Consider the following 121,896-nt stretch of genomic DNA (forward strand, 5'->3'; position numbering starts at 1 on the left):
AATGGGAGGTACCATGTAGCACCATCATCAGAAGTAGGATCAGAAAAAAGAATAAAACTCAGGTAACCATCATTTGAAAAACAATGCTACTTATACGTATTAGAATGTTTTCTTTTGTTTTTAATTGGACAACTGACACTGGTATTCAAATGACACTTTATTTTACTCCCTAATGTTCAGGTTCTTACACTGTGAATGGTATTTATTTTGTGACTGAGGTCATAGTTAGTGACTGTAAGTAGCAGAGCCAATATTTATTGTAATGAAATGTTTTTAATTTAAATGTTGCTGCCTTTCACAGCCATAAAACATGATCCCATATTACAACCCATTCATAGTGACAGTGCCTTCTAGAGGCTGTAGTGACTGTGACAGGGGCAAAGGGGTTGATAGATCCATAACATGTACGGGTGGAGGAGGTTAGGGGTTGAGTGAAAGGTCTACAAAACCATGGACAAAAAACAACAACAATGGTGACCACTGTTTTGTTCCAGCTAGAAACCAATCATCAGTGTTTATTTTAACCCGGACTATTCCATAACCACGAGTTTATTATTGCAACCATGACAATAAACATCCTTTGTTTTTACCCAAACGTCGATATTTTAACCTATAACTGAGATGTCTGCGTGCCTAAACCGAACCAAACAGAGGTGACAAATATCTGAGCTGTGTTTACTCTCCTATAGATAGCAATGACCTGCAAGTAATATTAGCACACTGGTCCATCACCACCACCACAGCACTCACCATAAACTCACAGCTAATGGAGTTGTGTTAAAGTTTCCTCGTGCAGGTGTCAGGTGATTTCCTGAGGCTCAGATCACAGCTCTCAGCCGTGCAGCTAATGGGAAAAGGCATTAGAGGACATAAACAAGAGCACATCAGCCCCGTCAGCTCCTCCGCCATGCTGATGCTTCCCTCTCGGCCCGCCATCCCCTCCCTCCGCTCGGCCCTGTGAGCACAGTTTGCAGGAAACGTCAGCCGGCGTGATTGATTTGAGATGGCCGATTCTCTGACTTCATGCTTGTATAAAGCAAGACAGCTGTTGGGAGAAATCAAATTCCTGCAGGAGTTGGAGAGACATATTCTTTCCATCTGTTTAACAGAGTCGTTGCCTTTTTGCGAGATGAGTAAATAAAAAAGCATGGCCAAGATGTGGCAGGAGGTCAGTGAAACCCTCATTATATAGCAATTACAGCACAAAACCCCCTTCCCTTTTAAAATCCAGCTTGAAAGTCAATCCCACTTTCGAGGGCTTTTCAAAAGTAAGACATGACAAGGCAGCGATTTAACTCTGGTAACAGTTTCAATACTCCTACTCATGGCGCACAGCAACGGATTTATCCGGTTGCTCATTTATTGCCTTAGAATCTTGTGTTTAGTTTACTCTTCAAAACATGACCAAATATTCTACCTCTTTGTCTGAAATACTGCCCTCATGAGAAGACAGTTAAATTTGTAATGGTTTGAAATGTTAAATACTTTTGCCCTGACATATTTCTGGAGCCTTTTTTCCTAACTAAGTACAAACAATGACCTGGCAGTTTGTCATGCCCTCTTCATTGCTTTCCAAAAGCTGTTTGGACAGATTCCTCACCACAAGCATCTTATCGCATCACAACTCTGTGGAAACAGCTTGATTTCTCATTAAAGCTCTCTATAATTCATTACGGATGTGCTATGTTCGTATTTTGCTTTTCATTTAGATATGGCTGATAGTCTCAATCATTTCTACTCTGGCTAAATGGTCCAAATCAGCACATGAGCTGCTGAGCGAAACGACTCTGTGTTTTAAGTGATACAGATTATGAAAACAGATGAAATCCAAGAAGCGGAAACTTAGTCTGAACACCAAAGACACACTGAAAGAAAACATTAGAGCCTTTAGTGCTACTGCACTTTTGACTCCTGATTCTTATCGTGCAGTATAACTCTTTTGGAGAAACATAAAGATAAGCAGAACATGTTTAGTTCAGGAGTTATTAGCTGAAGTTTCATTACGATCTTAAGTAGTAGTAGTAGTCATTGTGGTTGGTTTGCTCAGAACAAACAGGTGGAACTGCAGAGAAGAAACTGCTGTAAAGCACCAATTCATCCTCTGTAGGGTTGTTATTAAGTTAAGGAATCAATCAACAATCATATACGTGACTGATTGTTTGCATATTAATGCCATTTGCATTAACGCTGCTTTTTTCGAGTTTTTAATTGTCATTTGCCTCTTAATGTGATTCGGTTTGAAACCCGTAAAATCCACTTAAGGAGGAGGTTGGGGTGGATGGATCGGTTGACCAAACACTGCACAACAAAACTAACATGGCAACCTACTTTAATGTATTCATCCATTTATTTTTAATCCATTATATGCAATTTGACTAACAAAAATAGTAGGACAAAAGAAAAAGAGAAAAAGCTGACTACAAATCTGTATTAGCAGCTTGACTTCCATGGCTATAGTGAAGGATGGCACACTGTTAAATATGATGTTGGGTCTTTAACTTTACTGTTTTTGTTTCAATATTTTTGTAAGATAAATGAAATGTAATGAATTGAAAATAAACAAAATTTAGAAAAAAAATGTTTCAATAAAGTAAAATTAAAGACTCAACATCATATTTAAAAGTGTGATTTTCTCCACTACGATGAGGGAAGTCAAGCTGGTAATATAAGCTTTGTGACAGGCTTTTTTGTACTTTTTCTACTATTTATGTAAACCAAATGTAATGGATTAAAAATAAACAGATAAACGGATTAAAGTAGGCTTCCATGTGAGTTTTGTTGTTCAGTGTTTGATCAACCAATCCATCCACCCCTACCTCCTCTCACCGTCTCACATTAAGAGGTTTTATAAACTGAAAAAGCCATTAGCTGAAGCGTTAATTGACATTATATATACAGTCAGAGTCAGATAGATGACTGTTGATGGATTCTTTCATTAAAAATCAACCCTGCAGATGATGAAGTGGTGCCTAAAAAAGGTGCTCTGCATTTTGACCTGTTTTTGTACCAACCTCCCTGCTATTTAAGATAGTGCTCAAAAATGTATGAAATAAACAGTCATATCAATATTCAAAACAAATACATTGCACAATTTAATTTAATGCTGTAAAAAATATATGTTTGTGTTGATGTTCAGAGTAACAGAAGAGAGCAAAATGATACTGTCACCCTTAATTTTGAATGAAAAAAGAATGCAAAAGAAACTCAGATGAGCGTTCAAACATCGCATATGTACATGTACTTTTGGAGAAGCATTATTTTGGCTTATGGCAAGACAGTCAGTAACCTGAGAGGCAAAACCCCTAAAAAAAAATCACTTTATCTGTATTGCTAACTGCTGTTCTTTAAGCTTATTGCTTTTAGATTATCAGCTAAAGGCGGCATCGATGAGTTATTTAACGCTTTTATCAACTCAGATTGTTTCCTAATTGGACAACAGTGGCTACATAGTCAGAAAATAATATTCAGAGACTTTAATCAACCTGAAACATGTTTTCCCTCCCTGACAAGGAAAGACAGTGATGATTAACACACAGCTGGAATAATGTGTGTGAATGGACAAGTTATTCCCCTTACACCTATTATAAACAATTCAAGAAATGTTTTCACCATTTATAACATTGTGACAGCTTGACTGCAGCTGCATCGTATTAGCGCAATTATGAGTAATCCCGAATCGATTAAACTAATATCAAAGACATAACATAAGGAAGAAAACAGATCTGGAGTTTCCACAATCAAGATTTGTCATCGTTTTGGGCTGCAGCATAACAACATGTCACAACAACTGGTTTCTAAACTTTAAATAGATTCCACAGCTCTACAAGACATGCACAAAACAATCATAGTCCTCAATATCCGGCGATTGTTTTTAATTTTGCAGCCTTCTGTTGTATGTCCAATCCTCTCTCATTTGGTTTGATTGCAGGATGTTGGAATATTCAGCGTGGATTAAAATAGCAGAGGGCCTTGGGTGCTTGTCGACTGGAAGACACAACCATAGTAATCTCCCAGATGTGCCTCACATGGCTCTGGAATCACTGGCGAAGTTTCCTCGCAGGCTTTATGTGGATTTCAGTAAAAACAATCAGAAACTCCTGGCACGGGAACTGTAAGTAATTCTATGATGGCCTTGGAGACAGTAACAAGAGGTGACAGTTATAATCACCGTTGTATAGCCATGACTAGTGGCAAGATATGTGGAAGAGATTCCTTAACATGGATGTAAAAGATGAGTATGGAAAACATGTTAGACAGGACTTGGACTAAACTGAAGGACCGAACCTCCTATCCAGGATTCAGGCTTTGTGATCCACTCATCGGGAGACTGTCCTCACAAAGAAATCAGTCATTTTGGCAAATTCTCTAAAATGACATGTTTATGTTAGTGACAATAAATATGATTCTGGTTTGTCAGAACTAATATACTTTCTTGGTGAAAACAGTTTGACCTCACTGGACTACAAAGGAAGAGGTCCAGGTGGATGAACAATCACAGCAATCATTCACCGTTAGTTGGAGCCATGACTGTAACCATCAGCTTTTGCTTTGCCTAACCATCTTGTTTTTGCACCTAATTCTATTTAAACCCAAACTATAGCAGTGTTTTCCAATGCCAAGATCATTCTCTTGACAAAGGTGTCGGATCAGACATTGCTCCTCTGATGGGCATAGACAAAACAACAACAACTACATACAGTGTCGCAAATACCTGCCGCATTTCTTTCTGATCATTGTTAAAACAAAGAAAACCTTCATTGAAAAGAGCAGGTGCAACAATTTGTGTGTCTCTGCAGAGTCTATGCTGAGTTGCTTTACCAGAAAATGGTAACTGATTTTGGAAAGCTGCAAAAGTATACCCAAAATTGTAATAAATGGGAATTATTATCCTTTAATGCATTTAGTATTTCTCCCATTGTCAATAAAGTAAGGTCATATAGTTTGGTATTTTTTATGTATTTTGCTGTTTACTTTGCATTGTTCTCAGTGTCAACAGTCAGGTACCTTTAATAGTACCATACATGTTGATGAACGGCTACATTAGAAGAGCTCAGTCTGAGTTGTAGAAAAGCTCTAATGGTGCCACTTAACACACATGAAAACACTAAATGCTTTTTAATTTAATAGTTCAAGAGCGACTCCCAGAGAAGCTTAATGTTTCTGCGGCAGAAATGAATGACTGGAGCTAAAACGTCTTCTGCCAAACCACATTTCAAGAGCTCTAAACTCCCCCTGACACTGGAAATGAAAGAATGAAGTGCTTTTTGTTCCAGCCAAAAATGGCACATTTTCAGATTATTACTTTGTTTCAGTCAAATCCAAGATGAACCCTCAATCAATAATATCTGTGATCCATCTCCTTCTACCCAGTCTCCTTCAGTGAGACTGACCAAACACTGCAGCTGCCAAGAAAATCTCACCGAGCCTTACACGGACACAAGAAAAAAACGCCTGTCCAACGGTATGGTGCTTAAATTGGCAAGAGATTCATGACCTGTTAACACGGTGGGGGGCAGCGGCAGATGTGCCAGTGTATCCCATTAAAACCCAGGACAGTGTGCATTAAGGAGCTGGCTCTCTTAAACATACCAATCAAAATATTAATGGTACGTTATAAACACTGTGCCTTTATCTGACAGTGATTTACTTTACAAAGACCTTAATCCAAGAGCAGCCGAGCGGCTCTGCTCATTAGCATTGGCCTTTAACTCACACTCCGGCGTGACACACACAGGTGGACGCCGAGCCCGGAGTGACTATTGTGTTTATGTTATCTTTTCATAAGCTCTGTTTGAAATTTGTCAAACTGCATCACTGTTTAACTATGTGCCAGTCAAAATGCACGCTGCCAGATGGGTGCCTTTCTGCTAACCTTGCCCAAGGCTGCTCGGCCACACGGCAACTCTCCTTCTATATCTTCTGCTCGGTTTTCTGCTTCCACCACATAAACTCCCAAAGCTGACTCAAATTTCCCTTTAAATCAAAGCGTATGCTGCCAATGAATTAAAGTTCAGGTCCCCTGTGATAAGCTGACAACAGCGTAAAGGCTCGGCGGTCGTCGAGTATAGTCGCCCTATTATAAACCCGGTTAGGTAGCTGTTAATGTTTATGGAAACAGTGAGGCAGAATTTTTGACATAAGACAACCCAGTAATTTAGATTCAGCTTTGGGACCCACCACACACACACACACACACACACACACACACACACACACACTCATATGTACAGCTCAGCCAGTGCATGTGCTCCTCATTTGATCGTGCAAGGGAAGAACTTTACTTCACTGAAAATAAAAATGTCTTGTTGTTATAAAAATGTCATTTAAAGAAAAAAAACTTTATAGAATCATGTTTAAATGTAACTACAAATCCTATGTCATAGTTATTCATTTCAGCATGTATACATGCATTTTCTTTTTGCAATCTGATGCAGCTGTTGTTGTCTGTACAGAATAAAAATCGATAATTTTACTATTTTTCTTGAACCTAGGAATCCACTGATTTAAAATATCTTCAAAAAGTAATATGGTCTTGATTTTCATGATATTGCATTGCACAAAAAAAATAAAAGTCTCATCTATGTATTTTTCTTTGTGTCATCAGGTAACAGAAAAAAAAAGATCATTGCATGATCTTTGTCTATGAAGGTTAATATAGCTTTATTCAGGGCCATCCATTGACCTCCATTAAAAACAATGCACAAATGCACTGACTGACATTTTTTACCAAAAAATCCCAAAAAACACAACTGTAAATTCCAGAATTGTGTGGTATTGAAAAAAGAAAAAAATATGTATCTAGAGGTACTCTCTTGTAAATATTACTTACCACATCCAAGAAAAGATTTAATAGTTACACTATTCTGATTGTATAATTACAAGAAAAGGTCTAATTATTTAATTTTACAGGTAAAGATTTCATAGTTGCAATATTGTAACTACAAGAAAAGTTTCAAGTATGAATTTAGTGACCATTTTTAAAAGAATTATGTCTTCATTAAGAACCAAATGTGAAATGAAGACAGGTTTGGGAAGTCTTAAAGTATTGAGAGATGATGTTACTGATTTATTTTTTAAATGTGATTTATCAACAACATGAAGTAGATAATATTACCAGCTTTAAGCTTTAAGTCTATTTAAGTCTGATACTCTATTTTCTTACCGCATAAATTAAAGAAAACCTCAGAGAACAAGAACTTATAGAAAATGTAATCCAGCAGTCAGCAAAAATGTGAAGTCACGGTTTGTAATTAGGGAACTAAGGCATTCAAAACCCCCCAAAAGCCCAATAAAAACATGGTTTCTAAAACCCAAAGGCGGCATTGTTTGGTTAAACTCTGGACCTTTCATCACTGAAATGATTTCTAATAGTGGGATATTTTTAATGCACATTGGAGCCAAATTAATGGTGGTGAGCTTTGGCTTAAAATCTTCATGATCTATTCATAAGCCGTAGCATTTATATAAAGCTCTGTAATTAGATTCGTCATTAGGGTCACTCATCAGACTATTTTGGAGATCCCATAATGAAATGAGGACGTGAACAGGTCAAATATTTTTAGGATTTAAGGAATACTTTCCTGAAACCTTACTGAGATTTCACTAACTTGATATTTTTAGTCTATTCATACTAATGTACAATCCAATAACTTCTGTTTTCACTCTGTAAAATCTGCTTGTTGCTTCCACAAACGAAGCCAAGCAAACTGAAATTCCTGCAGCCGCACAGTTTTAGACAACTGTGAAAAGAGCTTGTCGAACAGATGTGAGGCAGAGTGAGTCAAGAATCTGTTTTGAACAATCATCCAGAGATTAAGGACGTTAAAAGCAATTGCGGGCCTTTGTTTTGACAAGCTGAAATATTCCTCAAGCCTAATATTTACAGCAGACAAGCATCTTCGCACTAGACACAAGACTCGGTGGATGAGTTCCGTAAGTGCTTTGCATCAATTTAGCCTGCTAATGTCCAAGTTGGATTGCGAGCTGTACTCTTGTCATCAAATGCCATAAATAAGGCGAAATCTAATGTGTTTCTGTGTTGCCTTGCTCGTCTGTTATTGTAAGCGCTGTTGGATCTAATGATAGAGAGGCCCAGCTGGCCGTATCAGCCTCGGCTCCCAATCTAAACACCCTGACAAAGTGCAGGTGTCCACCGCCTCCTCTGGCACCTCAGTGGAAAACATTAGATTGGCGCAGTGCTTCCTTTATAGCTTTTAAATGGAGGCGCGGGTCAAGGGCGACCATCCGAGGCCCTGATCAATACCGTGACCCCCAGCAGTCAGCCCGACAAAGAGGGAGAGGTGTAAACCAGACGCTGACCGATGACCTGCTGCCAGACTACTTGCACCTACAAAGGAAGCCTTTGATGGATGGCAGCTCGAGATTGCTCTTGTTGCATGTTTGTATATAATAACAGTTCATTTCCCTGCACTTCTTGTCTGCTCAGTATACAGCCACGTCCCTCCTGGTTTTAAGGCCATTTTTCAAAAAGTAAAAAAAAAAGAAGTTACACCCACATTTTCATTCTTTTAATTTTAATCTGTTCTCACACAATCTCTGCAGCTTCGTCAGAAAACAGTTCAACTGACTAGAAGATGTCCATTACATCGTCTTCCAGTCTGTTCATACCTTTGCAACTTTTCATACCTTTTCTGCATCCACATATACATGGAAATAACTCATTTGGCATCTATTTATGTTAGTCCCATCGGTCACTTAAGGTAATGCAAAACAAACAAACACACCAACAAAAAAGAAAAGGCAGTCAGTTTTTGAATTTCTAATCAATTAAAGTTTCAAATTCATTTTAAAGTTGAAGGCTACAAAACGTTCTGCTGTTTCAAATGACATATAAGAGTCTCTTTATAATCAGACCTGGAGTTTTAAATCAACTATGACTAAATATATCAAACTTATAATCTTATACTTGTAGTTGGAAGAGTTTAATTTGAACACAGACACCAGAAACCTTATGAGAAACAAAAAGGTGGAGACACACTGTCCTATTTAAAAGAACTATTTTCCATAGCCATACTGAGCTTTATTAATATTATTGTCTATTTAATATTTTTAGATCTAACTTAATAAGTTAGTGAAAAAAAGTGTTTCAATTATATTTTAAATCCTTCTTTGAGTCTGGTATCCAATGTATTCTTAATTATTCTGAGCAATTTTCCACCACTTTGGTCTGTAACAAAGGTGAGATCTGTAGCAGTGACACAGGATACTTGGTTAACTTAAAAATGTGCATTATCATACTAAAGAACTTCATCTTTTTCCATATAGAGCATGATTAATGTGTGCTTTATTAACATTTACATTTACTTACCTCTATATTACACTCTGCATTGAGCAATTGCATTGTGAAGTTACTTCTATTACATGATTATGCTTAGATTTTTTTTAAATTCCAACAAATATTAAAATATATTTTAAAAATATTTACAATTTAATAACAATTCTGTTTTTAATTTTACTTCTTCACAAATGCTTTATAAAAATAACTTATGCAATGTATCAATTGTTATACAGTCTTTATAACTAAATTTATGATTTTTTTGTGAATAAAATAATACATATAGCATTCTTCTTCACCTGCTAATACTCAGCTTAGCATTGACCATGATGTAAATGTTATTCTTTAAGGTTGTGTTCACATTATAAATAAGTTCATATGGTTTAATGTTAAAAATAGTATTTCATAACTTGTACTTTGATGAATTAAATTAGTTAAAAGAGTAAAAGGGTTTAACGTTCCATGTAGGAAGGAACTAAAGTTGCACGGTTTTGTTCCGTCACGGACTGAGAAAGGGACGGCACAATCACAGGACAGGTTCCCGAGCTGATCTGGATACATTTAAGTGATTCTACAGACCGCAAAGATTTTAAGGACACTCTTATGACTGGCAGTGCAATGAGGTGTTGGTTGTATTTGTTTGTGAATGTCTGGACGGTGATTGTTATTAAGAATCAGGCATAAACTAACCGTGACGTCACCCGTTGGTTTCAACGCTGAGAAAATGAAGCCCGGATTTTGCTACTTCCTGGTCGCCGTTTTGGATTTTTTGGAGCCAGTGACGTAAAAAGCGTCATCAAACAGGCTGGACCAGAGAGCAACTAGGGGCAGGATTGGCTGAAGACTCTCTTTTCCCGCCCACATTTTACCGCAGAGGCTTCTGTTGCTGTCTATCGAGTATAGCCACGCCCCCTTGCTCCACCAACTTCAATGATTTATTTAAAATTCAGTATTGATTTATTTTAAGATCGGCCACCTGATCTCTCATTTTGACCATGAAAACTAACGGGAAAAAAATCCTGAGCTGTAGAAAATCAGTCTATCAAATTTTATTTTTTCCAAAAATGAATTGGGGTCTATGGAGCAAAAGCTTTTTGGAGCCAGCCCTAGCGGACGGCGTGATATTGCAAGTTTTTGACACTTCCAGGTGGGCTTCAACTTTGGAGCCAGATGCTACATCCACTATATATACAGTCTATGTTGAGAATTCTGTTCTGAAAGTGCTTCTACTGTGCATAATTGCAGTTCTCGTGGCGTTAGCTGGACATTAGCCTGATGTGAGCTTGGCATGAATCTGGCGTGTGAAGATGAAATCACTCCAAAGGCGGTCATGAATAAACGCCTGTTCTAAAGAACTACCTGTGTCTGTCATGAAGAGAGTTACACATCACTTCCACTCAATGTTAGCTTAGAAGGATTGCTTTCTTTACAATGTCAAATTAATTAAGTTAAGAACAGTAAAATACTCATCATCTCAGAAATGCTGCATGTCAAAGTTTGACTTTTATTTAATTAGAACATCCAAAAGCAGCACAAAAGTCTGAAATGTTCTATTATTTGAACTGGCCACAACTAGCGAAGCCATAATTTACAAGTTGGTGTGATGTATCAAAATGCTTTTTGTGATTGTGTTTCATTACTGTGTTCAGTTTGTTGCTGCTTCAAACTGTTTAAGACAAAATTATCAGGGCTCAGCAGCTATTTTGGGGCTTTCGCTGTCATTTAGCATTTAGCCACACTGATAAAAAACAGTCCACTGCTAAACAGAAGTGATTCAGTGATAAAGTTCAGACTGACGATTCAGTGTTTGTAAATGTACTGAACACCACTTTAGTATGTATTTAGCATAGTTATCTATTGTTGCGTTAGCTATGAAAACAAAGGCTTGCTGGCCTTGTTGTCGGCAAGCTACAAAAGTGAATTTTGAATTTAAATACCTGATTACAAGTCAAGTATTTAATTTTCACCAACATTTTAACTGTAGTTTGAATAAAATGTGACAGCTGACTATCAAAGCTAATGTCTGATGCTTTGAAAACATTCCCATCCTCTTGTTAATAACCGCTGATTTGTATGTAATGCTCCGTTGCTTCGGACGGAGAAGTTCTGGTTTGTGTTGACAAGTAACAGCCTGCTGATGTAGAAGAGGTTCCCGTGTGACAGATCGCATCCTATCCAGGACAATCACAGAAAGGGGTTTTGGAAGGGAAGCTGAGAGACATTAGTGAGAAAACGACAGAATTTTTTTTTTCTAAAGAAAAGCTTTTCATTATCCCTCTAACGTTTCCACCGCAGAGACAAAAACGACATTGTTGCTACATTGTTGAAAGCCGTTAATGTCCATTCAAGATGCCCGAGCGCCGTTTCCATAGGATGAATAAATCCATTCAGGTTTGGGCTCCGTGTCATCAAGTTTCACTGAATGGATCGTGGCGTAATTCATCAGAAATTCATACCTTTCAATAAGACATTTGTCACCATCTGTCAAAGTCGTGAGACGTTTTCCACGTCTTGAGCCTGAACATTACAGCTTGCAAATAAAGCAGGATATTCAAACAAATGGGGCTAATTACAGCACAAAACCTGCTCTTAAACTCATTACTGACAATAAATGTAACTTCATACTCCTATATTTCATTACATTAATATAAAAACTAGCCTTGCTATTTTGAGAATAGGACCTCACATAAAAACATGATCATTGTTACTAATTTAACCATTAATCTAAATATGAAGCATTCATATACTTATTCAGGCATGCAATACTAGATTTTTTTAATGTGTTTTAACTTTGGAGGTATCGCTACCATCACTTTAATCAGGGATCTGGATACTTCTTCCACCACAAGCTGATTTTAATTGTGAAAATGTGTGTTTAAGCTGAAAACGATTGTGCTGTGAAAGAAAACATATTGCCTGGGTTTAAATTTGATCAAGGTGCTGCTCATGCTTGAGCATTTTCTGCTGAATGTCACTGTTGTTAATCGCAAAAGCATTCAGTAATGGAATAAATATCGAAATAGCACGAGACCACACACAGATACGATGCATACCGGCTGCCTGGGACAATATGTTTTGTCTTACATACTAATCACTGCAGTGACACAGTTGTAATTGTAATTCTGTGCTCTGCAGTCATCGGGAACGAAATGTAATATTTCACAGCCATGTTATGATAGCCTAATTCCCCTGGTCTGCCCCTCAGCATGTGAAACGCGGCATAAACTGACACACAAGTGCAAACAGCAGAGAGAACCGCAGGTGTTAAAACACTCCATTGAGCGTCGGGTAATTTTGACATGTTTTCCTTTCATTAACACTGTATTAATCCATCTGAGCGTCCAGTACACCTGTGCTGTGAACACGGATACGTTCCTCAATACTGCGGGATTCCTCAGTGACAGCTCGGCCTCTCCTTCCCCACCTGTGGTAGTCACAACAACTTATCCCCCCCACCACAACTTCTCCGTCCTCGCGCCCACCTCCGGCTGACTCAAGCATGTTGTTTTGACAGACGGTGTGGAAAAAACAGCTGCTGGAAGTGTACGGCAAAGCTTCAACCGTCATGTAAAAGCTCGTCCGAGTGTTGGCTGACACAATCAAAATGCAATCCATTAAGAGCTTGGGGATGATGGCAGCAGCAGTTTGTAACTCATCAGCTTTGTTAATGGCCCGTCTTAATGCTCGCTGTTAGCTGATGTCATGGCACGCCAGTTGAGCCTGAATACATAAGTTGGAATGTGCTCTGCCGTGACACGCAGCGATCACAGCGAACAGGATCATTTCATTATCATGTCTCGGTGACTCACTTGAATGGGTCTCGTAAGGTTTGAGGTGCGAAGTGACAGCTAGGATGAAGAAAGTGTTTCTGGATTGAGTCCGTGAAACTTAATTTGCTTTGAAGAAGAAGAGAAACGCAATTGCAAAAACAGTGTTGTGTCAGGTCGCGAGGTTAAGCAGAAAGAACATAAAACCGCAAGAGACGTTACAAGCCCGAAACTCCTAAAAAATATTGTTCTCAAATGTGTCTCATTATTCATCCTTTGACATAACAAAACAGAAAATGCTTACGAGTCTTAAAAGTTTCCACATCATTGTTGCTTTTGCTTGCAGTTCTCTAAGAATAGCAAACAAGATTAAAATCCTGCAGTATACAGTAGAAGTGAGTACAAGGCTGTACAACATCACTTAAATGTCAAACTGTTCAGCATTTTATCACATGAGAATAACTTCATGACTTCTAAGACGATCACTAGGTCAAATTAAAGACATAAAGTTGTAGATTTACTCTAATGAAAACACAGACTCCTCAGTATGAAAACAATGCAACAAAAGACAGCCCTCCTTTCACTACATTTTTTTTTTTTAAAAAAAGCTTTGTATGTGTCCTTTTACTTTAGATGACAGGCTCATTCCTCCTCAACCTCAGGGATATGAGTGTTTCATATGTTCTGCCATTCTTCAGACTAGTTTTTCAGCTGCCCTTTGCAGGTAGTGTTGCTTCACATTTCCCTTTAAAATACCCCCAAAGGTGTGTTACTGGATTCAACGCAGGTGACTCACTTCGGGTCAGGTCATAGATTTCATGTTGTGTGTTTTTTAGAAACTGTCACATACACTCATACAGCCCCACATCATCACACTCCCACCTCTGTTCTTCACTGTCAGGACTTAGCATTCACTCTGGTTGTCCTGGCTGGACTCACACCAAACATGTTAGAGTCCACCTGAGCCCAACAAATTTATCTTAAACTCATTTGACCAAAGAAAATGCTGCTTGTATTCATGAGGCTTGCCTTCCTCTTATTTAGCAAAGTTTTATCATGCAGTTTTGTACTTACCAAAAGAAAGGCTTATTTTTTTCTACTGCTGCAACATAGTTGGCAATCCATCTCTCTGTATCCTTTTAAATCTTTTGTGAAGTCTCACAATCTGATCGTTTTAGTTCCTCCAGCATTTATTTACCACATGGAGCCATGATTATCAACACAGCCTCTATGCAATTTTTACAACCATGTTTATAAATTTCGGTAAATTGTAAATCACAGGTTTATTCAATGTAGTTTCAGTGATCACAGGTGTATTCACTTTTGTTGCATTCCGTTTCTACATTGGTGCTTGCATCTTCATGTTTCGAAAGTTTTGGATTTTTGTGAATTTGACAAAATACAGGAGGAATACTAACATACTTAAACGATGCTTTGATGTTTGCTGATTTTGTATGTAAAGTGTCTTTGACTGCTTTGAAAAGCACTATACAAATAAAATGTATTATCATCATTATTATTATTAACATCTGTTGTATAGTGTAGGTGGCTACAATTCAGCTCATGTACAATCCCCTGATGTGTTTAAAAAGTGAATGAAATTTCTGTTTGGCAAGTTAATGGTAGCTGACACTTCTCTCCCTTTATAGAATAAAAAGAAATACAACATGCTTCTATAACTCAAAGCAGTGATTAAATTGTGTAGTTAAAAAATATTCTGTATTTAAACACAAAACATCCTGATATTGTGGGATCTTTGTAGAAATAAATGTTAGATTCTGAAAAAAAAAAAAAAGAAAGAAAATCTGTGGAAGTTCCTGTTGACTCAGTCTGGCATTGCCAAATGAAAACTGAAAACTCAAAAGATTATTTTGCCAATCTACAGTAATCAGTTCAACCAAAAATCTAATAGACAATTAGTGAAATCAGTGATGGCCAATGGTGGAGGTACCTCTACTCAAGCAATTCTTCATTTAACTATTTCCATTTTATCCAACAATACTCCCATTTCTGAGGTAAATGTGCTTTTTCCCTGCTTCTTCTTTTTGGCAACTATGGTAAACAGTTATTGGTTTAAAATACATTATTAAATTGTTAAAGAAAGTGTTGCACTAGCTTTAGTAGCTGCTCTTCCATTTAACTTTTTTTTAATGAGGCTTGTTCCTAAAGTTTACTTTCCCTTTTCAGAAAATCATCATCCCCCACAACTTGGCATCAGAACTTAGACTGTTCATGATTTTCATTGCATTTAACAACAGCTTTTATTACCACAAAACAAGCTACAACTCCCACAGAACTACAAAAGCAGCAGCGTAACACTCAGTCAGTCAGGCGACAATGTTTAAATGTTTGGAGCTTTCAGAAATAGCTGCTGGTTAAAGCCAGCTGAAGGGATAAATATTAAATAAATTGTATGGTGCTTGAAAAAACACAACATATTGTGTTGTGAAAGACGCCGTCCCGATGCTGTGTTTTCAGTTGTTGTTGTTACAAATTTCAGCGGGATTATGAAGGAGGTTTTCATACTTTTAGAAGATCCGGTTTCACAGTGGACGTTGTATAAATTAGCTCCACCAGCTCCAAAAGCTACTACATAAACACGTATTTAAGTTATTTTATAATATAAGGCAACTTTATAATACTTCTAAAGTTTTTGAAAAAGGTATCATTGCTACCTTTAATTACATCTTGATGACATGTTTCTTTAAAATACAAAAGTGAATGCGGCTCAATTTGTCGCTTCCACTGCAGAAGAGAAAGATGCACATTTGTTGGAGGAACCCTGGTCCCGTGTCCACCCTGCCTCCCCTCCTATGTGTTATTGTGTCAGTATCGTAGCAATGAGGCTGTATTTGGCTTGGGGAGGTTGGATTGTGGCGGCTGAGTGACGTGAACCCTCGCTGGCCCCTCTTAGAGAGGACATGCTGATTAGGTAATCACCTGTGTACACAAAGCCTACGCGCTCCTCTACCTCAATATCCTCTTTGACAGACATGAGGGGACGACACAGTTCTGCTTTCACACCCCTTTTCATCACAGCACGGATAACAGCCTGCGAGATGGTAAAACATATTTACTGTTTGAACAGAGAGTCACCAGGTGAGGTCTGGACGGCTCTATTGTCCAATCAAGGGGGGGAGGGAAGAAAAGGAAACGATGAAAAGTTAATCTTTTAATGCAAGCCAGGAACAGGCTTATTACCGGCTTAACTCTGCCACTGCAAGACAGGATTATAAAAAAATGTTAGTATAGTTTATGAGGCACCAAACATATTCTTTTACCTTTTACACTCACCAGTTTACTCATTCCAAATCAACAGGTTGTTGCGCACAAATGTTATCTCAGGGCACACGCTGTCTGTGTTGCCATTCATTAAACTTGGAGCTAATTAGCTTAGCGTCGCTAACAGATGAGTCTGTGTCGGTAAGAGGAGAAGGGCCCTGCGTGGACCGGCTGGCCTCTGAGGCCTGATGTAGCTCAGACCTGTCACTGCTTGGCAAATTGATTCAGTGGCACGCTCCGCTCTGAATAAAAAGAGCAGTGGGTGGGGGGCAGTGAGAGGCTCGCAGTCCATTCATTAATCACTGAGGTAAACAGGCCATCCAGTGACACCTGGTCGGGTTAATGCCCGGGACCCCAGAGTAATTACCACTCCCCTCCCCAGCCGGCCCCGGCCAGCCACTCACATGAAAGCTTGTGATTATAAAGGAAATGGGAATTAGCAGAAACATTTCAGAAAGGCGGTCTCCAGTTCGCTGGTAGCAGAAGAGGGGCTTGCAAAGGGAAGAAAGAAAAAAAAAAAAAAGAAGCCGGTGGAGATGTGGGCTGATTGGAGTATTCCCCACGGGGCATGAGGGAGTGGGGAGCTGGGAGGGGGGAGTGGGGGTGGCAGGGGTCAGGCCCACACCAAATTAGTAGTGTCTGTTATTTGAAACCAAAATAAAGCAGCAGCAGCAGTAAATGATTTCCCCAATGCTGGAGTGCCTTTCTGGGCTCTCTGTTGAAATTACCGAGAGGCCACGTCGCAATTAGTGGTTTGTTTCTTTTAGACTGAAATATGGCCATAATTCATAGCTTTCAACCCATTTCATTGGGAAGATGTATTGGCTGGCCAAAAGTGAGGAGGTAATTGTAACACATGATATGGCAATTTGTTACCCAAGCAGCAAGTACACAAGGTATTTGCATGGACATGTATAATGCTGCGTTGGTATTTCGAGGAATAAAAGCCATTTGTTTCCAATCGGATGTAACTGAAAACTGCCTGCCGGAGTTATTATGCATCTATTCATTAGTGAGGTATGAGGCGTAACACTCCAGTGTGTTGCTCAGTTTATAATGGTTCCAGTTAGTGTCTTTAATGTCAGAATGAGCTCGGACGGAACATAGCTTACGTTACCTCTTAAGTGAATGTTCTCCAGAGCTTTGGCTCAGTGAAAGTCGAGTCCTTCGCTTCCTCAACGCTTTGTTTTCCAGGTATCAGTTACTGCGTGTTTACAATAGCAAGCAAAGAAACATTATTTGATAATTCCGGGTGTTTTTCTGCACGCTCAGTGTCCTCCAGGCCTCTTGTTTCCTGGAGATTAACAAGCTAATCTTCTCGCAATGACTCATTACGTTCTGTATGTAATAATTACTGTGTGAAGTAATGATCTAAATACAAGTGTTTCCACTCATAATGACTCTTTCATTTTCCAGAACGTTGACCTGGCTCGGCAGCCCTCGAGTTTTTTTTTTTTTTTAAAGTGGATGCAGAACATTAAACTCCTTTTTCCTTCTTTTTTCCCGCCTGCACCGTCACAACATTTACAGTAAAACTTCATACTTCCCCAGAGGTCAGACTCTCTCAGTGGAAGTGGCTTTACTGCAGCTTCGTATGGGGATGTTATGCTGTAATAAGCAGCAGATTAAAGTTTAGGATAGTTTGATATTTGCAGCGCAGTGCAGCCTGCAGAGAGCTCTGAGCTGGATTTCTCTCTGGCCCCTCCGCCTGCACCACAGGGGCTATTACACAAGTCCCTTAATGACACTTAATGATTTAATTGTGCAGAAATCATGGAAACAAAGTGATACATGACTTACTCATGTTGACATTTAGCAGACCTAAATCCATATGTTCTCTTGGTGAAATGAGGCACTACATGCTTCCCTCACCTCAGCCTGTCTCTCTCATCTATCTGCTAGCATTTCCTTACAGCTAACTACACATAAATTAACCCCAAAAAAAACCCTCTACTGTTAATTGTTGCCTACCTATAATACACAATTTTGAACAAATCAGTGGAATACAAAGCTGTCCAACTGGGGTACTTCAGCAATAATCTGATATTTATCACATTTATGTTGTCACTGAGCCTCTCCTGCATGCTTCGTTTGTTTCCGGAGGTCTACGTAAGATGAACAAGATCCGCTTATGTCCTTCTAATGGTTGAAACAATGACCAGATTAGCAATTAATCGCACAGTTGGCATTCTTAAGGATGAGAACTCGCCTTCTCTGTGGCAAACTTAATGCCTTCAGAGGAAGTCTGGTCTGGCGGGGTTTGTTCTTGCGCACATCTGCCTGGCTGTTCCCCAGCTGTTGATAAATGGAAAACTACACTTAACATTCTCAACAGACGAACACTTTTTTCTTCTTCTTCTTCTTCTGTTGGAAATGGGAAAGTTTACAAGTGCTCCACAATGAGGGCCTACCAATGAGGCCTCAAGTGCACTTAAAGTGACAGCAAGTGTGGATTTAAATGTCTACTTTGTAGACTGAGTAGCTGCTGAAGAACTACATGCAGCGACTGCAGCTCAGAGCCTAAAGAGTGAGCATCAGTGGTGGAGCTAAATCCAGACTCAACAGCCCAGTATCAAAAAGTGACTTTCTCATTTCTCTGAAAGTGTGACAGAAATGTTATTACTTTTCAGCAAATGAGGTACATCAAAACACCCACAACACCCTGCTAGGTAGGTATCATTGTAGGCCGACAGAAACTGACCAGAAATTACACTGCTATACAATTAAACTGCACTCTCATTTTAAACATAATCTCACCAAAAAGTAACATTGTGACGCAGCCGGAAAGGCTTAGAGTTTGAAAGAATTACAAGCAGGTGGAAGGGAGGACAGAGAAATCGGTGAACAAACAGACTCTCACATCAAGTTTAATTTTCACTCACTGTTTGGTAAAGTTTAGACACCAAAATGACCAGTTTCAGAGAAGATTAACATCACACTTCAGGTTCAAATATGGCCTTTTTAACTACATGTTTGAAGCTTTGCCTTTTCTGGGTTGCCATGGTAATGCATTCTACTCCTGTTAATATATGATTATTTGGCTGAAAAGGACCAACGATAAAACAAAACAAAAAGCAAAGATATGTTGATTAGAAGAATAATTACAAAACATCACAAACACATCTATCTATCTATCTATCTGTCTATCTATCTATCGTTCTTTCGTTCGTTTTGGTGAAAGTTAATGATCTTGTCATATGACATGAACATGGCATGTAGTTGTAGACCAGCTAAAGGTCTTGCTACAGAACCTATTAGCTAGAATCTACTATCGACTGTGTAAAAAAGATGGACGTAACAACAATGACATTGCAAAGTGATTTGTAAACCACCTCTTTGGAGACCTGAGTTTGTCTCTTTTGGCTTTTTTGTAACCAGATGTAACTACTAGAGGGCGGATCTGACCGGATGACCCAATCACAAGGTAGCCCCACTGTAAAACGAGGGGCGCAACGAATAAAAAAACCTCACGTTTCGGATCGCATCATGGTTTTGAGTCAAGGATCGGATCAATTTTCAGATCAGCTGTTTAAGTGCCGCGGTGATAAGCGGTTGTTGAGCAGCCTTCGTCTTGGCTCCTGTCACTGACACATCCGGGTGATGTCGCTTCATATGGATAGCCATGCTCGATGTATTTTCATTCTCATACGGCTTTCTCGTGCCACAGTACCTACACACCGTTATAGTTTTGTCCACCACCTTTCTTCCATCATCACTGCATTTTATTAGCCTAGCTTAGCTAGACTTTGTATTCCCGTTATAAGGGATATACGGGAATACGGTCTCGCCCTCCTCCATTGACACATTTTGACAGGTTGTCAAGCTCCAAGCAGATCAGACCGAACCAATCAGAGCACCAGAGGCGGGAGTTAACGATGCGTCATCTTCATGGCTGAGATTACCCATCTAACACCTGTGCACCTCCCTCATACAAACGAAATGGCGACCGCAACAGAGCGAGGTTTCTCTCGTGCGCTTTCCTCTGTTTTGCACGGGCTGAATTTGTCCTTAAAACTGGTCGCCATAACTGTTTGGACTACTTCTTCTTCTTCTTCTTTTAATTCCGGCAGGCTGTACGATAGAATGCGTAATGCTGCCCTCCACTGTTGAAAGGGAGAGCTTAGATTTTCCTCAGGACCCCTGTACGGCAAAGGAAGCTGTTAAAACTACAAAATATCATGGCGGAAAGGCAGTTGTTAGGTCGCTTAGTGATTGCGTCACACATGTGTTACGCTGATTGGCTCTCTCCAATTCAAGCTGTGATCGGTAGTCCCGCCTCTGGGCTAGATTTGGTTCAATGGAGCAGTTCCAGACTGACTTTATGTGTATTTGTAATACACAATATAAAGGCTGTCTGGTCTCCAGGCAAGCATTTTATAGGGAGGCCAAAATGCCCCTATACAGGCGACTTTAATGACACAGAACATTTTTCAAGTTCCTCTGCATGACTACGGCTGCACTCAACTAGTGTGGATTAAACATGCGCTCTCCATGTGACCACGTACAACTTTTTTTTCATCAACCAATCTGCAGACCACGTGCGTTCCGAACTGTGGAGGCCGATCCGTACGGATCACGGATCAACGATGATCTGTTGCACCACTATCTAAAGCAAACCCTGTTTTGCGGACTATTTGACTCTAAATGGGGCCACAAATAACAAAATAAAAATCACACTGTATTCAAAAAGCCTTCAAACTATTAAGACCATAAATTCATCAGGAAAATGTCTACTGAAAGAGCAAACCAAGTGAAAGTTGGTTAATTTCCTCATAGACTTTTATAGTCACATCGCTAGACGAGTCGCCCCCTGCTGGCAGTTAGAAAGAATGCAGGTGTTTGGCACTTGTACTGTATTTTGATTTTCTTTTCAGATCCAGAAAAGCTCATCTAATATAAACAATTTATAGTTTCTCCCAAATTATGCAGAAAACAGCTTTCACTACCTCCAAAGCTGTCTTACTGACATGTTTCCAGAGTTTTTGGCTTTCTATAAGTTAAGTTAGTTCAGGGGTTTAGGGTGGGAGAAGCTCACTGTATGCGTTAAAATGGCTATCGATGATCAGTAAACCAGCATTTATTAGATAGGAGACTGTAATGACATGTAAATGAAAGTCAGAATAGCGTTAGTGTCATTTAAGGACAGCAGTTTGACAGGGCCTAGGGCAAACTAATCCAAACCTTAAGTAAAATGGGAGGATTTAGTGTTCAGTAAATCCAGCCATAGTCATATTCTTATCTAGAATTCTTTGAAATCGCATTTAACACTGAGTCTTGTACAAGGTGAGTCACGACGACTGACTCACGACCTCTGTATCTGTAAAATCCTGGATAAAACCCTGCATCAGAGATGTGCAAAAGCCTTTTCAAATGAGGCTTATTTTTGTTTTTGACCTAACCCATACTTAACCCCCTGATACCCACAAAAAAAAAAAAAAAGCTTCCACCAAGACTTTGCAACACTGTTTCTCCGAGCGCTCCCAGGATTTCTTTGGCAGCGAAGTTGCTTTTGGCTAACACAACCAGCAAAATAAACTTGGAGGAATTCCCCCTGGTAAACTGAGCTGCTACGAGTTGAGACATAGAGGTAGGAGGGCAGAAACCTCTCCGGCTGGTGCAAGTAGCAGCAAATAGTGGTCAAATCGCTGTTTATAGGCTCCAATCTCACACCTCTAATGCACAAAAGCTCCGGTGTAGTTTTGTCATTTGGCATTATTTGGAGAGTTAAAAATGAAGCTGCCCTTGAAGGATGTTAGTCTCACTTTGCATGGGCTTCCTCCAGCTCGTACAATTTTAGAAGAACTGATGATTCTGCTGTTTTTAAGCGTTTTAACATGCAGAGTCACTTTGGCATTAGGAGGTAGTTTTTGTCCGACTTCCATGGCTACGCAGCAAAAACAGGTAACTTTACTCCCCCCATCCTGGCGACTCGCTGCTCCTCTGTGCCTCATCGCAAGTCGAATTTTACCCCAATCATTCATGCTTTAATTGAAGGCGTTTCAATGCGTCTGTGTGATTTCCTGCACAGCGTGACAGCTCTCCATTAAGAGGAAAATGAGATTTAAGCGCGGCCATTTTCAGTTAAGCACGAACGCGCGGTGTCCTCGCAGTTCAAATGTTTTGAAATCATCACACTTGGCTCCTTTTTGAAGATGGATGAAATGGCTTTTAAAGAGTCGGAGTGAAGAAGTGCAGATACCTTGATGAAATATGTCTTGTATACAAAAGAGATTTTATTACTCCGCGGTTCAGACAAAGCCATCAGCACAGTGCACTTTTCCACTGGAGGCCTAATGTAAATTCCTGCACAGTGTTTATAATTTCCACAGCAGGTGATTCACTCAATCAAATGGGCAGCTCCAGTTTCCACAGAGCCTGGACTGAATCTGAAATTACATGCAACATCACAAAGGTACGAGCTCACCGGCACAAAGAAAACCCCATGATCCCCATTTATTTGTATCCCAAAATAAACCTGATTTGATGAGGTTAAAACAGTTGTCCAGCTGCTGAGAGCGAGCGACCTCGTACGCCGAATTAACAAAGGTTTCTGCATCGATAATCGTCAATCTTCCATGGCAGGAGAGGGTCTTCGGTGCAGGTCAGAGGCTGCCACATGTAATCAGGGAAGATCAGAAAATCGCCAGAGGAACTGGAGAGACTCTTACCAAACCCAGATGGGATAATGTGGCACGTGGACGTCAGGCATTACCTCAGTGGCTCACAGGAACCGGCGAAGAAACAAACATCCTGCACTGTTGTCTGCAGCCGGCTGTAATACTGCAGCTCAGAAAACAGTGATCCACTAAATATTAAGGTGTTTCCTGTCTGGTCTCTGGGTCCTCGTACGAAAATAAGCTTGAAGAGATTTTTTTAAACATCCAACTGAGTGTGTTATTTGTTCTTTTACTTGGTACTTTTCTGTTTCTTTTACATCTTTATATCTACACAATGTGTCCACAATAATTGCCATTTAGTGACAATTGTTTTCTTAATTCTATCTCATTTTTACCACTGTACACTGAAACATTGCTTTACACAATTTATATTTCTTGACATTCTTTTTTTATTACATTTTGAGCTATTAATCCTCCCTACAATAAGTGTACATTTTATTGTTCAACCTGTTACTTGTTTTTGCTTTTAATAACCCCAGTTAGTGTCATTTTTTCATTTAGAATAGTATTTTATTACCATCTGCACAGGTATACATTACAGGTATATCAGAATTCTTTGTGTGTTTCTCAAAGTCAGCTCTATACTTACAGATTTATTTAAAAAGGTTAAGAATAGATTATAGTAATTTAGATAAGAGTACTTTGTTTCATTTTGTAGAATTTTTTTCCCGCAATGAAGAGGATCATCTCAAATTTTTTAAAACTCTTGCAGCAATTAAAAATGCATGATTTTGATTAATGTGATTTTGCATGCATGACTACTTTACAGTGGTTTCAGAAAGCAATAATAAAAACAAAAAGTGTGCTGATCAGTAGTTGGAGTGATGCATAAACACACCTTTAAGTTGTGGGGAAGGTATTAAAGCTGTACTGGACTAAAAGTAGCAATGTAAATGTCAGCAAAATGCCATACTACAAGTTTCAGAAAAAAAAAATCAACAATTGTGATTCAGCGGATCAGTTTACATTCTCTGGTTCCAGCGTTTCCATTGTGTGGATTTCTTGCTTTTGTCTGTTTCATTTCACTGTGAAATTAATCTTTTTTTGGATAATGGAGTGCTTGTCCGTCGGGAAACTGTGATGGAATAGATTCGCTGTTAACATATTAGTTTTAAAGACAAACAGACTTACAGATAATGAAAATAAGCCTTAGTTACAGCCCCAGTTTATACATGTGTGTCATATTTTACAAGCTCTATTTGTATTTTAGGTTTATTGATAACAGCTTGTTTCATCCATGAGACATATCAGACTTTATTAGGGACAGAACCATAAGATCCTACAATTATTTATATCTTTGTCCTTGACATAATGCTTTGAGTTTTCTCAGATGGGGCCCAGTTTTACATTTGAACCTATCATGCAAATTTAAATCCATCATACAAATTTGCTGGCACTACACTGACGATTAGATCTGCAAAATGGTGATTTAATTTGTTTTAAAAATCTATTAGTGATCTAGATCCCAAAGACAAAGACTAGAAGGTCCTGCAAATGTTTAAATGCTTGATTTATTTACTGCTCCATGTTGTTTTACATAGTAAGAATGAACAACATTGTGTAAAAAGAGTTCACATGTCAATATGTAGAGATACTATAATACCCTACAAGAAATCTTTACTTACAAAACCGGAAATATTCAAGATACCTGATTATTTAATTATTTCGTTAGCACTTCTGGTATGTTGTTCAGTGTCAGTTTTGTTTGGTTAATTTTTGGTGATAAAATCTCACATATTAATCTTCCCAGTTGCACATGTATCTACACTACTATTCAAAGTTTGGGATCAACCAGACAATTTCATGTTTTCCATGAAAACTCACACTTTTATTCATGTGCTAGCACAACTGCACAAGGGTTTTCTAATCATCAGTTAGCCTTTCAACAGCATTAGCTAACACAATGTAGCATTAGAACACAGGAGTGATGGTTGGAAATGTTCCTCTGTACCCCTATGGAGATATTCTGTTAAAAATCAGCCGTTTCCAGCCAGAATAGTCATTTACCACATTAACAATGTCTAGACTGGATTATGCTTTTCTTTCAAAAATAATGACATTTCCAAGTGACCCCAAATTTTTGAACGATAGTGTAGATCCACACGTTTTGGCTTCTCCTACATTCACCTCAGAATATTCGATACAAATTTAACACATTATTTTATATATTTTAACAAAACTCAAGTCTGTTTAGTCCACACCCCCATGCTGCTAAATTGTTAAATAAATAAAGCAAAATCATTTTCGTAGTTAATTACTTTGTGTCCCTTGCTGCTATCTAGAAATACACTGGATCAAAACCAATCCACTGGAGTTCCCAGCCCCTACGGCACACACATTTCTGACATGTTTTGTAATGTTGCATCTCCAATGGTTTCAGCACGTACAAAACACTGAGCGTTCACTTACACGAATGACTTATCATCGTGCAGCCATTATTTCTTCTCCACTTGCCCTCAGAAATGAAAACAAATGTCCTCATGCCAACTGCACTGAAATATGAGGCTTCCACACAGAGTCCTTGTGATGTGGATGTAAACTCCTCAAACCATGTCCATGCTGTTAAAACTTGAGCTCTTTGATGCAGATGAAGCTTTTACTGACTTCAACAAGCAGTTTTTTAGAAGGATTTCTTGAATTTCATAATGTTAAGTAACGTCTCAAAACAGCTAAAACAGCCCTGGAGATATTGGTGTGATGATATTAATAGTCAACCTGACTTTGGTTTAGTCAGTTTTTGATAACTATGGCAGAAACTAAGTTTTCAGATGCACACAGGAAAGACTAATTAATCTACAGCAATCCCAAGTGCTTTAGTAAAGTGCTGAGTATCTCAACCCACTTGCATTTACATTAAGCACAACAGTAGACTAATACTATTTCAGAAAGTACTGTTGCTCTTCAACAAAACATCAAAAATGCTTTAGGTGTTATGAAATCATGAATTTAGACTGTAAACTAACTGCCTGATGACTGTCTCTTTGAAGAAGGAAGTGACTTAAAACTGCTACTAAAGGACATGATTAAACAAAAATACTTCAATGGTTCATAAGGAGGATTTCTTAGTACTTTTAAAGTGCATCTCTTTTACTATAATTAGTTTTTTTTTTCCAGATAGTAACCACTTGCAAGCTATCTGCATGTCAGATGAAAATCTTGCTTTAATCTGAAATAAAATTGGCAAAAACATAATACTGTATGTTTAACATAGTTTTGGAGAGCATCACTTCACTTACTCCCTGCAGTTTCATGAGACGTTAAGCTAGCGATCTATCTCTACTGCTTCTATTTAATTGTAACATAATAGAACATTTGAGTATTGCATGACAAAAAACTAAAATATTAGTAACAAAACAAGAATTTTTTTCTTGTCTCGAGTTACAAAAAGGTATTTTTTTATGATTATGACATATTTTATCATGAAAGAGATGCAAATATATTCAGTTTTTCCTGGGAATGTTTCCCAATACAGCAGCATACACCATCACTTTATTTTATTCTATCACCGTCTTGTTTTTTTCCACAAAACCATTGTCAACCGCTAATATTAGGCTATACTCTATGCTTGTTAGTCATTTCATAACTGGTCTGGAACAACAGAATTTTTAAAAATAATGTTGAAAGCTCCTTGTACTGGCCATTCCCATGTCGTAAAACTAAATGGTCTGACTGCATCTCATCGTTCTGCTATGGGGAGAAAACGCGTTCCGACTTGTTTCTATTTTTTTAAACCAATCACAGTTGTTGTGGAGATGGGATTCGATGTTGATTCAAAATGGTGACTGTAGAATTGTTGTGATGGAATATTTTCATGCAAGGAGATGAGCGCTGGATTATTTATTGCAGGAAACCAACAGGACTGGCTTAATATATGATCCAAATCATCTGTAAAACTTGAAACTTTCAGTGCGGTAGGTTGCTGCTCGGAGGTTCATGTTGTTGTTGCCTTTGTGAAGAAAACGGTAACGCACGGATAGCGGTGACAGATGAGCACTGGATTGTACTTGCACTCTTAATCCAATGAGTCAGACTAAGACAAACACCAGGTTGACTGTTGGTAGGAAATAAACAGAGGTCAACTGAGTCAATGCCGCACACTTTACTGACACATCCATCAACCCTGACCTCCTCCTTAAGGAGACTTCGCAGTGAATAGCATCATCCTCAGTCAGATTTTGTTCCATCAATCATGAAATTATAAATCGCACAGCTTTTAGATGCCCTTGTCAAATAAACTTAGGTCACTTCTTGTTGGAATAGTGAGGTGGACAGCCAGCAGGGCGGCGTACTGAGCAGGAAGTCCATATATTAAGACTCAATGAACCACCCCCTTTGAAGGCAAGAATGAAGATTTAGTCATTTATATATGAAGATTTCTGAATGTCTGCCCGTCTTCTTTTTATATGGAACACAATTTGATTCCAATAACACAAGAGAAGTTAAATTATTTTGGTTCGTTTGTGCAACCTTACCACATGATAGATTCAGTACATATATGCATACACTACTGTCCAAAAGTTTGGGGTCACTCAAACAATTTCATGTTTTCCATGAAAACTCACATTTTTATTCATGTGCTAACATAATTGCTCAAGGGTTTTCTAATCATCATTTAGCCTTTCAACACCATCAGCTAACACAATGTAGCATTAGAACACAGGAGTGATGGTTGCTGGAAATGTTCCTCTGTACCTCTATGGAGATATTCTATTTAAAATCAGCTGTTTCTAGCTAGAATAGTCATTTACCACATTAACAATGTCTGGACTGGATTTCTGATTCATTTAATTTAGTCTTAATTTAAACAAATGCTTTTCTTTCAAAAATACGGAGATTTCTAAGTGACCCCAAACTTTTGAACAGTAAAGTATTTGTTGATGTACAAACACAAATCCAAAAATCTTTTCAGAAACGTAAATACAGTAAGGGGGCTGTACAGTGGGGTAGTGGTTAGCACTTTCGCCTTGCAGCAAGAAGATCCATGGTTCAAATCCCAGGGTGGGCATGGGATCTTTCTGCATGGAGTTTGCATGTTCTCCCTGTGCATGCGTGGGTTTTCTCCGGGCACTCCGGCTTCCTACCACAGTCCAACAATATGCTGAGGTTAATTGGTTACTCTAAATTGCCTGTAGGTGTAAATGTGAGTGTGAGCGTTTGTATATGTAGCCCTGCGACCTGTCCAGGGTGTCCCCTGCCTTCGCCCGAGTCAGCTGGGATAGACTCCAGCACCACCCGCGACCCTAGTGAGGATAAAGCGGTGTATAGAGAATGGATGGAAATACAGTAAGTGTGACAGACTCCGAAGAGAGTTCAGAGAGTAGAACTTGAAGACGTAATTTGAATGCCAAATCACATTAAGGAATGCCCCTTTTATGATCGAGCTGACCTGTTTGAAAAGTACGCTGGCAGTCAACACGATTTAGTTTCACTTGGCTAATTTTCTTTGCTTGATTTTTCCCGCTGTCATCCCACAATCACAAATTAATTATCTTGTTATCTCGATATGAAAATGTCATGTATTTGCCCAGACCGGGGCTTTAATCCTGACGCTGATGCCTGTTTTGAAAGACAAGCGTAACAAGGCCGACAGAGGAGCCAAAGGCGGAACTGACTCAAGTGGAACTGACAGTCAGAAGAAGAGATTATGAGTGATCAGCATCTAAAGACGTGTCTGACGGGCCACTTACCGAGAGGCAACTAATTAGCTTTTCGTCAGTAACGTTATTAAAGCAACAGTAATAAGCTGGAATGTGTTCACAGCTGCAGTCGGCATCCACACTTCCAAGATCGTGCACTTCTTGGACATCTGCTGCGAACAGGTTTTGATGCGTTAAGACAATAATGTGACCGCACTATGATCACATAGGCACAGCACATATGTATCATTGTCGGTTTTGAAGTCTTCGCAATGATGATGACGAAGCCAAAGAACCCCTAAAGGCTCTGAACTGCACCTCGTGAATCCGAGCAGCGAAGAGCAAAACCTGCAATGGCTACAGAAAGCTTGCAGTCACGCTAAATTAAGCAGCCTGACAATCACAGTCTGGCTCAGAACACGATTCTCCAGTTGACTTTCGGTCAAACGTTTTATAAAGGCAGGAGAGATTGATATTGAAAAGCCAGCACATGTCAGATGAGCAGCAGCTTGTCTGGAGTCGTACCTCCGAATACTGCAATCATTGTAGGCGAAGGGTTTAGTGAGTGAATCTGGGTGGAGTTTAGAGCAGCAGCATTCCAAGTCTCCAAGGCCTGATGAGACTTTTGTTAGACTCAACATAGCTTCAAAGTGATATCACTCTTTTGGTTTTCTATCTGTTTAAATCCCATTTTTGAAAGGTTCATCCTATTAACCCTGTTCTAAATCAATGAATGACGTCAGATTAAATCATCACAAACCTGCTGGAGATACTGAAGTGTTAGGATCTTGCTCTGGCCCCTGTCTTTCTTCCTCTTTTTCCTCCTTCCTTGTTTCCTGATCTGTTTTGGTTTTGTCCTGTCTTTTTGGTTCCCTGTCTGTCACCTCTCCCTCATGTCTCTCTCTCTCTCCCTGCCACTCGCCCTCCTGCTCTACCTGCACTCTTCCTGCTGATTACCTCAATGACTGTCAGCTGCAGTAATTAGTAAACTCAGTTCACCTGTCCACAAGCTCTCCTCTCTATGTAAACTCTGCTCAGTCACTCAGTCTCTGTTGGCCCATAGAAGGTGTTTCCCCATCAAACCTGCCCCCTCTGGACTGCTACATGGATGCTTCTGCTCTCCCCCCTCCTGGACTTTCCCCTCTTGGACTCTGTTGTGCCCCTGTCTGTTTTTGGATTCTCCCCAGCCTGTTTTTCCCTTGGTTGTCAGTTCCCCCATGTTGTGAGTACCTCCCTTCAGTTTAGTTGTGGCTTCATTTTTGTAGACTAGTATTTCTCTAGTGGTTCTCCTGCACCGCCCCCCCCCCCCCCCCCCCCCCCGCAAAAAACAAACAAACAAACAAACAAACAAAAAACATGAAGCTGCACAAGATGCACTTACAGACTCAGAACAGGCCTTTTTTTTGGAAGAAATTTCAACATGCACAGAAATACATATCATAAACAATGCCTTCATTTCATGTAGGTGCTTCACTTTAGTCTACGTACTAAAGGTCTGCTTGGTTCATGGTTGTGTTCTCGTACATTTTGTTTTGTTCTTTTCTGCAAGTATTGTGCTGTCTGTTGCATTTTTATTTACACATAAGAATTGGATAAGTGCACCAATAAGGAAGTTTAAAGGAAACTTTTATTTTTATATGAACACCTCTGTGTCTGTGGCTACAATGTAAAACATCAGACAGGGTGGATCACTTCCCTCACAATATGTGGAAAATAGAAATTTGACATGTCCAATATATTTCTAATTGACTGGACATCAGATTCCCCAAAGAAGCTGACAAAGTGAACTTGTTCATTGTGGTATTCTTTGTTAAATCACCTTTAAAGTGGATGTATTTTACTACTCTAATATTCATTGCATTACTTGCACACATTGCACTTCTGTTTACAGGACTTTAATTTCCACAGAAACTCAATGTGACGTTTCTGGATGATGGTAAAGAATTTAAAAGCCTAAGATGTGCTCAGACAAAAGGCTCTGCGACATCACAGATCAGCTTTAAACCGTTTTGCTTCTTTTACTTGCCGCATAACTTTGATAGGTCTGTCAAAACTGGTTTAATCTGAATCAGATCTGAAATGTGTTTGAATCTTACAGTAATGTTGATCAGGTGTCAGTGAAAGTAGTCTGTGCAGAAACCTCAATTAACCTGCTGAAGTTGTGTTTGCTGCCCACAGCTGACTGGGTATCTGACTTTTTTTTTTTTTTTTTTTTACTAACACAGTGAGGCATCGCACAGCAGCAGTAATTTCATGAACACCAAATCTGTCAAAATCTAATAGTTAATGATGTTCTCATTAGTTTTAATAATATTCTTGTACACATCACACAGGTCAGCGGTTTGACAATGATGCCAGGTTTATATGCTTAAAATATTTGTAAAAAGCTTCTTGGGATGAATCCTGAGCTCCATCAGAGCTGCAGCTAAGACATATTTGCATTGTGGATTAATGTTTTGATTCTTGAATTGTTTTCACTGGTGAAAAAAGCTGATCAGTGTTTCCTAAGGTCCAAGATGACGTCCTCAAATCTCTTGATTTGTCCACAACCCTAAGATTTTTAGTTTATTGGAATATTCACATTTAAGATTTTTTTTTGTAATAAAATACTTGAATTGATTTATCAGAATAGTTGCTGATTTATTCAGACACTGAGAAATACTGCCAGGACAGCAGTATTTAGGATAAAGTGGTGTCATTGCACACAAAATTAATTTATGCAATGCAATGGGACTGGAAAACTGAAGCAGCTCAAATAAATGTGGGCTTTTCCATTTAAAGGGCTGCTCCACCCCTTAATTCTCCATTTCATCCAGCAGTACCTCTCCATTCTGAAAGCTGTATGTTTATTTATCCAGATGAACAAACTGTCGCATTCATCTCTACCCTCTGGCTGTCCAACAAACTTCATTGTTAAATTCATGGATTTTCTGTCCAAAATGTGATGACCGTGAATAACTGTGCACCTTACAGTGGTTAAAGGTCAAAATGTCTGCTCCAAAAAAACCTTTTTCCTTCTTGCAAGATTCTCTGTAGTCAGTTGCTTTAAAGACTTACCTTACTTTTCTATCATTTGGCAGACTGATAGAAACAGAGCTGTAACGTATTAGACATTTGGTCACAACCCTGGTTATAGAGGTAAAAATCAGGTCTAAAATTAAAGATGTGGATGCATTTAGCAGAAAACTGGTAGCACACTGTTTAGCATTAGGACATTTTTTTTCCTTTTTTCAATTTTGTTTTCTTGGGTTTTCAAGCTTGCCACAAAAAAAGCTGTTGTGTTACACAGTGAGTGTAAGATCAGTATCAGTTCATTTTCACCCACTGACCTCAACAACAAACACCGTAAAGCATTTTAGCAACTGAATTGTGATTGAACTGTGATTAGCTGCTCATTCATCACAGATCTGACAGGTTTAACCGAGTGGAGGAGATGTCTTTCTTTTGGAAAAAAAGCCCTATTTACTGGATGTCATCCATAAAGACAGATAGTCCGAGAACGATGGTGCTTGTGTGAAGCAAATGGCTCGTGATGAAGTTCAAACACACGCTGGAATTCAACTAGTTTGTAAATGTGTCATAAATCTCAGAGGCACCGAATGTGGCGAGGCTGTGTTCACATTTCACACTTGAGAGTTTGCCGACACTAAATAGCTGGTTATCATTCACCCTGTTAAGCAATTAACTCGTTATTGGCTGTGTTTACAGAAGCTCTGGTGTGGAGGAATTCCCCTGAACATGGCGGTTACTACACGCTCTGGAAATCATTTGAACACTTCATCCACCAGGGTTAACTCGTCTTATAACGTGATTTTTTTTCCTTTTCTTGCCAAAGTCGCCTATTTGTGATTTTAGCAGCCCCGCAGATAACATTTCATATGTGGTTTCAGGCTGCGTATAGCTTCCCACAGGAAGAGCAGCACAAACACAGCAATTACAAGCGTTCTAGAGAATCAACATTATGATAAAAAGAGCAGACTGTAGTCCCCGTCATGTGAGCAGTGCCAGAGGTTATTGTGTTCCCAGGCTTAATTATCCAAACCACCGCTGAACTACACCGTAAAGCATTTTGTCACTCAGATTAAGAGCGCTACAGTCCTCTTGAAATACAAATTTGATGGTGGAATCTGGTCTAACTCCTGCAAAGCTGAGCGGCGTGATGAGAAAACAATGCAGCTCTGGCTTTCCCCTGATTTTTGGTCTCCAGTTACAAACAGGCCCTCTTTTGTAATTTCCTTAAAGCATCAGATCTTACAAACCACAGCTGGAAATGGAAGCTTCACGCTGAGCTTTCTTTCTTTTTTAACCAGCTCTGTATCTGATCACGTGTAGCTGTGAATAACCTGCAATGATTTTTTTTTAAAAAGAGTACTGCACGGAGCTGGGAGAAAAGCGTTTCTGTCACTGTGGGCCAAGTTTTTTTGCATACAGCGAGCATCTCGCTGCATGTTATTTTCCTGCTGGGTGGTCCCGGTTCTGCTAGATGTGGAAACTGAATTAGCGAGCGGCCAATTTTGCCTGCGATCTGGAAACATTCTTTACCTTCCAGAAATGAGCTTAATATAGAGCTGTAATAAAACACCTCCAGCCTCTGGCGTGTTGTTTTACCAAATAACTTCTAACTGCCCATTACTCCCCATTAAGGCTAATGGTCACACTAATTAGGATAATTCCATAAAAGGCTCTGTGTTTAGACCAAACTGTGGACGAGCATTAACTTAATGACAAGACTGACCACTCTCAAATGCTGCCAGTGTGCCCTTTTTTCTTTTTTTTTCAAGCCTGACTATTAGTCTGCAGCTTTGTCGATGCTGCGGCGTTGAGAAGAGCTCTCCCAGTGGTTTAACTGGTTATGAGGTCATGTTACGCTTCATTTCTCTTCATAATGTAACAGTCAATTAAATTGGTTTCAAGCGGTAATGATGTTTGTGTAAACAGTAGGAATGTTATTAATATGATAGTGATGAGAACTGCTACTCCACTGCCTCCTTAAAGCTGCACTAATCTATATGTTCTACAATAACAACAAGAAGTCTGATTAATATGTGAAAAGTCAGACTTGTAGCGACAAACTCACGGCGAATTATCGCTTAGCTCTGTAGTTCCTCTCAGCTACACAGATTATTTTAGTGTCTTTCAGCTTGTTGTTTCGGTTCGATGGCCTACAGCTTTAATGTTTTGGTCCTGTAGAAAAAGTGCACTTATAATCCCACTGTACACAAACAAGTTAGCAATTAGCAATGATTAGCAGCACAGTGTAACATATTTAGCAGCTAATGATCTTTTTCAAGAATAGATGGTGATCAAAATAGAGCAAAAAGGAGAATGTTTGAGGTCACTTAGAAATGTCCATATTTTTGAAACAAAAGCAGCTTTTTTAATGATGATCAAAACAGAATTAAATTAAATAATCAGAAATACAGTCTAGACATTTTTAATGTGGTAAATGACTATTCTAGCTGGAAACGGTTGATTTTTAATGGAATATCTCCATAGGGGTACAGAGGAACATTTCCATAAACCATCACTCCTGTGTTCTAATGCTACATTGTGTTAGCTAATGGTGTTGAAAGGCTCATTGATGATCAGAAAACCCTTGTTGTGATTGTTTTAAAAACATGTTTTTCCCTATTTATAGCAGAATAATAATAGGGTGCAGTCACACCATTCTATACAGCACATGTAGAATGGTGTGACTGGCTACAAAAATCAAATATCATTATGGTAATTTCAGGGTCTAATATTATGCTTTTGTTTTAGTTAAAGCTTTATGCTCAATAAAAAGAACTTTCACTATTATTTATTACAGATGTTCTTGATGTTATTCTGCTGTCTCTACTCAAAATCTGGCTAAACTACTGAGTTGTTTGCCATCTGATTGTCTGACTGCTGCCAAACTGAACTATTTTCAATTTCTACATTTTTTTTACAGCAAATATTCACAAATTTGCCTCTGGCTTATTGTAGCAATACCACAATGCTGCAGTTATTTGGTGGATATGTTATTAAATTATGCTAAATCTAAGGAAAAAAGTCAGTTAATAAACCAGATTTAGTTTTCTGCAGATTCTCCTCGGCTGCTAAGAACAACAACAAAAAAAGCTTTTTCTGTTTTTCAAAAAAAAAATCTCATAGTCTGATCTGTCCCACTACTCTCTCTTGAAAAATCTATCTGAATCCTCCCCAGCACTGCAAAGTGACACTGAATAAATTTGAGAGGACGTGTTTTGTCCGACTGAAACAGAAGAAAATAATTGCCTGCAGTGGGGCAAAGAATGCTTTTAATGCTGCATGGATTTTTTTTTCTTCTTCCCCTCTTTCATCCAGTTTCCATGCAAACTCTTTGAAATCCTTTTAGCAATCAAGAAGATTTTCTCTGGATGTATCACACAGCTTCTCCCAAATGTTTAGAGCAGTTTAACGCTGTAATTTTTGTTTTCATAAGTAAGGCGGCATGGCCACGCAGAGAGCCAGCATACCGTATTAATTGTATTCTTGTGGGTACTGCTGATTGCCAGTCTGCGTTGCCGCTGATTAACACCGGCTCTGGAATGGCCGTTGTTGTCCCAGGTGCTCTGTGTTTGGAGAGAGAGAGCTTCCAACATTAAATACTTCACAGAGGAAGTCTCTCCCAGGGCCAAGGCTGCACAGCCAGACCACATTGAAACACTTTCTGTGTGCTTTTACTTCCTCCGCTTTGTGTTGTTAAATGTTAGGATTTATGTAACGGAGATCACAGCGAGCAGCAAAGTCGAGAAATGAATTTGCACACTGACTCAGAGCCGGAATCAGCAGGCAAGTCAGAACAATTAGCATTGTTTTCTCTCTCAGAGCATCCAGGGGTAGTCAAGGCAAAGACTGCCGCAGACGTTTGTTTGGATCGCTGCTGCGTGGCTTTCAACAGGCAAAATTAACCTGAATCGTTGTCATCTGAGTGAATGGAAATTGGCGGATTAGTGCCATGTTGTTTAGACTGGAATTGTCATATACAATAGACACAACAGCTGCTGCAGGGTAACAGATCCAGCAGAATAATGTGGCATTTCCGTCTCCTGCTGCAATATCGCATTTTGCTCAGTTTTTCTGGAGCCAGAAATGAGTAGATGATTTGTACAGTCTCACCATTTCCATGCCTGCATTCACTTCAGCGCGTGTAAGACTGTTAAATGCTGCTGGCGCCGCTCCAGCAGGCCTAATAAAATAAGTGTTATTATATCTGACTGGACTTTTGAATGGTGGCCTGAGCACCCAACTCGTGTGTGTGTGTGTGTGAGGTTCAGCCCTTCGCCAGCCGAGGAGCCGCTAAACGGAGTTGATTAGCGCAATTGGAGTATTCAAGAACAGAGCAGCTGCTTTGATTCGGCCTGATTGCTGTTTGAAGGAAATGGCCAAGAGAGGCACTGTTCTGTCAGGATCTGTTTGGCAGAATCCAGATGCCCCTCCCCTGCTAACACACACACACACACACACACACACACACACACACACACACACACACACACACACACACACACACACACACACACACACACACACACACCACCAACAGACCTCCCACTCACATATTTTCACTTCATATTCCTCGGCCCTCTGCTCGTTTCAACTCCTGCCATCCGAATATTAGCCGTGTGTCAAACTAACCACGAAATAATGAGAATAATGCTCCCGACATTAACGATGTGACTCATACTGGCTCCGAGCGCTCCGGCAAGCCAAAATGGCACCCAAAAACACACAGTTTGGAGCCGAGACGTGCTGTAAACCAAACTGTTTCAGATGGGAAAGAGCAGGATACAAACATTCGGACGCTCGCTTGGCAGCGACGGCTTGTGTTAATGACGGGCTTAGGGACCGATGAGCCGTCCACGCCGGCTGGAAGGAGCTCAACAGCGGCCCTCTCAGGACCTGAGCAGATCCGCGGCCGAGGGATATCAGTCGGGGATAATGATAATGATCACCTTCCAGGTTTGGCGGGGTCCCTGCTCGTTTTTCCACTTTCTCACTGCTGCTAATTCTGAAGTGATGAATGCTATGTCCCCCGATAAGCCCGTTTCAAAAGAACAGGAGGGGAAATGAACCGACTGTGAAAAGAATCTGGATTCAGGTGTGGCTGCTTCGACTTCTCCTGCTAACTGTTATCTTAATCTTTTCAAAACACGCCATCAAAGGCGCATGAATTCGTACCCAGTGATGATTTTGTCACACTAAACTCCTGCTCAGATGTTTCAGCAAATAGTCACAGCCCCTCCAGGAGCTTGTGGAGCTCCAGCACTGTATGTACTTTGTTCTGGCACTAGCTCCCTGAGCTGAAACGCATTATTTCTTCTCCCATGCCAAGTCGGCAGTAATGAATGTACATACATGCTGCTGTTTCCTCTGCCTCCCCCACCGCTGTTGAAACATGAATGACTCAAACGCAGTTCAGGACATATTTCACAAAACCGTCTCCCTCCCTCAGAGCCACTCAATCAAATGCCATTTACGTAGAAGGGTAACATATGGTAAGGTAAACGCTTGTGTTATTGTGTAATTTTGTTCACTTTTATTTAGAAATGACCGTACCCGTTCTCCAGTAAAGGAACTGTCAGGGAAGGAAACAGATTTTATACTGCAGAACTGACACTAATTTGCACTTAAAGCAAAATATCCACTATTTCTTTTGCTGTTTTTTACAAGTAAGAAAAGGTTTCTTGTTCACATAAATTCTTTGTGAAAGGAAAAACACACAAGGAGAAGTTTGAAAGGACCATTAATGGAAGTCTACTTATTCACTTCTGCCACGACTCTTCTAAATACGAGGCCATTTGCAGCCCATTGCCAGCGACAGCCGGTGTTGTTGGGTTAAATATGCCTTCCTCTGCACTCATTACATACAGTACATGTCAAGCGCACAGGACCTGCCTCCAATTTAAAACATTAGAAAATTAAAATTATTGCTTCCTTCGGTCGTGATGGGAACACGATCTAGCGGGGAAAATGCAATTATCATGCTCAGAGTGAGTCCTAGTGGAGGGAAAATGTCTTTTCATGAGTTGCTGACAGGAGTTTTTATAGAATTGTAAGTTTTACGAGCTGCTTTTTTGAAAAATGTGCTAGAATACAACTTGTGCGACCGGATCGGAGGTCGGTGGAGGCAGGACTGGAAAAAGGTTGAGGTAGGTTGGTTGTTCAGGGGGTTGGGCACATCTGAGAGCAATCGCACCATGTGACAAAACGCAGACATAACAGTCTGCTCCGACACTTGTTACCAGCACATAAACACTTGCCTCGGCGAGATAGAGGCAGAGGGCTGCACGGCAGTGGAGGGCTTGTGTCGATCTGTCATTTATCAACAGCTAATTAACTGTTAATTTGCCAACCTTTGGGTTCAAGCATGCAGTCAATTCATCATGGCCAACAAACAGCGTGTCCTGCCGCTCCCGAGGGGTGGTCCGGCTGCCGGCTCACACTATCCATCTGACGGCCTCACACAGCCCCACATGAATCATCCGCTCCCTTTGTTCAGCTGCACTGTGATCTCTCCAAAGATGGAGGTTTCCCCTGCACCAGTCAGCTGTATTCTGGATAGTCTTTCTGTTTGTTGATTACTGCTACTTAGCTCATTTAGAGAACAAAAAAAGCACTTAACATGTACCAAAGCATAGAGTTTATACATGAAGTTTGACTGATGTATCGCTCTGCTTATATACAGCCTGGAGCTTCTACAGAGTTAATTAGTCATGCTATGTTTTAGTACTGTCTTGTAATCCCATGTGGGCTTATTTGCACTTGTTGAATAAAAAAAGATTTTCATGTAGCACCTTTAAACAACAAAGCACCTCAAAACGCTCATCATTCAAGTCAAAAATAAATATAAGAAAAGAATTCAGCCATGTTTGAAACTTAATAAACTTCCTTGTGAAGTTTGTTACTCATGTGGTCAACCTGTTAACATGCTAGTAAAGGAATATGTGTGCTAATGTGCTAACATTTAACATGCAGAATTTAGCATTGTAGCACTAAGCGCACTGGTTTAACACGGCCCCAGCTAATTACAATGTGTGCTAATTTGTTTACTACCCATGTTGGATTAGCATGCTACTGTTACATGCTAAATCGCCAAATGAACATTTACATGCAAATGTTTCGACAGTTGCTTTAAACACTTACTGACATTTAATCAAGTTTACACCTTGGTATTAAAAAAATACTTTACAGTTTTTCAGTTATTTAAAAGACAAACAACCTCTACACTTAGCAAGTGGTGCCATGTTAGCATGATGTTTTGCTAGCATGTTATACTAAACACTTAGCAAGTATGACTATAATGTTTGCTAACTTGTGTACTTACATATGTGCAAGTAGAATACTGTTGTTAATGTTACATGCTAAATTGCTAATTTAACCTTTTACCCAAAACATTTACACATTAGACTACTATGCTTAATTTGAAAGTACGCTGTGTCCGAAATCGCATACTAACGTACTACATACTACATTCTCAATGAGTATATACTGTATACTACGTACTATAAGTATGATTAAAATGCCGACCGTTCACACTGCAGTATACTACTACGTTTCCCATAATGCATTTCAAATCTCCAACGACAAAAACCGGAAGTACGGCTATCAAATATCTCGGCTGAATGCTGGCTTCAGGTCGATTTTACGCTAACAAACAGTCGCATAATTAATGTGGCAATTTCAAGCCGGCACTCCTCATGCAGTTATTAGCCAGATTATGCGAATCGTTTCAATTGTAGCTGCAGGCTACTGGAGGTAGCTGCTACTTGTTCTGTATGCAAAGCGAGCTGTTGCAACTAGCTGCTAGCATTCAGTAGCACGTTGTGAGGCGTCTGATAAATTTAAAACGTTGGTCAGAAAACGCCTATTTCTCAAATCTGTGGGGTGATTAGGATGACTACTTAACCACATAAAATAAAATAAAAATCGCCTCGGTCCGGCCACATATCCCGCGGAGGCTTCAATTTCGGTGGATAGCTCGCAAAGCATTATGGGGCGGTTGAGTATGACTAGTGTGGTCACCGCGCATACTTTAAAATTTTCCGGGTATAGTATACATCCGGGTATTTCTCGCGTACTCAGTCTTTTCATACTATCTAATGTGAACGCACTACATACTTATTTTGACGTCACACTTAGTATGAGTAGTACGTTAGTATGCGATTTCGGACACAGCCTTGGTCTGTTTTATATTGTAGTCCTGAAGGATTATTGTTACATTATTTCTGCATTTCTTTTCTTTAGTTGGCTATATTTGTAAGTATTTCAAAGCTGAAGCTATAATTCAGTTCATTCAATATTTTTAAAAGCATTTCTGAACTAAATTTCAAAAACTATTTAGGAGCAAATTCTTAACGATGCTAATCCAACTTCAGATAATGTAATATGAGCTGCACTGCCACCGGAGCTAAATCTTGTCTTTATGCTGCACTTCAGCTGTATTTTGGTGTTTGGCAGTCTTTCCCACCTGATGTAGAGTGATATACTGAAAACAAATCTAGACTACTTACGTTTTCGAGATACTCACAAATAAAGACACTACAAGAAATCAGTGCAAGATGTCAGCAACTGGCAGTTAACTGTATATAATAACATCTGTATTGGTTTTTGAAGTACTCGTATCACTAAAAGCCTAATGCACTGTGCATGGCAGCAAAGACACACACACTTAGCACTTAAAAGTGATACGTGATGAAAAATGTCCCAGACTTCAGAGCCAAGCAGTGAAGCTATTCTGGTGAAAAGCTGTCAGCGGGTGAAATATTTGTAATCCGGTCCATCCTGATCGTTTTCTTGGCAGACAACAAGGGGTGTGTGTGTTGGAGATATCTGATAGTGAGTGTTCTCCTGTGTATGTGTGTGCCTGTGTGTGTGTGTGTGTGTGTGTGTGTGTGTGTGTGTGTGTGTGTGTGTGTGTGTGTGTGTGTGTGTGTGTGTGTGTGTGACCCTTTGCAACAGAGTAAAACAAACACGACTCGGCCTCTGTGTGTGTGCAGATGGAAGTGTCTACCACACTGAGGTGACAGCACATGTCAGAGCGGTGCAGGAAATGCCCCCATAAAGCATCGCTGCTGACAGCTACGAGTTGGGCTGCTCGACATGAAGCTCACGATCAAACCATGCTAGCAGAGGACAGCTCAACAGGTTTCCAGCACAAAAGCCTCCAGCCTGCGTGTGCATCACACTTGACAGCAGCCGAACATCTTCATTCTCTCCACTGACAACAACAAGAGCTAGATAACACTCTAGTTTGTTGTGCAAATGAAAAATTATTCCAACAACAAAACCAATTTTCAAAAGGAACCTGTACATATTCATATGTAAATTCACCAAGTCATATGTGTACATACCATCTGGAAATTAACTGTTACATTTGTACATATGTAAATTCACCATGTCACATGTGCACATATCTATATGCAGGGCCGGAGTGGGACTCATTTTCAGCCCTGGACTTTCATGCCTCAGACCGACCCACTTTAGATCACGACCTATTACTATTAAAATCATGTAATTCTAGCCTTGTCTTGTAATTCAGTGTGTTTTTCTAAAATATTTCCAATTCAGTGCAAGTAAAGGTTGCTTCTCTATGAGGATTTATTCCAACATGAGTGCACATCTCCAACATTATTCTTTACAACAATATCAGAATCTATATTCTGTTCAAATAAATGTTCAAGGATATCCAAACCTTAAAAATGAAATAAAAGAAGAAATAGAAATATTAAATTTAAAAAATCAAAAAATCAAATAAAAGGTGTTGGACTTCCTAATAACACTATCATCTCTTTTTCCTCTGCAAGGAAACAGTTCCATCAAAACTTAAATTTCACAAATATGAGAACATCAGTTAAAGGGCTAATCTCCAACACGATTCTTTAAAACATCACAATGTCCTTTTTTGCAATATCAAATATCAAGCAAATTAGTGTTCACAGATATCTAATCCTCACGAATAAAGAATAATTATTGCACTGTTGTCTGCAAGTTTATTATTCATAGTATAACATAACTTGCTAATGAAATTTTTAAAATGCTTTGATTTTCATTTTATATTTACAATAACAAGAAAATAAAATCAGTAAGAGACAGGAACGAAAAAATGTCCGTTTTTTCATTTTCTGATACCGGAAGTGGTCATCAGCAAGTGTGGAGCCAAACAGAGTAGGGTGCATAGACTGTATATAATTTTTTTCGTTAGTTTTCATGGTCAAAATGAAAGATCAGGTGGTCGATCTCAAAATAAATCAATATTGAATTTTTTATAGATCCTTAAAGTTTTGCGAAGCCAGACTCTGTTCTCCTCGTTTGGATTAACTCTGATATAATAACTGTTGGTTTATTTATCGGTGGAGCAGCAGAACCTCTTCCACAAACAGTTTTTCAGCCTGTTGGCTTGTTTTAACCAGTTTTCTGCCATCGGCTGATCCTACCAGCAGACACTGAAAGGACTCTGATAGTTTGGTAAGTGTTTATCTTCTTATCGGTGCCGCTTTTAATGCACTTTATAATATGCAGCTTTAGTGTCAGATATAATGTTTGCTATGCACTCCAGATGTTGGTGGAGTTTATGTCAGTGTGTGTTGACCAGAGAAGAAAGTTAGCATCCAGTAAATATTAGCTTTAATGTTAGCGATGCTAACTGAGCCAGCTGCTCAGTTGTAGACTGATTACAGCTAAAGTAGCATTAAGCTAACGATGTTTGTGTTGTGTTTCATGTAAACAGCTGAAGTGTGTTGTGTTACTGTACTGTGGTGCATTTAGTTAATAGAACTGTTCATGGAGATGCTGGTTCACATTAATGTAACGTTTAGAAAACCTGAATGTGATTAAAACCGTCAGGTTAAGGTTCTGTGTTTTCAGTAGTCGTGAATATCTGCTGAGTCTACTCTTCAGTCGTTAACATTGTTTAATGACTGATTCACATGTTGTAGTACGTATTCCTGCAGTGTAGATTGGAAAAATATCCTCCCAGAATGTGTTCAAAGTAATGATTAACACAGTTATTACATTTAAATTACAGCACAGATAAGATGGATAATAAAATCCTCTCTTCTAAATCTAAAGTGACAACAGGACTTTCTGTCTTTCAGTGCTTGGAAAATATATATGACAGAGGAAATCTTTCCAGGGATACTTTAAAATGAACCTCTGCTGTTGATGCTGATGGTGTGACGTCTGTCTTCATCTCAGGTGTCTCATGTTCACTGTGAGAATCTTCTGAGTGAAGCCAACAGAAGGAAAACCTCATCTGGTTGTGAAGAAGGAGACTGAATGGACGACATCCTCAGTGAACCACTTCCTGTTTAGCTTTCACTTACAGAAGGACAGACCAACTGTTTCAGCAGTTTATTATTCTCTGTTTAGCAAACAGGTGCTCTGCTTTGGAGTGTGACAATGTTGTTGAATCCACCCCAGCATGATTACTTTGATCCATTCGATTTGCTTCTTTATGTTTGTTTTTTCCTGATTTTGTTCAAAATCACAAGTGATAGTTTGTCTGGCAATAACAGTAAACACCAGTTTTTTTTTCCTTCAATTTCCACAGCAGTTAAAGTTATGTTCGAAACTTTCCACTTTCCACCCCACTTGTTGGTTAGCCCTCCTTTGCAAGCAAGTTACAATGCAGCTAACGCTAACAGGCCAATCTGCAGTCAGCTGGCAGTTTGGCTTAGTAGGTAGCTCGCTACTAGACCTGCAAGCATTTTCCTTTAGCCACACAAAAACAAAGCGTACCACAAGGTGTTTCTTCATGTTAAAAGTAGAGTCATTGGATGTGTAAACCAGGAGAGGTTCAACTGGACAATAAAGTTCTCTACTCGTTAGCCCTCTGTGATCCTTAAATTTCCAGAAATGCAAACATTTTTTTTCATTTTATTTACTTGTATCTTTGTTCCTAAGCTTAATTATGGAAGAGTTACCTAAGGATTCAACAGGTTTGAGGACAATCAGAGAAGATATGTTCACCCTAAAAGGTTTTTGTCTTTGGAAAGATGGACTCAGCATTCCTTAGATGGTGTAGGGCACCTGGGTCAGACTTGATGTTTGAAATACTGACCGACATCTCAGATTTAACTGTCTGCAGTTCCGTTTTGATGGTTGTTATATTTTCACTCAAAGCCTCCATGAGCTGGGTCTTTAAAATAACCGTCGTCTCGTTACTGAGTGAAAGTAGCAGTTCCTCCTTAAGGTCAGAGATTGCAGCATCTGAGGGCCTCTTCAAAAGAAGATGGAGTTCATGAAGGTGTTCTGGAGCAGGACCAGAAAGACCACGACCAAGCAGCCTTCTTTTCTTAGGCAGCGTCTCCCTCAGGTGGGTGTCGATGGTGTTCATGGTCAGGTCTGTGGTAATCCTGTCAAAAAACAAAACAGACAAAAAAACCTAGATTATAAATGAACATGTAACCAAAGCACTGTGTGTATAACGCCATAGTATAGGATGTAGTTCAGAAAATGTCAAAGTATAGTATACGTTTTAAGAATAACATAGTATGGCCTGTAGTTCATAGTATAGCATGTCGGCAAAAAAATAAAACCATAGATTATTATGTTGTTCAAAAAGCTCAAAATGATAGAATGTTGCCTAAAATTGTCGTGTATGATATGTGGTTCACAAAATGTCATAGTGCAGTATATTGTCAAAATAGTATGTTATTCAAGACAACAGAGTATAATATGTTGTGTAAAAAATGCCATAGAATAATAGTTCATTACACAAGTAAAAGTATAGTCATTTTTAAAACTGTTCAAATTCTTATATGTTGCTAAAAAACAACAACAAAAAAACTAAAACAAAAAAAACGTCAGAGTAATATGTCAATTAAAAAAAGTCTATAGTATAGCAGGTCGCTGTAAAAAACGTCGGAGTTTAGCCTTTGGTCCACAAAACGTTGTTCTGTCCCGGCTGTCTGAAGTAGGTGAGGAGCAACACAAAGACAGTCCAAGCGCTGGTTTCCAGAGGGTTAGACGAGTATTTATTTGAAAGAGTAAGTTTACGACAACACAACATGTGAGGGGATTAAAAGCAAATGGGTGTTAGTAAAATAAAAATAAACAGAACTATAAGTGAACTTCACGTTGACATTGATGGGCATTCCAACCAGCAACAAAGTAAAAGATCATCAGTACGAAAAAAAACCCTCTTTCTGTTCACTTCTTAAAACCCAAGAACACACCGCAGTAAAAATACCAATGGGTTAGACCTCAGCCTCATTTGTCGCTTAAAACCACAAGCTTTAGTGAAAAAGTTTCCAATTTCTGCACATTCGGCTGCGTCTGTTTCCAGAGCTTTCCTCTTTTTAATTCTTACCTTCTCCGCACCATCCTTGCTCTTCCTGTTTTCATCTTTCAAACACCTCTGACCGTATGCACGGACGTGTTACGTCACGGTGCGTCTGCAAAAAAAGAAATAAAAAGAAAAAAAGAGCTGCCAGTGGAGGCGGCCCAGGAACAGCAGCAGCATAATGATCAACCCAGTGCCATGACTGAACACCTGCCCTCGTGGCCCAAGCATCAGACCGGCCCACCGGGAACTGTCCCAGTCCTCACGATTAGCCACCCCGGGCCTGAATATATGTAACTTAACCCTGTCACATGTTCATATAGACATCTAAATAAACCATGTCACGTGTACATATCATATGTAAATTAACCATGTCACGTGTACATATCTATATGTAAATTCACCATGTCACATTGGACATAACACATGTAAATTAACCAAATTTACATATCATATATAAATTACCTACTGTATGTCATGAGTACAAATCATATGTAACTTCACCATATTACATGTGTACATGTGAATAGTGTACATTGTCTTCATTATATCTTTATTTTTAGCCTTATTGAGTCATTCTTGTCCTGCTTCTGTCATGCCTCATCTGTATCCAGCTGCTGATGTAAATTTCCCCGTTGAGGGATCAATAAAGTTTATCTTATCTTAATCTGTGGCTGTGCATGCTCCACCTAATTATAATTACTCTGTAACAGAACTCTTGTGGCTGATTTGTATTAAATAAATCACAAATACTATAATAAATCACCAGTAAACGGAGCAGCCCGATGAGCGATGTTCAAAATCCTGGAACGGGGGTTTGATTTCAGTCATTATTAGGGGGAAGGTATGCCCAGAGATAGCAAACCTAAAGCTGGATCTGTCCCCCCACCACCACCACCACTGCTCCAGCAATTACGCCCACTGAAGCGTACGAGTTGAAGCTCGGTGCCAAATGAGGTCGTTTTGCAGCAATTTCACTTCCTTAAGCAAATCTCCGAGGCACTTTGAGAAAGGACAGACTGTTTACTAACAGTCTCTGATTGCATGTGTTAGTCTGAGAGGCAGAGGAGCAGCACACCTGTCGGACACGCCGAGACGCTGCTTCATCAGTACTTAAACATCCAAAGTAGCTGCAGAAAACTTCGAGGAAAGTGGAAAAGCGAGGCGGTGGGTGTTTTCCACGTCTGCGTCACCTTGCTGTTTCATGATCAACGTCTGCGTAAGTAATTAATCCTGGAATATTTGCGAAATAGGTAAATGAGGCCTCTTTTTTTCCAATTTGGCTAACGTATTTAGATGAGGATTAAAGCGTTTAGCAACATACTGCCTCAGTGTGCTCTCTCTGCCTGCAGCTGCAGAGTTGGAGGCCTGCTCAGTCTAATGTGCTCTGATAGTCCCACCAGAGGATTTCCTTACACCAACTCCCGGCCACCGCTCGCTTGATCAGGCCCAGGCCTCAGTGCGCTCATTCATCCCTCGGCCCCCCGAGCATGAGTGTGTGTTGTGTGTGTGGGTCGGCGTGTGAGAGCTCACCTCGGCGGTAATGACAGCCCACTGAAAGGAGACCTGTGGTGAGCCCGAGCCAGCCAGATCTTTTCAAGATGCCTGCAATCAGGCGCTCAGGACCGTGTCATTGCTCTGCCCTTCGCACTCACACACACGATGAGCAAGGTTTCCTCAAGACTCACAGCCGGTGAGTGTGTGGCCCTCGTTGATGGGGATTCAAAGTGAAAATGTCCTTATTCTACTCCTGGATGCTTTTCTGGTCTCCTTGCAGAACTCCCACTTTGCATACTGTTCGTGTCCAGTTTAATCATAACCAAGAGCTGCTCATAGTGCTTTTTTTTTTTTTTTTTTTGAGCGTTCAAAGCTTCAAGCCGTTGTAAACATCGAAGCCATTAAATCTGCTTTGCAAAATCTTACTCAGGGCAACGGTGAGGCGTATCTCTCTGAAGTTTATTTCCTGTAACACATCATTTAGGGCCAAGCGTTCCCAACAGGTCATTAAAATCCCTATAAAAGGACAAAACTGCAAATGTTTGTGCCACAGGCTGGGAAAACAGTGTTCAATCAAAGCACTTTAATTTTAATCATTCGTGTTTCCCTTGCAGTTTGGTGCCCACGCTTTGAAACCGAAGAAACAAAAAATAAACACGCCGCTCCTGGTAAAGAAAACACGGACAAATTTACCCCGCTTTGTCTTTCTGTCTGCGATTGTCCCACGTCCTGCCATCCCTCTCCCAGATGAAAAATCACTCACCTACAAAACCACACATACAGGTCAGGTAGGTTGTTGTTTACATGTTTTTCACACTTTAACACATGTTAAAACAAGATTCGGTGAAATGTAAAAGTCCTTCAACCTAAACAACCATCTAGATGATCCGTCTTTACCCCTATTTGAGCATATGCTACAGGTAAGCTGCTGAAAAGTACCATGAAAACACTTTTATGATGTGACTATTGTTGTTCAGCTTAGGCACAGAAACATTTGGTTAAGACTAGTAAAAGTCCACTATTTGGAATTAAATCAAGTAATGATATTGTTAAGATTAGAGAACCTTTGTCATCATAGTTACAGTAATAAAAGCGGTCACTGTTTAAAGAGAAAACACTGACTGTGGTTTTGAAGAAAGAAATCGGATCCTGTGCTACAATCTACCCATCCATCCACCTCAACCTCCTCCTACTGTCCACTTTTTGTTTTATGAGCGTCACTTCACACATGTAATGAACACTACAGCCACTGGAAGGAGTCTTTTTAAGTTAAGATAAAACGTTATTAATCCCGAAGGAAATTCTTACACCAGATATTGCTCTGAAAAAGAACATAATGACGTAAGGAATGCAGTGCCTAAAAAGTAGGAAAGCAGTAAGACATAAGTACGATGCATTTGTTAAACAGTAAGCTAAAATATGGCTAGTAAAAGTATTACTGACAATTAAACTGAGATGACTGACAATGAAATGTCGCACCTGAAAAATGAGATGAAAATAAAATATTGCACATTACATTGACAATATATTACACTAAACAACATGTTGAGGCATGTGCTGAAATGAGTCTCTCATGACATTATAAGTGTTCGTTAACAGCTAAAAAGTTAAGGGTCTATATCATGGATGTGTACAGCACCACCTTGCTGCCAAATGTTTCCAAGTGGTCAAGCGTGGTATTGCAACAAAAACATCCCAAACTGAGGCCCAAAATGCCATTTTTTCCATGGACCATGAACTGTTTACAAGCAGCCTCCATCATCACAATATGAAGTCAAAGGGCTATGCAAATCATTCTGCAGAGCTGTGTCAGTGCTGGAGAATGGTCTGACTGCACTTAACCTCTTGATGCCAGAATTTATTTACAATTTAAAAAACAGTGTTTTTGCTCACCAGCTGATGCTAAAATAAGTGGAGATTGTTGATTTGTCTCTTACACAGAGAACAGATATATAATAATAACAGATATATAATAACTAGGTTTCACTCCGACCGGTCATATGACAAATCAGTGCTCGAAAAAGGTTCCATGGTACGTACTGAATATGCACAAACCAGCACTGGGGGAATGGATACGCTGTCTTTGCTGTAGTCTGAACAAAAGTGGTATGATGCGAATTTGCGACAATAGTTGTCAAAGGGTTAATAAAAAAATGCCAACACTTTTCTGTCAACTAGTTGTAAATGTAGAGCCCAGGGTGTAGCACTGGTGCCTCTGCAAAATAATCACACAGCCATAATTGTTTTGGCTAAACCTTTGCTCACAGTTAGACGAACGCTGTCAATAAAATGGCTTTATCACCAAAATAACCAACCAGGCGCCATCTTTGAGTCCAGTTCCTATAAAACACCCAGGCTAATAAACTGCTGCACAAATGACCTATAGGGGAGCTTCTTTAATGGAATAGGGATCTAAAAACCTTTTCTATATTTGTAGTTCTAGCAAAGCAGGTTAATAGTATATGCCGCATTTTCCCTCTGTTGTCAGCTCTGCCTTGTGAGGTGTTGCTGCTGGAGCATGGAGCATGTGTGGACACTGTGCAGGCCGGTCTGCAGCCCAGCCACTCTGCAGACCTCTCTGTATTATTACAGCTGTAAGTGTGCCAGCCAGGGGGGAAATTTGTCTGCAATTCACCTGAATTAGAAGCGCTAACCCAGCTCTCCTGCGGCACGGCATAATGGTTTGTTTATTTTTGAGGTTTTGCTTTTAGCAAATCATTCCTTATCTGTCATTTGGCTTATTGTCCCTTTGAGTAGCTCCGAAATGGGGGTGGAAGTGGGGAACGGTGGGGGATGGTGGCGGAGGAGGAGGAGGGTACCGCATGGCCCATGGAAAGTCCCACCTTTACACTCATTCGTTAAACACTCAGTAACTGTGACACATCCATCCAGCATGATGTGTTCTCCGCTCCACTCGCTCTGGCCTTTTGTTTATCTGGCTTGTTTAAGATTTCCAACAAAGACAGACTTTGAATAAATGCCACAGTTACTCCAAATGAAAGATCTAAAATGGCTAAAAATAGCCCTTGATTATAAAGAGTTTCTCCCTGCTCACGCTGACTGCAGCACGCATTGTTTTAGCGGCGCGGCTGGGCTCTGTAATCAGCGAGGCGGGCTCAGCAAATCCTCCTCAGTAAGCCACATGAATGAGGCCATCAAGATGTAAATTATCACATGATTGTCTATAAATCATGTCATATGGTGCACAAATATGGTAATGTGGTGAACTTCTCGAATAACTGGAACGATACATTTTCTTCAGACGTCTCCAATTCGCACGGGGTAGTGTTATCAGTTTTCCATTACGTGTTCTACTTTGTCGTGTCAGTCAAAAATCTGTTTGTTTTCCGTAAACAACTTTAAAGCAAGCAGAAGGTCGGCGGAGGTGAAGACGTCGAAAATCACTCAGTGGGGGGAAAGACAATCAACAAAATCGCCGTTTGGAGGGAGTTTAACAGGAGTGGCACAGCAGCAAAGTGTTCCTTGATGTGCGGCTAAGTGTGTGTAATGGCCCTGCAGATGTCTTTAGCCTTCCTCCTCATTGAGATGTGGTCAGTGTGGGATGTGGAACCGGCTTTTTTTGTTGCTGGGGTTGAGGGTTTACACAGAGCCGGGCAGCCTCGCTGTTCTAAATCAGCCCGTCACACACCACTGCCGCCCTGTCAGAGCCCTATCTGCTACCACTTACTCAGAAATGCTACAAATTTACTTATAATTACTTAAAATTTTGTTGTGCTTGTAAATACTTGTACTCTGACAGTTCATTTATTTTGTCTGATTGCTGCCGGGCTATTTATAGTGGAGGGCTGCCTGCATGCAGATTCCATGTGTCATCTAAGCTCTGCAATGAGACAAAAGTGGCCGTGATGATTATCCGCTGGTTTCGGGGTGTTTATTTACTCACTGAGGTCGAGGAGAATGTGGCTGTAATTGACATGCATTCAAGCTTAAGATGGCATTCCTCCAGCGCTGGATGGGAGTGTCTGCCAGCAGCAGCAGCAAAAGAAAAAAGAAAAAAAGAGCTGATTATCTGAGAAACCTGTCTTCTGCTTCCCATCGTTTTCTGCTCCAGTTTGATGACTAATGAAGCAGGTGTTTTGGGGCTGGTGTGCAAACTCAAACCAGCGGAGCGTTTTAGACACACAGGAGGTGTTAAAGCTGGGATAGGGAGTGTTTTATTGGGCAAAAAAATCCACACCGAGCCTTCAGCATATTTAATTTCAAGAAGTTTCAGGGGAAGCTGGGCTTCTGCACCTCTTCTTGGCCGCATATTCAGGCGTTAGAAAAGAGTTACAGAGAATTATAGTCAGAATAAAGAGGAAGAGTTAGCATAGCATGTGGAGGACCAGATGGCTAAATGGAGGATTTTCAGTCAGGAGGCCTGAATTAAACCAAACATGAACTTTTATCTTAACTATCTCTGCACATTTTATTAGAAAAAATAAAATGTGCAATTCTTCCATTTTCCATTTTGTTTGTTTTCTTTTAGCCTTTTCCAGATTTCTGCCTACTGTAGCTTTAACTGCTTATAAGTGACCGAAAGCATCAAAAGGAGATTAATGGAAAAAGTCTTTTGGAATCTCTGAGCCACTCCACACTAGAAAAATCTCAGGTCTCAACAGTTTACATACGGAAGTATTTGTTTTGTTTCATTAATTCCTTTATTTGTATGTCTCTGACCTGAGAACAGTCATCATTAACACTTCACTAACTACTATATGTAGTGTGGAAGGTGTGTATGTTCGAATTTAAGGAAATCTCAACCATATAACCACCTGATAGTTGTTTTTTTCTCTAATGAGCACATTTAAAATACCATAAAACAATCTTATTTAGCAAGAGTGGTGAATCCACAGAGAATAACCATGTGACTCAACAGGTCTGTTCAGATTCATGGAACTTTTTAGTGTTTGTTTTTTTGCTCAGTTTTAAGTTTAAAAGTTGATTCTTTGCATAAGCAATTGATGAAATGACTGTGTATTGAAATAACTGTGTAATCTAAAAGGTGCTGATATTGATACGTATATGAGTGTTGTAAAAATCTAAAAAATACTTCAGATTCCTACATAAACAATGTAAAAAGTGACACTGTGTTTAAAGGAATCATCAATAGGGATCAATCTGCTGAGAATAATCATGTGACTCTTGAGCTTTAGCCTTTTTAGCCAGTTTTGGTTTTAAGTTTAAGAGTGAATTTAAAGTTGAACTCATTAATATGTTACATTAAAAAAGACTAAATTACAAAATGTAATATAAAAGGATCCCTTGCACTGACACACACAGAAAAATACCACCAAATTCTGCAGATCTCATCATCTGAGCATTTTTATGTAATGTAACGTAAATTTTCCGGGCCTCAACTTCACTGTCATCAACCAGTCATCATAAACCCACTGCACACTTTTTACCCAACATCATATAGCAAACAGACAAGAGGAACCAGCTGGTAAACACGGTGAAAAATTTAGCAGCCAAAGAATTTGGTGGTGGAGACCAAAAACTGAGTGAAGATTGGACACCCTCATAAAAAGCCAATAAATGCATCAAATGTGTTTACTTATTGCACAGGAAGAAAATCTGTCTTCCTGTACTTTCAGTAAAACATCGCAGATCCAGTCGAATGTTGTTGTTGTTCGTCCTTCGCAGGCGAAGATGACCTTGACTTCTTCATGATACATGAGAGGTAACGTGTGCGGAGATGGCCAATTAAGCCAATCCTTGCACGGAAAAGTCTATTACAGTGGGGACAAGGGATAAGTGGGGCTGAACCGTGCTGAGAGCTCAGACTATCTTGTCTATGCTGCCATCTCTGCACTATGCTAATAATGCATCTCTGCTCAGCGTCAAACACACCAGTATTTACAGTGGATCGCCAGACAGAGCGGTCCTCAGCTTTCTCCTCCCAGGTAGCAAGAGGAATGTTGCATTTCTTGAGGGATGCCTTCAGTGTGTCCTTGAAGCGCAGTTTTGGTCGGCCGAGTGAGCGCTTTCCTGTTGACAACTCGTCGCAGAGGAGTTTCTTGGGGAGGCGACTGTCGTCCATGCGGTGCACGTGACCAGCCCAGCGGAGCTGAGAGCGCATCAAGGTGGCGTGGATGCTCTCTGTCCCGGCACGCTGGAGGACCACAGTATCTGGGATTTTGTCCTGCCATTTGACATGCAGCAGGGACCTGAGACATCTCATATGGAAGGCATTAAGTTGTTTGGCATGACGACTGTACACTGTCCATGTCTTACAGGCGTATAGCAGGGATGGTAGAACCACTGCTCTGTACACCTTGAGTTTAGTGACGAGACTCAGTCCTCTGCGGTTCCAGACCCTGTCCTTCAGTCTACCGAAAGCTGCGCTGGCTCTGGCGATTCTGTATGCAATCTCCTCATCAATGGTCACGGAGCGCGACAGAATACTGCCAAGGTAGACAAATTTGTCTGCAACTGCTCGCCTCTGACCATTGACTATGATGTGGGGCTCTACGTAGAGAGCTTCTGGGGCAGGCTGGTACAGGATTACAGTCTTCTTGGTGGAGATCGTGAGACCAAAGTCATTGCAGGCTTGGGAGAAGAGGTCCATACTTTCCTGCATGTCAGACTGTGTGGTGGCGTTTAGCGCACAGTCATCAGCAAAAAGGAAGTCTTGGGCCATGTCGCTATGCACCTTCGACTTTGCTTGCCGTCTCCGCGGGTTTAATAGTTTGCCATTGGTACAATACTGGAAGCCGACACCAATGTCACTGTCTGTCAGCATGGCAGAAAACATCCTGCTGAACAGGGTTGGGGCCAACACACAGCCCTGCTTAACTCCATTAGTTATGGGGAACGAGTGGGAGAACTCTCCATTGTCCTTCACTCTGGCGTACATGCCATTGTGAAACTGCTGGACCACTGCAATGAACTTGCTGGGGCATCCAAACTTGGCCATGATCCTCCACAGCCCCTCACGGCAGACAGTGTCAAAGGCTTTCGTCAGGTCCACGAAGGTGGTGTACAATCTGACGTTCTGCTCCTGACACTTCTCTTGTAGTTGGTGGGCTGCGAAGATCATGTCCACAGTACTGCGTCCCGCATGAAATCCACACTGGCTCTCGGGGAGCAGGTCGCGTTCCAAGTGTGCATGAATGAAGTCATGACTTGCACGTGAATCAGATTTCAGTGAGGGAGTGTTGCGCGGGATCATCAGCCTCACTCTCTCGTCCCTGTCCATCTGGATCCGGTGGCACGACATAGTCGAGACGTCCGGAGAAGGGCCGGGATGTAGTGGATGGCCAGCAGTGATACTACTATCTTCACTGAGCCCTAGTAGCGTTCCACAACACCGTGCTGAGACCACCTTCCTGCCCGTTGAACCGAGCCAATGGTTTCGTCCGCTTAGTCCGTCGGAGTCAGACTTTACATGCAAAAGTAGTGATCACCGGAGGGTTTCAGACCCAGCCAGCTACCCTCCACCTGGTTTAGCCCGCCTGCCAAAGCGGTTGCCCGGGGTGTGGCCGCTGCGCATGCTACAACTACAAGGAGCCACAGGTGAGAGCTGAGTGTCAGATGGGAACCAACGTATTCTGGGCTATCCTGAATAAGGACATGGCAAGCCATCGTACAGAGGTACTGTCCCTCCCTGAACACCCCCATACACCCCCCACCCCCATACACCCCTTGCTCAATGAATGATTCATGTAAAATCAAAATTGGCAAGAAATTGTACTTGTCATGATACTTGGCACTGGATATGTTTAAAACAAGTTGATTTTATGTCTCAGTGACTTGCTGAGATGGTTCTATTTGGAGCATGTACACAAGATAAGAGTCTCTTCTTTCTTTTATCAACTCTCTGACACTTCTGATCAAGTATTTAATCAGCAGTGACGACAACTGCAGCCCCACACATCTCTGGCTCTGCAGTAAACGCACAAATAAAACACAAAGCGGTGACAATGTGGCTGCAGTCCATCTTCAGAGAGCCTCCAGCGACTGTCACACTCCATTTCAGCTCCACAAACACACCGCAATGTTTTCCTGATTAAAGGCCTGATAGCTTTCTGCGGATGAACAGCAGTCAAACAGGGTCACTGATGCTGCCGGAGTCAAGAGGACAAGATGAAGCGCAGATTGCTTCAGTTAGACAACTTCTAATGTGATTGCCACAATCAAAAAATATTACGAGATGCTTCACTGATTGCACTTTATTGGGATTTCAAAGGAAAGTCAGGCATGTCAAAGAGATTCGACACCAGCAAGTTGTAAGTTGTCATGAGTGATTTTGGCATGTTTCCCGGTTTGGATCATTTCTACTCAGGGGCTGCGCATAAATATAGAAGGTCATTTCAGCCAGCAAAGGAAAAACTAAGTAGAAGAGTCAGTCATCCAAATTTCGAGACAAACAAAGTCACACCAGTGAGATAAAATATGGCAGAAATAGTCTAAATTCTAAGAAAAAATATTAGACAAATGATCTGAACTATTCTGAACTATTCTGAGATTCAAAAAAATAGGGAATAAACTAAAAATTAAGATAGAAAAATATGGGACAAATGCCCAAATTACAGACAAAAACTATGAGAGTCAAAGTTATCAGAAAAAAAACCCAAAGACAAAACATCAAAATTTAGATCTTCAAAAGTTGACAGAAATTCTAAATGATGAGATAAAAATCTGACAAATTTAAAATTATTTGATGAAATCTATGAGAAAAAATGTCAGAATTATTAAATAAATGAATATGATTAAAAGTTCTAAGATAAAAGTCACACTTGAGATAAAAATATGAGAATAGTCAACATAATGAGAAAAAAACACAAGAAAATTGTCAGAAAAATGATATAAATAAAATTTTAAAATAAACACAAAAACACAAGACACAGAGTCAGAATTGTGATAAATTAAAAAAGAATAAAAATAAAACAAAAAATATTGAAATAGAAATGAAAATTTAAAAATAGACAAAATTATCAATGATGAGACAAAACATGACACAAATACTTAAAAATCTTTGAAAGAAAATAAGACAAACTGTCAGAAATATTTTGAGATAAAAAAACAGGAGCTAAATTTTAAAATTAAGAAATAAAAATGTCAGAAAAGGGTCAAGAAATGTAAATCAGTGTCATAATTATCAGGTAAGAAAACAAGACAAAAAGTCAGAATAGTGAGAAATAAGTTTTTAAAAAATAGAAAATATGATAAAAAAAAGTTAAACAGTCTGAGATGAAAATTTTAAATAATTCTAAATGACAAAATAAAAACATGGCAAATATAAAATTAATGTATAAATATATGAGCAAAAATGTCAGGATGATCATACATCTAATAGGAGATTTAAAAAAAAAATTCAAGTTATGTACAAAAATGAAACATTTGAAATAAAAGTGTCAAAGATGCTGAATTGTGGGGAAAATTACTTCAAAATGTTGAGATAAAAAGACTGAGGTTTCTCGACAGTATAAATTATGTGCCACTAAAAACAAAAACCTGACAAAATACTCTGATTTGTTGGGAGGAAAAGGCTTTGAGCCACAGTTTAATCACGTCCAGTTTCACGTCAGCGGGTTCAATCAAACTTTCTTTAAAAATCATTTGAACATATACATTTTTTGATGATGATTTGGCTCATGTGCAGAGGTTGTGCGGTAAACTCCTCTTACACCATGGTGGCCTGTAAACTCCCCTCTGTCTTGTATTAAAGCCCAGAGTCTGCGAGATAACTGCGCTGCATTCATCTTCATAATAGAGTCTGGCTGGATTTGTCCCCCCGTTTAGCTGGGTTAAAGGAAAGCATTACAGCCAGCAGGCATGTGACCACATAATTTCAGCCAGAGAGGCCTATGCTTCCTCTGTTTGCTGTCATTATGCCCTCAGTAAGCCACATTAAGGCCCAGCCATCCTGTGGAGATCACTGCTCTCCTCGCCGCTCCGCCTGATTGGCTATTATCTAAATGAACCAATGTTCTATATCAGGACTTTTGACTACATAACTACCCTGTTAATATCGGGAGGAAGTGCTGGAGGTCAGGGAGCTCTCAGTCGCTTGACCTCGGGGTCGTAGGAACCCGAGCTGCAGAGTGGCACATGGCAATGAATGAGGCCTAATGATTTAGATGGTATCTGTTACACAGCCCAGGAGAAAGCCAATCTCTCCGGGCAATCTGGCCGTCAGAGAAAAAGCAGAGGCTCGAAAATAAACCCCACTTGTTCCAGAGAGAAGGTACCAGCGTAGCACGTCATCGGAATCCAGAAAACGGTGAGTAATTACACACAGATGACCGCACGGCAGCTCTTGGATGCACCGCCGGTCCACGCAGTTGTTTAGAGAAAGGAGCGATTCGGGTTGTTTGTTTGTTTGCTCGGTGCTTAAAGCGACTTCGGCACCTTGTTAGAGAGGCCTCCAGCATGGCGGGGCCCGTCACTGGAGCCTCTCCAGAGGATTAGGGGAGCGTTCGCTTCAGTTGGCCTAAAAATGAGGCCTTTGTGCAGCCGGTTAAGACACTTGTTGATGCGTGGCACGGCTCTGAGTTTCCTTAAAATACTTCGGTAAACATTGGGCTTATCCACAGCAACAAAACCATTACCTCAAAGAGACGCTCTCAAAAGAAGCTTCCCTCCCCTACTACTGCGTGTAAACAGAGTAATTGTACTTGGGAGAGTCCCAGTGCCAGCTGAGGGTAATTTATTTTCACATCATCCACAGAGAAATCAGAACCACGACGACCAACATTTCTCACATAATGCAGACAACGATGATATGATACCAACCAGCAGCACAGCTCATGTTTACCAGCCAGCATGTGCAATATTACTCCGGCACACCATGTAATGTGTGCAGTATCTACTCTGGGTATCTTATTGTGAGTGTGTATTTTATTCTTAAATTGTATATTTGTATACAGCTTCAATTCCGCTGCTATTTCTACTTTTATTCTTTGATTTTTTTTTCCTTTTAACATCAACCTGACCTCGAGAAGAGTACAAAAAAATCCAATGTCCATAACGTATTCTATTCTATTCTATTCTATTCTATTCTATTCTATTCTATTCTATTCTATTCTATTCTACACTGAACCATTTAGGTGCATACCAGTATCTGATAATTTGTTAAAATGTAATATGGTTGTTTTCCTGTTATTTTAATATGCTAATTAAAAAATAACATTTTCAAAAGAAAATCTATAAAAAAAAAACCATTAAATTGATCATTAGGTGCCTATATGCTACTTATCTAAACAGATATGTTTTTTCTTTTTTTATATGTAAAAATACATTAAATGCTTCTTTTTACAATAAAATAATTTTAAATAATAATAATAACAATAATGTAGAGTTGATGACTCCAACCCTGGCTATTCTTTGACTTGAATGATATAAATAATCAAATTATTTTGTGTCATTAAAATATGTCAAAAAAAAAATACAACATGAAACATATAAGCAAAAATGTCAGAATTATTGGATACCAAATATAAGATAAAAAAGAAAAGCTATTAGACAGAAGCCAGACTATCTATTAGAAATACATATAAACACACAATAGTTTTTATTTTATTTTTATATAGGAATGCCTTAAATTGGATAATTAGAGTCCTATTTGACATTTATCGAGCACAAAAAGTTACTATTTAGACATAACTTTGTAAGAAACAGACAAAAACGTACAAAATTAAACACAATAGAGTAAATTTGACATTAATGTAGTAAAAAATACAGCAAATAAAGTCTGAAAAAATGAAATAGCGTGTATTATGTAAGCAATCCTGCAGCATGAGCACAAACATGGCACCTGAAATAGCTGGTTAGTACAGTTCATCTTCATACATATTCATATATTTACATATTCAGGGATGAGAATTTTCCGCGGATTCGCGGAATTCCGCGGATTTTATCATTGCCAAGGTCATTCTTGTGAATTGTCTAAATTCGAGGAGAAAATTTTTTGGGGGGTGAGGTATGTTTATGGTCGGCGAGTCGTAATATCGAAAGGCTGCTAATATCCACCGCACTGAATGCTAGCTGCCACTCAGTGAGAGCAGTCATGTACAGTACTGTAATCGAATCACCATGAAGTGTAGAGTCCAGGGATGGGAATTTTCCGCGGATCTGCTGATTTCTGCCGATTTCATTTGAAGTTTGAACAGTTTGTTGTCGCTGATACTCCCGCGAGATGGTACCGACGTTAACGATAGTTTGTTAACGACGATTGTAAACGATCCAGCGATTGGAAGTCGCTGCGCCGCCGCCACCGCACACATACCCCCCCCCCCCCCCCAGCAACTTTCCGCTGGAATCAGAACTTGCTGATCCCATCCCTGCATACTCATCCTTTACTACCTTTTTCTTGCCTTGATCAGTATCAACTTATTGAAGTCCAGTCAAAAATATTGTTAGCTCAAAGACATTTCTGCCATTTCTGCTCTGCAGTTAGTTGGATATAGTCTCATGATGTATCCGTAGTACCATAAAATAGACTGTAACTGATATATTGGATCATTGCTACTACTTTCTAGTACTTTGCCTTGATCGTGCCAATCGATCGTCACCATCATTCTTCGTTCCTTCTTTTCCTTCTTTACTTCAAGTCAGTTACCACTAAGGATAAGAATAAAGTCAACAGATTTACTGCATCTACTGGAGCTGGTTCTTATAAAGCAAAAAAAATAAATAAATAAAATCCTCCAAAAATAACTGCTCAGCTATGTGAACAGATGTTAGCATTTGTGCGTTGCAGAGCTAAATATGTTGCATCTGTTGTTTGGCTTCTCTGTTTACGGAGATCTATCACAAAATGCAGATCATAGATGTTTATGTCAGGAGGACTTAGTGCAGTGACAGCGTAAGACTCACTCATTTTCTCTGTTTCGCTCACACAAACACCGTGTTCAGCTGTGAAGGGATCCCATTTACTGCAGCTCCATGTGTCCCGAGCCAGCAGTCGGAGCTGGATACAAATGATGTGAAATGAAAAAGATGCAGGTCGGTTAATTAGAAAAGGAAATGACGTGAAAGTGCCATTTAGTTAAGAGTCCTGTGGAAAGATGTGAATGTGCTGCAGCTCGGAAAATATGGATTACAGAACACATGGTGAAAAATGGAGAAATGGTCTTTGTGATTTTTCTCTGCTTCAGTCCTGACAGAGTGTTTCTACTTATTACTGCTGTATGTGTCTGTCACTTTATCTGCCATTTGTTAGGAAAAAACATCATCTTTAGTACATTTATATGCACCATTTAAACTCAAACAAAGTCCAAGGACTGCTGCCACTCTGCCATCACTTCTTGGATTCAGCTAATGCCTTATTTAATTGGGATTTAAACTGAATCATGAGTGTGTTAAAAAGGAAACGACCAAACCATACAGGATGGAGCTCTCATTTCTCAGTTTGGTCCCTTAAATGGATGGTAGATGTTGTTTAATGTCGACATTTTATCATTCAGACTGTAGTATCGGCAGAATCGGTATTTGAAACAGTCTTTTCCCAGTTGGCACCAAAAGAAGTGTCATCACTGGCAGTTCCTTCAAAATAAAATGCTAATCATTCAGTTAAACTGCTGCAGCTAACCACAACTGGTAGCATCACAACCTTTTCCAGATTAATGACACGAATAATAGATTTGATTCTACAGTGCAAGTGAAAGAATAGCCGAGTTTGGAATCATCGACTGCATTATTATTGTTATTTGTAATTTTTTATAATAAAATACGAGCATGATTTTGAAACTTTTTTTTTCTATTAGCATGGTTTGTGCATTATTTTCCTTATATTTCTTAAATGTAACATGTGTGAGCTACTGGATACCCTGAATATATATATATATATATATATATATATATATATATATATATATATCTCCACAACCACCAGCTCACTTTCGCTCCTCTTAATGTAACACAATCTTACAAGGTCTGACGTCTCCATATCACTTTCAACACGGCACAAGTTTAAACTTCATGTTGTCAATAAGAGATAGAATTTAGATTTGGAGAAGACTTTTCCCACATGTCAGCACCAATATTGGTCCAAAGACTGTTTCCTTTCTTTGTTTATTTTGCTCCACAATGTCCATAAAAATTAAACTTTAGCCACAGTTTATCAGCTGTAGTTGAGTCATTTGTTGCACAGCAGCTGTCATCAGGTTAAATCCAGAGCTCCATTACAGCTGGATATTTTCATTTTCCTGGCTCATAATATTTCAGATTTAGTCTTGTGTTTAATAATGCATTATTATGTATTGTTCAATCCCGCATGTAGGACAAATATTGCACTGTGGCTCTCTCCTTCACTGTAGGTTTGTCTGTGAGCAGCAATGTTACAAATCCAATGTCTGAAAAGGGCTTATATTAGCTAATTTATTGAATGTGACCATAAAAAATTGTTGGAAAGAACTACTGACTTTGTATTTGTAGACAGACGTTGAGGGTTTTTCAGTGGAAGTCACTTAGAAAGAGTGACTTTTTTTGACAGCTTCTAGTGGCCAGCAGTGGTATTGCTTTTTAAGGTGCTTCCAGATTAGCTTCAGCTTCTAACTGTGATTGTTGCTGCAACTTTTAATGATGCACAATGACACAAAAAAACATTTTCCCATTCTGCTAACATGACACGAAGCAGAATCACCAAACTAAAGCAGCTCTGCAGTTTCAGTTACCATCATTTGTCGTTTTAAATACAATTCAAACGCTTCTGGGATCCACATTTTATACGATCATCAGGATTATGTATTTGAACATGGAAAATATACTTAATGTTTAGCATACAATAGCCCTTGGTGTGTTACTGGTATATAAATGAAGCAAAGAAACTCTAATGAAAGCAAAGCAAACAGCTGCATGTCTGCCAGCCTGCAGCTGATCCTGCAGCAGAGCAGCGACTGAATAAAACAAGCTTCCTGCCGAGGCCCTGATCGCGCTCACATTAATAATACTCTCATTTGGGTGGGCTCACGCTTCACTCGTGACAGTTGTTTCCTTGATGGGCGTCAAAAATTAGCGATGAAGTGTTGTTTTCCAGTTCCAAAAAATTCAGGCCTGCCAAAGGTTAAGGAAACACGCCACCATAAAACAGAGCCTCTGTGTTTGTCTTGAAACTGGGCAGCGTTTGCTTCTTGCACTTCTCAAGCTGTCGGACGTTCAGTTCAGCGCTGAGGCAACAGAGTGTTTAGTTTGACATCGATTTTTTACGTTTTAGCTTCCTCTGACTCCATTACCAAAGGATCTGTGAGAATTCTACGTTTATTATCTGAACCCTGCATACACTTGTTGGAGCAGCTGTGTGTCGACGATTCTTATCTGCTCAATAAAGACAGGCACCATTTACTACGCTGAAGTGCAATGTGGAGACACTTTAGATGCTTGAACTCAAACGCTGTTTTTGAGAGGAAAATATTTTTACTGCACTGACTGTTTTTGACAATTTTAGTTACAATTCAGGTTAAGGTTTGAAAACAGGATCATAAAATATGTTACAATGATTAAATCAGCAGTTTGAAGATGAAGAAACAGTGAGTGTGTGTGAAATCATCCACTGATTTCCCTTATAGTTTCCCTTAATTATAATTTCCCTTTTTATATCCCCCTTATAGAGACTTCTATATAGTGAACTGTTTAGGGAACGGCACTACCGTTCAAAAGTTTGGGGTCACTCAGAAATATCCTTATTTGTGAAAGACAAGCAGTTTTTTTTCAATGAAGATAACATTAAATTAATCTGGAATAGTCTAGACATTGTTAATGTGGTAAATGACTATTCTAGCTGGAAACAGCTGATTTTTACTGGAATATCTCCATAGGGGTACAGAGGAACATTTCCAGCAACCATCACTCCTGTGTTCTAATGCTACATTGTGTTAGCTAATGGTGTTGAAAGGCTAATTGATGATTAGAAAACCCTTGTGCAGTTTTGTTAGCACATGAATAAAAGTGTGAGTTTTCATGGAAAACATGAAATAGCCTGGGCGACCCCAAACTTTTGAGCGGTAGTGCATGTGGAAAGAGTAAAACTTCAACATCAGAGCTGTCCGTCAATTAAAACGTAACAGATAGCGGTGAACCAACTGACATTTTTGAGATAAATTCATATTACGCATATATTCCAAAATCAATAAATAAAAATAGCATTTCTTCTTTGTTTTGTCAAACGTATTAATATGAACTATTAGTTTTAATATTATCATTTTTGCACCACAACTCACTCTGCATTTTTCTACAAGCTACACATTAAAAAAAATACCAAAAAAACATATGCTACTGCTATAAAATATGTCTTGATGCTATAAAATAGTCATCAGAAATCTGTGGAAATGCCACCAGCCCTCAGCGATCTCACTCTGTCCAGACAATGTATGATGTTACATATCGCTTTTGAGTGCACTACATTCATAAAAATGGCAGATACATTAAATGATGTGTAGCGACTGATTTTGGACATAAACAGTGTCTAACACTGATGTTACTGTGAAAGTGCAACTTTACTGTTAACCTTCAAACATGACTTCATTTAAATAACGTTTGAAATTTCACAATTTCATAAAAGATGCAACAAAGATAAATGTTTGCTCCATGCTTGTGGCTGTAACACTGCAAATTTGCCCATTGTGGGATTAATAAAGACTTATCATAACTTATCATCTCTTAACATTGGGTAAATGTGCAAAAATCTGTTCAGTAAATACTGGTTTTAATCACCTCATTTTTATCTTGTGACTCTGTGGAGGAGCCAGTTTTCACTAACTGTACATAAAGCACATATAAAACATGAGAAGCCGCATACAAAATACAAACCTTCATACAGAAACTGTGCCATTTTTGGTACTGTAAGTAGATTTTGCTTCTACTTCTGCTTGAGTCGAGTATTTCAGTATTTCTTCCCCCACTGATGACAATCACCTGTCAGGGAAATATTTTTTAAAAAACCCTTTAAAGAGTAACTTGACGGAGACTGTTTGGGCCGCACACCAAAACACACAGGAAAAGGTGTGTTGCATGAGTGTGTGTCTGCAGAAGCCAAACGTCTCTCTGCACGTCCTGAGCTCCCAGTGAAACTTGCAGCGGAGGAGTTCCTGCAGGCTGACAGAGCACTTAATCCACGCTGCTCCAAACACACAACCACGAGCTGCGACTTCTCCGGCTTTTCATCGCCGCCACAGAAAAACAGGCAACCCGAGACACGGTCGCAGCTTTACCAATCTGTTGGCAGAAGAATCACCGCGTGTTATTGTTAATGACAGCCCTGAACTGGGAAGAATGGGGAGAATAAAAGGCAAGAGGAGCGGCGCTGGCGGTGCTGGTGGTGGGATCTCTGCACGGCCACACAAAGACAGAACTTAACCTGACATTCCTGCGTAATTAAGACATCTCTCACATGGCACGTTTCTCTTGACCACTTGGGACTCCCATACAGGACCAGAGAGGCTTTTTCAAAGCAGCCGAGGGCGGCACACTCACATCTGTGATCACTAAGGCGGCGCAGCGTGGCCATGAATGCAGTTAGACTGTAACACTCTGCAGGCATTGTTTTTAATGCACTGACATTTAAATTGTGATCCCACTTACCCTTTGGAGGGGACCGACTGCACCAACGAAACCAGAAAAAGGAGGAGAGGAAGAGTTCCGGCAGCAGAAATTAAGGATATTTTCTATTTTGTAGCAGCTACATTGAATTTTTAACTACAAGTGCAACAAATGTATATTTTTTTCCTGCTTTTATCAGCTTGTTTGAGGTTTTTTTAATTGCAAGAAGTTAAATTTTCCGTATTGCATTTCTAGAAAATGAATGACTTTGTATTGAGTAGTCCTCCTGCACAGTTTTTTTTTCTACTTTGCTTTAAGAAAATAATATTTCTATGTCCAGATAATAATTGCTGGATGAGATTTGTAAGTTTTTCAGAGAGTGAGGTGTCATTTTATTTCAGGGACCACATTCAGTCCAATTTGACCTCAAGTGGGCCGGACCAGTAAAATCACCACATACTAAATAAATAAATAACAACAGCTCCAAATGTTTCACTTTGTTTAGTGCAAAAAAGCACATACTGACAATGTTCACATTTAATGAGCAACCTTTTTACAAAACATTATGAACAAGCTGAATTTCTGAAGCAAAATGAGTGAAATTTCAACAATTTATCATTTGTGTATCACAACTTACACATTACACTTTCTACAAAGGCACAGTATATTTAGTTGCATGAATCTGGAACTGAACAATATTTTTGAAACTTGTCAACATCTGCAGATTATTTTAAATTGCCATTCATTTCCACATCTGTGCAGGAATCCTGACACAGCACACGAACTAAAGTGGGAACTATTAAGGAAGAAGGTTAAGTTAACCCTGTGCATTGTAAATGTTTAAAAATTACCCATAAAAATACATAAAAGTTGTGTTCAACCAACCAAACCAAACTCAGTCATACTGAAGCTGCAGACTGACATTATATTGCACAATATTCAGTGTCTTTTAATATATTCACAGCAAGGATTCATTTTCACCTATGTAATTATTACACTTTGCCAAGTCATCCAGCCAAACTCAAAGCAAACAAGATATATTCGTGCTCGGACACGTTTCTTTGTCACCAGACTTCTCATAACTCAGAAAACAGTTCAACAAAATGTGAATGAACAATTAAAAATGTGCTGTCAAATGTAAAATGCTCATTTAAACCCAGTCTTCTAACTTTAAAGTCCCACTAGTCAACTAAGTATGTTGCAAAGGTGAAACTAAATTTCATATTTTGTCCGTTTATTCATTGAAAGTTAGTAACAAGTCATAAAAAGTATAATTTTACTTTGCATTTTTGAGCCCTTTCTGCTACTTTTTTGGCCTTTTCCTTCTGCTCAAACAGTCTTTTACTCCACGGAGGGAGCTGCAGAGGCTTCACCTCGTCCCGGCCTCAACACACTCTAACGTCAGAGTGTGAAAAAGAGGACAAACTGTGCGACGAGGCTTTCATTTGCCCGACGTCGGGGCACTTTGGGGCTCTTGTGTTAACAATTAGCCAACAATAACAACTCACTTTGATGCTAACCAGGGTGGAAACGGGGTCGTGACCTTTAACAGCCGCGCTGCTTCGCTGCACCCACGCATGTCTCACACACACACACACACACACACACACACACACACACACACACACACACACACACACACACACACACACACACACACACACAGATGGATAAATTAAATCAATTAAATAAAACACCAGCGTGGAGAAACGCAGATTCCCATGAAGATCGCTGCGTGTTTTATTTCCGTGAGATCAAGTGTGCACAGATGTGTTTTTAGTCCAGGATTAAAACAACTTTAATGCACGACGGCACAGCTTCCCTATTTGTGTAATCAACCTTTAATTACGCCATCGACCAGCTAATTGGCTTGTTTTCATTGGAGATGCTCGTCTTAAATGTGCTGTGGCTAATTTTCTTATAATCTCCTCGTTCACGTTCTCCCTTCCACTGCGCTGATAAGATCTGGATGTAACAGACGTTTGGAGACGTAATCAAAGTCGGTATTAAACCGTTTTGGATGGTCGAACCGTCTCATCACGTCAAAACACAGCTGAATCCTGCATGTGTCATTTAACACACGCATCCTAGGTTCTGTTTTACCTCCACTGTATTGCTGCTGCGCTGCATGCAGATCAAGATTTCACAGTAAATTATATATACATAAGCTCATAATACACAATACAAAGATCCAATCTGGGATTTTTCAGTTAATTTGACCAGAACGTGTCCAGATGTGACTTTTAATGTCTGCTACTGATCAGAATCATCAATCAGAAGTATTGAAATCCTTTAAAAAGCCATTTTAAAGTCGCTAATTTTCTTATTGTTGACTCAGAAGCACTATTCCCTTCATTTTAGTGATGGTGTTAATTGTGTTTCCCTTGAGTTCTTCTTCCTACTTTGCTGCACAGCTGCTCCAAAAAGAGTAGTTCGGCTAATTGGATTTCTCTGTACATTAAATCATGAAGTCTACACTTTACTATGTGAGCCGCACTGATGTTAGTTCTGTATGACTGAATCTGAATTAAGCTGAAAATGAAAAATGCTTCATGATTTAAAGCCTTTTCAGGGGTCAAACCTCCAGATTACAAAAACACTCTACAGCAGCTGAATCCTGTATATGTCATTGAACACATGCATCCTTGCTGTTAAATCGTACTTTCTATTTTAGCTCCACTATACTGTTGCTGTGTTGCACAATTTGAGTCCTGTAGTGACTTTCCAGATCAGGATTTTATAGTAAATAAAATATATAAGCACATACTACAATTAAATCAGGGATTTTCTAATCAATTTGACCAAAACAGTGTCCAGTTTTGTCTTTGAATGTCCACAGTTGATCCCAGTCATCTATTAAAAAGCCATTTTAAAGTGCCTATTTTTCCTATTGTTGATCCAGAAGCGCTTTTATTTTAGTGACGGTGCTGATTGTTTCCCTCCCTGAGCCTGCTTCTGCTGAGTTTTTTCTTCCCACTTTGCTGCAGAGCTGCTCCAAAAAGAACAGTTTGGTATAATTGGGTTTCTCTGCGTATTATTCTACAATTTCATTCAGCAGACGCTTTTATCTAAAGCAACACACATCTGAAAGTAGATACAACACCAGCAAGGATCTGGTCAGGAGAAAACAACCTGGATAAGAGTCATAAAACGAGTTCAAGTGTGATAATAGGACCATAGTGTCAACGTAATAGGATGTTTTTTGTTGTTGTTTTTTTTAACATTTTTTCATCATATGATGAGGTCTACACCTTACTATGTGAGCTGCTCTGATATGAGTTCTGTATTATTAAATCTGAATTTAAAAAAGCTGCACAAAAGATGATTTAAAGCCTTTTTCAATGGTCAGACCTCCAGATTACTAAAAACACTCTACAGCTGCTGAATCCCGTATTTGCGGTTCGCCTGAACATTATTGCATTATGTTGATTTAAGAGCATGCATCCCTGCAATATTCAGACATTTATCGACTCCATCTAGTGGCGCAGACTCGCTGTTGCTTTGGATTTCCACTGTTAACACTCTGCGACTGCACACTTCAGAACAAAATCAAGCTTTGTGAGGCGGTGGGAGTAAACACGGGGACGTATTTCTCTTCATCCTGTATGCATTTCTTGTGTGTGCAGTACATTTAACCACAGCAACACCTGCTGAGGACGGTGAAAGGGCGTCCTCATGCGCAGAGAGTCTGACTGCTTGGGAGCCACTTTTACGTTAATACAGTTTTAATGGTGCTGACTTTGGCTTGGTTTTAATTAACGACTTGGCTGAAGCTGCGGGAGGAGTCCATGGAGCCGAGAGCTCGACCTCATCGCTATGCAAACTTTACGATCGGTGGCGGTGCTGGATTTGACTTTAACCCTCGTGTCGTCCTGCGGGTCAAAATGACCCGTTTTAAAGTTTAAAAATGTGGGGGGAAAAAAAAAAAAAAACTTTCACAGTGAAAACTTCCACATCTTCAACATTTTTGGGAAATTTTAGCACATTTTTTGGTGGAAAAAAAAGAAATGTTAAAAAAAAAAGTTTCTTTAAGAACATTCAGAAAAAAAATCAACCAAAATCCAACGAATTTCTCTGGATTTTGGTTGATTTTTTTTCTGAATGTTTTTAAAGAAAATATTAGAACTTTGACTGATATATACGGAATCACTTCAGATGTATTTAGGATTTTTTTTGGAAGATCTTAATTCATTTTTTGAAAACATTTCCAATTTTTAATTTTTCTTTATTTCTTGCCAAATTTGTGGATTTTTAAAATAAAACTTTTAAGGAATCTGGGAATTTTCTTCCTGAAGATTTTGCTAATTTTTATAAATTTGGGGATTTTTTTTTTTTTTTTGGCTGAATTTTTGGATTTTTTTACAGACAAGGGAACAATATTTTTTGGTGCCCGTCAATGAGGACAACGGAAGGGTTAAAGCACGACAATGTGAAGCAGAAACAAAAAAAAATAACTAGGAAAAAAAAAAGCACATTTTTAGTCGTCACCACAAAAGCCGTCACAGGCGGGAGAGGAACACATTACAAAGTAGGTTTTCCACAGTAACTGTATTGCAAAAGTAAACAAGGCGGACAATCATATCATTCAACAACAATATGCTTGTTCCTCAGAGTTCGCCATTTCTCCATGTCTTTAAAAAAGTGAGCCATGACCTCAAACAGAATCATCTAAATACAGAAAAATATAGATTCAGGTCAAAAAGGATTGTAAATACTTACTAGTACTGTAAATAACAGTAAGGGAAGACAGCTACAACAGGTATCATTCACTGTCCTGGCACAGTGGATGCATTTAATAGGTCGGACATACAAAAATAAACCACAACAAAGCAATACACATATTGTACAAATAAAAACCTGAAAATATGTCCCGCTGACAGAGTTTGATCGGAGCGCATGTCACCTTTTTTTTTCGCCGTTGATATGAACATGAAACACTGCTGCTGCACGTGTTAAAAAAAATGTCCTCACCAAATTAAACAAAATGAAAAAACAAAAAGTGTGATGGAGGCATGGACACAGCTGCTTAGAACTATTATATTAACAATAATTATGTCACACTGGAAATGGGACAGGATGGAGATGTTAAAAAAAACGTTTGCTAATGTAGACTCTAGTGTGTTGAATGGTTTTGATGCCCCACCCCTCCAAAAAAAAAAAAAAATACACACACATCCAAAATAATAATAAAAAAAAAAACGTAAAGGGTAATTTCACAACTTGATGAAATATTCAAAAACAAAACTCTTAAGAATTGTACAAGTATAAAAAAGCTACAAACATTAATAAATTACATCACTGACACATAAACACTTCACAAGGTGCTAGTAAAATAATTCCAAAACCCTTCAGGATACTAGAACTGGAACAAGAGGCTGGTCATAGAAACTTTAAGAGCTGTTGTATTTATTTATTTATTTTTTTTCCATTTTATTAGTTTTTTTTTAATGTCGGTTTTCCTCAAAGTTTCGTCTCTTGTTCAAACAGAATCACAATACAATTAGCTTTTGTGTATGTAAGGCCATATGACAATAAAATGTATTATTTCTTCAGTTGTTTTCCAGGCAACACCTTTCCATCTAATGACAAAAAAAGAAAAAAGAAAAAAAAACACAAAAAAATCTCTGCTATTAAAAAATAAAATAAAGGTTAAAAATTAGGACTATACTGTATATTCATATATATATTTTTAATTCATTTATTCATAATTAGCAAAAACCGGTAAAAATGGTAGACTTAAGCCTTAAGGGGGGGAGGAGGATACAAAAAGTCGTAATTTAAAAGGCTATGTACAAGCTACATTCTATATACTGTTACTGTGAGAAGCCGTAAAAACGCAGAGATGAGTCTAGGTTGGCGGTGCTGCCTGCGAAAGCAAGAGAAGAGAGAAAGTATCCCCATGTAACTGCAGACCTGCCATGGATGAGGCTTATCATTAGCTCCCACGTAGTGTCAGATATCCTATGATTCTCCCGTCCAATCAGACAAATCCTGGCGCTGCAGGCCCTCCGTTTCACCTCGTCCTATGCGTGACAAACATCCGGACGCCGATGCTTGGATTTTGTGCTTTACAGTTGCTCCTCGTTTTTTTTTTTCTCCCCCCTAATCTACGACACAAATAAATAAATATCCACCCCGCTTGATAGTGCTCTGCAAAAAAGTGTTAACGCAAAGAGATAAATGCTCGAGTTGATCGGAACCTTGTGATGCGTCTCGGCTCGTAGAGAAAAGAAATCCAGGACTTCTTTTCTCTGTTTTCAGTTCGGCGTGGCAATGATAAGCTGCATCCATCTAGTAGGAAATAACCCCCCCCCCCCGCCCCTAATACCCCTGACCCAAGCGCACATGCAACTGAATACATGCAAGGGATACTTTCACAAATCTTGGAATGACTGCAATGTACTTCTACTTCATGTTTTTTAGCAACCCCTGATAAACTGACAGCTGTAGTAAAATGAGACATGTTCTCTTAAAAAATATTTATAGTAGGTTCTGTACACTTTAATATCTGAAAGTTATAAAGTATAAGTAGAGGCAAAAACCTATTCGAGTGATGTTCTTCTTAGAAATTGAAAAATGCATGATTTCTCCCATCTTGTTTCAGTTTTTTTTTTCTTTCTTCTTTTCCCCGTCGTTGGCTTTAATCAGTGAACAGAGGGTGAGGTTGGGATGGGACCCAGCTCATCAATTTCCAGTCCGACAACAGTCTGCTGCATGCTACAGGAGGAGCTTTCCATTTCGATGGATCTTTAAAATCTTTCCGAGTCTCTGTTTGGCTGTTGCCATGCCTTTCTTTAGCCGCTTAGCTGTGGAGGAAACACAAGAGAGTAAGACAGGACGTTTAGAAGCTTAGAACACAGACATGAAACAGGACAACGCAGACTGAAACCTGTCGTTTACGCCCACATTTACGAGCTAGTAGTCTTCCTTTTATTGACCCATTGATGCCACCAACTGTCAATCAGTGGAATTTAACTTCTGACTGCAAAAACGAAAAACCACATATAAGTTAAGTCTTTGCTATTGTCACATTTTTACTCACTTTTCATTAAAATTTAAAGTCCTGCACCACAATAGAAACAAAACAACCATGACAAGAAGTAGACAGAACTCTATGAGAACGTTATAATGCCACAAAAAGTTATGAAAACTGAAATTCAACATGTACAACTTTTTCTTAAAGCCCACAAATGTTACAAATACTGGAGAAAAATGGTGACTTTACACACTGTAGATATGTTACTTACATTTTTCATTTCTTTCCCTACTTGTTTCACACTTGCAGCCTGCAGTTCAGCCGAAAACACTCGGACTCTTGGGCGCAGACACAAATGTCTGAATCACAAATGGCTTCACGGTTACCAAATCTGGAGTAAACGGTTTGTTTTGAGCAGGTTTTTTAAATGAGATGTGCAGAATCACGCGATTTTGATGAAATATCTTGATTTTCAGCTTAGATTTGCTTCAGTTTTCCAACAGAACACCGTATCACAGATGATTAGTTCATTGGAAGTCGGAAATTCAGATTTTTACATAAATGGTGTCTTTTTTGGTAATTTTTTTTAAAGCTAACACGCTTTTCCAGCCTGACTTGGTCAGACTTTGGCATCTGGAGGGTTAACTAGTATAAACTAACCTGGTCCCTTGAGAACCTTCAGGTGAGCGAGTTAACACTGGTACGTTTATCTGAAGGGGGAGTCGTGTGCATTAATTATCCTTCATTTCCATTTCACAACAGTTCATACAACTGTCCTTCATTACTGCCATGAATACACTTTGCATGTTTAAGGAGCAGCAGCTGCCAAACCAAACTTTAATTTGCTAATTATTATTGATCACTAGCTCAGACGAAGCTTTGTGTTGCAGAATTTCTAAAAAATAAAATAAAAAACGTCCTTGGAAGTTTCCTAGAAAGACATGTTGGTAGTAACAAAAAAACAAAGAAAAGAAAACATTCATTTTATAGGAGAGCAGCTCATTTTAAACCCAGTCATACATTACTATTCCATTATTCAACACTGAGCGCAAGACTCTCCACGGTAAGAAGGCAAATGATTAAAATGAATTATGCTGGAGTTGCCAAATGAACACTGTCTGTTTTTCCTGCACTTAGCACCAAATGATTCGCTCCTTACGAGGCAGTTACTAAGAGTCATGCACCTGTGACCCTTCACCCTGATCTCAGTGAATTTCATAGAATAAAACCAAAGTCTGGACTCCTTGACTGATGTTGCAGCCGTTAAACCCTACTGCTAACACGGCTAAGAGAGGTTTAGCACAAGTGCTGCTCTGTATTTCCTTCTGCACAGAGATTCTTCAGTCTAAGCAGCTGAACGCTCACCTTTGGCGTCTGCTGAGCCCACGCGGTCCAACTTGGCCATGCTGCTGCTGTTGGTGCTCGTGGAGTTGGTGCTGTTGTTGGGTGAGGACATGGACGGCCGCCTCTGGCTGAGGAAGACGCCCGGCGCCATCGGCTGCGGGCCTCCCGGCGACTTGACCGTTCCAGTGTTGAACTCGTGGTCCGTCAGGCTGCCGTCCTGGGAGTCCAGATTGTGCTCCGGCGAGCTACTGTCCTGAGAGATTTTCGGGGGCTCCTCGATTACTATTGCCTTCTTTTTGGTGCTTTTCTTCTTCTTCTTGGTTTTCTGTTGCTCCTCCTGTTGACATATGAGGTTTTGCTTGAGGAATGCTTAGTCCTACTGTGTTAAACAAAAGAAGGTTTTGACTGACGTACCTGATGCGAGAGCTTTGCTGCAGCGGCTGCCAGGCCTGTTTCTATAGAGGCCACGCGAGCTCCTTCTCTCGCCGGCCGCTCCTGCCGAGGAACTGAAGGTCCTACGCGAGCTGCCGTGACATTCATATCAGAGATTAGCTCAAGATTCAAGATGTTTACTTGCCATTTGTGTGCAAACAGACAGTCTAGGCACATAGGAATTCTTGTGCAGGGCTCTCTTGGAGTCAAGTACAAAAGAATAAAAACTGAAAGAAACACCAATCAAAATAGGAAGTACAAAAATTTCCAAAACAAAACAATCTGTAAGAGTAAAAAAAGATAAAATACAAAAATATGATAACTAAATCTGAATGCTACAAGGAATTAGAGATGCACTAACAACTGTCCAGGAATGTACTACCATTGAAAAGTTTAGGGTCATCCACACAATTTCATGTTTTCCATGAAAACTTCCACTTTTATTCATGTGCTAACATAACTGCACAAGAGTTTTCTAATCATCAATTAGCCTTTCAACACCATTAGCTAACACAATGTAGCATTAGAACACAGGAGTGATGGTTGCTGGAAATGTTCCTCTGCACCCCTATGGAGATATTCCATCAAAAATCAGCTGTTTCCTGCTAAAATAGTCATTTACCACATTAACAATGTCTGGACTGGATTTCTGATTAATTTAATGTTATCTTCATTGAAAAAAAAGTTTTTCTTTCATAAATCAGGACATTTATAAGTGACCTCAAACTTTTGGACAGTAGTGTAATTCCACATGTATCACATCATGAGAGGTGGAGTGAGGTAGTGAGAGGTTATTGCACATACTGTTTACATTTTCACACCGCCAAGGAATGCGGTGGAGTTATGTGGTGATCGGCGTATGATTGTCTGTTAGCAACATCGCTAAAACACGGATTAACAGATTTAGAATAAATTCTCAGGGAAGGCCAGAAATGGCACAAGGACCACCTGATTAGATTTTGGCAGTGATGCGGATCCATTTATTCAAATAAGATTTCTGCATCACTGCATGATAGCAGCACGGCGTTACTGTAACTATGACAACGAACGAACGCTATGTCAGCTGCCTGCCGACAATCACATGATCCTACTACAAATCCACTGCTGTGGTATTATCGGGGCTTATGCGTCGGAAAAGACATGACTAAGCAGCCTTGGAAGAGCACCACGCCCTCTGAGTGCTTTTCTTGTTTTTGCCATCAATCTCTATTGCAGAACCGTGTTTTGTGTGTAAAGATACTGTTCACTCGACTGTGTCTGAGGATGTAGGGTGAGCTGGGCGAGAGAGAGAGAGAGAGAGAGAGAGAGAGAGATCACTTTTAAATCATAAACCTGTCAAACGTAGATCTGTCTTCAGTAACGCCAGTACTCACCGGTGGGGCTGTACGGAGTGTCGTCGCTGCTTTTCCGTTTTTTCGATCTGGATTTGAAAACAGGATTATCCTCTTCGGACTCCAACGACGGGTAAACTGAAATCACAACAGATGAATCATGTCATGCAAGTGAGTTTATCAATGCGAGGCTATAAAGCACAGAATGAGACCAAAGTTAGTTTCTTCCTGTTTTCTGTGCATCTGTGGTGGAGGTAGATGCACAGCTTGCAGGACAGCTGTTCGACAGCTGTGGACTGCCTCCTTCTCCCTGCCTGCACACAGCACTGCTATTTCAATCTAGACCTTTAATATCTGATAAGTGTGTGATCAAGATAAATAATGGCCTGTTTACAAAAGCAGATCTGAGTGCCAGTTTCTGAGAGAAGCTTCGCCCTCCTTCAGCTCCAGGATTTCAGAGCGAGAATTTGCAAACAGCTAATTAGACAGTGATTAAAAGTTCAAACAGCGTGTAAAGTAACTGTTTGGAATTCGTGTTAATGGCTCACTAACAAGCTGGGAGGGTCCAAACAGCTGTATTTGGACAGCGTTCACAAAGACAAAAGAATCACATACCAGAGCAGCACAAAAGGGTGGATTTGGGAAAAACGCAAGAAAAATTAACATGAGCCCCAATCATCGAGTCCTAATGAAAAGTTCCAGAACAAATTTACAATTAATGACCCACATGTTGTTCCATCAGTCTGACTTTAACGGTACCTGTTAGCAGCAGTGAGAATCTGACATGGCGGAGGAGTTTGTTTTCATCACTGTGTTCAAAGTTTAACCCTGTGACTCTGGACTGACCTCACTGAGCTGCCATCATCTGCTGCGTTTTTAGCTCAAATAAGAAACTGTATTATCCTTTCCACAGCAGAACAACTGCACATTAGGCCTGGGTGACGTGCTTATATAAGTTAAATACCATATATAACTTTTTTCAAGCTAAAGAAAATGTTTTATTTATAAATGCACAGTTTTAATGCTCTATGTCAACACAGTTTCTCTGGATCATTTCACAAAAATACAGCTACAAATGGCTTTACAGGTAAATTATGATAAGGTAATTATAATCAAACCATAACAATAACCTCTAAATGAATGAATAGCAATACACGTTTAAGATCAAAATGAGAGAAACAATGAATGATGAAATACAAAGACCACATCAGAACAGATCTTAGTGAAAGGCTTTAAAAGTAGACTGGCTGTAGTTTTAGGCTGGCCTGACTAAAGAATTAAAAAATATGCAACAGTCCAATATCATTTCTGTGTAAAATGGTTCAACATAGTATCACCTTTCAGTAACTTCTACCGTTAAGTTCAACGGTTGCTCGTATGTATCATAGCGTGAATTCAAATGCAACAAAAGTCTGTAAAATTAACATTTCTGACATCCAGGTCTTTTATTTTTTCAATACTTTGTATGTCCAGCTTTATTTCTGATGACAGACTTTTTCTGACTGCAGGACAAGTGTTGCAGAAATATCTGAGGAGATGTTCTGTCATTCCTCAGAGACAAACTTTTTTCAGCTGCTCTTTGCTGGAGGGGTTGTGCTGCTCCACTTTTCTCCTTTTACCTCAGAGGTGTTCTACTGGATTTAGGTCAGGTGACTCACTTGGTCATGTCATAGTTTTCACTTTGTCCTTGTTTAGGAACTCCTCTGTGATTTTGGCAGAGTGCTTTGAGTTGTTATCTTGGTGAATTCATTCCTCTTTTGCCAAGTTTCTGCAGACTTTGAATCATCTTGTCAGGGAGTATTTTGGTATATCCACATCCTCATCTCCCCAACAAATTTTGCAATCATGAAAGTCTCACCTCTGTGCTTCACTGTCAGGACTGTACTAGGGCTAGACCCGAATATCTGAATATTCGGTCGTGACGATGATATCTGAATATTAATTTTGAGCGGACCGGACTGAATAATCGGATATTCGTCATTAATAGGGGCCGAATATCTGGCGCCCAGAAACTGCTATTCGGGCCAGCCCTAGACTGTACATTCACTGTGGTAGGCCTGGCCAGGTTACATGAAAAACACAATTCCCTGAGGCTTCTTGACAAGTTCTTTAACAAAATTTCATCTTGCAGTTGTTTGTCAAAGAGTAAGCAGTATTTTTTTCTTGGATGTCGTCTATAAAGGTTGAAGCTATGTTATACTCTTCACACTGAGTTATCACAGAAACTCCGATTTTTGACTGCTTTAAAAAAATAAACTCTGATTTCTACACTGACAGTCAATAGAAACTTTGAGACCATATTTTTTGACATAATTTTTGTTTTGAAGCCCGAAACTGGATTTTCTTCCTATGATTCATTTGTTTAGCATATTGGCATACAGAAACAAAAATCTAAAGTTTCAAGAATGATTTCAAAATAAAGAATTTCACGAAAGAAAACAGCACCTGCCAAACACAAAGTCTCAACAGTCAATACCGAGTATGGCCTCCATTTGTTTCGATGCAGGCAGCAATCCGTCGGCGCATGCTTTGGACCAGGCTTCTGATTGTGGGTTGGGAACAGCCCATACGCCTGGTCACTGTAGCTCAAACCGGCCTCCACCATACCCAGTGCCCGGAGACGTTGTTCATGTGATAGACGGGGCATGATGCTGTTCACTGGACTAACAATGGTGGCCTTTTCTGGCCCTTTATATAGGCCTTCAAAACCCATTCTCAAATTGTGCAGATACTCACTGAGTATTGCTTGGTGTGTATTTGGTTCACTTTTGCAAAGTGACCAGCCCATGTGCAATGAATCATGACAAAATGACAACTCATCATTATCTCAACTCCCAGGGCACTAGATCATCAGTAAATCCACAATGAATAATTACAACCCCCCTACAAGTAGAATTCTGTGTACATTTCTACCTCAAAGTTTCTATTGACTGTCAGTATAGTAACATCTGTGCCAAGTCTGAAGCACCTGTCCATCCGGTTTTCAGAGCTGAATTGTCCAAGTAATGCACTGTCCAGCATCATTTAAGGTGGCTCTGATTAGTGCTATGGCTTGGTCTATACCTCCTGATTACTGCTGCAGTTGTGCTTGCACAGATCTTGTAGTAGGTAACTAATCTTCCTGTATCCTTTTCCATCTTTGTTAAGACTCATAATCAGATATTTTACTACCTCTGGCAGTTCTTTATGGGTGTAGTCCTGATGCAAATAAACAGAGCCACAGAATTTCCCCCAAAATTGAGGAATTTTAATTAGAAATCATAAATTCTGTTTCACTGATCACAGGTTTTCCAACTTGTAATTCATGGATTGCAGGTGTATTCTCTCATGTTACACTGAGTTTCTACTGTGGAGCTTGAATTTTCAACAGCGTTGTACAACGCACTTGTGATTGATAGTTCAGAGGAAATAATGCAATTATTATGAGGAGAAACAGTTTGAAATGATTTGACCTTTAAGCGATATTGCACAGGGGTTCTGTTGTGTATCGTAACTCCAAGAAAAGTAAAGACGTACTTTAAATGTGATCAGTGTAATCTTAACCTTGGCTGTAAAACTAATGGAACCAGGGAAGCTAAAAAGGAGCTAATTGTCTAGAAATTAGTTGGTACAGGAGCATTGTGCATTCACCAAAAAAAAGAACAGACCTTCTCTTGTAATTATGACTTACTATCTTATAATTGGGAGAGAAGAGATCTTTTCTCATCATTATGAGATCTCATAATTAAAAGATGTGGATTCGGTAATAATAAGAAAAGATTGGAGTGGGTATCAATCGTCATTGTGAAGAGGAGGACAGAGTCTAAATTTATAGGTTTTTGTTTGTCTGTTTTTTGTAACAAAACATTTTGGAAAATGTCGTGTTAAAAGCTGTCAGTGGAGTGAACAAAAGTAAAGTTGTCCAGGGATATAAGTATTGATATGTATTTAATTTTGGACAGTGAAGATTGTTGAATTAACTATTAGCAGTTCTTTATTGCTGTGTATGTACTGATAACAATCATTAAATTCAGAATCAGAAACACTTCACTGATCGCTGAGGGAAATTTGCTTCTTTAGTTTGAATTACTTTGATACTGAGGAAGAGTCTAAGGCAGGTTCCAAAGTGTCTCTATTCGTTACAACATTATACTATTTCCTGTCAAAGTCTAGATCTGAGATTTGTACTTGTATTGACATTAAAGCTCATATTCCTGACATTAAAAAGGTAGTACCATCTCTCCTGTCACTGATTCATCATCACCTGAATCTTTTCTCATAACAAGTCAGCTTTTGTTGCTTACCATAATCGGAGTCCTTGAAACATGCGTCCATATGATCTTGGTCGTCATCGTAATCCAGACTCTCAATACTGCTGCTTTTTCTGGGTTTCTTCGGGAGACGTTTGGTCGGTCGCTTGCTGTTGTTGCCGCCTCCGGCCCCTCCGCCGGCCTTCTTGCTGGCCTGCGAGCTGTGCGAGTTGCTCTTCGACTGGCTATTGCTTTTGGACTGGCTGTTGCTCCACGGCTGCTGCAAGCTCTCTGAAGACGACAGGTTGGCCATGGACAGCATGCCCTGAATGGCCTCCTGTGTGCTGGGAGATGCAGGTGGCTGACTGTAAGTACGTCAATAAGAAATACACAACAACACAGCCATTACACGGCAGTCAACACACTGGCAGGGGTGAAGAGAAAGAGAGAAATAACTGAACAAGGCTTTGAAGTCCACGTGAATGTGAGGACTTTTTCACACCTGTAAAATATTAAAAAGTGAGCGGAATCTGGAAGAGCAAAGTGAACCTGTCAAAGCTAAACATTCTCCAAAGACCTGTGAATACTTTAAGAAGCCTCTTGGAAATTGGATTCACACACCAATTAAGCTATTAGCCGCCGAGCTGCAACAATGAGCAATCAAACACTACTGCTACGGCTTCATTCCTCTGTCAAAGCACCGAAACTATTTGAGAAATTAACATTTCTCAGCGATGTTTTCCTTCTTTCTTTCATTGCTCATTTGTAGCTTTCAGTGTGGTGGAAATAGACCATCAAGAGCCGAACGAAACGGCAAACAGCAAAAGGCAAAAGGGAAGAGCCCGGAGCCATGCAGCTTGTTTGATAGATTAACGCTGGATGAAACAAACACAGACTTAACACAAACTGCTGACAGGATCTGCATAAACTGTTGCTCCAGTCGCTAGTTGATTTTTCAGCTCTGAGCAAAGTTATAAAATTCAGCTTCTTCATCCAATTACGTCGTCGTCGAGCGGACCGTTTGTTTGTCAGTGACTCGCCCCATTAAAGAGCCCTAAAATTCATTTACTGGGAGGAAAGGAGGTCCAGTGGGAGCCATTTAGAGATGAATGCTGTGCATGTTCTGGAACCCAAATGAGTTTAGAAGTGAAAGCTCCGCTGGTGTTGAAAGAAATGGAGTGAAGAAGCAGAAAGTAATGGCGTCAGCGTCGGGCCGGTCTACCTGTTGGTGCTGTAGTCGATTCCACCGACTTGCTTGCTGGCCTGCAGCAGGTCGAGAATCCCCGCAGCGCTGCCGCCCTTTTTCTTCACTTTAGAGTTGCGACTTTTCACCTCAGGTTTGGCCTCTGTGTCTATGTGCAGAGTCTCTTCGTCTGACGAGTCCATGGGCTGGTTTAAGACGGAGAAACAAACATGAAACAAGAATATGGAATCAAAAGGCCAAACATTTGCCTCTCATGTCCTTGTTGTAAGAGTGGTTTCTTGGGATTTGAGTAATTCATTCTCTGTGTATTCGCTTTTCTATGTCTGATTACTGCTTCAATGCAGTTTTCTATTATATTATACGATCTAGTCCAGAAACAGACCTCAGGAAAAAGACAACCGATTCTTTGTGGTTGTTCAGTAGAAATAATGCATTTAGATGCATAAAAATAAAACAGACAATAATACAGGATCTGCCCTTGATAACATTCTTCAACTATTCTGAATTTAATAGCATTATCAGAGACAAAGAGACTCAATAAATCCAGGGCATCTGCGCCCCTCAGGATCTGATCCTCGGGGTAGTTGCATGTTTTGTCCATCTGTTAATCCGGCCTGGATCTACTTGCAGATACGTGTAAGACTCCGGCTACGGCTCAGTGAGAATATCCAGTGAAACAGCAGATCAAGGTTGTGATACGGTTTCCAGTGACCTCCCATTAGTAAACATTAGAGCATCTGGTCTAAGTCTGTTTCTTCCTCTTCCTCCCTTCATACCACAACTATTTCCCTCATCAGTGTGTGGTGTTCCACAGCTTAGAGAGCCTCTTCCTCCCATTTACACACAATGCGTTTGTTTTTTTACCTGTTTCTTTTTTTGTTTCTTAAATCTGAGCTTTAAAGGAGCATTGCATGATTTTGCACTCATGATGAGATTACAACTTCAGAACCCCAAAACTGTGGGGTGAATTTGAAATCGCCAACATCACATGATATCTCAAAGCTAAAAGCTATAAAAACAGAGACAGTTTTAACCAAAATAACCATATCTGAGCATAAAATCATATTTAACATGTCAAATTTTAAAATTTTCCCAAAATAAACCATCTATATAGCAAGTGGAATGACCATTTTTTCCCCCACAAGATTCCAAGATTCCATTTTTTCCCAATTTTTGTAAGACTACCAAAGAAATTCAACTTTATTTTAGTTTTTTGTGGTTTATGCTAATATAACTTAGTTGTACTGCACCGATAAGGCTTTTGATTTCTCTCTACTTCTAATCATAGTTATAGTTGTGCTGTTTCCATGGAGATGTAGGACTCCATGTGAAACTGAAGAAAAAACTGAAAAAAAATCTGATGGGTGCAAAACCAGCCAGAAACTGCTTGGAATTCAGGAATTAGGTATTTAGTTACTTATATAAAACTCGTAACATCTGATTATTGTCTAAAGCATTGTTTTACTTTACATTCACTAGGCAGCTGCTTTTATTTTTTTAAAGCACATCCAAACTACACATCACCATTAGAGCAACATGCAGGAATCACTAGAAATTAAGAGGGTATCCCTTTCAGTGCTTATAAATGGGGTATTTTTTTGTTTTAAGCATTCTTACTTTTAGGTGATGCAAAGTGATACGTACCTTGGTCACAAAGGGCTGGAACTTTGGCTTTTTGGCTGGCTGAATGGGTTCTCTGATGTCTGACAAAACTGAGGAAAAAAACAAATTCATTACACATCTTCAGTGTAATACAATATCTGATTTTTGGTACTCATGACAAAACAATTCATTTTCCCCCAGTCTTTCCCAGATCTGACTGTTTTTCTGATTTCTGTCTCATCCAACCTTGTTAACATTTTTCCTGTCATGTAGTGAATACTAAAAGTGACTCCCATCCCCTAGGAGTCCCACATGAATTATGCCACCCCACAGGATTCCCCCTAAAAACGTCTATCTTACCTTCTCCAGTCTCATCGTGTTCCCATTTTTATTTTTTTGCATAGTTAGCTACAGCTACTAGCTAGCTGCACAAACTGAGCTAGCACTAGCTACAGAGACACACAGATTTGTTTCTGTTTTGCCAGTTAGCTAGGTATGTAGGAAGATGACGTCTCCAGTCTGTGATCCAACAGCAAATCTACAGTATGAGTATGAACTGATAAACAAATCACAGATGTGATTCAGAATAGAGGACTCTATTGGGACTGGGATCCTGCATTTTCAAAAGATCCTATCACAGTTCTCAAATTATAAACTGTGGGTCCAGGGATTGAATACAGTTATTATGTATAATTACAATGAAGTCAACAAGTGAAGCTGATAAGACGACAGAAGCGGGGTTTTTAATATACAAAGCAAAGCAAGACAAGTCAGACAGCTGGATTAATTTCTCAGTAGTTACGGCGAAAAGATGCAAAAGAACTGGATTTTATTGGGACAAATGGGCAAAGTACTGATGTAGAACGGTCAACTCTGAGGTTGAGGGGATACCTGGTCTGTTTATTTCTATCTATGGCCTACTTTAGTAACACTAAGCTGTAAAATAATCTGTTTTTCCTGTGGGATGGGAGAAGACAAAGTCAGTATAACTACATATTGTGAAGGCATGAATGCTGGTGGGTGCCGGCATGAATGGACACGCAAATTGCCAGAGTGGGTGGGAAAGGAACACACACATTGCAGGCAGTAATGGTCAGAAATTTGGCAGAAGCAGGAAGGAGTGGCATTGAGAAAACATCCAAATGTAGGGCTCTAATTTAGGTCGGGAGCAAGGCTGGTTTAAAAACGTTTAAATGTACCGAAATATGTCAAACTGTCCAATGCATCAGCATTCCGAAAGAATTTTTGTGGCTAAAAAATGTCCTCAAACACGTGAATAAGTTCTTGATTTGAACCAGGAAATATCAGATCACAGCTCACAGCTAAGTAAACGTAAAGTCTGACACCAAGTAAATTTCTGGCACGTTTTTTGATACAATTCAAGTGGATACTCAGAAAGTGTTAAGATTCCTACCTAGCCCTCGATGATGGTTTAGATAAAGTGAAACACTACACGGGCAGCTCCACAATACTCACAGGAAAGATCTCTCTTAACCGTGTTCTTTTTCCGCCTGATGGGGAATTCGTCAATCTTCAGCTCCCCTTCATCTGAGACGTACTCATACTCGTCTCTCACTGGCTTGGTTTTGTCCTCTTTTAGGTTTTGTAATGATCCAAAAACACTTGAGTTGGTCTGAGGTTTCAGCGTCTTGGAGCTGAAAAGCAAACCGCAGGACAATAAGCGAGTGACGAGCCTCAGCCAGGCACTCACAGTGAGAAGTCCTTGAATTAGCTCTAATGGACGCGGCGCTGATAGCCACATAGCTCGGTAATCACCATAACTCACCACATGAGAAGGCTGACAGGCTCTTCTCTTCAAAGACCTACCGAGAAACATTTATACAGCAATCACACCCATTCCATACATACCTGGGCATTTTCCTGTGAGACATAGTAAAGCTGAATCTGTCTTTATTGCCTGACAGCGGGGTTCTGTCAAATTTGCACTCCTCCTCCATTTTCAGCAGGGAATCTGGTTTACTGTTCTGTAACGTCCAAAAGAAAAGAGTGTCAAATTAAGTTTAGTTGAGGTAACTTTTAAAGTTGCCCTTACAAGTATTTCAGTTGCTACAAAAGGTTGAAAGGACAAAGCGTAATGTAAAGTGTAATTTAGCATCTTTAGCTCATTGTTTTAGTTCTCAGCCCCCAACTACACGAGCACCAGTTTATTTATTTTTTTTACTGAAAACTCCAATAAATCCAACATATAGTACCTGCACAGTGACAAAGTCAGCAACTCCCTAGGTGGTAAAGAACTAAAGAGAAAGAGGACTTTTAAGGGGTTGGTAGAGACCAAAACAGAGCTATTTATAAAATGGAATAAAACATTAAATACACTCTGTTAGCACATATGTCAAAAGCCAGTGTTGTGTTTACGGCGAGTTTTGCTGCTCCTCAAGTTAAAAAATGATGCTTTTATGGTCAGAATACAGACTTGAGGATTCATAGGCTGATGTTGAACATATGACATAATGTACCTATTAGTTGTCACTGATACTAATTTCATTTAACTTGAAATTATTCCTTTTAAATGTATCACTGGCACTATTTTTAGTAAGTTTAATATCTGAAAAAACATCTTGCTCAGTACAAAAAAAGATTACAACAATTTAACTAACAAATTTAACAAACCTTTATCAAATTTCTTCAAACAAAAATATCAGATTGCATTTTCTTCTCCTGGATTGTATTTAATTTTTGAAATCAGTATTGGTACTGGCTTCAAAAATCCTACATCTTTTGGGTAACAGTAAGCTTTCACAATGTGGAATCAACACTTGTTCATTTGTGCAGATCTGTTTGTGTCTGTTCAAGTCATTTTGGCTAAAATTACTAAAAAGTCTGTGTCTTTCTTTTTCTGTAAGTATTAGTCTTGAATTATCACCGTGCTAAAATTTCCTTTGTGTTTTAGTATCTTAAGTAAATGTAGCTTAAATAATGCATTTAAAGTAAACACCAATCACTCCTCTTTGCCTGTATGGTTCTACTTATTCTGTTATATCAGCCTTAATTAAACAATACTGGAACCTCAAAGTCTAAAATCCAAGCTCACATATTTTAGGATTTATCATGTTAAGTTGACACATTAGGGTGAATGTGTTTGGAATTTGAAACCTGTAATTTACTAAAAAAATGAAATGACTGAACTAAAAACAAAGTTTTGGAATTAATTGTCTAATCAACTCTCCAAATAAATACACAGCTGTTAAATGAGTAAGCGTATCATGATGGTAATCCCCACGGGTCATATTCACTTATGCCATTTTTCTGACCCAGTTTACACCAAACCAAATCTCCTGAGAGGAATGTAAAACGGCTGCCATCAAAGTGACCGCTGAGCAGGCTCTGTAATTAACTGAAATCTAAGAACACACATTTTTAAGTATTCTCTCCTCAACAATTTTGTCTCCAAAAATAAAAGGCATGTGACAACGCAGTGTAACCTGAAACCCATTGTCGCATTCACTTTTAAAATTGATGCTAACATGTTTTACAGGATTAATTTTAAGTCCACACAGAGCACAGAGGAGCTGTAAGCCTTTACATGAATTAAAAGCAATCACAAGTGAAGACGTGGTCTCCGGTGACCTTGGTAAACATCTCACAGGTTTCTCCTCCATCTGTAAATGTTTGGCCTGATGTGAAGGAGCAGTTGGATGGAGATCCTTGGAGGCTGCAAACATTCCACAGCAGTTTGGCATTGAATTTTCCATGAAAGTAAAGCCCTCTAATGTCTTCCGTTCAACAAAATTACTCTTTTGTTCCAAAAAAGCTTCCCCTGTTGTTCAGCAGTGATCATACAACAAACTTAGCATGTGTAAATACTTAAATGGAACGCGCTGGATATGGACGTGGCGTAATTCCATTAGGTAAACTCGGGGAGGGTGGATGTTTCTGGAGCAGCTCTGATGAGCTGCAGGCCTCAAATGTGCGACTTGGGCCACATCATTATTTTTCCTGATTGCTTTGAAGTGAAGTGTGCAAATCACTTTTGGATGATCCTGTGGTTTTTTTCTGTTCAGCTGCTCAGCTTGTAACCTTCACGATGTCTTTTCTAAAGAACACCAAGCCTTCAGTTTGTTTTAACTTTTAACAGATTGTGATACTATTTACTTTGGCCCATAACAACCAGCCATTAGTTCGAAATCATGACAAAACTTGTCAGCTGAAATGCTCTTACCTTATACTTCCATTTTGCTTCAGTCTTGTTTTTATTCTGCTCTCTGATTTCAAACTTCTCCACATTGTTCTGCTTCGACATTTCCTTATCTGACATGCTTAGAACATTCTTAACAGCCTGAAAAATGGAGGTAAAAGAAAGACACGATTATTAACCAAAAATGCATTACAGTGCTAGCCTACAAAGGCAGAGAGCTGTAACTACAGAAACAGTGAAGTACAGAAAATTAGTTCGGCTGAACAGTGTAGCAGATTCACAGCCTGTAACACCTTCACTTGGTGCTGATTATTAATCAGTTGTCACAGACCTGAGATGGAAAAGGGAAAGGGAAAGGAAAAACAGCATCTACAAGCAAAATATGGTGTTGTTTCTTCTTCAGTTCTTTTGTACATCGAAACTAATGAACTAGGTTAATGAATTAATATTCAAATATATTCAAATATGTGATTTACAGACATTTACCTGCATCAAATAATGTGAATTATAAAGTCAGAGAATGCAGAGAAGACAGCTAGCTACTCAGCTAACGAGGCTGGTTAGCTTTTAGCGGGACTGGGGTTCCCTTTTGTCTCCATGTTAATTTAAGATTTCTATTATATCATTTATGTGACATAAAGACACAACTCAATATCAAGATTTTGAAACACCAACATATATATAAATTTACAATTCTAAAAATCAAGGAAATCTTGAAAATTACCTTAAGCTGAGGATATTATGTGAATACTAAAGTCAGAGCAGAGAAGACAGCTCTCAGCAACTCTGCTAACTAGGCTGCTTAGCTTTTAGCAGAGCTGGGGTTCTGTTTTTTTTTTTTTATTGTATTACTTCTGTGTCATAAAGAAAAAACTCAAAATCTTAATTTTAAAATGTTTATATATATATATATATATATATATATATATATATATATATATATATATATGTGTGTGTGTGTGTATGTATATTATTTTACAGCAGTGCAGAAAACAAGAAAATTATCTTTAGTTAAGAATATTTCACAACCTAGCAACCTTTAGCCAGAACACATTCACTGCAGTTTGGTGTACAGCTCTGTTTTATAGTTCTCGTGAAATTTTTGTGCATTTTTTCACCAAAAATTGCCCATTTGACTGTATAACAATTCATAGTCTCAACTTTGATGAGATATATTGTTAGTGTTTTTCCTTTGTAGGGCAATATGTGTACATTTGACAGACTTTCTACTGGAATAGATGTCTTAAGGCTCACAGACATAGAAAACTATGGCTACAAGTAATAATTCTACAAAATAAGATCGGTGTTAACGTCACCATCTCCTTACCTTCGTCTTCTTTGGCTGGTCCATTTTACTCAAGATGTCCTTCGCATGGGACTCCAGTGCTGCGAAGCTGGAGGGTTTAGGAGGCGGCGACAGTTCTTTCGCCTTCTTCGTCTTCTTCTTTCCTCCCTCCTTGACCTTCGGCATCTTCGGAGGCTTGGGGGCCTTGGGCATCTTCGGGGGTTTGGGAGGCTTCGGAGGCTTGGGGGGTTTGGAAGCTTTCTTTCGGGATTTCTCTCTGCTGGGCGAGGGCATGTGTGCCGGGGAAATGGGCTCCTCGGGCTCGGAGTGGGTGGACGGCGGTTCCTCTACTGGTACCTTAATGCTGGGCTCGCTCTTAATGGCTTTTGTTGCATTCTGCAAGTAAAAGCAGAGAAACGTGAGTTTTTATTTTGTAACCCTCCTGACACGTAGTATACCGACAGTAACCAGTGATTAAAAAGTCAGTACCAAAAAAATCATAATCCATGTTTATCCTAATGGCAGAGCTTCTCGTTACTCTGTGGAATCTCGGGCTGTAACAATGAATCGATAAAAGCGATAATAATCGATTATCAAAAGCGTTGGCAACGAATTTCATTATCGATACGTCGTGTCATGTGTCATTCGCCATGTCGTGGAGCCGTCTACTTCACCTGCAGAGCGAGTTGAACAGAGCAAGGTGGAGGTAGAGCAGAGGAGGTATTTTCAAAGGGAAGTAAATTCAACAAATGAAACATGACCGGCATAGAGAAAACTGTTTGACGAAGTCCTCAAAAGTGTGGGAGCATTTCACGCTTCACAAAACAAACAAACAAACAAACAAACAAAAAAGCCGTGTGTTCACTACATGCGATTTTCCCGCACGGCAGCACACGCATCTGAAAATCACACAGACAGTGGACGATTACGAGGGGCCACTACGTGGTCATGTGACCGGGCTTTCCACTTGACAGTCCGGTAGAGGAGTCTGATAAACACAGCGGCTCGGCCGCAAACTTTCTCTATTATTTCGAAAACACTTCAGGGAAAAGTATTTCTAAAAGCATTTGAGGCGAGAAATAAGCTACAGCAGCTGAATCTGTCCTCGTTTTAGTTCACCGAAGACTGGTTTAGATGTTTGGGGACAGTACAAGTCAAGTCTACTTCATGTAAATGAGCTGCAGGTAAACACACCGGATCGCAGCTGGAAACGCACCAATCGGACCAGAATGCCACATGCGATGTGTTGCATCTAGTGAACATGCACCTTAAGTCACTGCATTATCCTATGTTTGTTCTGTTTTAAAGTGAGGAAGCGTAACGTTAGTCTCTCTGGTAGCTCGCCTGATGCTAGCCTTTGCTTGTTAGCTGATTAATGACAGTGATAGGGCGTGTGTGAAAGATCCTTTTTATTTCACTTTAGTCAGCTTAAGCATGGTTTGGATATGCATTACAAATAAACGTAACTTGCACACAATGGTGGTAAGAATTTGAAGATTAAGCCTCAAGTTTTAATTTTCTGACAAAGTCAGAGTGAAGACACTGGTCTGTGTTGGAGTGAGGCAGGAGGAATAGCATTGACAGGCTTCATGATGAGAAAGACATCATGTCCACCACAGCAAGCAGCTGTCTGACTGAGAGCATCCTCAACATGAACGTCACTGATGTGAGGCCTCTGATGATGGTTGAAGACAAAGGCTTCACTACAATGATCTTATTTGTTCTGTCATTCCAAATCTTCTATTTCTGAATAAAGAGGCAGAAATATTTTTTTTGATCCGATTCATCGAATAATCAAAAAAAATAATCGATCGATTAATCGATTATTAAAATAATCGTTAGTTGCAGCCCTCCAAAACAGAATGTAGGTATATGTGATGTTAGCCTGTTAGACAAGTTAATATTAATTTAGGTCTTACAAAACATCACACAAATGACACTACGATATGTCCTCTGAAGTAATGCAAGCAAAATTCATTGTCAAAGAATTTTCTTCCTGTTTGTCTAATCTCATAACACACAGTAAGCGTTTCTAAAAACATTTCTTGAACAACGCGTATGTATTGTTGTTTGGAGAAAACAATGGTTAGCTGGCCTGAATCTGCACTAACATATAACAGGCAGCAATTGGTAGTAATTGTACACAAAAGCTAGACCCTCCAGAAAAACGCAAAAATCCTTGATTATGCGAATAAATATGCAGGGTTTTTATGCCATTTTATGCGGGGAAATTGCGGAAAGTTGAAAGTATGCGAATGGTTGTGAAATATGCAAAAATATGCGCGATTCACCTGCCGTCTGGCCGTGGAGGGATGTGTTCTCTAATCAGACACTGGGACTGCTGTGGGGTTACTGGACTGACAGCCTGTGCTCTGGGAGGGGGAGAAGCTCACAGCAGCACCTGCTGCTCATTGAAAACAGTAACTGCAGAATGATCTGAGTTTTCCTGTCAGTCTCCAAAACGGCAGAAAAAGTCACTAGATTTGTGGCTAGTCGCTTTTGACAAAAAAAGTCGCTAGGACGCTTTGGAAAGTCGCTAGATTTAGCGAGAAAGTCACTAAGTTGGCAACACTGGTGCCGCGCTCCGCATCAGCTCGTGCTTCTAGTGTGTATGTGTGTGAATGCGCGAACTGATAACGTCAGGCCGGGCGTCACATAAAAACTCACTCACAACGCCATTTATATTGGTTATAGTTTTCTCATTTTATGCTGAAATTGTGAAATCAAGCGGGACCCGCATATTTCTCTTTTTTTTGTGGAAATGTGAGATTCTTGCGGGAATTATGCGCTGTTTTGCGGGGATTATGCGGCCTTTTGGGAAATAATTTACCCTTGCATAATCAGCGGCATTTTGGTGATTAATGCGGGAATTCATGCAATGGCATAATTGCGTTTTTCTGGAGGGTCTAAAAAGCAGTACCTAAAATACTACTCTGGTGGTAAAAGTCATATCATCAGGTCCAACAAGCGCCACTTTTTGGTTTCAATTTTTGTGCCTAACATGGAATATCAGCATTATGTTGTAGAACTGCACATGTTTCAGTTTTACTAGCAAAGAAAGTAAAGGACAGAAAACTTTTTGGCATTAATATTTTTGTTGGCTTTTATACTGTTATGACTTTGTGAGAGCATAAGGGGACATTTTCTAAAGCTACAAATACAGATGCTAAAACTCTACTTTGTACTTTTGGTGTCTTTTGTGGCTGAAACTACAGTGAGAGCAAATGAATGTCTTTTTTTTTGTTCTTTTCTGTTTTATGAGAAGACATTTTGTGACAGTTCATGGAGTATCCAAAATGGAAAGGATTCATCCTCTGAAGTCCATGAATACTCAAAGGTTGAAGGAGATGACAGACAAAACATTAGAGATCACCCTCTGGACTTAATAGAAATCAGACAATTAGTGAATAAAATATTTGACTCTCAGATTGCAAATCCAAAAAAAGATAAAAAATTTAATGCCAAATAAAAATACCTCTGACAGTCTGATCTCTTTGGCAAGATCCTTAATGAGCTGTGATGGTTTCATGTTCTCTGGAAGCTCGTCTTCATGTTCCAGGAGTGCCTGTTAGAAGGGAAGCAAACAAAACATTTACACTGCTATCAACAGACAACTGACAGTGGCGATCGGTACTGATGATGTGTCCACACCTGTTTTTTAGTCCAAGCTCTGAATGCTCCATTGATGATTTTGGCACCATGTATCAGGTATGGAGCTGGTTGCTTATTTGCTTTATGTAAACCTACGGAGGAAGAAATGCAAATGTTATTATTGAATGAATCGTGACTTTTAAACGCCGAGAAGTCGGAGCCATTAGCGTAAGAAAAACACTAACTACAACGTGCGGCAGAGATTTACAGGATGTGACTGAATAAGCCTTTCACAAACAGCAGAACGGATGAGCTGACACTTCAATCTGTGTTGTTTTAAAGAGACACCGAGTGAAGATAATGCACTCCTCAGTGTACAGGAGAGAGAGACTCTGTGTATTTACACAAACTGTCCTGATGCCTAAATAAGTGGCTTGTTAAAGTTCTTGAGGAATAAAGTAAACTTCATCCCGCTCACTCACTGTGCATCAGCTAAAACACTAAAAGGTCAAATATAGCAATAAGTTTGGTGTATATCATGGTGACTCTGGATTTCATTTCACCTATTAGCAGTACAACGAACTAATGAATATACAGCATATTGTGTACTAGTACAGCTACTGTATACAGGATTGTACAAACAGTGCTTAAAAAATTGCCACTGAATTAACAGTATTGCTAATGACCAATTTTTGGTCATTTATGTGTGATTGTACATCATTCTCTCTAAAATAAAGGCAAAGTATCTGTATCGCCCCCTTGTGGCTGACAACAGCAGAGGTCAGACGGAACCCCTGAAACCTCGACCTTCAACTACACTAGAACCCCAACTTGGACTTTATCCTGGACCTGCTTTATATTTGTGAATTAAGACTATAAAATTAGACTAAAAAAGTACAAAGCCTTTCTTCGCATTAGTTGTAATCTTCATTGTTCTGCTTATTGTGGTTAGTTTTGATCTGATGCTGTAATAGTGTATGCTATCATTAACTGACTGACTAATGTCACAGAATCACCAGCAGACTTCTGTTCAGACATTGTCCATAAAATAATTAAGGACTGCTCCTTTAATTAACAGTGTGATTTATTGTTTTTTAAAAAAATTATTTTTATGGCCTTTTCTTGGATAGACGAAGTGAGAGAGAGACAAGAAATGGGGGGAGGAGAATGGGGAAAGACATGCAGCAAAGGGCCACGAGGTGGAATCAAACCCGGGCCGCTGCGTCGGAGACCAGCCGCTATACATGGTTCACCTGCTTAACCCACTGAGCTAAACCAGGCGTAAACTAACCGTGACGTCACCCGTTGGTTTCAACGCCGAGAAAATGAAGCCCGGATTTTGCTACTTCCTGGTCGCCATTTTGGATTTTTTGGAGCCAGTGACGTAAAAAGCGTCATCAAACAGACTGGACCAGAGAGCAACTAGGGGCAGGATTGGCTGAGGACTCTCTTATCCCGCCCACGTTTTACCGCAGAGGCTTCTGTTGCTGTCTATCAAGTATAACCACGCCCCCTGACTCCGCCAACTTTAACGATTTATTTAAAATTCAGTATTGATTTATTTTAAGATCGGCCACCTGATCTCTCATTTTGACCATGAAAACTAACGGGAAAAAAATCCTGAGCTGTAGAAAATCAGTCTATCAAATTTTATTTTTTCCAAAAATGAATTGGGGTCTATGGAGGAAAAGCTTTTTGGAGCCAGCCCTAGCGGACGGTGTGATATTGCAAGTTTTTGACAATTTTGGGTTGGCTTCAATTCTGGAGCCAGATGCTACGTCCATTATATATACAGTCTATGAGCTAAACAGGCGCCAACAGTGTGATTTATTGTTAACCACTACATGAAGTGCTAAATGCAATGAAGTGACATAATTGACACTGGTTCTTCCTGAAAATTGAAACTGGTTCTCAGTTTGTGGTTTGAAGCTTAGCGTCTCACTTTTAAGTAAATCCATACTTGCTAGCTAGCAAGCTAAGAGCACAACTAATCTATGTAGGAAAGCAAGCGATAACAAAGCTAGCTAGAAATTTAATTGAGATAGATATGGGGATGGCTAGTAACTATGTCATCGTGTCCAAAAACGTCACTTCCGTGTCCTACCAAACCAACGATATAATGGTGCTGTGTTGTGTCCCATGTTGCAACAATAGAAATTATGTAAATAAAACGATATCTTTCCACCACTTTCCTCTGGACGAAAAGGAGAAGAGAAGATGGCTGACACTGATAAGGTAAATCGGATTTCTAATCTTAGAAAATACATTTAGCGCCGGGAGCTAACGTGCGCTAGCTAGTATTAGTCGCTTGAATCATGTTATCTTTTTGTGTTACGAGGAGTGTTTGGGCCACATTACAAAAGAAACTAAAAGTGGTCGAGATTGAAGTCTCTGATAATAAGTTTATACTTTTAATTTATAAGAATAAAGTCTGCCGAGGGAGACTTTTGTCCCAGTTTTGGGGACTTGGACTTGCTTGACCAATCTGCCCAAAATACTCGACTTGACTAGGATATGGATCTATGTGACTTGGACTTTCCCTTTAAAACCACCTGCCAGCACACTAACATTTACAACTCTGTTTGAGTTGTAAGAGTTAAGACCTCGCTTTGCCGACTTCGGAAAATCCGCAAAATAAGATGTCACAGTGAAAAAGGTGACCGGTTCTTTCACTACTGCCATTGTGTTTTCATTCGGTGCGCTGCGGCGTAGGACACGAAAGTGGTCCGTGACGTCACACTAGCCATTCCCATAGATCAAGAAATGTAGGAAGTAGGACCACCATTCTGTCTCCACAGCTCAGTCACTGCTGGACACACTTTGGTTGTAAATTATGTCAGCAGTAAATGATGGAAGCACACAGTTTTGAAATATTCATTTTTCCACAGTGGAGGAAGTAGTGATTCTACAACGAACCCTCTAAAAACAACCACATCCCAAATATGTGGCCAGGGGCTGAATTGATAAGGGCTAATCGCCAAATTTAAACTCACACTTCTAACATTTATTTATGTCTTATAAGCCAACATGCTAATTCATTCAACAGCAAAAAACTCCCCACATATCCTTTGGAGATAAAGTTGGAATTTAGAAAAAAAAAGCCCAAGCTGGAGGTTTAGATGACCGATGAAGGAATCCATATGTATGTGTGTGAGTGTTTTCCTATGCTGTCCAGTTGGGCAGAGCTGTAGGTTCCTCAAATTATAATCCAATGAATGCATGAAGGATGCTTCTTTCTGCACAAGTCACTTAACATCCTGCAATCACCCGTGTCTCCGGGTTGCACATGTTTGAACTTTGGGCACACTAATGATGAACTGGATCTCACATACATTTCCATGCCAAAGCTCCAGTGCGTCTTGTTTAACGCCATGCAAGGCATTAACCCTGAAAAGGTTTAGGGACGAAAAAGTTGGCTCTCTTTCATCATATCTAAAGTTCTTACAATCATGATTGTAGTGACCTCAGTAAAATAAACAGAACGTTGACTAGATTAAAAGGCATAATGTGTATTTGATAAGGCATCATTAAAGAGTTCAAACTACCCTGACTGATACCGGTTATCAATATTTGAGGGTTTAAAAAAGAACTAATTACTGTAACTGACAGTATATCTATGAATAGCAAACACTGTTAATAGACCTTTTAACCTTTTGTGACTTGGAGTAGGACAGTTAAAACTGAACTGTCAGCGCTCTCTGGTGGACAAACTGTACCAGCTGCCATATAAGCTGGCATATCTGCACATAAATATCACTCAGTTTTAACTACAAACACACAAAATCACCAATCAACACTCCTCCAGAAGGCTTGATGGTCTAGACTGAGCTGCAGCTACTAGAACCCTGATTTATGTCAAATTATGCAAATTCAGACTGAATGTGGACTTTTAAATTGTACTGTACTGGCAGAAAACAGCTGCCTTAAGAGCTAACTACCTCTGTCAACTGCAGCGGACAGACGACCACAACAGGAAATCATTAATAAGATCAAGGCAAAAAAGCAGCAGCAGTGAACTCGGCCTCGTTCGTGCAGCGAAAAAGCCGACCTCGAAGTTAAAAGAAAGAATACTGTAATGATAATAATGGTATATTAATGGCGAGTCCTTATGGGTTGGGAGTGGCGCGCACCACACACAACAGCAATCTGGCTTTAACACACACACACACACGCACATACACAGAAAATAGTGGAAACATAAACAGTTGGCCCAATCCAGCTGAGGGGAGTTTAAACACAGCCTTGTAATGGAGCAAGTGATTCTAGCTGGGCCAAACCTTTTGAAGCTAATCATCTGTGAACTCTGCGATTCACCGATTTAATGACTGAAATAATATTAGAGCATCCAGCTCCTCATCTGGGCAGCAGACATGCAGCCCAACGCCGAATGTGCGGCCTGGAAAAAAAAAAGGCCTTTCTGACAGTGTTTGTATTTTCTCTGGGTTCGTGCATTCCTCAGGAGAAATGGTGAGTTAAATGAGGATGTAAGTTTACATTAAAATACCACATATTAGAGCAACAAAAAAAAGAAATCTATAAATACATCAGGCCGATTTAAAAGGTCACCTTTGAATCGCTCGAGGAGGTGTCGTCCCACATACCAGCACGCCGTCTCGAAGTTGGGGAAAGGGGTGAGAGTTTTGACCTTTAGCCGCTTCTCGATTTCATACGCTCTGAGGAGGATAAACCAAGATGTTTCAGCTAAACAGTGTCATGCGTTACCAACAGGTTTATGGCAACAAACGATGTAATTCACAAGGTATTTCTAAATGAGGGGAATTCATAAACAGATTTGGTGGAATATGGAGCTAAATACGAGTCCTAGATGAAGATCCAGTGGAAACTAGTGAGTAATATCCGCTGAAGCCTTCAAGTCTCTCTAAATCCCCCCCAAATTAGGACATGGCTGTCTGCAGGAGGCACAGAGGATCGGAGCAATCAAAACACTGAATAAAAGGCCAAATACCAAACCGAACAAAGAGAAGGCAGCGTAAAGGGGTGAATGTGTCCAAACCTCATCTGCATCTCCACACTCAGGTTGTGAACAAAGTGTCCAGAGAACGCCAGGCAGTCGACCGGAGTAAGTATTGCATTGATCCAACCTGAGGAGACAGCAAAAAATCTGATCAATTAAAAAACGCCGACTAGAAAAGAAAACTACTTGTTGCACTTTACTGTTGAGCCACATCAACTATATTTTTATAGAATTCACCATTGAGCTTTTTAAAACATTTACAAGTATTATGAATATTTACAGTTTCTGAAACCTTTTCTATTTAGTTTGACTGAGCAGACGATCAGATCGTGAATATATGCAGGAGATTTACCAGAACACAATAAAGTTTATTTACTTTAAGCTTTCTGATTCCCCTTTGCCACACATTTGTCCTGACAAAAGTCCAGTGAAGTAAACTATGGCTTTATTATTAAATACTTGCATTGGACCAAATGCTGCAGGAAAGTCAAAATCCTGCTTAAAAGCGTACGAGGAAACAGCTCCGATTAGAAAACACCAGTTTAACCCTTTAAACTCCGAGCTGTTTCTGGGAGTTCTCATATTTTTAGGCTTTTTTTTTTTCACTGCAACATAACGCCCTGCATGTCAATGGAAGCAGCATAATTATGGCTAGCAGTAGGGAGAACTCATAACAGAGGTATGACGCCAGAAATACATTTTAAAAAACAATGAAAAATGGCTGACTTAATGGCTCTACATGCTGTATATATTCAACTATTTATCTGCTGAGTGTAAACAAAGCCTGCAGTTCAGTCCAGTTCAGCTGAAAAGTCCCTGAATTTTTGTAACATGACTAATAAGTGTAGCATTTTTTTTATTTTTATTTTTTTACAGAATCTGGTAAGACAAAACACTAATAAACCACAAAAGCAAAACAAAATGAAACTAGTCAATGAGTCATCTTGAAATTCTGCGATAGGCCTATCTGACTTTAGGCACTTGCAGCCATTTGAACTGTTTTTAAAGTTAGTTAATCTAAACTTGAAATTGATTGTTTTGCCAAACCAGCTGTACCCGATTATATTAAATTTACAGTTAAATAAAATACTGAAAAGAAGAAAATAGTGGCATTCTGGGTGATTAAGTCCCTTTCAGGCATCTAATCAACTTGCTTGGGATCTCCTGTAGAATTTCCACCAAATTTTTGCAGGTTTAATCCATCAGGGCTGCAGAGTTTAAAATTATTTCTTCTAATTTTACATTATTTTCCCTTCAGATCTGACCCTCGGTTATTGCTGTTATTATTCATGAGCTAAGAGGAGCTCTGACCTGACGGGATGAACAGAGTCTGGCCTTGCTTCAGGGTGCATTTGTAACATTTGTCCACCTGGTCAGCGAAGAACATTTCGGTGTGATTGGACGACGATCTCCAGCGCTCGTACAACGACAGGTTGGCCGAGGTGGGCTTGATGAGGAAGAAGATCTTCTCTCCCTGCAAATGCAACAAGTTTCATGTGAGAGAAGGAGAGCGAGTTGTGCAGTTATCAGTTCAGAAAGGACAGATTTGTCATCATGACTCAGCATATGGTCGGAAACAGAATGTGTGACGGACCTTTAGGACGTGGTACCAGACGGAGGCACCGCCGCACTCGATGTGGAAGTCTGTGTAGCTGTCTTTAACGCAGATCAGACAGTATTTGGTGACTTTTGGCTTCCCGAGCAGGGCGTCATCAGGCCAGTAGTTTTCTACCCAAGACAGCCGCCGCACGATCTGCGGACTCTCCACGATGCTGTTCATCCTGTCCCAGACAAACAGAAAAAGAAATCAGCACCACCAGTTTTCCGTGAGGCTGGCATCTTCACAAGCCACTCGAGAAACTGCGCTTTTCGGAATTTCACCATCAGTCAGAGAGTTCGTACCTTGTGTCAGAGAACTCCAGGTTGATGACGTTTAATACTTTCTTTCTGTTTGTGCTGTAGTAGTAGTCCACAAACTCTTTCAGCTTCATTTTGCTGTCGGTCTGTTTGGTGACGTCGACAACGTCCACGCCGACGTCAGGACCTGAGAAATGACACGGAAGACGTGATAAAAACAAGCCAGAGGAAAACCAACAAGCCTACAAGTCAAACATTTTCCTTAGACAGCAAACTGTTTAGCACCATATGTCTGCAGGAGAACAATGCTGATGTGCAACAAGTGATCTCATCATGGAGCAGCATCGAGGCAGGAAAGAACACATGCGCCCCCTGATGAAGAACAGACCGTATAGCAACTAAAAGTCAAGTATTGTACACAGTATTTATTTACTGCACAGCCTTTACCTTTAATAAAGACAGTCAGGATGTACATTCATACTGTGCAGAATGCTTACACATTTTTAGAACATCTTTATTTGTTGTTTCCTTCTGCTGTATTTTAAAGCACTGCTCAACATAGCTTCAATGTGCTTGGCAAATAAAGACATTTCTTAGATTACTACAGGATCTCTGTGTATGGTTTAGACCTTCAAAAGATGATAGTTTGCCAAACTGAACAATCGTAATACTGATATGGAGTCAAATATTGATGCAATGTATTTAAAAAAAAAAGTTTGTTAAAATGTAATAATCAATATGTTTAATTGACTTATGCTGTATTGTAATTTCATGCAGTTTGCTTGAAATCTTGTTGAAATGATTTCTCATCTCATTTCAAGTTTAAAGACTTTTCATGACTAAAAATACAACATTTGAAGACATTTCTGGCCTTTTGAGCATTAGGATGAGTAGCTGTGCATACAGAGCAGAGTAATTTCAGGGTACTGTACCTTGTGCAATGACAGCAGTGATAGCAGTGATAGATTTAATTAACGTAAGTCTATTTTACAAAACTGCAGTGTAGCCAAACATACTGGGTCAAGAACAAATTAAGACCTGAATCTGACTTTTTGACAATTGACCTCACCTAGAAATGTGTCATTTTAGTGAAAAAACAACAACGGAAAAAAACAAAAATCATGGCTAATTACTGCTCGCTGTTGAGATACATAAGCTAAAGCTAATTTTTCTTTTTCATGTTATTTTGTTCAGAAGATGTGTAAAAACAATTTGAACAATCTGACATGTTGAGTTTGCTATACAACAAAACAAAGAAGCAGCTGAAGCCAACATCAGATACACAAGTAACTAACATCTGAGCAGGGCAGCAGGAACTGCCGTTAAATGAGCTCATTAGTTCAAACAAGAACGAAAACTGCATTAAGAACAGAGTTTGTTGGAGGTTCAGGGTTATATATTCATATTTTATAAAGATAATATTTTTGAGATTTTGTGCAAAGTCAGTCAGGGAGTGATTAATAATTAGTCTCAAAGCGCACAAAATTAAGGATTTAAGAAGCAAATATCTGTCACACAGTTTGACTAGAGTCTTCAAACATCATCTTCCTTTTAGCAGAAGCAGTAAATAGAAGTTTAAAGTAAACTGTCTCCTTCTTTTCTTTGACTCTATTAAAAGTCTGCATCAAACAGCAGCAGGATCCACACCGAGTTCAAACTGAGAGAGAGGCTGTAGCAATTTATTCAGCAGCAGCAGCTTCATTAATTATTCACATTTTCTGACATGTCATTGCGATCTAACATCGCCTTAATAACCTAAATGCTTTTCTAAGGTCAGGCTGAGCTGCTGTGAGAGATTCATAGATTCTACAGTGAAACCACAGGGACCAAAAAGGTCATGATCACGATGAATTAAGCTTTTTTCCCCTCTTATTTTCAGCAAAAGTCAGAATGTATTTCCCTTTAGAGGATCCCAATCTTTTTGTCTTGTGTATCAGGTGGATTGTTACAGAGAGTTTTAAAGGGAGTTCTCGTTTTAGCTGCTTAAATGCAATAACATTTGCAGAAGTGCAACTTATCTAATCACTTCAGTGAATACATATGGGGCAATAAACAGTCTAATGATGAAAAAACACAGTTCAGTTGAAAATGCTGTACATACTGCAACATATTTAGGATGTTGTATGTTTGCCCTCTGGAGCGCAGTAGTTTCGCTGGAACTGCTTTCTAGGGATAGATAGTGTTTCTGCTGTACTGACCTCACTGGATAAGTCTCCCTTCCTCACAAATCCCAACTTAATCCCCAGTTGTAAGATTAATTAAAGTTACACTAGTACCAGCTATTTTAGTAGCAGCAGCAGGACAAGAAACAGTCACTGACATGTCCTAGATAGCCAGCTAGCTAGCAAGCTAGATAGATTGTGCTTCTATTTTGTAATTTAAAGAATTTAAATAACAATAATGATGTAGACTCTGTCTGGGCCTGGGATCTTTCTGCATGGAGTTTGCATGTTCTCCCTGTGCATGCGTGGGTTTTCTCCGGGCACTCCGGCTTCCTCCCACAGTCCAAAAATATGCTGAGGTTAATTGAGTACTCTAAATCGCCCGTAGGTTGAATGTGAGTGTGATTGTCTGTCTGTATATGTAGCCCTGCGACAGACTGGTGACCTGTCCAGGGTGTCCCCTGCCTTCGCCCGAGTCAGCTGGGATAGACTCCAGCACCCCCGTGACCCTAATGAGGATGAAGCGGTGTATAGATGATGGATGGATGGATGTAGACTCTGTGATTCTTAACTTCACTATTTTTTCATTTGCACTGTAGAATCAAATCAAATATTTTCGTGCCACAAATCTGGAAGTGGTTGTGATGCTACCAGTTATGGTTAGCTGAAGCAATTCAACTGAACGAGCAAGAAGTAGTATTTTATTTTGGCAGCAGAAATAGTGTTAAAGTAGTACTGTTAGAAACATCTGTAGCAGCAGCTGTACAACAAGTAGACGCAGTAATATTGATACTGCAGCCACAGTACTAATAGTAGCTGCAACTGTAGTAGTAACTGCAGGAGTAGTAAAGAAGTTGCTGCAGTAACAGTAGTAACTGAAGTAACAGCAGCTAGTCCCTCCAGGAATCCACGATCGCGGAATTTCCCGCTGATTTCAAAGCTCTCGGCGGAAATCAAAGCTGTCCGCGGAATGTAGGGCGAGATGCAGAACATTACATTCGTTACACTTGTTCTGCCGAAAATCCATAGTTTGAGGAACTGTTTTGCACTTTAAATAATGCAAATAAAACTTCCCAAAAGGGACAAAGAGAATCTTGATGTTCTCTTTCTTTCATGTTTACAGAAAACATACAGTATAATGATCCGCTTGCAGAAATTAACCCAACACCCGGGCATGAGCTGTTTCTAGCTCAGCCTCAGCTCACGGAGAAGCACACTCACATGTAACCAATTAACGGTGAAAACTCCGTCCAAGCAACAGCAAGTAACTTAAAACTTGCAACATTTATTAAATGATTGCAGAACATTTAAGTGAAGTGACTTACTTATAAAGTCAGATAACGCATGGATATAACTGGCTGGGTCGGTCCTGGATAGACGCACACACACTCAGACACGGATAGAAAAAAACGAACACAATGTGCAGCGCTCAATTACGACAAGAAACACGGAACAAATCACAGGTTCCCCCCCCGTCTTCATTTGCAATTCCTTCATTATTGCTTTATTTTAGATTTTTTAATGCCCGCGGAAAATCAACTTTCAAGCCGCAGAATCAAGAATTGCTCTCCGCGGAATCAACACTTTTTCTCTGCAGATTCCTGGTGGGTCTAAGTAGTGTTGTGGAGTCACTGAGGTCCTTACCAACGTAGTTCTCCACATCGCTGATGTAGAAGGTAGGGGCGGGCATGGACACCCCCAGACCGTCTTTCTTCTGAACCAGGATGGGTTCATTGAAGCCGTTCTCCTCCAGGTAGTCCAGCGTCAGCTGACTGCCGCCGAGCTTCACCACCACGTCGTCGGCGCTGAGAGGATCCAAGAGCAGAGTGATTAATGTGTCAGGAGGTGCAGATATGAAGTAAGGTCTGATTGTGGAACCATCTAAAGGCAGATTTTAAACTGTTACCCCACAGTGCCCCCTAGTGGAACAGTCAAAATGTAGAATAATACTAATGGAATCTTTAATGAGGTTATAGTGGATCAATGTGAGGGATAATTTCTTTAAACGTAAATTAATTCATTAACTGTGATCCCATTTCAAGTTTGATCATTTCAGTTATACAGAAGGCTTCTCTTTCACCTCTTTATCTCATTATATTTCCTCATTTATGGTGCTGACTTAAAGGCAGTACTGGCAGCTGAAATTGAGATTTGCATGGGAGAAGTCGAGTTGCTCTGGTTTGGACATTCACCATTCAAACTGTGCAAAACTATCATCGAGAAAAACTGAGTCTGCTTTGGGGTATGTTATTTTACACTGGAACTGATTTAGCTTTGTTTACACTCCAACAGTGTGTTCGTTCATTCCTAAGTATCTCCACCCTGCTGAAGAAAAGCCTTTAGAGAAGTAGGTGTGTCCAAACTTTTAATTGCTGCTGCACATGGTATTCATTTTTTGAACTCAGGTGTAATTCTGACCTATCATTTTGTCCATTTGACAAACAATGAGGATGCAATGAACCCAAATGTAGAAAAAGTTTTAATATAGAACAACTTGAGGTTGTAACAAAAATTGTTCCCGTATTTATAAACACAAATACAGCAAGAAAATGTCAGAAATCAAACTCTGACAAACTATAACTATCTGGTTATTTACATTTTAAATTCTTATGATGAAGCTATTTTTGTGGTTTTTATTTCCAGTATTTTTTATGTATTCAATTTAATTTGATATATCAAATAATTATTTTACTTATTTAGAATACACAGTTATTTTTCAATTTTAAAAATATTATTCTTTAATTATTTTTAAATTAAAAAATATTATTTATTCTATTTTATTATTTTAACTTGATAAAATCCAATATATCTAGGTCTATAAATCACTGAAAATATGAATTGTTCAATGAAATCAAAAAGCATTTTATGGTCTGCATAAATACACAGACCTCTTGTGAAAGCTTGACATCAGCCCTTTCAGCTGGTTTCCTCATCCTGTCTCTACATAACATGCTGATGATGAGAATGTTAGTGTGAATAAAGCATGTTGATGAGTGAAACTTTGTTGTCTTTACCTGGGAAAGGTTCTGCTGCGAAGCTCCTTGATGAACACCTGACTGCCGTTCTGCACGGCTTTGATATCCGTGCTCTGCCCCGTGTCATGTTTGCTCCAGTTCTTTTTCTTTTTCACTGAGGAGCAGACACAAAAAACAACAACACATGTATTGACAACAACAACAACAGTAAACAAATGGCAAATTCTGTCAGCTCGAGATGTTGTTTCGATGCTTTTTCACAAGTTTGACATCCGGTAACTGGCAGTGGAAGCTGATAGAAGGTGGAATTATCACATTACAGCAGCAGTTCCTTCAATTCCTGCTTGTTCAGAACATTACAGAGCGAGTGCAGCTACTCACATGTGGATTTGCCATGGGTCTTCTCGCAGTTTGGACAGTGATAAATGTCAATATCTGGAGCATCATCTTCATCCACCCCAACACAGCTGGAAGGAGAGGAGAAACACGCATTAATGCCAAAGAAGGAGACCCGAAATGACTCATTTGTTCTGTTTTTTTGAGTGTGATTTCCTTTCACCCAGACAGAGTTCGGTTGATTCACTGCAGTGGAGCAGTCAATGTGAGACGTCAGATTTGATCGAGTTTCACAATCAGTCGCTTTGACATCAATGTCTGCTTTCATTTTGCGCTGACAGCGGACCTACAAAGAGTGACTGGTTTAATGATCAGTACATCAGACGGTCATTTTCTTTATTCACCAGTTGACCTCTGACACGATCCACCACTGAAAATACACCCGCTGTGCTTTCACTGAAACTGCACAATGCCTCATGATTTAAATGATGTAATCCTTCTTTTATATACGGCAGCAAAAAACCTCCTTTCCTATGTGTGAAAAGTGCACACGTATTACCATCAAGAAGCTTGGGGTCAACCAAGCATATTAATGTTTTCCTTGCAAACTCACACTTTCATTCATGTGCTAACATAATTGCACAAGGGTTTTCTAATCAATTACCTTTCAACATGATTAGCTAACACAATGTAGCATTAGAACACAGGAGTGATGGTTGCTGGAAATGGTCCTCTGTACCCCTATGGAGATGTTCTGTTAAAAATCTGAGTCATTTACTGCATTAACAATGTCTGGACTGTATTTCTGACTAATGTAATGCTATTTTCATTGAAAAAAACACACACTTTTCTTTCAAAAATTAGGAGATTTCTAAATGATCGCCAACTTTTCAGCGATAGTGTATACATATATGTAAATTTCCCTGACGTGGGAGCAATAAAGAATTATCTTAAATGTATGTCAATGAGGATGCATATTTGCTGTCTCACTATGGGCACAAGTAAATCCAATAAATGCACCTAATATCTGAGTCTGTGTTTACTCCAAAGGGGTGAAGGTTAAGGACACAGACCGAACATAAAGATGGAGAAGAAGGTCTCAAGAGTGAAGGAACTGCAGAAATGCCTTAAACCTGCATTCTTTCTAACAACCAGCAGGGGGTTACAAATCCCAGACACTAGTTCAGCACCAACCAGACATGAATCTGCTGGATGTCTGTAACAACAAATCAAGCCGACTAGCTGATCGTGCTGGAGCTGGCCGGTATGAGACACAGCGGTGGAGGTCAGAGGAGGACACGCAGACGGTTAACGAAGCGACAAAGGATAAACGACGGGTCCAAACAACAGAGACTGATGGAAGAAACATGGACTGGCTCCTTTCTATCATCATTAGATCACTGGACTAGAAGATGGACGGGTTCAGCACCGTAGTGAGGAGTTGAGGGGCATCATTCACCAAACACAGGACGTTCACCCTTCAAGCCCCACGAGAGACAATCCATATTTCCTGGTTTTTTTTCTCTTTGCAGCATTTTCAGTCACAGTTTTTAGCATTCTGTGATGGAAAAGACAGAAAAACAGCAAGCCCTCATAATAGAGATGCCGACAAATGAATGCCAAAGTCATCGATGAATACATTTTCTTTTGGCTCCTTCTAAAAACCAGCCTCTACAAATCGCTTTTTTTTTGTACTGTGGTGACTTGGTTCCAACTGTAACAACAGAGTGGTATTTTAAAGTGTTAAAGGTATTCATGGTTGACGGTGAAACACAGCAGAAGGGCTTCAGGACGTCATATTATGGCATCGATTAATCGGTTAATCTGTTTGGTCAGTAAAAATCCCATCATATTCTCCCACAGACTATTTCTTTACTGTCTGATCAACAATCAGCCATACGTATTTGTTGACACTTTTCTGTCATGCAAAACAGCAAAAATAAAAAAAAAATCCTCACAATTGAGAAGTTCCTGGAAAAAATAACAAACAATTCATGGAAAAAAGGTGATCGGAAAATTCAAAAATTTCGGAAACGGAAGTAAAAATGTATTTTTCTAACTATTAAATAATTTTTTCATTTGATTTTTGCACTGTAGTAACATAAAGAAAAGTCAGTGGCTTGCTGTAGGGAGGAAAGAAATTAAAAAATATCCCCTCCCTTAAGTTAAGCTACAAGAAATGGACTAAAATATGCAAAAAAGACAAAAAAAATGGTATTGTCCTTTGAAGTGATTCACAGTTTGTGCTGAAAGACAGCAGAAGGACATCAGGACGTTGTTTTTAGTGCAGTTCAGTGCAGGACGAAGGGACAGAACAGTGCAGGGCTGCAGAATACTGCTATCAGTCAGGAGACTATAAATATCCATCTACACACTGTATAGGTAAAAGCAGTAAAAGAGTGTTGGTGGGAGTAATGTGAGGCCCGTTTGCCTCGGTTTAAAAATCTGCAAAACATCCATCCATCCATTCATTATCTCTACACCGCTTAATCCTCATTAGGGGGCTGGAGTCTGGCCCAGCTGACTTTGGGTGAAGACGGGGCACCTGGACAGCTCACCAGTATATCACAGAGCTACACAGAGAGACAAACAATCACACTCACATTCACACTTACGGACAATTAAGAGTTACCAATTAACCTCAGCATGTTTTTGTACTTCAGGAGGAAGCTGGAGTACCCGGAGAAAACCCACACATGTACAGGGAGAACATGCAAACTCCATGCAGAAAGATCCCAGTAAGGAAGTGAACCGGGGATCTTCTAGCTGCAAGGCGCCAAGCCACTGTGCAGCCTTCCGCAAAACATAAGAAACTAAATTTTTTGTGACATAAATAGAATCGTGCCAAAGTCTAAGAGATTTAATCCTTTAAAGGGGACTCATTGAAATACTTTGAAATTCCAAATTTCAACCCTAAAGTGTTATTGGAGGACATAAGACTTTTTTACTTTTGTGATATTTTTCAAAATTTTTACTTTTCATGTTGAAATTCAAGGTTAGTGAAGTTACCATATATGTTTCCTTGCCTGTTAGTGACAAAAAAAAAACATTCAAAGAAATGTATATATCATCACTTAGTGCAACTACACAACCGTAAAATGTGTGAGTTACGTCAACAAACCATGGGTAGATTTGACGTTTCGACTGCAAATACGGAAGAGGGCCGAGTCGTAGGTCCGTCTTTTTCCAACTTTGAAGAAGAGAGAAAGTTTGATATGTTCCAGGCCTCTGCTGATTGGTCAAATGCTATTATGTAGTGTGCTGCAACGTGGAGCGATCTTCACTGATTGGCTGAGTGAAAACCACATGTTTCTGGACTTCACTGAGCGGTAGGAGCAACGCCATATTTAATGTGTGCAGAGGTTACTAAATGTAATCACCTGCAGGATGAAGGGCTAGACTAGATGACTCAATGTCACACAAATGTGGTTCAGCGATGCTTCAGGTGGTGAAGTTGTAGTAAGATGCAAATGCTTCGACTGAGATGGAAAAAAAATGAACAAACATGAGAAAAAGCAATTAACGGATTGGCATGACATCAGTGCTTGGTTTAAATGATGACAGTGATGCCCGGCTCTTCCCTCCTCTTTCAAACTGCAGCTGTCATGCTGTCTTGCACAAGCGAATTCCTCCCATTTGGAGCCGCTGCTCTCAAACTCAATGAACTGGGAGTTCCCCTACAATGTTTTCTTTTTTTCCCCCCCTGGGAACTCCAAAGCTTCACTATACTGCCTGCCTGCTTTCACTGAAGGCAAATATATGAGTGTGTGTGTGTGTGTGTGTGTGTGTGTGTGTGTGTGTGTGTGTGTGTGTGTGTGTGTGTGTGTGTGTGTGTGTGTGTGTGTGTGTGTGGACCTAGTGGAAATGCCTGTTCATGACGTCCTCAGCTCTGCGGCTTGAAGGAGAACGCCTTAAATTCATACAAAACATGAAAAGTGAAGACAGAAGCAGATTTTTGTTGCTTCATTAAGTGTTTCTGGGCCATGAGCAGAACTTTCCAGATCAAATGAGATGACTTCACGTGTTTTATCAGTAAATCTTGAGACATGTTTTCACCAAATAAGGATTGTTTTTGCAGAAGGTTTCATCTTTCAGCGACACAAAAACATCCTTCCTTGACTACAGATGTGGCTCAAAGCCAGACTAGATGCACATAATGGGGTCAGATTATGTCTGTGCGACTTTTCAGAACTGATTTTAAGAGTAAAGGATGTATTTTAAAACCTGGTCTGAACCACATCTTTACGAGCTGCAGTGCAGCATCGTCCTTCTGAAACTGACTTTGACCTTTTACCGTCCTGTGTGGGGCACAAGACTGATGACTACTGTACTACTGAGACTGATAGCGCATCATAAAACAGTTTTCTGCACTTGTACATTTTAGTGGAGGTACACAAATGTCATGGATGGGTACATTGGTGTCCAATAGTCCATAAGTCTTAGTCTAGCAGCTGAGACATTAGATTGTAGCAAACTATCAATAAAATAAGACTCAGAGCCGCTTACTTGCAAGTATGAAATAAGTCAAACTAAATTATCCACTAAGACAAGTGCAACAAAATCCATCCATGCTTTCATCATCTGTACACCGCTCAATCCTCATTAGGGTCATGGGGGGCCGGCGTCTATCCTGGGTGACTTAGGGCGAAGGCAGGGGACACCTGGACAAGTCACCAGTTTATCACAGGGCCACACATGGAGACAAACAATCACACTCACATTCACACCTAGGGACCATTTAGAGTTACTAATTAACCTCAGCATGTTTTTGAACTGTGGGAGGAAGCTGAAGAACCCAGAGATGCACAGGGAGTACATGTAAACTCCACACAGAAAGGTCCCGGGAAGGCCAGGACGCGAACCAGGGATCTTCTAGCTGCAAGGCGACAGTGCTAACCACCACTGTGCAACAAAATCATTAACTTCAATTAACCATTAAAGTTACCAGTGCAGTTTAGAAGCAAACACAGTCATGGTGCCTTTCTCTTTTTCTGCCAGCAATGAGGACACAGCCATCTTATCTGAATTAATTTAAAAGTGATTCAAACAGTTCCTGTAATTAAAGTGACAAAGTGAGCAGGTGTTTGGGGTGAATCGGTCAACCGACCCGATCAAAGAGGCTGCAGGTTCTGGCTGCAGATTAAAACATGTAACATGAGTACAAACATCGTGTACAAGCGACAGAAGCGCATCAGAACATTACAGGTGGCATCTGAACTTCATAAATAGACACAAGCAGACTTCTGCCTCATAGATTTTCTCACAGATGAAGGAAATCCAAACCTAATTCAAATGTTGCATACTGGACAATCTGGGACAAATACAGGTGCTGTTACACTGCTATATTTAAAAAAAAATCAAAATAGACAATATGTGTCTGCATTATTGTTGTCCCTAAAGCCACATTTCTAAGTTTTCTGACAAAGCTTCACTACGCGTCTGCCCATTACTTTAATCAAAAAAAAGCGAGTGTTGACAAATCTGAATCAACATGAAATCTGTTCAGTTTGATTGTGCTCAGAAAACCAATATGTGCAGATCCATCCACCTGTTCATACGAGTATTTCCAATTTGCACATAAAACACACTGAGTGGGACTGCAGAGAATTAGAGAACATGTTGCCAAAAGACAAACAAAACAGTTTTGGCTGTCTGCTGAGGTGGAAACGTTGGTGTATTGATAAATATTTAAAAAAATGTGGCAGATAGGCAACAGAATTGGTTAATGTGTTCAGATAACCAATTTCTGCCTTATCCACCAACTTTTATGTGACTGGTCAGCGAGCCTAGCATGCAGCAGGGTCTCATAAGCCAGTAAACAGAAGGACGGGACTGGAAAAACCTTTATGGATACTTTGACGATCTCACGGACAGAACAACACTCAAAGTATTTTATGACGGAAGCTGCTGCAGTAGTAAAGTGTATCTGCATCGATAATAAAGAAAAGCTGCAAAATACTACAAAAAAGGGGAAAAATGCTTTAAAAAAGAGCTTTGTGATGTCAATTCAAGTGGTCAAAGAAGTGAGTTTCGTTGCCTCATGTAGTGGCAAGACAGTGGTGACAGAGTTCCTGTTTATGGTCATTATACGGTTATCATCCTTTCTAGAGCAGCAATATTTACATACAAGTCGAGTTTGCTGTTTTATTGCACCCAGATTTTCCTCTTCAGTGTTTCTTTCCTGTTCCTCACTCATTTTGCCGCGCACATGTGGAGCCTGCATGTCAACAAACTCAATGTCTTTTAAATAAATAACTTTAAAAAACTACTTTGCGCATCTAAAGAGCCCTTAAATTTGAGGAAATGTTCTATCAGACAGACTTCTGAGCGTATCTGAACACAACAACAGGTTGGAATTAACTCACAGCAGCTTTGGGCTATGAATGCAAATGTTTCATAAATCTCTTTGGGGACCACGACAACGTGCGAGGTGAGATTTACGGGGAGAAGCAGATAATGGAATCAGTTCAGCTGTATTTTGGAAGCCTTAGTAGCTACTTGCACTACAAAACCAGTAGAAACACGGTGCAAAACACCCAAACACAACTGTCCTGGATATTTATAATTTAGCAAATTTGAGTAAACTAACTTCTTCTACTTCTGTTTAGGTTTCACAAACAGCCAGATGAGAGAATGCATTTTGGATTTGACACCAAAGAGTAGTCAAGTAGTCAGTTTCTCCAGCTGTAGTTCTCCTAAAGTCTACATGACAGACCTTCAACATAGATAATTTTCTTTTAAATTAGTCATAGTAGACGATTACAGCTTCTTCATTTTTGAGTCACCATTGTTTTGTGCATAAGCTGCGCATACGTAAAGTAAACAGATGATCCAACCTAAATTATCACCCAACTAGCCATCTTGGTGCTTAGCAAAACAGTGAGAGAGCCGTTGCTTAGAATCAGCAAAACATCTGTCCAACCTTCAGAGGAAAACGCAGTACGGCTCCACCAAGAACCACAAAGGAAAAGACCGAATCGCAGTGGTGAATAATTATTTCCAAAGCTGTAGATACAGTTGGATGGAACACACAGGCTGACAGACAGCGTTAATGTGATCCAATCTAGCATATAAAAAAAGACTACAACAGAAAACAAAGCGCAGGTCATTAAGATTAGCGGAAACTAACCCTTTTAGCACAGTTTTTTGTTCAGATTTTTATAGTTCTACTATTACAGAGCAGCCAAATGTAAGCAATTAATGTTGTTATTCTTGTAATCTCTGGCTGGCACATGCAGCACTCTCTAAATGTATGTTAATAGTACGGTAAAATGTAAATACGTATACTGTTAAAATACACATGGAGGCCACTGTAGCCAGTTTCAAATTTGTACAATCTCACAAAGAATGTGCTGCTTCAAAATGAGATGAGCAGATCTAGTCTTTTAAAGACTGACTGTCCAAAAAAAAGTCACTGAGAACGACACGCATTCCGCCATAAGCTTCTGCAAAGTCACAGCATATATTTCTGTCCAAAGTTGCATTCACTTGCTACCAAGATATTATATTGACGATGGGAGAGTCTGACGCTGTGCAAAGTCTTCTCAAGAACATCCCAAAGATTCTTGGTAGGATTGAGGTCTGGACTCTGTGGAGGACAATCCATGTGTGAAAATGACGTCTCATGCTCCCTGATCCACTCATTCACAATGTGAGCCCCATGGATCCTGGCATTATCGTCATGCAACATACCCATGTCATCAGCCATGCGCTGAACCGTTCTTAACCTGATTTTAGTAGTTTCAGAAATCTCATTAATTGTTTCCTTTGCTCGATGGAGGCCAGTACTTGGACCCTTCTGAAACAGATTAACATCCTTTCAATGACCACAGGATATGTCTTCCGATACGATTGCTTAACTGTCCTGTTGTCCTCATTTACAGGCACCAAAAAATATTGTTTCCTTGTCTAAAAAAATCCAAAAAATCAGCAAAAATTTCCCCAAATTTCTGAAAATTTGCAAAAGCTTCAGTAAGAAAATTGCAATAATTCTTTAAAAATTTCCCTTAGAAGTTTTATTTTTTTTGAAATCCCCCAAATGTAGTAAGAAAATTCTTATATTTTCAAACAATGAGTAAAAATCTCCCCAAAAAATCCAAAAAATATCTAAAATAACTACAGATATATATATAGCCTATACTGAATACCCTTTAACTGCCTTTTAGTGAGAAAATGTGTTGAAATGGGAAATTGGGAAATTGAGTGAAGAACAGTTTTAATATGATATCTATGCCTCTCCTTTTAATGTTTTATATATATAAAATTTCTAATAATTTCTTTAAGAACATTCAGCGAAATTCACTGGATTTTGGTTGATTTTTTTTGTAAATGTTCTTAAGAAACATTTTCAACATTTCTTTTTTCCCACCAAAAAATGTTGAAATATTTCGCTGTAAAACCATTTTTTTCCCACAATTTCAAACTTTAAAACAGGTCGATTTTGACCCACAGGACGACACAAGGGTTAAAAAATGAGAAGCTTAAACAAGTTGTTGCAGCTGAAACATTCATCACTGCAGTAATTATCCAATGGAAGGCTCTTACCTATTAGCTTAGTTAGCTGAGGGCTGCACCTAATGTTAATGTTTTTAAAAAACTTAAAACCTACCTTTTTAGTCTGGCTTTTACTTGAATGACCTTTTAGTGTTTTTATTCTTTTTACAACTCCCAATTTATAATTATCACTATTATTATTATTTTTATTATTATTTTTATTTTATCCATCTTTTATTCTGATTCAGTTTATTTTATTTTATTATATGATATATTTAATTGAATTTATTTACTTATTTATTTATTCATTTTACTGATCTACTTATGGATTTATTTTATTTTATTCATTTTATTTTTTTATTTATTTATTTATTTTACACTTTAACCTCCAGTGTTTACCTATTTTAAACCTTTAAGATGGCGTTTCCTCAGTACGTACTGGGTATAACAATGTCCCTGATTCATTATTGTCTTTTATTTATATTGCTTTTTAACAATACAGTGTATGGATTGCGGGGTGGGTGGGTTCGGGGCTGGGAGGGGTGAATTTGGGTCATAATTTCTTTCATCTTATCTTAATTATTTGTCTGTTTGTAAAGGACTTTGTGCTACAACTGCTGTATGAAAAGTGCTATATAAATAAAGATTATTATATTATTATTATTATTAGTTAAATCCAATGGCGACTATTTTTTTGGACAGGCAGTGTATATTCGCTACCATGCTGCCATGTGTGAGACACCGGGTAATGCTGGTTTTTGTGCATTCTATACACACAAATACCACATCTAATAAGGAAAACGCTATATTGTCTGAACATAAAATCAATCAGACGTATCGGGTAAATGATTTGTCACTAATCACAACAGCACATGTATTAGACATGTCTGTGGTCAACGCGAGGACGGGATCAATGACATGAAGACAGCTGACATGTGCAATAATCAGCTGTTCTAAGACGCCATGTTGCATCACATAAAACATTTGTAAGAAAGGCTGAGGAGCAGTGCTGTAGGTATGGACAGTAAATCCAAAGGAAACATGCTAACACTGCCTCCTGCTTTCAGTTTTACTTTCCATGCTTTGAGCACAACCAATGAAATTTCATTTACCTCCATTGTTTTGGCGAAATAAAGACATATCTCAAAATCCCTGGTGAGTAAATCTACATAGCTGAACGCCAGCAGGATGTGACCATTAACACTTGATTTAAATACAGTAGCTCAGCGACAGCCAGAACCAGAAGACTGTGCTGTCAGTGCAGTGAAAGCTTAGAGCTAATCCACTGGCAGTCAGGCTTTGTGGACTTCAAGTCGAGACAGTTCCACAACTGCTTTGGCCTAACAGGAATTACAGATAGTGAAGCCACATACTGTAGTCGAGTTATTACGCCAGCATGTCATTATGTGTAACAAAGGTATGAATTAGATTACATGTAGTTGTACAATTGTGTTCTGTGATTTTGGCTCAGTTGCTGCATCAAATATTGCTTCATTCTGCATGCATTGTCTACATGTCTGTGAATATGAATCGAGAGTGTCTGCCAGGATTATACAGGTTGGTGAGTCAGACTGAAGAGAGACACAAAAATGAGAAAGAATGACTGCACTGTATATAGTGCAGATATATGGCAATATGGAAGTAAGAAAGAGGGGTTTAAGGGTCACAGATGGAAAGCAGCATTTCTTTGTATGATCTACTCAGTGGAAACCGAGATAATTAACATTTATCTCCATTTAAGCTGCATATTGTTTATATTTAGAAACTGAATTGACGATAAGTCCAGCGATCATTCAAAGCTAATAAAAACTGTCCAGTCCTCCATTGTGTCTCCACACAATCAGCAGGGGCAAAAAAGTCAAGGTCCTGCTGCTGTTGATGAATGCTTTCTATTAGAAATGTGGCCTTTCTTTTCAAAGTTACAAATAAATAAGACTGTATTATTAAGTGCTAGACTTTGGACTATATTTCTGGCCATTTTAAATCTTTGAAGCTTATACTATTGCTCAGTTATCATACATACATAAGACATACATAAGTAGTATTTTCAGTTTCAGTTCTGGGAATTTATTACTCTGCCAAGGTAAGCGTGGGAATAATGTGACGATCGGCGTACATTTGTCTGTCTGTCCGTCTGTTTGTCTGTCTGTGTGCAACATTACTCAAAAACAGACTAACGGATTCGAATGACGTTTTCAGGGAAGATCAGAAATGACACCAGGACCGAGTGATTAGATTTTGGCAGTGATGTGGCTTATAGTTTGGATCCACGGATTTGTTAAAGATTTCTGTATCATTTCCAGATAGCGGCATGGCGTCCCTGTAACCATGACAACAAGTGAACACTACGTCAACTGCCAGCTGACGATCACATGATTGTGATCCAACTAAAAATCAACTGCTGCTGAATTATCGGGACTTTTCGGTTGAAAATGAAACAAGGAACAGTTGATTAAATTGCGGGGCGTTTCTGAATCCCATGAATTCCCGCTGCCCGCTACATATTATAGCTATATTTAGGTCACACGATTTGGTATCCATACAGAACGTACCCATGCATAACACACGCCTGTGCTCAGTGCAAGGTCATTTTATTTGTGGTTACATCTATATTAAATGGCCACATTCAATGGTGCCGTGATTTCTGCCACAGATTTTTAAAAGATTTCAGCTGTCAGTGATGATACAACAACTGAGCAGTCTTGGAGGAGTACTGCGCTCTCTGAGTGCTTTTCTTGTTAATGCTGTTTTCTTTATACATTTGCTTATAAGGGAAAGTGGAAATCATCAGGGCCTGCATTTTTGATATGTAGGGACATCAAATTTGGGTGAAAATGGCATGAACCAATCTGCTCCTTTTAAAATGTCAGCGCATTATCTAGAACATAATGCAGGGAGTGGGAAATATCACTGGTCCTGAGTGTTAGTTTGAATATGTTAAATGGAAATTGCAAAGTCATGTTTAGTTTGGAGGACAGTATTAGGGTTTCACAAAAAGCTACTGGTTTGTTGCACTAAAATGACTGCGGTTTGAATAATGTGTTGATATTAGAGGTACGTGATGCCAAATATCAGTCTGTAAGAAAAGTGATGCTTTCATTATTTTCATTAAACGTTGATGCTGTCTGACCAAAACAGCACGGTGCACTGACTGTATTGTCCTGCTAGTAACCAAGGAGAATGTGCAAACTGTGCTGTGTTCTGCTTTCAGCAGCTCCTCTGTAACTTAGAGGTTGATGCTGGTTTGAGGTTTCACTCCTACTGTCCTGCTCTTACATTCGCTTCCACACCTACTCTTCTGCACCATCAGAGCAGCAGTGAAGTCTTAATCCTCCACCACTGCACACTCAGCAGGTTTCTTTCTCCACTGAAATTATTATTATTGTGAAGCAGCTGCAGGAAGTGTTGACTTGGGCTTATGCTATGGCTGGTAGCTAAACACTCACTGACAACTGTGTCTCAAAAGAAGATACAACAGTATGTTTATATGCGATCTACACCACCATGAATTCCGTAGTATTCTGTGTTAGCGTTGTGACCAGGATTCATAGTGATCCAACTCTGCAGCTGTACAAAGCTTTTGAGTCTCTTGTAGCTCAATGTTATGATTTTCATAGCACATGTACCGCTTTTGCAAGTGTCTCTGCTTGAATCAGCTCAGATAAACTCACTCTACACCCACTACAACTGCAGTTATGAGCAAATACTACAGTCCCCTTAGTGTGTTAAAGTCTCTCTCAGCTTGCAGATGTGACTCCTTTGATGTACAAACTCATCTTTGTGCATCAAAGTTGGATATTTAAACCCCTCTTGGGTTAAAATGTCTTATAAGTAACTCTGCACTGTTGTCTGGATGGTCAGATCTACATCGTCTCTGCTTCTTTCTCCGCCCACTCATCAGCACCTCGAGCACACCAGCTCACCAACAATTCTTTAATTGGAAACTTTTTCAAACAATACACCTCATTTTAAGGCTTTAAGAATAAGGACTAACTGATCTATTTTGCCAAAATCTGTCAATTATCTTCTCCACCACTAATCAAGAGCAGCTTTACAGAATGGGGAGTGAAACTGTATTTGTCTGCTGGCCTGAAACACGACTGTCAACACAACACGCAGACTTTCAGTAACCTTTCCGCTTTCAGGTTGCGGTTGTGCTAAACTCCCTGGTAAAAAACAGAGCAACTATGTTAATCATGACTTAATGAATACTAAATGTTGATAGACAGAGAAGAGCAGCAGTGAAGGAAGTATTCAAACCCTCAGCTAAAGTAAAAGTGCTAATACCACTTTCTACTCAGGTTCTGTACTGAAGTAAAGGTTTGTAAGTATAATACGGAACATGTACTCAATATCAAAAGTACTCAATGAAGAAAAATGTCTATTGTAAGTGTTATAGTACAATACAGTACTTTATAGGGCTGCAAATGGAGATTATATGCTTTCTTGATTATTCGTTCAGTTATTTTCATAATTAATTGATTTGTTGTTAGGTCTATAAAATGTCAGAAAATGGTAAAAACAAATGTTGATGGGAGTTTCCCAAAGCCCAATGTGACATCTTGAGATGTCTTGTTTTGTCCATAATCCATTGACATTCAGTTTATTGCGATAGTGGAGGAATGAAATCAATTATCAAAGTATTTGGTGATTAATTTAATAGGTGACAAGCAATTGACCAATCAAACATTTGCTGTAGCTGTAGAATATTATATCATTAGAATATAATTTTTTAATCATTCATGAAAGAACTAGCTTTTATTGCTTTAGTAAGACTAATTGTTTGCCCTTCAAACTGTTGGAAATCAAGAATCGTCGACGACTACAATGAACAAGTAGCATCAGAAATGAAACTATTAAAACACAGACTGTATCCACATATCTGCTGGTCCCTACTGCACAGACTGTGGCTGCAAAATGACGTCACCAGTGCCAGATTTGATTAATTTCTGAGATATTTTGTCTCCTCCTTTAGGGAGCTGACATGTTGTCCCTCTTTACATACAGACTAGGACATAGATTGGCAAATAAATAAGGGTCTGTGAGGATACTTTAACCTTCCTCTGTAACTATTAAATCAAGAATTATTGCCTCCAGCTGCTATTCTTGATGAACCAACATACGGTTGATCATGGAAAACCTAGCAAGTAGGAGGACAGTCTTTCTTTGTGTCTGCCTTTATAAGGTGATAATACATTGAGCTAATATGTCACAAGCTTCTGCCATTCAATGCCATCATTCTTAAGGCATCTGCCTTGACTGCCCAACTTACCATTTGAATTTTAAAGATCTGAAACCCATGAAATTTTCCTGTACAGTAGCACATATCATCACACTTTATTACACTTTTTGTTTTTAGATTGTGTAATTAAACTAACTGCATAGCCTGTTGCTTCAGGTCATAGTGAAGGACCTACATAAGAAGTACACTCATGGGTTCACTGATAGATTATTTAGTCATACTGCAGGCATAGCCAGTAGAACAGGCCAAAACGCTGGTGTTAATACACCATTTTTTGTAGAGAGTTACAGTGAAGTGCATTTAAATACGTAGGAGTATCTACTAAGTAAACTTTCAGAGACTTGTGCATGAAACATGACCGACTGAACAGAGAAAACTCTTCTAATGTGTCTCTCACAGGAAGTCAAAGCTAAAACAGTCTCACAAAGAGCAGAATGCTGTAGGGTAGCTTCGATATTTAGACAGATTAACCTGAAAGTTGTGGAAAGACCTGCTTTTTTTCTAATGGGACTGCTTTTCAAGATGGCTTTGAAGAGGAGGAGGAGTGAAATTATCAGCTACAGTAAGTATACACTATGCTGGCTATATTCATGTTGGATTATTGTCAAAGAACTGCTTGTAATGTATCTGTCAGTTTCTAAAAATCTACCAGTTAGATCAAGCTGCCACACACTTGCATTAACAAATGTTATTAAAAATTATGTAGTAGTGTTTGCAGGTTATTTATGGTAACACAAACTAACGCGACATATCATGCAGCAACTAAATTTGCAGACCACAAAACCATCATTCAGAACAATTCTACATTTTTTGCATGAAAATATACAAATGATATGAACAAAAAAGTGCAGTAATATCAAGCAACGAGTCATTACAGTTTCACGGTAACAACAAAATATTGCAGCAATTTTTGTTATTAAACGTAGAAAGCCTAATGTCACACGTGGTTGTGTTACCTGTAAAACTACAATGTATTGCATTTTATACTTATTACTGGCGCCGAAGAATTTGGGGGAATTATCTAATTGCAATTTTTCAGACAGTTACTGCAATTTGATTTGTGATATAATATTTTTTTAAGTCAAGCTTCAGATAAATAATAAATTTGAACATGTGATTACTACAGGAGAATGTGTGCATGAATTTGTAAAACCACTGACAGAACAGTTTAAACTCTTGGTTAGATGAGGTGTGGCTCACAAATAATGAGATTGGGCTTATTGTCAATGGAACCACAGCATGCAGCCTGAAACATGTCGTTTACATCGATCAATAGCCAGCATAACCAACCAGTGAAAGTTTCAACCTGCTCAAATTAAATAAAATGGAATTGCAGCCATGATCTCAACTCTTGTATCTTAAATTGCAGCCTTTGTGGTTTGCTAATTGTGTTGTTTTACATTACAGTTGCAATTTGAAATCGGTTAACTTCAGCCCTAGTAGATATAGTGAAATATAAATAAAAAATGCTTTAATTTAGCGACAAGATCTTTTAACGTGCTTAGTCTAGGTTAATACAACGACTGGAAGCTAAGTGTTCGATTTTATGGGAGTTACAACTCAAGCTAGCAGCTACTTCTTCAAAGAACCTATCAAACAACTTGTTTACTAAAAATAGCTACGAACCAGGAGTGTAATTTGAACAAAGTGTAATAGCACCAAGTCGCTCTTGTGTTTTTCAGGAGTTGGACATACGGTGGCTAAAAATTGCAAGTTTGTTCAATATATATGTATTAAATTTAGCGTTTAATGAGTCTTAGCAACAGGGTTTGGTTAACCATGTTAGTCTGCTATTGCCCAAACTTCTGTTCTTTTTAGCGTCAAGTCAAATACATCAAAATTTTTGGCAAATTTTGTTTTTCTACTTCTAACTATGACTGAAATGCTGATGTGACGCTAGTTTGGTGGTAATCTGGTCATTATGGTCACTCCAATATGATGTTAACATGGCAAATTGGCTAACGCTAATGTTTCTTGCATTTGACAACAATGTTAGCATGTTATCATTGTCATGTTTTGGGCCAGTGCAAAAAGGTACACTAGTGGGTCTCAACAGATTTGTGTAATTATGCTACACTGATTTACTTATTTATTTATTTAATGACTGCAAATGCATTCTTAGTATTTCTGTACGGCCATTTTTTGTCGTTTCTCATCAGTTGACAGTGTTTGTGAATGTATTAGCTAAAATTAGTCAAAAATAATACTCAATTTGTCCAATATAAATACATTATGGCTGTTCAGCTGGTTTCAACCAACTCCTTTGAAAAATATTTGGAATTCATCTGCTAAAGTTTTGACTATTATCAAAGCTAGCTTCACTGCTAAAAAAAAAAAGCTGCAAGCTAACAAGGGTTCGTCAGAGCACCAAGACTGAACCCTGTAGTAAACTGGGAGCCTATAAATAAAAATAATGAGCTAAAAGTGGCGAAAAAGGTGACAGAGGTTTTTTTTTAACAGTACATACATATATTAAATACAGTATTGATATAAATTTATTGCCTTTATAGGAATGCAGCAACTTCAAAGTCGACTTCTGTGTATGTTAACAAGCCTTCGTCATTTAACGTGGGGGGTACGACAGAAATGTACAGTGAAAACAAGACATTGTGGTTTTAGGGAGCAGTTAGTGTTTCAACTATTTCCTGATCAACAACAGCTGGGCGCCATGACTGCAAACAGCATCTCTAAAACCTCTGTCCTGAAGGCTGTGGGGACTCAAACATGGCCGAAACCACACTGATGTTAACGAGACGGCTTAGAAGTTGTATGAAAAGTGTAGTTATACTTCAGGTTAAATGGAGCTAATCAAGCATTTTTCCTCTGCTGTGACTGTCGTTTAAACTGATAACAGTCTTCTTGTCTGGATCTATGAAAGCAAATATGCATGTTTTCCTGAAATATCAGATATTTTTCTTAACCTGGCATTGGATTAACACAGCTACTAAACTCCCACCACCACACACCTGCCCTGTCACTGGTGTTATTACATCTAATTACAACCGTTATTGTATTTTTTTATAGCCCGACAATATAATTAACCGTAATTACTTCCTCTTGCCACATGAATGTGTACTACATCTGAGATAACTGTGGACAATAAAGTGCTGCCATCTCCCACCTCCAAGGTAAATACGCGGGATCTCCTGCTCATCAAATTTATATTTAGATATCAGAGGACAGCCGAGTTGAAGTGGATCACACTGTAAATGAGTCCCCACCCCCAGGGTTTAATTATTAGTTGGCTGCTTTTCATTTTGTTCAAGCCCGATGACTAGATGTATCATAATTTTGGCGATGATATATAGTACAAATAGCACCTTAACGTGCCCTTCAGTGTCTGAAATGAGCCCCTCCTCTAACATAATGTTGGTGCATTTAGAAATTCCACTTCATGACTTGGAGCTGCAATTATTTTTTTCTAAAATTAGTGTTTTGAGGAAGGTAATTTGATTCAAATAACCCTCCTTTTCATGGAGGTCCAGCTCAAGAGACTGAATAATTGGATTCTGCTTTCAGCTGGGATGTACAGTAGAGGGAAATCCAGTTTAACATAGCTTTTTGCTTGCAAAAGACGGATCCTGTCTTATTTAAAGATGGAAAATAAAGGTTTAAAGTTAGAATGAGTGCATAACACAGTGATCAGCATCATAGATAGTGTGGGTTAAGCAGATATAAGAGCGTGCATGTATATTTACAGGTGAGAAAATATATAAATATGTGCGTATAATGGTGGTTGCATGGCTCTTGTTGATGCTTATCCCCAGCATTTCATTCAGCAGCCAGCAGCTTCATAATGTGATAAAGCCTCAGACAGCCAGGGGGAGCATTAAAGGGTTAACGTTCAGGCGCGTAAATGCTCTGAAGGGCTTGTTCACCGAAAAGAAATTAACAAAACGACGTGTTAACAACAGCAACAGCAAAAATATGTATGCATTAAAAAAGCAGACATCCCGAGCCGACCAGCGCCGCAAAAGCCGAGCGCGGAGTCCGACTTGCGCGACAACAAACTCGGACAGCAGGAGGGAATAAACCCCGGTGATAACACGGATCATGTACGGAGGGAAAGTGATGAGCGGCAACGGGCTCCGTCTAATCACTGGCAAACACAGCAGCTATCACCCCGCAGCAGCCCCAAAGTGCACACAAAAGCGGCTACGTTAATGTTAATATTAGTCACATTTCCCCTCGTTTCGTTGGAGCTTTTAAAGGACTATTGTCAGCCATAGCTGCTGCCTGCAGGAGGACGGCTGCTGCGGGGCTGAGCTTGAGCTTCGACTCGGGTCGTGATTTCCAGCGACAGCGGCGTATTTGCGGGCACATTCCGGGGCGAAATGCTGCTAAAATTGCGCAATAAAGAGGAGAAAATGGGAGACGAAGCCTGCGAAGTCTAGCGAGGCTTCCCCTCGCCGCCTGTCCGCCCCTGACAACGGGGAAGGCAGGCTACGGTGTTCGCGGCTAATGCGGGGAGGTGGAGGGGGGGTGGATGTGAAATAGCCGTTAAGTGCGCTACAAACGCCGATTTAGCTCCATATTTTCTTTAAACCCCCCCAACGAATCTGTTTTGTGTTATTCGCGATATAATGTCACAACCCCGGTCGGGTATATTTCTAACTCCGCCTTCTTCTTCTTCTTCTCCAGAGCGGCCTCTCTTCAGATGTTAGACGGGCGACTGAGAGCCACAAAGCTGTCAAACGCAGCCGAGACCTCGCCATTTTTGTTTGTTTCCCCGTCCGCGAATGCAAAACCGCCGCGCAAAGGGGAAAAAACCGACAACACACAAAAACACGCAGCCGGGCGGCTCTTACCTGCCGTGGAACCAGTCCTTGCAAGCATCGCACTCGATCATAAACTGGGTCACGTCGTAAGGTAATCTGCAGATGCAATATACTGGTACAGTCGCCATGTTCAATTCACAACTACGTCGGGATAGACTGGGGGGGCTGCAGGAGGAACAACGTCCTGCAAACAATATGATCCAATATGATCTTCCCCAGAAAAAAAAAAGCCAGGGGCAGTCCCGCCGGACACATGAAGCTCTTAAGCGCACAGCTCCATCACACCGCGGCCGTGTTTGCGTGGAGCGGCAGCAGCGATGGAGGCTCGTCGTAGCAGCGAGGCTTTCCTCAAATGCATTATTGTGATTATTATTATTATCGCCACTATGTGCCGTGCCCCCTGGTGACCGACGAGCTCACATTTAAGGAAAAGACGTGGAGGAAGAGAGAGGCAAAGGAGGAGGAGGAGGAAAAGGAGGAGGTGAAGAACATTTAAGAAGAAAAAAATCCCTTGGTTGGGATAAAATAATTAATAATTTAATAAATAAGTTACGTCAAGGGGAGGGGGCAGCTTTATTTAAAAAAATAAATAAATAAAACTGGATGAATGAGCGGATTCTCGATCGATCACCAATGCAAGATATAAATAATTATTTTTGAGATATTACATAATTACAGTGACAGAGCAGAAGAACGAATAATGAAAAGAAATGTATTATCAAGCGTGACGCAATTATATTACTAAGTACTGTATGTAATAAGGGAAATATTAGTTTTGATTAGTTTTTGTGCAAACTAGTCAGCAAATGGTAATATATGTGGTGTTATTGTACGTTATAGGAAACAGATTATTATGTAAAATGCGACTAATATAACTGAATGTACATTTAATAAATAAATGTGTTTTTGTGTGTTAAATAACCCGAAAGTAGTACAAAGTTTAGTTAATGCCTTACACGTTTTGTAATTTATATATATTTTTGGTAGATGATATATATATATTTA

General features: G+C 39.5%; 1 protein-coding gene across 3 annotated transcripts; it reads right to left on the minus strand.

Annotated features, from left to right (window-relative positions):
* Positions 1-68,452: 68,452 nt before the first annotated feature.
* On the minus strand, positions 68,453-121,383 carry phf2 (PHD finger protein 2). Of its 3 annotated transcripts, none has more exons than XM_022200883.2 (22): positions 120,922-121,380; positions 102,424-102,509; positions 102,082-102,196; positions 100,712-100,872; positions 96,951-97,092; positions 96,643-96,829; positions 96,360-96,522; positions 95,088-95,175; positions 94,640-94,746; positions 90,134-90,225; positions 89,958-90,047; positions 86,525-86,878; positions 85,222-85,338; positions 82,911-83,026; positions 82,518-82,696; positions 81,084-81,151; positions 79,458-79,624; positions 78,290-78,579; positions 74,049-74,144; positions 72,658-72,767; positions 72,265-72,580; positions 68,453-70,729 (listed from the first exon to the last, which is right to left on the minus strand). In XM_022200883.2, the coding sequence occupies exons 1-22, from the start codon at positions 121,017-121,019 to the stop codon at positions 70,641-70,643; spliced, it is 3,231 nt and encodes a 1,076-aa protein (XP_022056575.1). In that variant the 5' UTR covers positions 121,020-121,380; the 3' UTR covers positions 68,453-70,640. The 3 variants fall into 3 exon arrangements, with proteins under 3 accessions (XP_022056575.1, XP_022056574.1, XP_022056576.1); XM_022200882.2 differs by having other exon boundaries at positions 78,290-78,600; positions 120,922-121,379; XM_022200884.2 differs by lacking the exons at positions 68,453-70,729; positions 72,265-72,580; positions 72,658-72,767 and adding an exon at positions 72,774-73,950 and having other exon boundaries at positions 78,290-78,600; positions 120,922-121,383.
* Positions 121,384-121,896: the final 513 nt, after the last annotated feature.

This window comes from Acanthochromis polyacanthus, chromosome 5 (genome assembly GCF_021347895.1).
Source record: "Acanthochromis polyacanthus isolate Apoly-LR-REF ecotype Palm Island chromosome 5, KAUST_Apoly_ChrSc, whole genome shotgun sequence".
Lineage (NCBI taxonomy): Eukaryota > Metazoa > Chordata > Actinopteri > Pomacentridae > Acanthochromis > Acanthochromis polyacanthus.

Coding starts and splice junctions, on each gene's coding strand:
- phf2 (XM_022200882.2), bottom strand. CDS start 121,019: ATGGCGACTGTACCAGTATATTGCATCTGCAGATTACCTTACGACGTG. Junction 97,093..100,711: donor CGATGTGGAGAACTACGTTG/GTAAGGACCTCA, acceptor GTCATTTCTCAG/GTCCTGACGTCGGCGTGGAC. Junction 72,768..74,048: donor CACTCCGTACAGCCCCACCG/GTGAGTACTGGC, acceptor ATGTCACGGCAG/CTCGCGTAGGACCTTCAGTT.